Raw genomic sequence first — 117,471 nt, forward strand, 5'->3', positions numbered from 1 at the left:
CCTTCCCAGGAGGATACTGTGGTTGATGGTATCAAAGGCGGCTGAGATATCGAGGAGGACCAGCACAGACATTTTGCCCCTGTCGGCCTCCCTCAATAGGTCATCAAACAGGGTGACCAATTCCCTTTTCTATTCTGTGGTGCGGCCTGAAGCCCGACTGGAACAGATCCAAGGCATTGGTTTTCCTCCAGAAGAGCTTGCAATCTATCCCAAATAGCATAAAAGCTCTTGCCTCCTGGAGTATGTTTAATACAAATATATACAGATAAGGTTCAGCAGGTCAAAGGGGCAGTTTCCCATTGTAGGAAGGCAACATCAAAAAGAAACATCCAGAGAAAGTATGGAGAAGCTGAGCTGGGGTTGACTCATGGCCAGAGAAGAAAGACTCTACCCATTGGCCCTTGCTCAGACTCTACTGAAATGGCCCCCTCCCCTCCCCTGCTGATATTTCGTATGTGTTCATCCCAGTGTTTTCTGCTCACGTTGGAGAGGAAGGAAGGCTATTAGGAGGTGGGAGAGAAAGAACCAGTTCAAGTTTTTTTTTCGAATGCGCTGTTCATCATGCACTTCTTGCCATACTTTTTCTTTAGATTTGGTTGCCCATTACTGCCCATGAACTCTCCTCAGACAACCTGTGTGAAAAGCAAGACCCTTGTCCAAACCCACTGGCTGCCAATCCATTTCTGGGAGCAATTCAAAGTACCGGTTTTAACCTATAAAGCCCTAAATGGCTTGGGTCCCAATTACCTCAGTTATCTTCCTTTATGAGAAAGTCAGAAGTATTGAATCAATAGAATGTAAACAAGCATTGACACAATATGCAGAATGGGTTTACTCTAATTGGACTTACCAATGGGTCACAATTTCAAGGCGAAAAAGGCAATTACTTGCATTAAATTACACATTGAAAACTAATTTTCTCAACATTCACATGGAATTTAGCAAATCTAAGGTGTGTTTTTTTTTCTTTTTAATAAGAATACTACAAGCCTCTGGTCTGTGATACAAAATGCACTTAAGCAATGACACCACAGACATTCTGTATTTATAAAAGGATGCAATCAGATGGTGAAAAGGCCATGGGTCCCTTTAATGGGAGCAGTCTCCCTTAAAGCAAGCTTCTGGGTTGGGAAATCAGTCCAACCCAGACCTCAAAAGTGATAACCCTACTACTGGACCAAGAAGGTGTAGCTTGGGCACAGATGAGTGTCGATCTGGAGCACTATGGCCCATATATCACTTGAGCACTGGGAAACAAGTCACACGGGACCGCATCAGAAGCAGTCCAAAATGTGAGCCATATGTCTGAGTAACCACACTCTAAAACAGTTACACCACCCAAAAAAGTGCCACTATCCTTTGTTATACTACAGTCATAATAGAACTTGTGTGTTAGTTACGCGCTGATTGTTCCAAAAAAGATTTAGCTAATCTGTTCTTTGTAACAAGTTACAGTACTTTCAAATACTGGTTGTTTCTGCCTATCCCACAATGCCTGGCATTTGTGCTGGAAGTGTGGCATTCTTGCATTGTTGAGCAGAATGGCATGATACAGATATGTATGTCTCCCTTGCTGTCTGTTCAGTCTTTTTCCTTGTCAGGCTGGTATGTGAGGTGTCAGTCAATCTCTTGAAGCCAGTAAAGGAGTCATCTGGAAGAGCTGCGGGGTTCACTGGTGTCATTTTCTTCTCAGCTTTCCCATTGGAACTCCATAGGGTTCCGAATTAGCTACGCTGACATCTCATTGAGGTTAACTGTCCACCAGCATGGTGTGGCCATTGGACTAATCTGGTGTTCTACAGCAGAACATTTCTTAATGCAAGTTGCCCAAGCAGGGCCAGTCCAACTATGAGGCAGAGTAGTCTCATCAAGAAGTAGGTGTGGGTGGTCATAAAAGGTCAGTCTCAGGCCACAGTCATGGGGTGTCATAAAACAATAGTTTTGTCTTCTGTTTTGGCTTTATACCCATCTTCAAATTCTGTAGCTCACTAGTCATCCATTTGTGTGAAAACATGGAGACCACAGTGAAGAAGGACAGATCACGTACAGTACTAGTAACCATAGTTTTTCGAGAGGTCCTCAATGTATTCATACAACTCACCCTCCTCCCAATTGTTTCACTGTCTCTATGCATGTGGTCTTGTGGTGTACAAGCTAGAACTAAGGGGAGTGAGCTGCTCATGTGAAGTAGAGGCAGAGGGGGAAAGCATCTACATTAGAAGCTCTGGAACTTTCCAACTTGGTGTTCATACAGGAGCAGAACCCATTTGTGTGAATACCTGGAGGACTACTCAAAGAACAATAGTTACCAGTAAGTAATCAATTATTTTGTAAGCACAAAGTTTAATTTGTGGGGTGGGGGATCAGCATGTTATTACTTACAGAAATAAAGAACTAGAAAGAACGTCAAAAGAAGAAATAAGGTTAGAATTAAAACAGCCTAAAGTGATAAAGAGATGACAAAGAACTAAAAGTCTAGGAGATAAACAGAATGTTGTCCTAAAAACATTCTAAAATCAGGTCTCAGTTTTTTAAGAAAACTGGGGAGGGGAGAGGGAAACTAGGCAACCAAGAAAGTAAACCATAGGAATTAGATTTTAAAAAGCCACAGCAGGAAAGAGATGTAATCAAATCATACAAAATTAACAGAAAATTAATTAAAACTGGTTAAGTTTAAGATAAATAAGAAGATCTAGCTAACTTTTAAAATGGTGCTAAAATTATAAACCCATCTGGAAAGACATCAAAAAGAAAATTGAGTGACTTATATAGAGGATATTCTAAGATAATAATAGTTTTCAAAGAGGCAGCTGTGTTAGTCTGTTCTAGCAAACCAGACAAAACCAAAAGAAAAATTAAAGAAGACAAAAATGTGGTACCTTAAAGACTAACAGTTATATTTTAATGTGAGCTTGTGTGGATAAGTCTTGGTAAGGTTGATGAGATTCTCTGGTTCAATGAAGTGGATTTGTCCATGAAAGCTCATATTAAAACATAGCAGGTAGTATTTAAGATGCCACAACATTGTTTTCTGTTTTCTTTTTCTTTTCACTTTGCCTGATACGTTAATGATATATGATGAGTTATTACAACCCTAAGAGTTGTTGTGAATTTTGCATTTCAAGAAAGAGGTTTCAGACACTGAGAAGGAATTTGCTATATGCATAATTGCCTTGAAATGACTTTCCCAGCCAACGCAATCGGTAACTTTTGTGGCTGAGGGATGCTGGGTGATGTAGTTTATTTACTGAATATATATTCAAGCTCTGGTATGAATCTAATTCCCAAATGGCATAGCAGTGAAAGCAAACCACAGCTAACAAAGATGGATGGTTAGGAAGCAGGCAGTTGGATTGGCTAATGATTTAAGGGCCTAAATATTTGAATGTTTAAATGTTTTGATTTTGTGTTTTAGATTGTTTTTAAATGTCTTATGTTTTATAATTATTTTATACCCCTCTGTAACCTGCCCTGAGAGCCTGTGGCAAAGGGTGGGCAATAAATATTTTATAAATAAATTGCCACTCACTTTTGTAGACTGGCACTTGCTTTTGCGTATGTGTTTCTGTGAAACATCAACGATGGCAAAGAAAGTTAAGCTGGGATATTTTCTAGTTATAATGAAATAGTCCGCATCTCTGAAGGAAATTACACTGGAGCAGGAGGTCCATGGTTTCTACATTTTCCCCTCACTTCCCCGGACAGCTTTCCCTGTAAATTGAGTGACTGTGTATCACTCATGTAGCATTCTCATGGATCTGATGGGGGTGGGGGTGCCATCTGTAAAAAACTGATGGCAAAAAAAGGGAACAGCCATCTCATGAGAATATTACCAGAACACCCAATGTACATCACAAAGTATCATTATATATTTATATAGACCAGCAATCTATGTGTCTGCTTCACACCATCATCTTAGAATTGCAGAGCAGGAAGAGACCCTATGGTTCATTTAGTCCAGCCCCTGTCAAGGAAAAAAAGTGGGGAATCAAACTCCCAGCCTCTGGTTCTGCAGTCAGATGCCTAAACCACTGATTTATCCAGCAGTTACTGAGCTATCAAGGTACTCTCTCACCATTTTATTTCAAAAAGGGCTCTGTAAGTGGGGTTGTACCCACTGTATTATAGTGGATAGAATAACAGAGTGGGAGGTCTGGGTCTGAATCCCCACTCAGCCACGGAAACTTACTGGGGTGGTGGAACTGGCAAAACCACTCCTTAAATATCTTACTTACCTTGAAAGCCCTGTTAGGGTCTTTGTAAGTCGGTTCTGTCTTGACAGCACATAAGCACACATTGAAGGTCGGTCTGGCTGAGAAGGACTGACCCAATGATACCAAAACGGGCCATGACTAAGCAGAGACTTGAAGTTGCAACTTGGTGTTCGAACTCCAACACTTACAACCATTACATTATACTGGCACCCCAAGATTCGTGGTTACCGAATAAATGATTCCAAGATGTATTATTACAAAAACAACTAAAAGCAATTAGGTACATTGCTTTTCAGGGAGGCTTTCCACACCAGCCCCCGCTGACCACCTTCTCTGCCTTTTTCTTTCCTCCTCCTCTTCTTCCTTACTCTTTTTATCTCCATTTGCTCTGGGGATGAGTCAGTGCCATCTGGTGTTGTTGTTTTTTTTAGGGTTATTGCTGTTGGTTTTGATATTTCTATTTTTATTTTTGTTTTCTATTTTGTGTGTTGTCACCCACCCAGAGTAGTGCTGTGATACCAATGGGAGTGGGATGCAAGTTGAATAAATAAATAAATAAATAAATAAATAAATAAATAAATAAATAAATAAATAAATAAATAAACGAATAAGCTTGATCTGCTGAATATGAACAATCCATGTTTATTAATATATCATTGAAAACTGTATAGCATGGAAACTGGGCAGCCCAGTCTGCATAATATGCAAATATGCTGCCCAGAGATGCCAACATCATCAGACAGGAATAGCCGACTAACCAGTGAGCTCCTCAGCCTGCCACATAAAGTATGGTTTTCTTTCATAGCTTAGGGACTCTGAAAAAGAGCAAATAAAGACATTGGGTCCAGTTGGAGCACGTGGGGACCAACAGTGAGTCACAAAAATGGTGCTAATGCAGCAATTTCACAACCACTTTCCTAGAAGGAAGGCCCACTGAATCTAATGAGATTGGCTGTTGAGTAGAGAGTTATCATATAATTCCATTGTTAAAACTTTGTCTTGGAATACAGGAAGCTGTTCTGCATTCAAATTCAGTTGAGAGTGAAGAATGCCTTAATGTGGGTGCATGAGCATGTCAAACAATCAAAAGATGAAATTGCAGCACTAGGTTTAAAGCTTCGGTGTGAGGTGATGAAGCAGTTAAAGCAGCTCAATGAAGTCCTAGGCTTGAGTTTAGAACCCAGCTGTAAAATCATTAGAATATAAAATCTCACTAACTTGACTGATACTGTAGAAATAGATCATGTGACCTTGGAATCAAGGCCACACACAAAATACACAGAAAGCCACATCGATCCTGTCCTAGTTATGGCTCTGCATCCAAGATACTGAATTAATTTTACAGTCCTGTATGTCTTTGCCCCACATCCTGTTACTTATCTATGGTGATTTAAGTCAAATGATGTACATCACAGCAGCTCATTAAGGAGCCAAGGCTTTTATCCCTTGCTGTGCACTAAGTCACATGACTGATGTGTAATTGGAATACAAGCCTCAACTCATTAACCAGTGGCAGTTCAAAGCTGTGAGTTAGGTTGCCTGGCTTGCACAGGTGTACATAAGCAACAGGATTCTAGGCTTTAGGAGTAAACACTATTGAACTCAGTAGGATTTACTTTCCAGCTGAGATATATGTATGAAAGATTGCACTAGAAAACTCTTAAAGTTTTCTTTCTATTGAGAAAGATTGAGCACTGCTTTTCTCAATTCCAGGAAGAAGGAAGTGAAATCACAACCGCTGAAGCAAGAAGAGCTTTTCAAACAAATATTGTGTGGTATCGGATGGGAACAAAGCCAAGTCCATTTGCCGAGTAAAACAAAAAAGTCTGTGAAAGAAGTGGTGCAAACCTGGGCACGGCACCCCACCCCACTCCGTTTCCTTGTAAATCAATCCATGTGGTCTATGAAAAATTCCATCACAACATCTGGATTGTCTTAAAATCATAACTAGATATAGCTGGTTCTGAACCTGGTATGCATACATGATCCCTGTCCTGGCACAATGCTAGATGGCAGAGATCAGATGGCTTAATGTATTTATCCCACAATATTGCGTATGCTGGCTGAGGATGACGGGAACTGAGAATTCACATTCTTTTAACACATTCTGTTTTAACCTCTAGATTCCACTTCAATTGGTTTACTTGTTTGTTTGTGCACTATTTGTGATTTTGGATACCCAGTGTGGTCATGGACAGAATGACAGCCCCATGAAAGATCTTCTCTTGCATTCCCTGTTCTTCCTCCTTTCAACTTCATATCCTAACTGTTTTCAGTCTATTGATTCCCAAATGCACCCTTAGCCATTAAAACTGAGTTTCCTGGGGTAGACGAGGAACCTCTGGGTAGTATCTGGAATAGAACACAAGGGGAACACCATCTTAATACAAAGAAGACCAGTAACAACTACCCATTTCAAGCTGTCCTTAGAATCTGCACTACAATGCTAATTAAATAATGATGATAACTAGGTTTGTACCCCTTAATTTCAAATTCTGTACTCTGCACATGCACCAAGGTTCTACCTTTAATGTTCAATGGGGCTTACTCCCAGAAAAAGTGTTCATACAGTTTCAGTTGCTTAACACTATAAATAATGGCATGACAAAGAGTTCACCATTGTGGGTTCATCCCAATTTGCTCATGATCCATTGGCATCCACGTCAGATTCTGTAGGCTGGGGCAAAAAGTCCCACACCATACCCTTTGGTGGGTGTCATAGTCGGCCTCCTTCTTCCAAATATCTCCCTTTTTGGGATAGGCATAAATGTTCCATTCTATAGGTTCAGCCCCTTCCAGTTGAACCATTACACCCTCTTTCTTTCTTTGGTGTGAGTGCCCTCTAGTCCTTTCCCTTTTGGGGTCTGGCTGACTAACTGGGTGGTACTGTTGCCTCCACTCTATTTCTTCAAGAGGAAGCTTCATCTTGACCCCTTCCAGAATCCAGGGGATCTTCCATCTCTAAGCATCCCTTCCTTTCATTCTATCTCCACCTGCTCTATCTCTCTTTTCCAAGCAAACTCCCCTTTTATCCCTTCCTCTACCTCTGTCACCAAGTATCCTTTAGCAATTGGAAAATTTGTCTCAGCCCATTGGTAACAGGTAAATGGTCTCATAGCCCTCTGTAAGCAGACAACCCTCCCTGAGGGTTTAGGCTAGTTCCTTATCACACCTATGTATGGTGTGTTTATTTCTTAGTTACCTGTATAACCTCTCTTTGCTCCAAATATTTTATTTTTCTGTAAACATATTTATTTTCCAGTAAACCGCATCCATATTTCCATGGAGGGAAGAAAGCTGTGATTAGAAGACACTTAAACTGCAGTTCTATACCCATACAGTACTTGGAATTTATCCCCAATCAATATAGTGGGACTTATTTTTGAGTAGACATGCATTGCACTATTAGATCTTTTAAACCACTGAAACCAAATCTAGTACGTACATAAACTGGTGCATTAAGCTGCACTATAACTTCCTCCCATCCTTGTTAAGCACTCATAATTAATTAAGACGGTAAAATGATATCCACTTATTTGGGAATAAGCCTCATTGAACTCATTGGAATTTATTTCAGAGTAGTCCTATAAATGATTGTAATGACAAGGGTGCAATTTAAAAAGCAACCCTCTATTAATTTACCCAGATATGAGCAAAACAACTGGTAAAGGCACAGTTGCACATATCTTACACTCAGAGAGAAGAAAGGTAACATTTCTGAGAGAAAGGGATCAAAGCCACCCAAATGTCATTCCCACAGGCTACGTGACGGAGCCTGCAAGATTAGGAGGACTGTTCGTAGAAAGAAATTTGCTGCACAGAGATGGCATAGGCCACTGCATGGGAAAGAATGGCGTTGCCCACCAGGACCTGAAAGGAAGCATCTACAAACAACTTAGACATCCACTCTTAAAGATCCCTGCTCCCAATATGGACTGCACCCATGAAGAAAGCCTTCATTTCACAGAGCTCTGATTTAACCATAAATTCTGAGTCACAGGTATCTAGCTGCAGAGCCAGAGACTAGAAGTTCAATTCCCCTCTGGGATAAGAGCCCACCTGTGCAGCCTTGGGCAAGCAGCAGATTGCTAGAGTGCTCCCAGAAGAAGAGAATGGTAGACCATGTCTCAGTATACTTAGAAACTCCTGGAAAAGGTGGCCATAAGTTGGAATGAACTTGACAGTGCAATTGTTCCAGTCCTACAAGGTTACCTGCACAAACTGCAGTTAGCCTGCAGGGCTGGAGCCTGTGTGACTTCTCCTCTCCATTCTTTTCTCTCCTCCATCAGGCAGTTTTTTCACCATCTGCCAACCTCAACAGAGGGATGTGCTGGCTGGAACATCATTGGAAAGGGCAGCAAGGCAAACACAGCTGCTTCTCAAGGTTTTCTTCCGTACAATTACCTTAACTTAAACCTCTTTAAGTTCCAGCTTACCTTGGAACCAGTTTAAATTTCATCTTATTTCTAGATGGCATATATGTGGTGCAGACAAGGCAGAAAAGGATGTGAGCTGTAGCAGGGATGGCAGCAATCACTGGAGGAACATTTTGCCACCTGGTTGGCTGCTCAAAAATTGTGTGAGTTTTGCTGATTTGTTTGTCTGTCTCTCTGATTTCTGCCTCTGGATGTCCATGTTACCTTGTTGCAGGGTTTTACCAAGATTTAGTGTCCACTCAACCTGGAGTCTCCTTGCGCCTAATTCTACCAAGCAGGCCCAGATATAATTCCTATCCCACCCTCTATGATCTCACAGGGATCTACACCTTGGTCTCAGATTTTGGCCCCAAAATCTCAGGAAATAAGATGGTGCTGACCTACTTCCTACCTAGAGGGGTTACAGTCCAGAAGTGCAGTTAGACAAGACAGTATGAGATAATTTAATATTCCACTCCCTGATTATGTGTTGCATGTGCTACTAAGAGCATAACCATATTATGCTAGAATCAGAGCCTCATGTATCAGTTGCAGGGATAGCAGGACTGTAGGAAGGCCCCATTAATCTTCCATGCTGAGGAAGTTTCCTGAAATTTGCTCTCCTCTTCATCTTGAAACAGCCTTTGCCTCTTTTCCTCCTTCTTTTACTTTTTTAAAATGTTTCTCTAAAAACCGTACAAGCAAACTTCCAGACTATGGTATTGGAAGGGAGTGGCAAGGAACTGTAAGGAGACCAAAGCCCTCTCAGACAACAATTTTCATATCAAAGTAGGCACCATAGCAAGGCCTGATTTGTCTACATAAGAAAAGACAAGAGAGGCATTCATTTCATTGTTAACCTGCATCTCTATTACTTTCTTACAGTGACCCAAATTTCCAGCTCTGTTTATAGGAAAGAGTGTGCCTTCCCAAGGTTGTTGTCTCTGCACCTGAGATATTCCTGCTAGGATGAAAAGGACTTGTATGCAATTCCTTGTGCCAGTTCTCTGGGTGAGCTGGTGGTGGTACAGGTGGCTTCAACCTGTCCCTTCTCTACAAAGCAAAGGAAAAGCAAAGTGTGCTGCTAATATACCACTCCATTGTGCTTAAGGCACTCTCTGCCTTTACTGACCTCAGAAGGATGGAAGGGTGAATTAGTCTTGAGTCCACTACCTGAGCCTGTCGGGATTTAACTCAGGCCGCGAGCAGAGTCTTGGCTATAGTACTGCAGTTTAAACCCTGCACCACGAGGCTACAAAGACCTTACCACTAGGCAAAAACTCTCAACAGACAATAATTATAACCATAAATATGAATAACCCTATAATAATCTAGACTTGATTAAAACATTTTAAAAGTTATACTTGCACAAGGGAAATTGTGCAGGTCATAGCGGCTGGCTGTCAGCTCATTAATAAAGTGCTTTTTGTGTTCCGAGCTGCACAGAAAAACTGGGCACATGTCAAAGAATGCAAACAACTCCTCGTCAATGAAGGACAATTCCCCCCCAAAATCTATGCAATTTTCCTCACCTGTACAAACTGACAGTAGGATTCTGGCCTCCCCATCCCCAGTTGCAGGTAGAGGGAATTAGAAAGAGAAAATATTCAAATGTGGGTTTCTCAGATGACATCCTGCGAGCCTCACCTAAATGTTGTTCTGCACCGTCAAGTAACTAGTAATTTTCTCATCTCTGCTTTCATCCCATTTAATGGGACCCCAAATCAGCATATCAATTCCTGCTAGGATAGGGCGGAGGTCAAAGCTTGCATCAGCTTCGTGTTCATACTGTATCACGTGCAGTTCAGTTTCTGAAATGTTTTCAGCATATGGATTTTTCTTCCCCATGTTGATGACTAAAAGGACAACTTGTCAGAGTTTAGAATTACAGAAAAAGATCACCAAGATACCACTCATTTTACACTGCATACAACGTGTTGGCAGTGAGGAAAGCAAAAAGGGGAGGTTAAGGAAGACAGAGAGAAGAAGAGCAAAACAGCAAAGAAGAATGGATAAATGGGAAAGACAGGGACAACAAGGGGGAAAAAATTCAGATTAACACAACACCAACCAATTGCCAATTAAATGAACTCATAGCTGATATCACAACCACCACATCACTGTCTCCTTGCTCAAAGCTAATGCAAACCAATTTGTTTTCCATGCCTATGCATTGGCTTTCTCTGTGGCACAGTAAATCAGTGGGATACACGGAACTCGGAGGATCGTAGAGGTTCCAGGTAGAATCTACCTGGATTCTTTAACTCTAGTTAAAGAACCAAGGCCAAAGCTGTTATATGGTAGAAGAAATACTCCCTTGTTTTATTGGGATTCTGTCTTCAGATTGTTCATTGCGATGACCCCACCTATGTGCATTTTCCCATACAGATAAATCTCCTATTCCCTGTTCCCAGATTACCAAAACCAGTCTGTTAAAAATGGAGCTTTACAAACAGTATTCTCTGCAAGCCAAATGTTTGCATAACTGTGGTGGAAGGAAACTCCTAACCACAAGGGTTTGATACAATGAAGCTGTTGATGCTTTTTGGCTCCAGCTTTGTAGAACTTTTCTAATAGAATAGTGACCAGGAAGCAGAGATCCGGGGACAGCTATTTAATTCACAAGGGCTTTGTACTTGACACTTCAGTTTAAAAAAAAAAACAACACTTTCAGCACAGAGTACTAGTTTCACACCACACCCAAGCAAAAGAAGTGGGCTGATCCACATTTTTACAAAGTTGACAGGAGAATCATCTCACGATTATTTGCACAATCCTAATCTCAGGATTGTGCAGTTTGCTGAATTTATGAGATCAAATGAGCAAGACATAGCAGGAAATCACAATAACCATCTTTCCCTTATTTGTTAACAAAGCAGCATGGTCAAATATTTCTGATTTTGAAAGTAAGATTTAATAGCATTTTCATATATTTGCACTTTTTCACCCTTACCTTCAGTTGCTTCTACAAATCTGCATATATGTTATGATCATATTGGCATTCGATTTCCTGAAGACAAATGTGTTTTTCTTCCACTTGCTTGCACATTAGTCCAGATTCTATATGTTTTCCTTCTCTGATCCCTGGTTTTTCATCCTGAGTTGGATGACATGGGCCATACCCTCTGTTTTCCTATTTTTACTCTGCCTAGGCGGGTAGAGAAAGCAGATGGGGTTGGTTTTGCCCCTGAGCTCTACAAGAGAAGCTTTATCCTAGCAATCTTGTTGGGGGGAGGGGGAGTAAAAAATAAATAAATCTCAGCTTGTTAACATATTACAGTTTTAGTGAATACATATGAAATTGTGGATTCCCTCATGCTTGACTTACCCAAGCCACTCGTCCATCCTTCTCCACCCTAACCTTCTTATTGTTAGGGAATGTGATCTTTGGTTGTTACAGATTTTTCGGGCTGTCTGGCCATGTTCTTGAGGTTTTTCTTCCTAACGATTCACCAGTCTCTGTGGCCGGCATCTTTAGAGGACAAGAGTCAGAACTATGTCTGTGCTCTGGTGCAGTTTCTGGGATAGTTGAGTATTTATAGCTGTGGGATCTGCTTTTTGTCCTTTTCAGGAGATTGGGTGATTGTGGTGATCAGCGTGTTTTTCGTTGTGGGTGTATTGTTGTGATAAGGGGGAGAGATGATCTGTCACTATGATTGATGGGTGTCATTAACTGGTCTTATGTGCAGTGATCACTGGTCCTTGTAGCTGGGTAGAGATTGTTGACCTTTTGCAGGCTGTGTTTCTCAGTGCTGGGAGCCAGGATTTGTTGAGTTTTAGACTTTCTTCTTTTTTGTTGAAGCTCTGCTGGTATTTGTGGATTTCAGTGGCTTTCCTGTGTAGTCTAACATAATCATTGCTGGTGTTGTCCAGTACTTCTGTGTTTTGAAATAGAATTTCATGTCCAGCTTGTTTCAGGGCATGTTCAGCTACTGCCGATTTTTGTGGTTGTTTTAGTCGGCAGTGTCTCTCATGTTCTTTGATTCTGGTGTGGATGCTGTGTTTTGTGGTCCCAATATATACCTGGCCACAACTGCTAGGTATCCACTATACTCCTGCAGTGGTGAGGGGGTCCTTTTTGTCCTTTGCTGACTCTTTGTTATATTTTTGTGGTGGGCCTGAATATGCAATGTGGTCTTTAACTGTTAAGATGCTAAAAGATTGCCTAGTGTGATTATGCAAAACATGAAACAACAACCAAGGACATTTACAACTCCTTTCAACGTGTTAATCCTATACTTAAAAGGAGGTGGGGGGGGAAGCAGCTGAAATATCCATAGAAAAAGTATTCTTTATGGTTTGTAGTATGTTTGTGACCTACTGTGAATAAATTTATTAAAGTTGTAGTAAAGTTTCTTCCTAGCAGCAAAAATCACTAAACTGAGACTATTGTATTTTGGGCACATTCTTAAAAGGATAATAATAGTTAACGGTGGCAGGAAAAGGGGTGATGGGGAATATGACATGGATTGACACCACAAAGGAGTTTCAAAGACCTGACCAGGGCTCTTATGGACAGCACCTTTTGGATGTCACTGTAATGGAAACAATTTGACAAGACAAAATAACGCCAGTTATTCACATTTATGTGGGAGTCAGTGATCTATCTATCTATCTATCTATCTATCTATCTATCTATCTATCTATCTATCTATCTATCTATCTATCTATCTATCTATCTATCTATCTATCTATCTATCTGTCTGTCTGTCTGTCTGTCTGTCTGTCTGTCTGTCTGTCTGTCTGTCTGTCTGTCTGTCTGTCTGTCTGTCTGTCTATCTATCTATCTATCTATCCATGCGACCACGCTTCCCCACTGTGCCTCCAGGGCGAATCGCCAGCCTGTAGGCATTGAATGTGAACACTGAGCTCCCAAATCAATCTGTGTATCTGTATGGCCACTGGCTGCAAATTCAGGCAACGTACACACTTTGAATCAAATTTCAGCAAAGCTGAAGCAGAGTAATTTGGCTTGCTAATGGGGTTGTGACCTCAGTCAATCTGAAAGCTTGTTTTCTTAAAACCCCACATGGTTTTTACCAGGACTTCTTCTTGTATGCCTATAGTAAAAAAAATATGAAGCCTCTGGGCTTTAAAGCAGTTTAAGATACTACATGATTAGATTTGCAAAAAGTAGCTCTCTTAGTCTGTCTCAGCATGTTGTCAAAAGAAATAGAAAAAACAGCAAAATATTGTAATAATTCAAAGACTAGTGTGAGCTTTCAAAGAGAGAAAAAGATATTACAGAATCCTGGGTTATTTAGGGTTGGAGATGCACTTAGAGAGGCACAAAAAGAGAATGATCAGGGGCAAGAATGAGAAGTTAGCAGAATAAGTAAAAATATAACTTCTTTCATCTGAAATTATTTCTAGTTATCTGCAAAGCACTAAGTGAAGCTTGAGGTACTGGAGTCCTACTACTTCAGAATTCATATTTCAGCTTTCTGGGCTAAATACAGTGGACCCTTGACTTACAGACGGCTTGACTTACAGACTTTTTGAGTTACAGACTTCTCTGGCGGCAAAATTTAGGTTTGACTTGCAGACTGAGAATTGACTTACAGACCAGAAAAAAACCAAAACGGAACAAAAACAGCCTGTTACGGGATTAATCAGTTTTCAATGCACTGTAGGTCAATGGAGACTTGACCTACAGACTTTTTGACTTGAGAACCGCCTTCCAATATGGATTAAGTTCTCAAGTCAAGACCCCACTGTAGGATGCAAGACCGACATGCTTTCAAATTGATCTCCATTTCCTCGTTATTGGCACAGAATAGAAGATGAATTCCATTTGTAAATAAGTGTCATCATCATGGAGATAAGTATGATTTAGTTTGGGACAGAGATGACAAACTAGTTTAAACTATATATTATCTTGTGTTATGGCATTTATGAAGGAACAGAAAAGAAGCAAAGTGAAGAAGGAATGACAAAAGCAGGTATACGAGGACAGATATAAGCCAAGGATTGGAAAGTTCAAAAACGTCCTCTGTCTGAACAGTGAAAAATATTCCAGTCTTTTTTCTTTCACGACTGCAGTGGATATTGTCCACATATTTCTAAATTCCTCTGCTGTCAACACCTAAGCACCAACCTTTATTTCACACTAACTCGTGCAGTTAACTCAGTGATATAAGTATCTGATTGTGGAGCCAGCGGTTGGGAGTTCCATTCCCCACTGTGCATCCCCCAAGAGTCAGCCTGTATGGTCTTGGGCAAGCTGCAAAGTCCCAGGATGTCCCCGAAAGAAGAGACTAGTAAACCACTTCTGAATATTCTCTACCTGGAAAATCCTGGAAAAGGTCACCATAAGTCAGAATTTATTTGATGGTGCATGATTATTGGTTAGTTTATGGAACTTAGCAAAGACTTGATTCTGACTCCACAGAATTTCATATACTGAAAAATTAAGGCTTTACCACAACATATTCTCTTCAAATACCTTAAAATCATGTGAACTCTGTCTGATATATGGGCTCTCTACTTTTGGAAAACCATTGCCAAAAAACAGTGTCTCATCCCTTATGTATGCTTTCAACTCAGTTCTGATTATGGTGGCCCTTACTTGGTACTCAGCAGTGGTTTACCAATCTCTTCTTCTGGGGTCCTCTGGGGTCATGTAGCTTGCTCAAGGTCACACATGCTGGCTGTTCTCCCTGGAGGCATAGTAGGAAACAGAATTCCTGGCCCCTTGTTCCAGTTCATTATGCAGCAAAAAATACATATGCTAACTACATGCATTTTCATTTCCAGCTATTAGAAATGGGCCTGTGCTGTGGAAATTCATCAGGCTGGCTGACTTACAGTTATATACTAATACTGCCTCAACAGCATTCACTACTGGTCATTGCCTTCGTCCATAATAATGACACACCAACATGTTTGACCTGTCCCAATTTGGACGGTGCGTGAGAAAAGTATATTTGTCATTGTATTCACGAAGGCTTTCACGGCCGGGATCTAATGGTTGTTGTGGGTTTTTCGGGCTCTTTGGCTGTGTTCTGAAGGTTGTTCTTCCTAACGTTTGGCCAGTCTTTGCGGCCAGCATCTTCAGAGGACAGCAACCTGTGCTCTGCATATATTTGTCATCTTTAAGAAACTGCAGTGAGAAAAAAGAGAGTTGTTTTGGCTCAGATGCAGTTGAGTGGAGTCCTTCCCTCTCACGTAAATATCCTCACCCTAACAAGCAAATAGGTGGAGCCCCTTTCCCCTTGTGTACTTGCAGCTCTATTTGTCAAACGGAACAGCATTGTTCTCCCGTTTTTATATAGTTACATGGATTAAGGAGCTCTGGTTGGCAAGCTGACAATTAAAACCCAGTGGAGATGACTGGGTGTATTCAAATGAATTAATGGGGTATACATTTCAGTGGCTATGTCAACACCTTCTTTCAAAGGCAGGAGTGAGGCAAACATCCCACTGAAATCCTTAGGTTTTTTTTCTGGATGAGCCTTTGTCTAGTGTCAGCATGGTGCCTCTCTCAGTTATGCCTGGAGACCACCTATGTGCATTTCACTTCTACACATCTCCCTTCCAGGCTTTAAACAAACAAAAAACAAACCCCACATGACCCCATGCAGGCCTTTCATGAGACTTGGCACGAGAAAAAAAACATAGATCCCAAAATCATGATCAGATCTGTTCACCATGTTTATTAAGTCAGTTTCAAAATAGGGACTGTAGATTCAAATCACAGGTACAGGTTTCAGATTCAGCCTCTGTTGGTGCTGATTGGAATGCCTCTCCCAATCTAGACAGAGTTGCCTGTCATGCAGAATCCCTGCTATCACCCTATATAGAAACACAAAGTTACTTTTTTGCTAGGAAGAGAGGTACACAGAAATTACCATATCTAAGAAACTGGGATCAATTTTAATCTACATATTAGGCAAGCCAACTGCAGTCAACAGTATTTACCTAATGGTTGGGGAAAATGTCATATTTAGTTTTCAGTTCCGCTTGGGCAACATAATGTCTGTGCTTGGTCATAGATGGTGTGCACTCTCTCTTTTATGTCTCCATTAGACACACCTGTGTAGGCAATGAAACCGAGAGAAAAGCCTAGGTCGAATACCTCATGGGGGGGAGGCCTATATGAGGAGATACATTTGTTCAGATAGCCTGGACCCAAGCCAGAACTTTGAATTGGGTTCAGGAACAGACCAGCAGCCGGTGACACTGTTGTAGCAAGGATGTTATTATCACTGCACAACAGTACAGTGATGTTATTGTGCAGCAAAGCAAATCAACATTGTACAAGGCAATTCTAAAAATAGGGGCATCCTAAAAAAACTGTAACTTTGAAACTGGACTTCAGATCAACACCAAAATATGACACACTTGTAGCAGACAGTCTGCTCTTGCTCTGTCCCAAATTGGGGGAAGTTGGGGCAAACAGTTTTTGAGTTATGATTTTTAAAAGTAAAACTGTTCCCCTCATGCAAAAAGAAGTGACCTTAAATGCCCCCAGATTTAAAACATCAAAGATTTTTTTAAAAATAACAACACAATTTTGCATAACTTGAAAGAGAACGGTTAGCCCCACTTGCTTTTGTTATTTGGAAGGAATCCAGGCGGCAAGGATTGAAATACAGATCCTCAAAATATACGTTTCAAAAGGATGAAACAGTGACTTTGTTATAAACTGAGCATGAGTTGAATATGCTTACACCCCTAAGAATGTTCTGAAGTACATACTGTACATTGTTGCAGCTTCATAGGCTGGGAAAGGAGATGTCTGAAGGGCAATGAAAGGCCATAGAAAGTCAAAAGACAGCTTTTCTTTGAAGAGACCTTTACTACGTAAAGCTTATCATCCTTTTTCTTGCTGGTCACAACGGCACAATATTGGGCAGCAATACTGGGCCATTTCCTGGCATTTTGAATCAGGGTACAGAAGCACAATATCCCATATTCATAAACTGAGGGTTTTGTGAATAATTGAATTTCTTGGCTTTTTAAAATGGGTGTTTCAATATACATGTGTTACAATATGCTCCTTATAACTGGCCTTAGTCAGCAGCCCAGTTGTGACTGCACTGCAGCTGCCAGAATCCCCACTTTGGATGCAACACACCCACTTATTTAATTGGAGCCTTAGCAATATCTGAGCCATATTCTTTATCTTTTGGTACTAACGTTTTAGAAAGTTGACCATTTTTCACGACAGGCCTACAACTCTCAGAACTCCCAAGCCTCCTTGACCCCCTCTACAATCCGGTACAAGGAAACAGGGAGAAAATAAAAGCTGTTTCAGTTGCAAGAGCTTGGGCTGCTTTAAGGTGGCTGGACATGAGAACTAAGGCGCCGGTGTTTTTTCCTGCACATTTTGTCTACTTCCAGAGCTCCACTAAAAAGGCTGCCACGATGCGTCTACATGTGAATTAAACCTAAATGTGAAGTCCATCAAGGACATAGGTACTACACATATCATAACTGGGAAACATACAGGAACCAATACAGCCCTGAGGGTGCGAAGGCCCCAAGTGCGCGCCTCTGGCTAATAGGAGGCAGCGGACAGCCAGCAGCCCCCACAGCGCACGCCTTCGCGGGCCCGAGAGCAACAGAGAGGACCAGGTGGTGGGACGAGAGGCCGCCGTCCCGGGGAATCACAGCCAAGGTGACGTCACAGCAACTGGCAGAGAGTCTAAGAGCCACGGGCCAGGATGCGCGCGCAGACCTCATCTTCGGCCAGGTCGGAAGTCCGCGAACGCCAAGATCCCAAGACGTTACCGCGCAAACGACGGCCTGGAAGGCAAGGAACGCATGCGTAAAGCGCAGTCTTTCAATTCCCCGCATTTTCCCCGCCCCTCCTTTTTTTGCCAGCCCGGAAGTGACGCACAGTGCCGGCTCGGCGGAGGTGGGTGGGGCCCGTGTGGCGGAAGCGGCTGGAGTCGGGCGGGTCCCCGGTGCGGCGCGTTTCTCGGCTAGGTGGTGTGTGTGTGGGGGGGGTTGGTTTGTTTTTTTCTCTCTCTCCCTTCCCCTGTTCCCCCCCCGTTCCTCTTCCTTCTCCTTCCCCCGCCCGGGTTCCGCACCCCCTCCTCACCTCGTCCCGCCCGCAACCGTCGCCATGATCCTGCTGGAGGTCAACAACCGCATCATTGAGGAGACGCTCGCGCTCAAGTTCGAGGGCGCGGCCGCTGGGTGAGAGAGAGAGAGAGAGAGCGAGAGAGGGAGCGAGCGAGCGGGGAGAGGGTGGGAGTGTCAGAGCGCGGGAGGCGAGGGCGAGGGCGTGGGTGGGTGGCGGCCCACGGAACCGGTTTCTTGGCCCACCAGACTCCTCCGGCAGCTTCCTCGGCGATAGGGGAAGAGGAGGGGGGGCAAGGCTTCCTGACGGCAGGGTGAGGATTCGGGGCCTACCTCCCCCTTCACACAACGCGCTCTCTTGCCCGTCGCCCTCGCCTCTTCTTCTGCAGGCGAATCGCCTCTAGACACGAGAGTGGAAGGGCGGCTCCCTTCCCTAGGTGTGGGCGAAGGGCTTTAACTTCCTCATAGTTTCACCGCGCGAGCGCTCCCTCTTCCCTTCCGCCCATGAAGGTCCGTGCAGTCCTTAAGTGACTCAGTAGGGCTGAACCAGCGCCCCGGCATTGGTGTGTTTTCTGTCAGTGCCCCCATCCCGTAGCTGTCAAAACGTTCCTCCCCAACTGTGGGTGCGTTGACGTTATACGTTTCTTGGGGGGGGGGGCGGTAGCGACCCTTCCTACTGAAAGGACTGTCTTGCCTGTCATTCTGAAGGTACTTTAATCGGTGAGAGAAGTTGAGGTAAATGCACACCCATCAAGGTAAAATTGCAGGCTTGTTGCATGGAAGAGACCCAGGCAGTTCACACCACACCACATGCTGCCCCTTACTCAAGGTCTTCTTTTATCCTTCCTCCACCTAGTCACCTGGAACTGCTTCTTCCTGGTAGGTGACTTGCAGCCCCTTGTTTTAAATGAGGGTGTGTTGTTTAGTTTGGATTGCAGTACATATTTCATATGTACTGTACAAGAAATTATTGGAGGGCATTAGAGAAGTCAGTGGTTTTTGATGGTTCCTGAGAGGAGGGCAAAGTGAGATGAGGTATCTAGGAAAAGACAGAGGAGATTTTGAGCTCCCATTGGGAGAAGATTTTCAGTATAAGCTACATAAATGGCTTTTTGAGCCTTCAGACCTGCATGAATAGTTTGAAATAAATTTTTTTCTTATGTGTGTTTTCTATGCAGTGTTGATGAACTCTGGACTCTGCAATTCCTATTGTGGAACAGAATGTATCCCAACTTTTGTCCATCCCTTATTGTAGCTTTTCTGCATGTTGTTGCAAGTTCAAAGGATACCAGTTTGTGTCAATTAGTACTTAGTATTGACTGCTGCCTAGAGAAAAAAGTGTCTTTCAGAGTCATATTAACTACCATACTTTATTTCTTCTTTACAAATATCACAACAAATAGCAAGTATTTGGTCTCTGAAAAAAAAACCCTGGGATACAGTGTATCCTTTGCCTACCTTTTGCATAGCAATGTAAAAACCATTTAACTAACGAATTAAGGGCAATATTTGCTTTAAATTTAACCCCTTTTTCTTATTGTATGCTGCATCATCCAGCCACAATTATTTCTGAATTAGAAGTAAAACAAAAGTGTGCTTTGCATACTGATAGTGCATAAAATATTGGTTTCTATCCAAGGCTATTAAATCTTTCTAATACCTTCAGCAGCTTACGGAACACTGAGGAACATTTCCTATCAGAGATTTTAAGGGTGTGTATTGCATCTCTAATGGAATAGATGTAGCTGGGCTTGTGGCATTTGGCCAGATTCACCAATCATTGGCACATAAGCCTTGGTTGCATATTCTGACACATTAATCCTTGATAATATTGGGTGAAGTCACTGGTATTTCCCAACAACATGCATTGAGCTCTAGGAGTTAAGTTGCTGATGCATTTTTTTTCCAGTTTGCAGTTCTGTTTTGGCAACAGATTTGATTTGGCATTTGATTTGATTTGACATTCATGCTGGCAGCCTCAGCATACCCACAGGTTTTGCATTGGCACATGTAAATAAGAGGTGAAAAAATTATCCCCAAGTGAACAAGATGATCATTTGGTAAATGACATAAAAGACAGGGTAGCCTCAGATGCTCACTGGTCCTGAATGTGTTTAGTGTTTATCACTCCAGTATGATGCCATATTTTGTGAAATGCTTGATTTTCTTAAAGGTAAACATTGTTAAATATGATTTATCCTACAAATGACAATAGATGTGTCACAATATTTTGAGATACTGTATAGATAAAGGTTCCCCTTGACAGTTTGTCCAGTCGTGTCCGACTCTAGGCGGCAGTGCTCATCTCCGTTTCCAACCCATAGGGCTAGTGTTTGTCCGCAGACAATCCTCTGTGGTCACATGGCCAGTGTGACTAGACACGGAACACCATTTGCCTTCCCACCGAGGTGGTACCTATTTATCTACTTGCATTTTTGCATTTTGCATGCTTTTGAACTGCTAGGTTGGCGGGAGCTGGGACAAGCAACGTGGGCTCACTCAGTCGCGTGGATTCGATCTTATGACTTCAGGTCTTCCAACCTTGCAGCACAGAGGCTTCAGCGGTTTAACCCACAGCGAAGACCTTTTCTCCTGTTGTGCTGCTGAATTTCAAATTAGTTGCAGGACTACAGTGAAACCCTGTTGATTGTACAACTGCAGTTCCCTGTGACGTACACTTGTACTTATTTTTCTCTTGCCCTTACTGTAGGGAGTTCAGGGTAGCACCCTGTTTCATCATCTTGGGTTCCATTTGAAGTGCTTTAGCTGAGAGATAACTGGCCCAAGTTCATCCAGTGGGCTTCTTGCTTGAATAGAGGTTTTAATTGTGGTTTCTCCAGGCAGATATCTCTAAATTTTTGCAAAAGGGTATCCAGTACATGATGTGTAGTGGCATGTGCATTTTGAAATATGTATTTGCTGCATGAGTAGTTTACAGACACAGAATAAGTGTAATATATTAAATGGTGATAGTACAGATTTTTTTTATTGACCCAAATTTTGTTGTGCTATTATGCAGAGGCATAACTTTTGGACATGTTTTACTGTAAGTTAACAAATCACTGTAGATATTATCTGTTCCACTCCAAATCACATAGCTCAGGATGCAACAGATAATGTATGGACATTTCTTAAGTTACAGTAGCTCACTTCAAAAGTTTTATCTTTTGGATAACTGTGCAACAAGGATTTCAGCCACTGGATGACTTATATAGTGATGAATTCCTATTGAATTCTTGTGTGATTTGTGTTTGTAGGTATAATGATAGACAGGAAGTTGTGGTTTTGAAATTTTTTAAGCTTATGAGCTCCATGTCCAGACAAGTTTAGGGTCAAGACAAAAATATGAAATAAGTGTTAAACTGTTTGGGGGAAAAATCTGAGTTATCTCTTATAGTTGCCAAATAGAGTAAAGATCATTCTCTGCCTCCACTAATGTGAGAAATAATCATCCAAATTTCCTGTGGTTTGTAGTAATGTTATTTTAAAATACCAATCACAATGTATGTAGCTTTATCCTGGAAGAATGTATGTAAAGACATTTGGTGTCCTTGAAAAATGACAATGCTGAACTGAAAGGAAGTGGGTGAATGTGCTATATTAATAGTAGACAGGTTTAAGCCCCAGTGCTGTCTGTGAGCCTCCTTCCTGAACAGGAAGTTTGGGTGGAGCTAGGTTTAGTTAAGCCTCAGAGCCTTCCAGTTGAGGCCTTTCTCCCATGTGAGACACATTAAGATGTCTGTGAGGTAGAACTCCCAGAATGGGGAATTATGGATTTGTTGTCTTAAGAAATTTAAAATTTTCATCCTTAGCTGTGTGTTTTCTTGTGTATATTTGATGTAGCTGGATCAGGATAGTGATCTTCTTAATATGAATGTGTTTGCACAAGTCAATTCACACTGGAATTTTAATTTATTAGTGGCTGAAATGCTATTGAGTAAAATAAGTCAGCATAAGGGAGATATCATCTGGCGGGGGAAATTTCTATTAATTAAGGGGTTCTTGTTTCTATCCAGAGCCTCACACACTCACATGCAATAAGACTTGATTGTGCATGAGCTATGCAAACCTTTGGATTGAAACAAAAACTCTTAATTACCAGCAAACTCTCCCCACTAGATGACATTTACCTTATGCTGATAATTTCCTTAATAGAATTTTGGCCAATATTTTATAGGACAAAAGGTAAGGTATTTCTGAGAAGAGTCTAGATTCCTTTAAATCAGATTTCTCTGTGTTTTCCTCATATTGATCAAAAACACTCATTTGGCTTTGCTTGTGAGTGCTCTGGAACATCCATTGGCATGTTCTTTTTTCTTTTCTTTTTTTTAAAGAAAGAAGTGACCTTTGGAGCAACCTGGAGTGCTGTGTATTCTCAACTATCAGTATTAGTGGGTGTATTGATCTGTGAGCATTATGCCCACACAGCTTATGCTGTGCTAAATCATACTCTACAGTGTACATTAAGTGTTCCAGCTTTGATATTTGGTGTTTCTATAAAAGAAATTTATTGCCTATTCCCAGATTATAATGAACATGAGAAATTGGCATACAAAATAAAATAATTGTAACTTCAGTATGAGTTTGTTGCTCTTACTTTTCAGTTTCAAGAATACTTTTCAAATGCTTGTGCAAGTTTTATAGAATCATGTTTATATTGGATCTGAAATTTAAATGACTTCTATTCTAAGCAGCCTGAGGGAAAACAGCTTTTCTGTGAAGATATACCAGTAAACAGGATAATGAATTTGCCAGTCCATCAAGCAATAGTTGATTTGCACATTGTGCTTATCAGCTATGGGCAGAGGTAGTTGGTTAGTCTTCAAGACTATTTTAGCAAGTCTCACTGCAGTGACCAGATGTCACTGTAGCTTTTTTATTTTACTCTCCCCTCCCATTAGCCTTAATCACATATTATTTTTAACTGAATACACACAAGAATTAAGAAGCTTGTCATCTATTGAAAAAAAAAGTAGTTGATATTCCTTTCAAATTGTGGGGTTCACACTCAGCCTGTGTGCCCTTATTTGATACTGCCGGTATTAAATATTCTGTGGTTGCTTGATTTACTTTCTCTAAATGCTTCTGTCAAGCTTTTTAATTTGAAATTGTTGTATGAAGAACAGACAGCTATACTAGACAGAGGCAAAATGTCTAAAACTAATGGAAGATGTGGGCCTCAAATAGGCAATGTTTTGGTTTAATATACTATTTATTCATTCTTCTGAAATTCGAAACAGGACTGCTGGACTAGCACCATATCACATTGACTTAGTGTTTGGTGCTCTACTTGTGTTTATGTGTGATGAGACTCTGCATAAGCTTTATTAGGGCTGGCATGGTTGTCATTCTTAAGTCAAACATCTTTCCTTGCAAAGAAAGTGTGCTGTTTATAAAGAAGTTCTATTGCTTTTAGTGGGACCCTTCCAAGTTATTATGTTTGGGCTGTAGCATATGAGTGTGTCAGTTCCTTGTATCCTTAAGACCTTGCAACATTCTTTTAGCACAAGAATTGCTAAATCTTGCAGTTGTGCATGGATATACATGGGATTGTGTCTTTGGTCAAATGTTGTGCTGCCTGCTTTCAGTGTTGTATTTTTGGGACAATTCTATTACCAATTGCATCTTAATTTATATTTATTAATACATCCTGTCCTGCAGTTCCTCAGAGCCCTGTAGACTCTGGGGATGAGAACTGACCCCTATGCAGACAAAGGTGTAAGCTTTTAAATGGATTTTTCTTTGTCCTACAGAAATGGGAGATTAGATTGGCCTGAAATCCTCAATTTCCTTTATTATGCAGGCCAGACTTTACTTGTGAACCAAGTGATCTCCTAATTAGGTTGCCTATTCCCTGTATGCTTTCCTGTCTGTGTACATTGTTCCCTATTCCTGTATAGAGCATCAGATCAGAAACAAGTTTTCAATAGGATACCTAATCTTTTCTTGGTATATTAATTTTCTGTTAGGCTGAGGTATTTGGCTAATGTTTTAGAGGAATTGTTGTTAGATGAGGATTTGTTGTTGGTTTTAAGTATGTACTGGCTGAGTTCCATAGTAGCTCCGAGTGTTGCTGGGGTCTTCAGGGAACAAATTTGATTGGGAGTTCAAAAAGTGCAGCAATTTCATTTAAAAGTGATATGCAGCTGTTATGGGCTGGAGGGAGACAGAGGGCTACAGGGGAAAAACAGGTCAGCTAAAACCCTTTCTCATAATCTGTAACATTAAGGTAGATAGATGTCCTTGGAATCAGATTCAGAGAGGATTTGAATAGCCAGGACCCAGTTCCCATTAGTGTTGATAGGAAAAACTGGCAGCTGCATTTAGCTGAAATTGCTGCTGATTTTAGCCTTTGGGTTCAGATGAATTTCTCAAAAACAGGTCTGTCCTGCACCGAGGACAGTAACAGGAAAGGAGCTGATTGCTGCATAGTATTTTTTGTTTGTGAGGCTTTTTTGTTTGCTCTTTAGGACTGAATGCAATGCAAAGAAAAACTCCCTGTATCCTCATATTTCAGGTGGCTTGCTCACAAATAAATGTAATAATAAAGAAACCATCTTAACTGATATAGGAGAAATATTACTGAAGGATATTGAAGATGTGTTCAGCTGTCTTCGATAGTCTAGCTACTTGAAATCATATGGATTGTAAAGAAAGCCCAGGGAGAAGCAAGTGGACCCAGCATATCATCAGTGGAATAAAGTAGATTTCATATAAAAATGAACAGTGTAGGTCTTCCAAAGGCAAGGATAGGTGATATCTTTATCAGACCACCTACACATTGAAAACAGAGGGTTTTTTGGAGGTTTAATAAAAGTGTTGCATACCTTCGCCTTTGGATTGTGTGCAAGATTTTTGCTTTTTTCTACTATACATCTTGCTAATGGTTCACCCTCCCGAATGGCATCATATGATTGTCTGAAATTACAAATACCTTGTTTTGGTTCTGTGAAATTTTATCATTTACATGCCATCCAGAATTTTTTGGTATATGGATTTTATGCAAGCAACTTATGGCTACCTACCTGGATCACAGAACAGGTCAAGTAAGAAATCTTGATTAGATTAGTGGGATCAAGATTTCTGATTTCTATTTTGTCCTTTAATGTCTCTCATGGCCTTCTGGTTTTATCTTGTGCACTGTGGTGGCACATGTTAAGCATTCTATCCTGCACAGATACATTGATGAAGCTCAAATCTTTATCTAATGGTATTAAACAGAAATAACATGAAGGGGAGAAAGTAGACAAAACATGTTTGGAAAATAAGTGATAGGTCTCCTGTACTTGCTGTGTTTAGATTGCAGCTTCAAGAAACAGCCTAGCATGTGGCCATGCTTGGGGGTACTTTGGGAGTTTATCCAAAGAGTAACTTTTTCCACCCATGTTATGATTACCAAATTGGAAGATTCAAAGATAGATACAGTATGTGAAGCCCTTAAATAGATAGATATTTCCTGTCTTCAGAAAGAAGAATAAGAGTGATAATAATAATGATTTTCCCTAGTACTAGCTGTTATCAGCTGATAAATGCAAAATGCAAGTTGAGATAACTTTTTAGAAAGTGACTGCATATTATGTGAGCAGTGAAGTTGCAGTTATGAGATATAAGTGATCTAATGATCATAGGTGAGTTTTAGCTGAATAATAGTTCATTAGAGGTACAGTGAAATGCTTAATACAGATCAGAAGATGTACCCCGTTTCTCCAAAAATAAGACCTAACCTGAAAATAAGCCTTAATATGATTTTTCAGGATGCTTGTAATATAAGCCGAAAAATAAGCCCTAGTTAAGTAAAACCCTGCCCTTCACCATTGTACAACAACCAGAAGATGACACGACTATATTTGAATAAATGTAGATGGTTGTACACGGAAAAAATAAAACACCCCCTGAAAATAAGCCCTAATGCATTTTTGGAGCAGAAATTAATATAAGATCCTGTCTTATTTTCAGGGAAACACAGTAGCTACTGAAAGCTGAGCCTACTTCAGAGTTACACCACATAAATATGGAATTGATTTTCAGGCAATAGAAACTTGTTTGGAATTTAACTGTTATGACTATAAATAAGTACTTGAATATAAAATATAAGATGATGTGGTGCCAGTATTTCCATCTAACAAAAATAGAATCTTTTGTGGAAAAGTAATAAGTCAGTTAACCCACCTGGATTGGGTAAACTAATGGCTAGTTAAGAAGGTAGCAGCTGGCGATCACTAGAGTGAATCTGGCCACTCCCAGCAGACTATCAGGACCTCTATGACAAAATCACAACGGATAACTATAAAGCCTTTTAAAAAGACCCAAAGAGCAAAAGTATGTTCCCTGTTGTATGCCATCTCTTAGCCTGAAAAAGGAAAGGAAAGAGATGTAGGCAGGATGGAATGCAAACAAGAACACTTTCTTCTGTGCCTAAGTGTTTCTGCCCTCTTTAACTAGAAGCAGCTTGAAGAAGCTGCAGAAGATTATAAGAGTAACAAGCCTTACTTCCTCTTATGAATTCCTCCTCAGTCCTGCTTCTTCCACATTAATAATAGCAATTACATGCTATCAAGTCAATTCTGACTTATGATGACCTTTTCCAGGGTTTCCCAGGTAGAGAATACTCAGAAGTGATTTACTATTCTCTTCTTTTGTGGACATCCTGGGACTTTGCAGCTTGCCCAAGACCATACAGACTCACACTTGTGGGATGCACAGTGGGGAATGGAACTCCCAACCGCTTGCTCCACAACCAGATACTTATATCACTGAGCTATCCAGCCAGCTCACACGACTTAGGTTGGTACTTAGGAGTTGATAGCAGAGTAGTTTAGAAATATGTGGACAATATCCACTGCAGTCGTGAAAGCAAAAAGACTGGAATATCTCACTGTTTCAGGCAGAGGAGGTTTTTGAACTTTCCAGTCCTTGGCTTATCTCTGTCCTCGTATACCTGCATTTGTAATTTCTTCTTCACTTTGCTTTTTTTCTGTTCCTTCATAAATGCCATAACACTACTTCATATGTAGCTTAAACTAGTTTGCCTTCTGTTACATGTTTCTTTTATCATGAGCACAGAAAAAAATACTAGAGTATTTGAAGATAGCGAATTCTGCTTGCCTTCATTGCGTAGGCACACTTTTTGTTCACATAACCTCTGCATTAGAAGGAAATTTGGTGAGTGAACGTTCAGGAAAGAACAACGGGGGGTTTGATTCTGTGTTCTGCTGACTGAGAACTAATAGTGTGTGGGTGAAGAGTCTGCCTTTTCCTCAGAAGGAATCAAAGGCAGCCCTTGAGACACCTTTGCTATCTCTGTCCCAAACTTCCAATCATACTTAGCTGCATGATGATGACATGTATTTACAAATGGAATTCATCTTCTGGTGTGTGTTGATAACCAGGGAATAGAGATCAATTTGAAAGCATGTTGGCCTTGCATCGTATTTAGTGCAGAAAGTTGAAATGCAGGTCCTGAAGTAGCCGGATTCCAGTGCCTCAAGCTTCACCTGGTAGGCATGGATTTAAAAGAGTGCTTTCAGGTAGCTGGAAATATTTTCAGATGTAAGATGCTATATTTGCACTTATTCTGCTTACCTCTCATTCATGCCCTTCATTATTCACTCTAATCTTGTAGAGGCCCTAGTACATCTCAAAGTGCATTTCCAACTCTAATGACTCAACCTTCTGTAATATTTTGTCAGTATAAAGCAGTTTTCCTCAACAGACACTGACCACTTTGCTTGGAAGCAATTATTATCATTCCTATGACAGCTAAATCCATCTGATCTACAGCTGACCATTGTAAATAAAATTTTGATAGTCCCATTCCTGTGTTAACTGTGTCATTGTCCCTTAGTCTGTATCTGTATCTTCCCATGTCATGATAATATGTATACATATACAGGGCAGGTATTTGCGCTCTTGTGTCTGAGGAACTTGGTTTTGATCTGGAAAAGATCACACCATTAATCTTTGAAGTGCTATAATATTTTGGTTTTTTCCCATTTCTCTTGACAGCATGCTGAGACAGACTAATAGAGCTACTTTTTGCAAATCTAATCATGTAGTGTATCTTAAGCTGCTGAAAAGCCCACAGGCTTCAAGCAGTTAATAGATCATACATGGATTTTAGTTTGATTCGGGAGTTCAGTGTTCACACTCAATGCAGTGCGATTCAAATTTCAGTAGACAGCCTCCATTTCCTTCTTTTGGTGCCACCTCTGCTAATCCTTTCACTGTCAAGCTGCTTGGTTTTGAAAAGGATATGCAGTGTTCCAGAAAAGGTGGCAGTGTTGCAGAGAAATACCACATACCACAGGAACATCTTTTATTTCTTCTGGGCTTCTGTTTTGTTTGTAATTTATTTTTTTTCTCATCTAGAGATCTAGCACTGAACTAATATATCAACACTAGTAATAAATTGATTTTTACTACTAATCTCATAAATCTTTTTAAAAATCAAGGGTTATCAAGGTGAAATAATGCAGGGATGGATATTCTTGGGCATTAAACCCCTACTGCCTACATCACTGAAGCACCATCCACAGACACCTCCCTATCTTTACAAGAATGAGTTAGCTAAGCATGTGGTCCATTCACATCATTCCAGCTTGAAAACAGTAAAAGCCCCCAGCAGCAAAGGGAAAAAGGTGTGTTGGGAGCAAAAAGGGCCAGACAATTTCAAATCAACCTTTGTGTTGTTTGATTAGGAGGAAAATACTTTGAATAAACCTGTAGTATAACTACAGCAAATCCCATCAGTGCCATATTCAGTTATGTCTTGAAACCCATGAGAGCTCTGTTTCATTTCATAAGAACTTAGTATTAAAATTCTGCATGTTTCCTTCCTCCACAGCTGCCACAATATTGAAACAAAGGATGTAGTTCAGAAGTTTGTCTTTTGCTAAAAGACAGAACTTCTTTCAAGTTGTCTCTGGTACTGAATAGCAGGGTGTATTTGATTTAAATCAAATTGATTTAAATTTAAATCAAATCATGATTCAAATGTTTAAAAATAAAAATTTTATAATTTAAATGTTTAAAAATGATATTTTGATTTAAATCATAATTTAAATCACTGGTTCTTAACCTTGGGTTACTCAGGAGTTTTGGACTGCAACTCCCAGAAGCCTTCACCACCAACTGTGCTGGCTGGGGTTTCTGGGACTTGCAGTTCAAAAACATCTGAGTAACAAAGGTTAAGAACCACCGATTTAAATTGATTTTTATCCACCCTGCTGAATAGGTACTTGATACAGCTTGATAGCCTTGGGGCAAAAATCTAACTTCAGCCTTTCCCCTGTTAGAGTGGAGGAAGATTGGGGAGTTAATGCATGGAAAAGGTTTCTTCTACTTCAAGATTAATTACACTTTGATAAAGGAAGTATCACCAGCTGTTTTGCTGGTTGGTTCCAGTTGCACACATGATAAAATACAATCACATGCAGAAATTCAGGCAGCAGTAAATATAAAATCTGGTCACTTTAGGTGTCAGAAGCAAGCCAGTGGCTTCCATCTAATTCTAACTGCTGGGTTTTTCTCCCTCATCCCACAGAAACAAGCCTGAGGCTGTAGAAGTAACATTTGCAGGTAAGTTTTACTGTTTTAAATGTTTTTGGATAGTAAACTGAGAGTAAAACAAAATGGAAAGCCTTGCATTTCATTACAGAATGTTAGTATCAGTTAGCACAGTCATCTTCCTGCATCTACACTCACAGTAATTGCACCAAATGAAACCCTATCTAGATATTTCAGTGTGTGAAGATGAGATAGCCATTGGCCATCCTCTTTTAGTTGATGAATTAATGATGGCAGTAGGCCAAATTATTGTAAGCCGCCCAAAGACCTCTGGGTAGTGTGGGCGGCATATAAATTAAATAAATAAATAAATAACTTTTGCTAGTGGGGCTGAATATGAATACTAGTTTTGCCACAGACTGAAGCATTGGCACTCAATATTGTGTTTCATTCCTTCAGTAACTTAAAGGGACTGGCCACTGCAAAAGTTTTCTGTTAACTCAGGTAAGCATTAGATACCCTGTTTCCCCGAAAATAAGACTTAACCTGAAAATAAGTCCTAGTATGATTTTTCAGGATGCTCATAATATAAGCCCTACCACCAAAATAAGCCCTAGTTAAGTGAAACCCCACCCTCCACTGTTGTGCAGCCACCAGAAGAAGATGACATGACTGTATTTGAATAAATGTAGATTGTTGTACATGGAAAAAATAAAACATCCTCTTAAAATAAGCCCTACTGTATTTTGGGGGCAAAAATTAATATAAGACCCTGTCTTATTTTTGGGGAAACATGGTAGTACTTCCTCTTTGAAATTTTACTCTTCTCGAGGCAGCTTGGTTCCAGCAGAGACTTGTAAGCCCAACTCTCCTCTGAGATATTGTAACATAATTTTGGCTGGGGATTCACATTTTGTGAGTTCATTCTGTCTTGTTTTGATTCACATTTTAATGCAATCCTAATAATTCAGATTTCCCAAACTAGTGCAGAAGCTGAAATGTAGCTATTCCTTATTTATACGTCTTGTACTTATCTGTGTAGTTCCCTGTTAAGGTATTTATTCATACAAAATGCATATTAGGAAAAGAGCTTAATATTGTATCATTGGTTATTATATACAAGAATGCACATGTTAGGGGAAATGTATATTACATATATTGTACAATTATATACAAAATGCAGTGTATGCAAAGAAGGAACAATTTACATGAAGATGTGTTTGCACTTTATACAACCTTGCAGCTTCATCCACGATTACATAGAAATGGTTTGAAAATATGCAAGCACTTTTCATTTCTCAAATGCTTTCATTGTAGACTTTGATGGAGTCCTTTACCATATTTCCAATCCTAATGGTGATAAAACAAAGGTTATGCTCAGCATTTCTCTGAAATTCTACAAAGAACTCCAGGAACATGGTGCTGATGAGGTAAGAATGAATAGGAACGTACTTTAGTACTTTCTCCTGGCTTTTTTATTATTATTATTTATTGAAGGCTTCTACATCTGTCTTGAGTAACTCTCTTTATGGCTGCACATTGTAATCACAAGATTGTACCTTGTAAGCTAATTCTGTAATGAGAGCAGTTACAAAATCACTATTTGATCGTGTTTGCTAAAACAGACCTTTTATGTTATTGTATTTTATTATGGCCCCAATGTATTTGGCTTTTGTTTGCTATAGAATAAGAATTCAACTCCCCAAGTATGTTTTTCAAAATCTACCGTTTCCCCAAAAATAAGCCCTAGTTAAGTGAAACCCCACCCTCCACCATTGTGCGGTATTGTGCAGCAACCGGAAGATGACATAACTGTAAAATAAAACATCCCCTGAAAATAAGCCCTAATGTGTTTTTTGGAGCAAAATTAATATAAGACCCTGTCTTATTTTCGGGGAAACACAGTAATACTTATTCCCCATAACAGACTGAACAGAATTGAATTAGACATTATTTCAGGTGTAGCTCAGCCCTGTATTTTCTTTAATGGATGTGAGCGAAAGTGTTAGTTATCTACTAAATGTCAATCCTGGGCATGACCTTTAACTATAAACTGCTTGAAACCACATCTCTGAGGGCACTTTCTCCCTGCTCATGTGCAGCTGACTGAACCTTTCCAGACGAAGGTGTAATTGGACTCTGTTCCTTGACTGTACTTCACATGTTTATATTCTGTTGTTTGGAGTTGGAGTGGGGTACTGAGCACTGCCTCCTGTGGCTGAAATTGTGTTGTTTAGGGTAGCAGGTCTTACTAGACTCGTCGTTTAGTCGTGTCTGACTCTTCGTGACCCCATGGACCAGAGCACGCCAGGCCCTCCTATCTTCTACTGCCTCCCGGAGTTGTGTCAAATTCATGTTGGTTGCTTCGCAGACACTGTCCAGCCATCTCATCCTCGGTCGTCCCCTTCTCCTCTTGCCATCACACTTTCCCAACATCAGGGTCTTTTCCAGGGAGTCTTTTCTTCTCATTAGATGGCCAAAGTACTGGAGCCTCAGCTTCAGGATCTGTCCTTCCAGTGAGCACTCAGGGTTGATTTCCTTTAGAATTGATAGGTTTGTTCTCCTTGCAGTCCAGGGGATTCTCAGGAGTCTCCTCCAGCACCACAATTCAAAGGCTTCAATTCTTCGGCGGTCTGCTTTCTTTATGGTCCAGCTCTCACTTCCATACATCACGACAGGAAAAACCATAGCTTTGACTATTCGGCCTTTTGTTGGCAAGGTGATATCTCTGCTTTTTAAGATGCTGTCAAGATTTGTCATCGCTTTCCTCCCAAGAAGCAGGCGTCTTTTAATTTCAATGGAGATTCGGTGTGTTAGTTCACTTGCTATACTAAGCAGCAGGATTTGATCCATAACATCATCATAATGGTGTTTTACTTGAAATTTGATAGTAAGGTTTGAGGGTGATGTGCTAGTAATGCTCCTAAATATACTAGAGCCACTTAGTTCTGAAGGAACATACTAAATCCAGCATTCAGCATTACCACATATCCAGGTACAAATTAGATCTAGGCTGCTAACGCAGGTTGCTCTATTTTACTGGGGTGATACCATTGAAGGATTTGATCTATGCCACTGAAACCTGAAGAGTTTCTCAGAAAAGATTACTGGGCAAGCGATTGCTGAAATCATGTTGCTTTGCATAAGAAAGTTTGTTCCTTTCAGTCCATTATTATGCATAAAATTAAAGTCCCTTCTGTGGTTAGGAACGGACTGAAAGTTCCACGTTTTCTTACACTGAGTGATGCAGTTTTAGCCAGTAAGTGCTACTGCTGCTCTAGCAAAGCTTTGAAAGCTGATGTACTCTTGTTCTATACCTGCTTTAATTTATTTGCAAACTGCAAGGACTCACTGTACTTCTGCAACTGGTGTGTGAAATGGCAAGTTTTATTCATGTTGAGCAGCAGGTCTTTCAGAGAGCCATTTATGGTAGAAAGTACAGCCCTTTTTGTGCCTTGTGGTTGAATCTCTCAGCAGAAAGTGTGACTCAGTTCCTGAAATGGTTTTCATGTGTTGCATAACTAAACATGGTTCATGCTGCACTGCTTAGGAAGAACAGATGCTGCAATTAGTATGGGGCATATGTAGAAACATTTTGTAAAATTTCTTTAGCCATTTATGTTGGACAAACGTGTCAGCTCCTGTGCAAGAATATAGCACAGATACTGTTTCAAATCAAGTCCCTGTGCTTGCCACTACTATCCTAGAATGCTGTTAGGTACCACTGTTAACAAAGCAACTGCTTGCGTCACAGAGCAGCTCCTGTTCTTTTTTGTCCCTTTTCTATGGCTGCTCAGGACATCAGCCTATGTGCCCTGGTCCAGCTGGCTGACTGGTAAAAAGTTGGAGGCACTGATGTAACAAATGTATTGCTTCGTTCACTAAGCCCATCTTCCGGCCTGGCAGGATTCAGATAGGAGTAAAAAGAAATTCTGATGTGGGTTAAAGTTCATGAGGGAGTTCTAGAACATACAATGTGAACAGCTGGCCTTATGTTACAAGAAAGGGAAAGTTCTTATGATTTACCAAAGTGTTGTCTTTGGGTTTTTTTTTTATGGTGAGATTTGTAAAAGTAGATGGGGCATACCAGCATAATGCTTTTGTAGGAGCAGAGGTGGGATTAGGGATGGCAGTTCTTGCTTGCCTCATCCTTGGAGGAAAGAACAGGGAATGTCAGCATTCTTCTCCTCAATAGCGAGAATGGTAAGGAATTTCCTATGGCTTGTAGTAGAGTTCTTACATGACCAAGATAGTAGAATTAGCTGAGCCTTTCACACAATTGCAATGCATTTTCCCCCAACTACTAATCAACCCCTTTCATTGCATGGGACCTGTTGGACAGAAGGAGGAATGCTTTCATTAATGAAAGTTACCACAACTTGATGACAATACAGTGGTGCCTCGCTTAGCAATTGCCTCGTTTAACGATGTATTTGCTTAGTGATGAGGTTTTAGGAGCGATCTTGCGCTCCGTTTAGTGATGTTTCCAATGGGGGAATTTCACATAGCGATGTTTGGGACCTTGCTTAGCGATGACAGTTTAGGTCCCCCTGTTTCGCTTAGCGATGTTTTTGACAGCTCCGTTTTTGCTATTTTTAAAAGGTGTTAAATTGTTTAAAAAGGGTTTAGAGTGCTTGAAATCGTTGGTGCACTTAATAAACCCTTTGTTAACCAAATTTGGCTTTGTTCTGACTCTTTTTGAATTTTTGGTGATTTTTTTCTCCCCCATTGAAATGCATTGAAAAGGTTTCAATGCATTCCAATGGGGGAACCGTGTTTCGCTTAGCGATGTTTCCTATGGCGATTTTCGCTTAAGGATGGGAATCTGTTCCCATTGGAATGGATTACAGTATCCGGTTTTCAATGCATCTCTATGGGAAAACGTGTTTCGCTTAGCGATATTTTCCCATAGCAATGAATTTTTTGGAACCAATTAAAATCGTTAAGCGAGGCACCACTGTACTAGCAATAGCAGTAATTAAATAGTTCCACCTTGTATTGCACTGCTTTCGTGCAAGGGATTACTTAGGGGTCAGAAAAACAATTGGATAGAAGTAGGAAGTTTTTAATTGTCAAAAAAAAACATCCCTTGCTCATGATGTTATCATCCTTCCACAGATATAAATCATGCAATAGGATATTAGCCGTTGTGTGGAGAGAATTGGGATGTGCATGGTTTGGAAACGTATTAGCAGAGGAAGAGGTTTCTGACTCATTCGTGAGATATTCCTTGTGAGCTGTACTTTAGAAGTGTTCCAGTTCATGGACAATTTATACTTGTTTGACATAGCTCCCACTATGGGGTGGGGAGAGGAATAAAAGTAAACTGAAGAATTCCTCAGTAGAACTGGTTTCAGTTATCTGATCTTGGACCAGACTCATTAGTTCCCTTGAGTTTAGTAGCTGTTCCACCAAAATCTGACTTGAGGTCAATATACAGCCTCCATTCATAAGTTTCTGGGTCTTTGTGCATATAATTCAGTTGTCTTGGAAATCTGCTACCCATTTGGCTATATATACAAGAGTTGAATGTGCAAATTCTGGCAAGATCTATGGCTCTTGATTTTCCTCTTTCATACCAAATCACACAATCAGTGGCAAACTAGTGAGATGTATGAACTTCACAGCTCAGCAGGAAAGGCATATTGATGTTTTAATGACTCCAGTAGTGAGCATAAGTGTTTGCGCCTGTAGCTGCAACACCATAGAATCCTTTGTGTGAGATGATTGTGTGTTTACAATAACATAATAACCTAGGTTCTGTCAACCAGGTGGGGAAGGCTTGGTTATGTTTTCAATATTCTTTGGGAAATGCTATGTTAGGTTGGAAATCAATGTTACATTCATATATTCCTTGTATTGGAACAGTACAGTCAAAAGGCATTGTTGCAGAAATCATGCAGGTTTTACAGCAGATGATTCATTACAGATCCTGCGATGTTAACCACTCATCAGTCTGCTTCCTCCCCTCTTCTGTAGTGGGTTACTTTTGGAAAATAGGAAGGGTTCAAGCTGCTATTTCAAGTCCACTTACTTTAGAAATACATTCCAAAACAGAAAACAGCCAAAAACTGGTAACACTCCCTACACACTCTCTCTCTCTCTTGCTCTCTCTCTCTCTCTGTGTATGTATGTAGGGGGTCACAGTTCGTAAGATTTTCATTTGTGCTGTATTTATTTATTTATTTAAATTTATACCCCACCCATTTAGTGAGCATGCCACTACTCTGGCCAGCTTACAAAATATAAAACCTACAGCTAAAAATATAAAAACATGTAAACTATATTAAAACACAACAAACAAAACCCTCCCCTCCCCTCATAGAATCCCCAGTCTGGGACATAAGATGGCAGACAACAGGCCAGCATAATTTAACAAAAGGGTGGTTTTGGGAAGGCCCGGGTAAAAAGCCAGGTTTTAATTTGCTTGCGGAAGCTTGGGATGGTGGGGCCAGTTGCACCTCCACAAGAAGAGAGTTCCCGAGTAGAGCAGCCACTACTGAAAAGGCCCGGTTTCTGGTTGATGCCTTCCGGGCCTCTTTTGGAGTGACCACCCACAACATTAAAGACTGGAAGGTGCGGGTGGGATGGGAAGATGACCTGAAGGAGAGGCGCTCTGACAGGTAGCAAGGTTCTAAACTATAACTGGCTTTATAAGTGAACACCAATACCTTGACTTTGGCCTGGAAGCATACTGGTAGCCAATGCAAGTGACCCAGGACAGGTGAAATATGGTCAAATTTAGATGTATCAGTGACCAGCTTGACCCTGCATTTTGCACTTGCTGCAGCTTCTGAACCACCTTCAAGGGCAGCCCCATATGCTGCAATAGTCAGTCCTCGAGATTTCAGTTCTACCTGAAATGCTGAAATGTTCCCCAAATTGTTACTCCATGATACTGGCAAGCTATACTCTTGGGCAGGAGTGGGGAAACCATTGTTTTCCCAGCAGTTCTGGACTAAAACTCCTTTGCTATGTATACCTTTGGCTATGTATGCTAAAGGATGATGACCTTTGGTCTAGATGGGCAGGGTAGAAATCCAATAAAATAAAAATAAATAAAATAAATAAATATTGAAGTGGCTCAGTTTAGAAGGTGAGTGGAAGACTGCTTTGAATTAAAAGTACAAGATCACTTTTTTTAAAAAAAAGCAATGCAGATTTGAAAGTTTGGAAGGTGATAAAACAAGTTGGGAAGATGCATCAAAGCTCACAGTACTTTTTGTTTGTCTCTTTCTTAGTTGTTGAAGAGAGTATATGGAAACTACTTGGTAACTCCAGAGTCTGGTAAGCCTCAACTTAATTTATGCTTGATACTTTTTCAGCTTCTAGTTCCAGTATAATTATGCCCTTCTTTGAATTAAAAAAAATGCTCTGCACCTTTTCAAGTCAGCTCCCAGTTGGGATCTCCTTGTCACAGAACTCTCTATATAGAGAGCAATATATATATAAAAAAGCTCCACAGCCCTCTTTAGTGTTCCACATGGAAGGCTGAAAATAACAGAGCGATATTTCTTAGCACCATAAGCAGTAATTCTGGATCCACCCCCAGCCAAGCCCCCGCTTCCCTTCTTAGGGATTCTTTGTTCTGTGTAACTGACAGGCGCTCAGGAACTCTGAAAAACCATGGTTACCTGTGACAGTACTGCTTCCCACTCATTTATTAGAAAATACAGGTTTAGACTCATTTGGGAGGGGATTGTCTTGTGCAGGGGAGAAAAGCACACTTTCAGTATATGTACCACTGGATTTGAATGCATTTCTGTTGTCACATTAGTAAGAAACAATTCATAAAGCAATAGTTTATTGCCAAATAAGCTGAGTAAGACATGTTTTAAAAGGAAGCAGTTGCAAGTACTATGTTGTTTACCTATTCTAGGTTACAATGTCTCTTTACTGTATAACTTGGAGAACCTTCCTGCTGCCAAAGATTCCATTGTGCACCAGGCAGGCATGCTGAAACGCAACTGCTTTGCTTCAGTTTTTGAGAAATATTTCAAGTTCCAGGAGGAAGGAAAGGATGGAGAGAAGAGAGCTGTCATTCACTACCGGGATGATGAGACTATGTAAGAAATAGGTGACATTTCTTCTCCTGTTTCTTGAAATCTTGTTTCCAACCTTGACATTTACAAACATCTAAAATATTTCACATCTAACTGTCCCGTGGTTTGCTGTGCTTAATATCTTTTACATATAGATTGAAGCATGTTCCCTAGTTTTGTGGTTGATTCTTGGTTGTGTCTGTAGGGTCACTTTTATAAATACATTATGCAGGAAAGGGCAAGTGCTCATACTAATGTGTAATAATCCTTGGGATGAACAGCACCATTGCATCAAGCTCTTGCTCATTTTGGAGTTTTTTGATAGAATTCAGAGTGAAAATTTTCTGAGAGATGTATGACGTATGAGGCATGGTGTCTATCACAAGCAGATGACTTTCAATTACACCCTTCACATTAGCAACTTGGTGCACAGATTGGAGGAATCTCCACATTGCTGCAGTATTTTGACAGGGACTTGTATGTATAACATTCTTCAGTGCAGGAAAAGATGCTGGATGTTTTGTACTTAGGACAGTTGTATGTTGTCAGATCCTAGCACAAAGGATAGGTGAATGGTATTGACAGTTTTTGACAAACTTAAGGTAGGTGACTTTGGTCGCTGATTTGTGAGTAAGCTGCATGAAGTATGTGTTGTGAATTGAATCATAAGAATAATTTTGTGCCGTCAAGTCACTTTTGACTTACGGTGACCATTTTCAGGGTTCTCTAGGTAGAGAGTACTCAGAAGTGGTTCACCATTCTCTTCTTCTGGGGGCACCATGGGAGTGCGCAGCTTGTCCTAGGCCACACAGACTGGTTCTTTTCCCTGGAGGTGCAGTGGGAATTGAACTCCCAAACTCTGGCTCTACAGCAAGTACATAACTTACTGGCCTATAAAGCCAGGAAATGGAATCATACTGTTAAACTGTTGGTGAATCATCCTTGTTATTTAAATTCTATATACTTATAAATTCCTTCACACTGATGATTTCAAGCATATAAATGATCTTTTTTACTCTTTTTTAGGTATGTTGAAGCAAAGAAAGATCGTGTTACAGTTGTTTTCAGCACGGTATTTAAAGATGATGATGACGTAGTGATTGGAAAAGTGTTTATGCAGGTACTGCACTTTGGATTCTATAGACTTTTTAAAATACTGTGAATGTGGCATTTCAGGAATGCCATTTGTTGCTTTTGAAGGAAAATCTTTCCTCCTTTAAAACAGATGAACACTGTTAATAACTTTAGAAACTAATTTGCTTTTAGTAACAGTCTTACTTTGGATTCCTGTAATCTGGATTCCTGTACTCTGCCTGTAATCACTAGGCATTGTAAAAATAACCTGGCCTGCATATTTTGCATCTATATGACTAGAATAAAGGAACAGAAGTACACTGTTAGAATTGTGTTAGCAGCTTTGATATTATATCCTCATCTAATCTCTATTCATCTTTTCTGTTCTGCTCCAGAGGGCAGAGGGATAGATATCTGTTTATATGTAAAATTACTGTTCACCTCCTCATACAGTTATATATGTTATGCAGCATTAGATTGACTCCAGCTTATGGTGAACCTGTTAATTAATGACCTCTAAAGGCTCCCATCAGCTCAGGTCTTGCAGACTGAAGGTGGTGTCTTCCTTTATTGCCTTCACCTTTTCCTAGTTTTTTTGTCTTTTTGTGAGTCTTGTATTTGATATCTCCAAAATGTATCACCTCAGTTGTCATTGCAATTTCTAGTGATTGTTCAGACTTGATTTGATCAAGAGCCACTTGATTTGTCTTTATGGCAGTCCACAGGATCTTCATGTCTGAAGAAGTGGACTTCTCTACAAAAGCTCACTTTAAAATATAGCAGTTAGTTCTTAAGGTTCCACAGTGTTTTTCCCTTTTTCTCCCCCCCTTTTTTTTGGTTTTTGCATGATACGATCCATAAAGATATTATCTGACATATTTCAAGTGAATTCAGTCAGCTTTCTATATTGCCAACATTTTACAATGGTACATAGTAAGAAGTAATACCATGGTATGGATGTTCCTGGCTTTCATCTTTACCAGAGCCTTCGTAATTGCCCTCTCAAGTTTTATCCTTTTTCTCACTTCTTGGCTGCAGCCTCCATTTGAATTCTATGATTAAATCAAAGTACAATTTTCTTGACTATTTCACTTTCTTCATTTCCAGTATTAAAGTTATCTAATTCTTCTGTAGACATTGTTTTCATCTTAACATTCCACTGGGAACCTAACTTTTCCACTTCCTTCTTTCACCTTATTTAAAGTAATTGCTATTTTCTGACAATAACTATGTATCTTAAACTCTTGATGTTTCTTCCACTAGTTTTCATTCCCGTTCATCAAAATCAAATCCAGTTTAGTGTATGACAGGTTCTGAGTAAAGATATGGAGATAGACCCTTATCTTGACACTTCTACCAAAGCAAAGCATGTCAGTTGGAAACTATTATGATTATCCATTCTTTGTACTAAATAGTCGGCTCTTAAATAAGTAGCCTTACGTTGTGTGGAGAGTTGTTCAGTGTTCAGGAGCTGTAAGAAGAAATTATGTATGTATGTATGCATGCATGCATTTATTCATTCTATGGAAAAGTCTGTCTGAAAAGCCATGCCTTGAGGGATCATTTGAAGGTTCTCAATGAAGGAGCCAGGTGGACTTTGGGTGGGAGGTTGTTCCAGAGACGGGAGGAGACTGCCAAGAAAGCCCAGTTTCTAGTATTCTTTCCGGGCCCCTCTCAGGATCAACAATCTCAACTGCCCCACCTGGGAAATTCTAGTAGATCAGGCAGTTCTCATTAGGAGGAGGCATTCTGTCAGGTATCGAGGTCCCATGTCATTTATGGGTGTGTATGTCAAGGTGATCACATTGAAGCTGGCAGAGAAACAGTCAGATAACCAGTGCAAGGCAACTAGTGTAGGGAAGATCAGTTGATATTTCTTCACTCCACTCAGCAACCTGGCCCCCATATTCTGGACCTGCTGGAGTTTCCATAGCAGTCTCATGGGTAGCCCCATGTAAAGAGCATTATAGTAGTTTGATCTATGGGCCAGCATAGTGAGGGACCTGGTGTCAAGGCATGAACGCAGCTGGGTGATCCACCTCAGATGGAAAAAGGCCACACAGACCACAGACACTACCTGGGACTCCATAGTGCTGTGTACTGAAGTATGCCCAAACTGTGAACCTCCTCCTGCGTGGAGAGAGTAGCCCCACAAATGAAAGGGAGGTCCCCAACCTGTAGACACTACGAGCACCCACTCACAGGATCTCCGTCTTGTTTGGGTTCAGCAGTAGTCTGTTGTCCCTCATCCACCCCAGCATCACATGTGGGCAGTGCTCAAAGGACCGGGATGGCTTCCACTGCAGAAGGAAGAAAGGAGAGATAGACCTGGGTGTCATCTGCATATTGGTAACACAAAGCACCAGAATTCCTGATTCCCTCCCCCAGGGGCTTCATATGGATATTAAACAGCAATGGGAAGATGATCGACTCCTGTGGGACTTCATAATTGAGAGTTCAAGGAGTGGACATCATCTCTTCAAGCTGCACTCTCTCAGGACAGTCTTCTATGAAAGATTAGAACCAGAACAAAGCTAAGCCACCAAGCCCCAACTCAGAGAGCCTCCCTAGGAGGATATCATGGTTGACTGTATCAAAGGCCGCTGAGAGATCAAGGAAGACCAACAAGGACATTTTGCCCAAGTCAGTGTCCCTCAGGTCATCTTGCAGAGCTACCAGTGCTGCCTCCATCCATCATGCAGCCTGAACCCAGATTAGAATGGATCAAGGGCATCAGTCTGCTCCAGGAGTGCTTGTAGTTGAATGGCCACCATTTTCTCCACTAGCTTGCTTAAGAACACAACATTGCTGATGAGTCTATAGTTAATATCATCCACCATCAAGTTTTTTTTATAGATGAGCCTAAGGTGTCTCCTTGAGGGCACAAAGAACTTTGCTGTCACAGAGAGACCCATTAATGATGGCCATGGTCTAGTCCATTGTTACTGGCCTGTTCACTTTATGAGCAAGGGAGTGCAATGAACTAGGGAGGTTATGGCGGGCCTACGGCAATCAAGCACCCTGTCAACCTCAGCTGACATCACAGGCTGAAATTGTTTTAAAGTCACCAAGCAAGATGGTGCAGTGGCTGTCTCTGCTCAATCTGCAGAACAAGAATGGAGGTCAGAGTCCTGGGAAACTTCTGCTCTCACGGTTTTGCCTAATATGTGCTCTTTTTAATTTCAGGAGTTCAAGGAGGGTCGCCGTGCCAGTCACACAGCCCCTCAAGTGCTCTTCAGTCACAGGGAGCCTCCCTTGGAGCTAAAAGATACAGATGCAGCAGTAGGAGATAACATTGGATACATCACCTTTGGTAAGCAGTGCTGTTCTCAGCTGAGTAAAGATCTGGTGACTGTGCAAGTTGAAAGCTGTTTTTCCCCTTAGAAATCCTATTTGTCTTGAAAGTCTATCTTTTTGCAATACAGTCCCTTGCTTAAGTAGTTTAGAAAGAAACGGGGCAATAATGGGTGGCATGCAGTCCATAGCATGCTTTGTTGGATGCCCCTAATTCTGCAATCCAGTCAGAAGATGGGAGGGACCAGAATTACTCATACAGCAATATAGATTGCTTTTTCAGTGGTGGGGTAGGGCACTGAGAAGAATCACAAGGCATGAACAGTATAGGGATTCTGAAACCTGAGCCAACAGTATGTGCAGATCTCTGCCAAAAATGGTGGGCTCTGCATTGAAATGATGGCTGCTTTGCAATCCCATCCCAAACTTATTTACAAGTGTGCTGAATTAGTATCAAGCAGGGAATGGTGCAGCTTGCCCTTGGTCCATGCAGCAACTTATGACTCCACTGGATATGGTATTCTTCTAGATCAGCTATCCTGTTCCACATTGAACAGGAACACTGATGTTTAGAATCAGTAATACACTGGGTAACTGGCAATGAAGTGTAGCTCAGTTTGTCATTTTCATTTTATTTCTTACATCTGTGCCCCACTTTTCCATGAAGAGATAGCTGCTCAAGGCAGCTTTCAAATATTATAAAAAGGTGAAAAGAAGTAAAACCAAATTTAGCCATAAAATCGTAAAATTAAGCAAAACTAACCCCACCATAAAAATCATTACAATCAAGTAAATGCATTACAACTATTAAAATCAACAGTTTAAAAAAAAAGCAGGACAGGTTAAACATCATATACCAGTGTAAAAAGATGTATTTTTACTCCCTTCTTGAAAATCAGTGGAAATAGATTGCAGTTCTGAATGTAGGGTATTCCATACTCTTGGAGCCATACAGGAGAAGGCTCTTTCCCATATGTTTGTTGGGCAAGCCTTGAATCTTTTGATATTTTTAGATATTAAAATATTGACTTCTGGACAGCTTCATAATGAGAGAAATGGCCCCTTAGATAGCTAGGCCCCAAGCCATTTAGACAAAACAAAAAAGTACTGTTGATAGATGGTTTAAATTAAGGGGGGCAGGTACATCCTATTCAGGATGAGTATGTACTGAGCTTTAGAATCAGATTCACATGCTGTCTTGAAAGCATCTCAGACTTCATATGGTGTTAGACTGATAAAGATGAAGGAATGGTCTCTTGTCATTTATAGAAAACTTCATTAGATTTTAGTCTCCAAGTGCAGTCGAAAGTGCTAATGCTTACCTTTACAACCTTTACTAGTTCTGTCTGAAGGGTGCCCTTCTTCTGCAGAACCTTGCTTTTGGGCATATGGAGACCAGGGAGAGAGACTTCTCAGTTGTGGTGCCATATTTATGCACTTATCTCCCCAGGCAAGATTTAATGCTAACGCTTGCATCTTTTCAGACACAGAGTGTTTTGTTTGTTTTCTAAGGCTTTGTTCAACACTGAGTTCATTTTAATTCTGCTGATTTTATAGTTTCATTCTTTTTGGATTTAATTTTTTACTTCAGTTCCTTTTAATCATGATTGTTAACCTGGGAGTGGCAGTGACCAAGGGTGCAATACACATTTTTGTTTCAGTAGTTAAATAAATCTTGCTTAGCTTGTGAGGAAAGAAAAATGGTTTAAGTTCATGTAGTTGAGCTAGAAGCAATTATGGCTACCATATTTGTCCATTTATAGCACACCTCTTTCTAACCCAAAAATTAAGAAAACTTAGCTTTGAGTATTCAGCCTCTGGGCTCAGAACATCGGACAGTAGGAGTCCCTGTTGAATCTGAGCCTACAGGCTCCACCTCCAATGAGGTGTGTTCCAGTTGGTTTGTATGGCAGTAGCTGATGTCAGTTCTATAAGGCTCGTGATTGGAGGAAGTTAAGTCTCCAGACTGTAGGAAGCTAAGCCTCGTGACTGAAGGAAGCATGTTTACAGAGGCAAGGTATCTGCCATTTTGTTCTCTCCTCAGCTATTTCAGCTGTCATTAGGTCAAAATCATGAAGCCAGGAATCTGAAATTCTCAGCTTAATGTTCATGATTAGTCAATCCTGATTTCTAAATCATTTCAGTAAGGTAATTACAGATTTGCTGATAGCTGTGTTTACATCCTTTATGATATTTGAAAATATGGGCTGTTGCTTAGTGCAGTAAGTTGCACTAGAGTATGCCTGTTGAATCAGTGGAGATTTGAGAAGTCAACTCCATATGTTCCATTGATTCAATTGGGCCGACTCTAGTTTGTGATATTAGCATAATAAGTTGCAACTAGAATAGGTACATTGGGATCAATAGTACTTACAGAGGAATTGACTCACCAACTCCCCACTGGTTCACTGTGTCTATTCTAGTACAACGTACTGTGCTAAGTGACAGAGTTTCAGCCATGGTGATCTGCATCTAACATCTGAGGAAAGTATAGCTCTTTGTTGGGATGTTTGCAATATAATTTTCAGTGCTGTATAAGTTGGCTGTCCAGAGAATTAATGCTTTGATCCTGAAATATGAGGCGGGAAATATATAAGAGTATATAAGAATATATGTGGGCCATTTGCTGAAGTTAATTTAGAATCAGAATAATGAAGTTGGGAGAGGCCTATAAGGCCATCAAGTCCCAATCAATGCAGTAATACAAATTAAAGGATATTTGCCAGGTAGTTGTCTAAATTTATCTTGTATGCCTCCAGTGTTGGAGCACTCACCACCTCTTGAGGTTAATTGTTCCATTGCTGTCCTGCTCTAACAGTAAAGACATTTTTCCTGATATTCAACCAAAGTCTGGCTTCTTGTACCTTGAGCCCATTGTTACATGCCCTGCACTTTGGGATGATTGAGAACGTATCTTGCCCCTCCTCTGTATGACAACGTTTCAAGTATTTGAAAAGTGCTATCATATCTTTCTTCAGTCTTCTTTTTCTCAAGGCTAAATGTGTTGTTCTTTTAGTCTTTCCTCATAGGGCTTGGTTTCCAGCCCTCTGATAATCCTTGATCATCCTTAAACTAAATTATGTGACTGATATTTGTGAATTACATAGCAATGTCAAATCTTGCTTTTCGTCAAAAACCTCTGTGCAGACTATGATATAGATTAGGGATGGACTGCTTGTGACACCGTTGAGTCTGTGGTGATTACACCACAGTTGACTACACGACATACAGGGGATTGCAAACCATCCCCACCATTACCCACACCCAACCTGGACCTTTCTGGCCCAGTAGCAAGACAGCTCTTTAATTGGACCAAGCTGTAATGATTCCTGTAGGGACAGAAGGGCTGCTTTAAGAGACATTGCTCTCAGCAAAGTGACTGTTTTCCAGTGAGACTAGACACAGTCCTTTCTCTCCATTTGATCACATCCTTGGTCTGTCTCTTATCTGCCAAAACAGTAGGTATAGTTCTGTACAATGCATGATAATTAAATTGGCAATATTGTGTAATTGTACCCATTGAACACATGCAGTTGTGCTTCCTTGTCATGCATTGTTGCAGGCTTACATTGTATTATGGACAAAAATTGTTACCCCTCCTCAGCCACAAGATTTGGTTTACGAATATCACTGAACTTCATAACTTTATATAATATTTCTCATGTAACAGAGGACAGGTAGGACCAAAAGGTTCCGTTTCAAAGCAGGAATTCATACAGTTCCTTAGCAGGTAGATGCTATCTACATTGGAGCACAAAGCCAAAGCCGTGACTTACTCACTTTTGTATGCTCCTTGTATAGATACAGAAAGCGTTCTGTGATCTGACTTTACTTTTCTGTTTGAGTAGTAAATGCAGTTAATGGTGCATTTGTGCTATGTGCTGAGTGCAGAGATCTGTATACATGAGGAATTGTGCCATATTTTAGGCTCTGCATAAAGTCAATGCCATGTCCTGTATGGAACAAACCTAAGATAGTATACAAGTTGTGAACTCTTAATTTCCTGTCTAAGCCCAATGTAGAGCTTTACATAAGAAGAGCCCTGCTGGATCAGGCCAAGGGCCCATCTAGTTGTATCTCACAGTGGCCCCACCAAATGCCTCAGAGAGCACAGGAGACAACTAGAAACCTGCCTCCTGATACTCCTCCCCTGCATCTGGCATTTTGAAGTACCTTCCTTTTAAGCCTGGAGATTATACATCCCCATCATGACTTGTAACCTGAGAAGAACTTCTGCACCTTTTCCAGTTCCACTATGTCTTTTTAGAGGTGCGGTGACCACAACTGTACGCAATACTACTCCAGGTGCACTCTTACCAGTGTTTTGTACAATGGCATTATAATGTTGGCTGTTTTATTTTCAGTCCCCCTTTTAATGATACCTAGCATGGAATAGGCCTTGTTCACTGCTGCTTCACACTGGGTTGACCCTTTCATCGAGCTGTTCACCAGCACACCAAGATCTCTTCCCTAATCTGTCACAGACATCTCAGAACCCATTAGCTGATAAAGTTTTGATTTTTTTTCTGCCTCAGTGTGCATTACTTTACATTTTCTTATATTGAAACAGATTTACTATTTTGCCGCCCATTCTCCTACTTTGGAGAGATCCTTCTGGAACTCTTCACAATCCATTCTGGTCTTCACCACCCAGAAAAGTTTAGTGTCATCTGCAAACTTGGCCACCTCACTGCTTATCCCTGTCTCCAGGTCATTTATGAATAGGTTTAAAAGCACCAGTCCTAGGACAGATCCCTGGGGCACACCGCTTTTCACCTCTCTCCATTGTGAAAATTGCCCATTGACACCTACTGTCTGTTTCCTCGTTTGGAAGACTATATAAGGCTCCAAAGTAGCCATCAGATAGTACTTGCTACAGAATGTAACATATTGCCTGATTTTTTTTTCATACAGATGGCCAGAGTGACTTTTCTGAATAGATGCTTTATTGGTTGTTGTGAGTTTTTCGGGCTCTTTATTCATCACTTTTATCTTCTCTCTTCCCATCATTTGAAAAGATTTGAAATTTTTACAGTAAAAATAAATGCTGGCTTTAATTCTGCAATATATTCTGTGTGGGCATTCATATATAAAATATTGTAACTGCTGAAATGAATTTTTCCCATACAAAAATCAGATTGTGATGAGATTGTATTTCAGGACATCCTTTTCCCTGGTAGTGCTGCATTGTGTTATCTGCCTGGAAGTTTGAGGTCATCTCAAGCATTCTAGAACTGGTGGAAAGATCCATGGAAATCAGCTACTTTAGGTCTTTAAACACATTAATAGCTCTTTTATACAAGCCCTACTCTAAGGCACAGGTTTCTCCTGTCCATTTCCTCAATCAACAGCCGCTCTGCACAACCTGTCATCAAACTGAAGTTATCCATCCTTGAAACAGTAAGGTGAAGCTACACCTGGACAGGTTTATCATTGGCATTTCTCAGCTATGGAGCCCTAATGAATCTGAGTTTCCCCTAGAAAACATTTTCTCTTTCCAGAGTGGCAACAGAATAAGAAATTCTGTCTTGGCAGTTATCTTCTCTGAAGTGTGCCCTTCGTTTTGGAGATGATATTGAAAAGAGTCTTTGCCAAGAACTGTTTGTGATTAATCTCGGAGACAGTGAATGTAACAGAATCTTCTAATCAAGAGGCATTTAATCAGAATATTTTTACAAATCAAATAAATATGAAATGCTATATTCACAATTAAATCTCTGTGAAGACAATTTCCTGGCTTCAGATTAGTGAGAATTCTGTTCCTTGATAATGAATAGTTGCATAATGCATCTTTATACAGGGTATTATTGCATCTCTGGATATAAGATACAGTGTTTGGTTTATCTAGCTGCCTGAGGGAAATACGATGGTGAGTGTTGGAAAAGAAAGTTCCAGGAAGATCCTCCATGAAAGATCCAGATGATCAGACTGTTACTGGGCCCAGTAGTCAATGAATAGAATAGCTAAGCACTGTGGTGGTAGATAGAGGGCAAATAAAGGGAAATACTTCACGTACGACATAGTTCAACCTGGGATATAGTATCCCACTACCTTAAAAAGGATTTAGCTAAATTGGAGAATACATTGGTCGTTGGTTAATAATTGTGATGGCTATATGCTATTTCTAGTATGGTGACAGCATTCTTCTTCTTGCCAGTACTGTTGTGCAAGACAGTGCTGTTGTGTTCATGTCCTGTTTGTGGACTTTTTATCTCCTTATCACCATTATATGCATTATCAAAACGTTCCTGCTTGTGGACTTCCCATAGGCATCTGTTGACCTCTGTAAGAGCAGAATACTGAACTAAATAAGCCTTGAGTTTGATTTAGCATGGCTTCTCTTATGGCCACTTGTATGAGATCTGGGATAAGGAGTTAGATTCTCTTCTGCGTGTCCTGAAAGAAGGGCTAGCTTCTGCAACCTTGGACAAGCTGTACAATTCCAGAGTGCCACAAGATACTGGTAAACTACTTTTTCCAAGTTGTAATCATATTGACAGCACATAGTTATAAGAGTTACTGCAATGTACTAGATTGACTGTTAGACCAGGATTCAGGATACCTGGGTTCAGATACCCACTTGGCCATGAGTACACCATGGAAATTGACAGCCACTCTTTGGAACATGTTGCATACCTCAGAAACCCTATTAGGGTTGTCACAAATTAGGAGTGACTTTTGACAGCACACAGCGCTTGTGTTAGAGAGAATGTCGTTCCACAGACATTGTTGTCATGGTACATTCTGGCAGATTTAACACTGTTTCAGTTATATCTGTCCTGTACACAACTAACACTGCAATCATTAGCTTTGCATATAGGTGTCTGACTAGATAATATAAACGTCATGGAGAGTGTTTTCTCTTTTCTTTGCAGTACTGTTCCCTCGCCATACTAATGCTGCTGCCAGGGACAACACCATCAATTTGATCCACACGTTCCGGGACTATCTGCACTATCATATCAAATGCTCCAAGGTACAGGAAGGATAATATTAAAATCAGTGGGCCGGTATTACAGCTGGGTCCCAGGAAAGATTTTGAGTGATTTCCAGTAAATTCACAAGGATTCTAATTCACACCTGTATAACCATAGGACAATCATTCTTCTCTGCCCATCCTAAATAATACTGTTAAGATGAAGAACATTTAGGATAAACGGGTGGATCTTAGTACAGAAGACCTGAGTTCAGTTCAGCTGTGTTACTCAGAACGATTTCCTGGGATCAGAATTATTTTAAGTATATATATATATTTTGCACCAGGCTCTAATTTTTGCAATTTGGGGTTCTAATAAAAAAACAAAGTATATCCCCCAAGATAGAAATTTGCTTGTCCCTGCATTAGATTATTTTACTGGTTCCTACTAGGGGTGAGAGTTTTCTATAGTTTGAGAAGAATACAGTCTACCTGGAGAAGACCTGGTTTGTATAACGCCTCCTTGGTGTGCCTGAAATTTTCTTACCATTATATCTGTGAAGCAATATTTGGATTTATCCTGTTTCCCCAAAAATAAGATCTAACTAGAAAATAAACTCCAGTATGATTTTTCAGGATGCTTGTAATATAAGCCCTACCCCAAAAATAAGGCACAGTTAAATGAAACCCCACCCTCCACCATTGTGCAGCAACTGGAAGAAGATGACATGACTGTATTTGAATAAATGTAGATTGTTCTACATGAAAAAAAATCCTCTGAAAATAAGCCCTACTGCATTTTTGGAGCAAATATTAATATAAGACCCTGTCTTATTTTCGGGGAAACACATTATGTGTGTTTTTCACATGCTAGGTTCATCACAGTTGTAGAAGAAGGTGACTAGTAGGCCAGGGAGAAGGACAACAAAATATTTTTTCCTCAGAACACTCGTACATTAAGGTTGGCATATGCATAGTGACAGATGGTGAAATTGAGTGCAGGCTACACCAAGATATTCCACAATTTGAGACGTTAGATCGTGCCGCCACTACTCCAAAACTAGTCTGGTTTTGATTCCTCCCCTACATATCTCTGCAAGAGAGCGGAGGTCATGATTCTTCTCTACGTAGTTCTGTCATCTTTTTTTGGAATACCCCAAGAAATAATAGATTAAATTTGAATTTCTGCATGCTGATGTGTGTTTTTAAATTTCAGGCTTACATTCACACACGCATGAGGGCAAAAACATCAGACTTCCTCAAAGTACTGAATCGTGCCAGGCCAGATGCAGAAAAGAAGGAAATGAAAACAATCACGTGAGTACCAATGAGACAACTTTCTTCCCTCTACTGCTTACAGACTTTTTTTTTATCATTTCATAAATCTCAGACTTAAAGAGAAACAGAGGCATTTCCAGTATCTGGTATTGCTGTCCAAATTGGAACAATGTACAGAGAAGCTTGATTATATTTTTCCTGAAAAAATGAATTCTTCAATCAGAGTTAAAAATAATCTTAACATTCATAAAGCATGACAGTAAAGATGGTGAGCTCCCATGGTTTTAATTGAGGAATGCTAGAAACAAGAGCCATGATTCATTATTTGTAGAACTTCTCCTATCTGTTTTTCTATTTAGGGGTGAGTACATGGTGAATAATATCAATGATTTTTCTAAAAATCAATTTGATTTTTAAAAAAAATTAAATTGATTTTTTTACTTAAATAATCAAAAATACAATTTTTAAAAATTTAAATTGTGATTTCCCAATTTGATTTGATTCAAATCAACACTGAGTAAGTGCAACCTAGGGAGCTGATTGTGCCATATTTAAGCCCAAGCCGAGAAACTCTAGCTTAGTGAATATGAAGGTTTAGTCTACAGGAAAGTTCATTGACTGAAAGAGTAACTGAGAAGTACAGACTGGAACCTTCTTGACTGATTGAAAGCTGCCTATTTGAACACAAGAAAGGCTGTGACCAGTTCAATATTGGTAAAACAAAGGGAACAAGAGGGCTACTCAAATGATGCCTTAAACTTCTGAGCCTCGTGGCGCAGTGGTTAAACTGCTGTACTGCAGCTAAAACTGTGCTCACGACCTGGGGTTCAATCCCAGGTAGCCGGCTCAAGGTTGACTCAGCCTTCTAGCCTTCCGAGGTCAGTAAAATGAGTACCCAGCTCACTAGGGAGGCAATGTGTAGCCTGCATAATTAATTGTAAACCGCCCAGAGAGTGCTTGAAGTACTATGGGGCGGTATATAAGCAGCACACTTTTTTTAAACTTGCTGATGTATCTCAGAGTGAGAACATTTCAGAACTGGAGTTGGTTTTCTAGACTAGTTTGTTTCAGTTACCTTTAAATGGATTGTTCAACTATGGATGGTGACTGATCAGGAAGATGCTTTCCCTTATCTGGGCTTCCCAATTGATCATATTCTTTGGATTTAATGAGTAGAGAACACACAAATCTAACCTTGATTGGCTGCTAGTTCATTTCCTGTCATCAAAAACTTTTTCCCTAGCTACAGGCCCTCTTCTTTCACTGCTTTCTGGAATAACTTGGATGCTTTGGACAAGTTGCTAGGAAGACATAAAATACATTTGGAAAAGGCCATTGTGGCTAAACATTTCAATAACTATGTATTTCATAAATGACACTCACTATTGGCATAAGCTTCTGTACCTGAGTACAGCTCCATTGGTTCCTATGGGCCGAAAAAAAAAATTCACCATAAATTAACGAAAAGTCAGATCAAAGCCAAATCAGGTTTGTACACGACTTAGGGGGTCCTCTAACGAATCCAAGCATTTAGAACCGTTTTTGACCCTTCTAAGACACTTTTTAAATTGAAAAAAGAAACATCGTTAAGTGAAGCAGGGGACCTAAAATCGCATTCGTTATGCGAAGCATGGTCCCAAACTTCGCTAAGCGAAAATCGCCCATAGGAAACATCGTTATGCGATGCATATTATTTTCTAAAAAAACATATCGTTATGCGAATTCATCGCTAAACGAGGCACTCGTTAAGCGAGGCACCACTGTACTTCATTCTCAGGCCTAGGATTAGGATTGTTGGCAATAACAGTAGGGCCAATTGGTAATGGAATGCCTGGGATACTTTAGTAACAAGCATGTAGTAGAGCTTGGAAGTCTGTGTGTTGTAAGCTGTAGTTACGTGGCCAGAAGCTGCCTAATATCTGCCTTTTGAATTTTTGCTAGGGGGAAGACCTTTGCATCCCGTTAATGCCTGAGGTGGGGCAGATCCGGACAAGGGGCAGAAGGCTGGAGCACTTGCTACCTGATAATCGTAGCTTTTTAACGTTGCACCTCTCTGGGCTGTTGAGGAAATAAATCCAATCGGGTTATGTTTTCTACACACGTTTGGGAAGTGATCTGCGGAATCGAGCTGTGCTTGCAAGGACTTAATAGTTCAGACAAACAAAAAACCTTAATTCCATTTTGATCAACTTTACTTTCTTTCCTTTTCCCTTCTTCCCCTTTTCAAGCTGTTTTGCTTTGCAGTATGTTTACCGGTAATGAGTTGCAGTATTTCTTTGGAGAATAATGCAATATTAACTTGTTTTTCTTCCGAGTATTTTGAGTTCACAACTCCTGTACCTGAAGAAATATTGTTGGGGTTCATTAATAAAGGAAATCTTTCTATCTTACCACTCACGATTTGTGGGTATCATTTTTAGATGTGTTTCATGGATTTATGCTTATACCAAATTGAGAATTGGTTATAAAGATAAAGAATGTGTGCAGACTGCCCAGATAGATTTGCAGAGCCTTTTCAATGTTTGACAGCCTCATCTTCACAGCAGAAGAGGAAATTTTAGAGTATGATGATGTGGAGCATCTGGAAAAAAAGAAACCAATGTTCCAGCAGTCCAGAGATATTAGAACTCTCATTACAAAGGTCAGAATGTCATATCCCCAATCAGCCATGAAGCTCACTTTCTGAACCTAGATCAGCCACTCTCTTTTAGCCTCAGTTCCCATGGGAATACTCAGCATGCCTGCATTCCCTGTAAATCCACAACATACACTTATGGTACAAATGATGTAACTGGAAAGTTAGTGTGATATTATCAGAGACTCAAAAGAGTTATGGTGATCCAAACTCCCCCCAAAATGTTCTGTCTTTGCTTGAAAGTGAAAGAAATATTAATCAGTTTTAGTTTTGAGTTAACCTACACCCCCAAAAGAAATGTGTAACATTGATTTTCATTATTATGTACATTTTATTTTATTCCTTTTTAAAAAAAATTATAAACATATATACATTCTCACACATAGGGATAATCTGGAAAACATCAATCTTTTAGCAGATAGAGAACAGTTAATTGGGGTTCTATTTAAATTATCCTTGGCCAAGATAACTCTGAAACTGCTGTGCTTGCCCAATAGTGTATTTGCCTCCATTCACTGTTACTAATGAACTGTACAAAATCTTTATTTTAAAAATGGTGGTGGGAGAGTAAAGGGGAAAAAGCACTAGAATGTGTTCTGGATGTTCAATGCTGTATCACTAAAGGTGGGGAACACAAGTCTCCAAATTTTGCTGCAACACAATTCCTATTTTCCCTGGCTCTTGCTATGGTGTCTGGATGAAGCATTTGGTCATTCTCATGCTACAGATGTAATCCACATTTTGGTCTTGGTATTTGGTGTTACCTTTTAAATGCTGAATCTGACTAAGTTGTGCAAATATGACAGTATGGCTGGAACATGTAAATACTGCTTTTATTAGAACAGTCATATTATTGATACAGGGATTAGTAAAAATCACCACACATTGAAAAAGGCTACTGAATCACTTCCTCAGATTTCTGTGCCACCACTCGCCCATCAATGATTTCCTGTGTGGTGACTACCACCTTCTTAATGGTCTGCCTCCTGGTGTCTGCAAGTGAGAGACAAACAGTATGTGGTTAGAGAGTGAAAGCAAGGTTGGATTATAGAGGTTAGATCCAATTAAGGTGGGTAAAATCTGCCAAGGCCAGTTTTGCTGGGTTTCTCAATTTCTCTTGTTAGGTTTATGGTATCCAGCTTGTATATTTGGTTGTGACACTTCTTTGCACATTTGCACAGAAATTCACAGGTGGTTTCATCCACAATTTTCAAAACATGCCTTTTTGCATGTTTATACCTTCAAGTGTTCATTGTGTTTTTGAAATGTATACATTTGGAGATACATTTGTTTTGCAAAACATCACTGAAATATATGGCTTTCCAACTGCAAATCACATTCAAATTTGCATTTGGTTTCAATGTCCTAATGAGACATTAAAATGTGAACCCAACAAACTTCTCACCCACCCCAAGATCAGATGCATAAAAAGCAGCAGCAGGAAGTTGTTGGGTTCCAGGTTTTTAGCAGGACCAAACAAAAATACATGCAATTTGCAAACAGCCCCAAAATAAGCTTCATGCTTTATTTTTTTTTTTTTTGTTTTACTGTATTGAATTTTGGTTGTTGTGAGCCGCCCAGAGACCTTTGGGTAGAGTGGGCGGCATATAAATTAAATAAATAAATAAATAAATAAATAAATAAATAAATAAATAAATAAATAAATAAATAAATAAATAAATAAATACAGTGCTGATTCAGGACAGAACTGCACTGTATTTTAATTAAAATGAAATCTGTTTCGCAATGATGATTTAAAGTGTTTATAATGGTAGATATGCATTAGTTTGGCTTGCACTTTCCGCTACTATTTTCCTGTTCATTATTGCTCCTCAGCTGTTTTCAACCACAAGGATGAGGAGAAATGCTGTGTACTCATCTTTTCCTTAATTCCATGCTATCAAGTCAGTTCAGACTTGTGATTACTTTTCTGAGGTTTTGTAGGTAGGGTACTCGGAAGTGGTTCACCACTCCCAATTAGGGGTGCTGTGGGACTGTGCCATTTGCCCAAAGTTAAACAGAATGGCTCTTCTTCCAGGAAGCATGGTGGGGAATCAAATTCCTTGTCCACCTTTTCCAAGTAGGGAGAAAAAACCCGTGTAATAGTGGAAGAGTTAATCCTCTTCCTGCAGAAACCTTTTAATTTGCAACTTCAGTGCAGTAGTATAAATGGAAGATGGTTTTCTGAACAAAGATTCTTAATTGTAGTGTATCCCTCTCTTCACATACAGAGCAGGCAAGAACAATAGGATGGCTAGTCATACAGAGCAGGTAACAAGACCACAGAAGGAGATCAAGTGTGAAGCCTAGGCCTACCTTCCCATTCATATAGAATTTCAGGCACAGTCTCCATTTTCATGAAGCTAAACAAGCCTGAGGTCTCTCCAGGCAGAAAGCTCCGGGCACTATCTATCCAAGACCCTATGCAGCTACTGCATTTTTCCCCAACTGATTATTTCTTGCAAAAAAAATAACTGTGAGAAAACGTGAGGGTTGCAAATGGAAACTAGCATCTTCAGGATACCCAGCAAAATTCTGTGAATGAGGCATGACAATTGTGTACTAAGAGTCTTGTCCAAAAGAAGCACATTAAATCTGGCCAGTGTTCAAATGCAAAGCCTGACTGCAAATTCTATGTACATGATGAGGAAGGTAACCTCCAATAGATTTTTTAAAAATGTAATTCTGCTGCAAATTGAAGGGTTATTGCAAGAGGAGATGGGCTTAATTTTTTGACCATCATTTCTTTCCCACTGAAAGCCTTGCCTTTTAAACAATAATCTCCAAACATGTGCTTCATTTTTTAAAAAAAGACACAAGGTTGTCTGTTGTGGTTGACTCCCCAAGAAGCATGCTGTGTCATAAGGGCAGCAGTGCAACCTCCTCCTCAAGCTGTAGCTGCCATTTGTTACTAAGAAAAACCAGCTAAGCTTTCACTTTACATAGTAACTTACTATAATAGCTTTGCTTTATTACAACCTTAGCTGTTCATGTCATCCCTATGTATAACAGTCACTTCCCACAAGCGTGGGAAAACATGTTGCTTGGTCCCCCTGCAGATGTCAACAAGGGCTCAATTCAACAGTCTTCTAGTCAAGCCTCTTTCAGATGGAGCCTCTTGGCAGGAAAAGCAGCGACAAAGCCTGGGAGCATCTGTTTCAAAGTGGGAGCTGGGCAAGCAGTTTGCAGGCAAGCGGTTGCAGATAAGGCAGGGGAGCTCTGCACTAACTAATGTCACAACTAACATCAGAACTTACCTGCTTTGCCTGAGCTCATCAACTGTCCTCTGAAAATACAAAAAGTGGCAGGTGTTTTGTGTGCACTGCCCTTGGCAATTTGTTTACCAGATGAGCTTCCTTTTACAATTTGTTTACACCTGTTCCATACTGCACACCAGCTGCTGTTGGGTCTGTCATGGCAAGACACTGTCCAAAAGTCTCATTATTTCTCAAGCCATGAAAAGTAATGGGGTTATCACAGACCTTCAGCGCTCCTAGCTTGATAAAACAAGACTGCCAAAGTTGGATTTATGTTCTCCTGTAACTTATACTCGTTTTGGAAGTAGAATTTCATTGGACACCATCTTTGTCTCTCTGACTGTTAAACTGCTAGGAATTAAACCAGATGGAAACTTCTTTGCTGGTCTGAAACCTGAATGATCCTTCCCACTGTCCATTCTGAAAACTCTTTTGTACAAGCCAATTGCCTGACCAGCAGAATCATCATGATGCAAGGTTGCTTGCTTCCATCCTGAGAATCTACTAGTCAGGAACAAGTAGCTCAGCCATGTACCAGCTGCAGCACTATGCACAAGTAAAGTCTTGACTGTATTATCAAATCCTGGGTAAGAGTTTTCAAAATACAGTGACCCAAGGAGAAACAACAGGTGAAATCCGGTAGTAATTCACAACCAGAGCAGGCTCATTGAATCAGTAAGTATTAACATAGGTGTTGACTCATCTAATCCCCACTGATTCAATGAGCCTAGTCTACTTGCTGATTTGCTACTAGATTTTAGTTAGCAAAACCATTTTCTAGTGCATGTGTAAAAGAAAACTGATCAACTGGAGCATTTTTGATATGTTTGCCATGAAGAGAGAGAACCAAAATGGGAGGAAAGAAACTATACACAGGAGAAAGCTCATCAGAAAACCAGACATGGCAGGAGCTTCCTGCTGAACGAAGGCTGTTTGGTCTCCCAAGTGAAAGATACCTAGGACATTCAGCCCCTCCAAAACAGGCTTCTGTGGAAACAGGAGGCTCTGTCGCTTATTACCTGTCTGTTGCACCTTCAATCAAGCTACGATAGTGTTCAATCTCATTCTCTAGCTTGGTCTTCAGATCCAGAAGGGCTTCGTAGTCTCGGGCCTGCCTCTCCAGGTCAGCCCGACAAGCTGCCAGATCATCTTGCAACTTGATAATGATATTGTTAAGATGGGACATCTCATTATGATATTGATCTTCTGTGTTCTTCAAGGTACGCTCCAGAGTATCTACCTGTTATCCCAAAATGATTAGCGTTTATGCCATGAACAAAATGTGTTACTATAACTTATGCAACAGACCACTATCTCCTGTATGCATTCTATGTTTATAGATTTTGCTCTATATAAAAAAAATTTATCTGCAGCCAAGGTATGCACGATGTGGCCTTCTGTATAATGTTGGACTGCAACTTCCAGCATTCCTCACCATCAGATATTCTTATGAGGGTCATGGGAATTGCAGTCCAACCACTTTGCCCATACTTGATTTACAAAGAGATGCAGTGGACATTGCCACATTTCAAGCATCAAAGCAAGGCTGAATCAAGGCTTCTTTTTAAGTTCTTACACCTTGAACTAGGTTCGTGCACAGTTTTAGGCATATAACTAAAATACATAGCCTCATAAAATTAGTTTCCTTAAGTCAAGGTGGGAAAACTCCAGTGGTTTGAGAACTGCAGTGCCAGCCTGTGAACCTTGGAGAGCTGTTCCTCTGACCCCAGTCCAAAATGATGTTTTCTTTTAAAATGTGTTCTCCCCCCCCCAAAAAAAAAACACCTGGAAATGCCCACTGTACCTCTAAACGACCTGTTTTTAAAAGTGGGTGGGAGCCCCTCAGAACATGGCAGAATTGGCCATGCCCAGAGAGGAATTTTTGCACTCCCCCCTCCCCAAGTTTTAGATTCTTCTGAGGTAAGACAGAGGCACTCCTGTCTTAGGTACAGCCAAGTTTAGATGGTAACACAAAATATACCACAATATTGTTTTATGACAGGAAAGAAGTTCAAATGGGAAAATGCCAAGTGTTTCATGGCTGTAGAACAGACCTCCTGCAAAAAATGTAAGTAACTCTGTGGATCCCTGTTATATCTGGTGTAAGGTCTGTTTTCTAGCCATTATGGAAGATATTTTAAGTATTCTCCCTCCACATTTCCCCATGACATCTGAGGATTAAATCACATTAAAACAGACAGCAGTGCCAAGCAATGACATCCAAAGGTGTAAGCAGATGCTTCTTCTTCATGGATTGCTGCCTTGTCGTGGCGAAGGGGCTTGAGTAACTCAGAGAAACTATGGGCTATGCCGTGCAGGGACACCCAAGACGGACAGGACATAGTGGAGAGTTCCGACTAAACGCAATCCACCTGGAGTAGGAAATGGCAAGCCACTCCAGTATCTTTGCCAAGAACGCCCCATGATCAGAAACAAAAGGCTAAAAGATATGACGCTGGAAGATGGGCCCCTCAGGTCGGAAGGCGTCCAACATGCTACTGAGGAAGAGCGGAGGACAAGTACAAGTAGCTCCAGAGCTAATGAAGTGGTTGGGCCAAAGCCGAAAGGACGCTCAGCTGTGGACGTGCCTGGAAGTGAAAGGAAAATCCAATGCTGCAAAGAAAAATACTGCATAGGAACCTGGAATGTAAGATCTATGAACACTGGGAAGCTGGAGGTGGTCAAACAGGAGATGGCAAGAATAAACATTGACATCATGGGCATCAGTGAACTAAAATGGACAGGAATGGGCGAATTCAGCTCAGATGATTATCATATCTACTATTGTGGACAAGAATCCCGTAGAAGGAATGGAGTAGCCGTCATAGTCAACAAAAGAGTGGGAAAAGCTGTAATGGGATACAATCTCAAAAATGATAGAATGATGTCAATACGAATCCAAGGCAGACCACTCAACATCACAATAATCCAAGTTTATGCACCAACCAGCATTGCTGAGGAGACTGAAATTGAACAATTCTATGAAGATCTACAACACCTTCTAGAACTGACACCAAAGAAAGATGTTCTTCTCATTCTAGGGGACTGGAATGCTAAAGTAGGGAGCCAAGAGATAAAAGGAACAACAGGGAAGTTTGGCCTTGGAGTTCAGAACGAAGCAGGACAAAGGCTAATAGAGTTTTGTCAAGAGAATAAGCTGGTCATCACAAACACTCTTTTCCAACAACACAAGAGGCGACTCTATACATGGAAATCACCAGATGGGCAATATCGAAATCAGATTGATTATATTCTCTGCAGCCAAAGATGGAGAAGCTCTATACAGTCAGCAAAAACAAGACCTGGAGCTGACTGCGGTTCTGATCATCAGCTTCTCATAGCAAAATTCAAGCTTAGACTGAAGAGATTAGGAAAAACCACTGGGCCACTCAGGTATAATCTAAACCAAATCCCTTATGAATACACAGTGGAAGTAAAGAACAGATTTAAGGAACTAGATTTGGTGGACAGAGTGCCTGAAGAACTTTGGATAGAGGCTCGTAACATTGTCCAGGAGGCAGCAACGAAAACCATCCCAAAGAAAAGGAAATGCAAGAAAGCAAAGTGGCTGTCCAACGAGGCCTTAGAAATAGCAGAGAGGAGAAGGGAAGCAAAATGCAAGGGAGATAGGGAAAGTTACAGAAACTTGAATGCAGACTTCCAAAGAATAGCAAGGAGAGACAAGAGGGCCTTCTTAAATGAACAATGCAAAGAAATAGAGGAAGATAACAGAAAAGGAAAGACCAGAGATCTGTTCAGGAAAATTGGACATATTAGAGGAACATTTTGCGCAAAGATGAACATGATAAAAGACAAAAATGGGAGGGACCTAACAGAAGCAGAAGACGTCAAGAAGAGGTGGCAAGAATACACGGAGGAATTATATCAGAAAGATGTGGATATCCCGGACAACCCAGACAATGTAGTTGCTGACCTTGAGCCAGACATCCTGGAGAGCGAAGTCAAGTGGGCCTTAGAAAGCCTGGCTAACAACAAGGCCAGTGGAGGTGATGGCATTCCAGTTGAACTATTTAAAATCTTGAAAGATGATGCTGTTAAGGTGCTACATTCAATATGCCAGCAAGTTTGGAAAACTCAACAGTGGCCAGAGGATTGGAAAAGATCAGTCTACATCCCAATCCCAAAGAAAGGCAGTGCCAAAGAATGCTCCAACTACCGTACAATTGCACTCATTTCACACGCTAGCAAGGTTATGCTCAAAATCCTCCAAGGTAGGCTTCAGCAGTATGTGGACCGAGAACTCCCAGAAGTACAAGCTGGATTCCGAAGAGGCAGAGGAACTCGAGACCAAATTGCTAACTTGCGCTGGATTATGGAGAAAGCCAGAGAGTTCCAGAAAAATATCTACTTCTGCTTCATTGACTATGCGAAAGCCTTTGACTGTGTGGACCACAGCAAACTATGGCAAGTTCTTAAAGAAATGGGAGTGCCTGACCACTTTATCTGTCTCCTGAGAAACCTATATGTGGGACAGGAAGCAACAGTTAGAACTGGTCATGGAACAACTGAGTGGTTCAAAATTGGGAAAGGAGTACGGCAATGCTGTATATTGTCCCCCAGCTTATTTAACTTATATGCAGAATACATCATGCGGAAGGCTGGACTGGAAGAAACCCAAGCCGGAATTAAGATTGCCGGAAGAAATATCAACAACCTCCGATATGCAGATGATACCACTCTGATGGCAGAAAGTGAGGAGGAATTAAAGAACCTTGTAATGAGAGTGAAAGAGGAGAGTGCAAAAAACGGTCTGAAACTCAACATCAAAAAAACTAAGATCAGGGCCACTGGTCCCATCACCTCCTGGGAAATAGAAGGGGAAGATATGGAGGCAGTGTCAAATTTTATCTTCCTGGGCTCCATGATCACTGCAGATGGAGACAGCAGCCCTGAAATTAAAAGGCACCTTGTTCTTGGGAGGAAAGCGATGACAAATCTGGACAGCATCTTGAAAAGCAGAGACATCACCTTGCCAACAAAAGTCCGAATAGTCAAAGCTATGGTTTTTCCTGTCGTGATGTATGGAAGTGAGAGCTGGACCATAAAGAAAGCAGACCGCCGAAGAATTGATGCCTTTGAATTGTGGTGCTGGAGGAGGCTCTTGAGAATCCCCTGGACTGCAAGGAGAACAAACCTATCAGTTCTAAAGGAAATCAACCCTGAGTGCTCACTGGAAGGACAGATCCTGAAGCTGAGGCTCCAGTACTTTGGCCATCTAATGAGAAGAAAAGACTCCCTGGAAAAGACCCTGATGTTGGGAAAGTGTGACGGCAAGAGGAGAAGGGGACGACCGAGGATGAGATGGCTGGACAGTGTCTGCGAAGCAACCAACATGAACCTGACACAACTCCGGGAGGCAGTAGAAGACAGGAGGGCCTGGCGTGCTCTGGTCCATGGGGTCACGAAGAGTCGGACACGACTAAACGACTAAACACACACACAAGCAGATGCAGAAAAGGGCAGGAGGTTCTCTGCTTCACAAAAGAAAGCATAATTTATTTATAATTGCAGCAAGGCACAGGAACATAAGATTTTTTTTAAATCAAACCTGGCTAGAGACATTTTCCTACCTAGACTGAAGGGTAAGATAACACCCAACCATCCCACATACAGAAGCTGACCAGACCCTTTAAATGAATCTTACTCAAAGACTGCAGTGAAACAACACATTCCACCACACCTGAGGGCAACAGACGACTTTATGGGATGCTGGGCAGGCCAGAAAACATGCACATAGCTGTCCTCTAATATCTCAGTGCCTCTTACCACCCCATCATCATAATCCATCACTGGAGACAAAAAAAACTCACACTGTCTCAGAGTAAAGCTGACTCTTGTTATATGTAGTACTAGTTGTTGCTCTTGCTGCTGTGCCTTGTGGTTCCCCACCATGTTGGGGGGAACACAGCGACCCTTGCTCTGTCTGTATATAGTAAGGCCTGCACTGCGAGTTCTTCCATGAGTTTTCTCAGCAAGGTCGGATCTGTTTTGCATAAACATGACTTATGCCTCTTTTGGAGAACATTAAACATTGCTTAATGTTCAGTAAAATATTAATACTCTTAAGAAAAAGAGCTCTCTCATGTCAATACAAGTTTTAGCCTTTAAAAAAACTCCTCAATACCACCCATGGTCTGTTAGTTCTGGGAAGGGAAAATGTGTGATCCTCTTACCATTTTCTGGAGACTCTGGCGTTCAATGTCCAGGCCTTGTAGCTGCCGACGGAGTTCTGACAGCTCCTGCTTGGCTTCTTCCAGTGCTTGGGTGTTCACATCGGCTTCCTGAGACATGGAGTCAAACTGTAAGGACAAGGGAAGATAACACAGAGATGACACTGCAGAGTTTAGAGGAGTGAAAAATCCACACCCACTCTCTCTCTCTACTCCCCCTTGAAGGTTTTCCTTCTCCTTTTCTCACCTTGGCTTTGAACCAGTTCTCAGCATCTGCCCGGTTCTGATCAGCCACTTTCTCATACTGGTTGCGGATCTCAGCAATTATCTCACTTAGGTCGTGCTTCTGTGGATTGTCCACCTGTACCGTTACATCAGAATTGGCAATCAGAGCATTGAGAGCCTCCACTTCCTGTAGGGAACAGAAAAAGAAGACCTCACCTGTTACGTTGTCAGCTTTGCTTAGAAGCTTTGGCATACAGTGGTGCCTCGCATTACGACGTTAATTGATTCCAGCGAAATCGCTGTAGAACAAAATGTCGTAATGCGAAATTAAAAAGCCCATAGAAACACATTAAAATCCAATTAATGCATTCCTAGGAGCTTGAAACTCACCATCCAGTGAAGATCCTCCATGGCGCAGCCATTTTCGCTGCCTGTGCAGCGAGGAATCCATCCCAGAAAACAGCGGGGAGCCATGTTTTTTACCCGCCGGCCATTTTGAAACCGCCAATCAGCTGGCCGAAAATCACCGCTTTACAAGAATCAGTTCCCAAAGCAGGGAACTGATCATCACAAAGCAAAATTCCCCCATAGGAAACATCGTTTTGCGATTGCTTTTGCAATCGCTAAACATTCAACATAAAGCGATTTCGTCGTAAAACGGAGCACTCGTAATGCGAGGCACCACTGTAATTCCTTAACTACCATCCACCACTGTAACTAAACCTAAATATGCATGACTACATGGAATAGCTGCACCTAGCCTTCGACTGCTAACCCTTGCAGCTTTCTGTCTGGAGGGATCTCATACTTGCTTAATTTCACCAAAATTGGGATTGTATCCTAGACTTTGTCTGAATGGGAAGATAGGCCTGTGCTTTTTTAAAGTTTACCCTTCCATCTCTGTCCTCTCCTCTCCTACTTTTAAACTGAGAACACTTTGAAGCCAGGAGCTATTATCTTCTATTTTGTAAATATGCCATGTATGTTAATGATGTGATACTTTGCATGGGGCATCACTATGTGTTTGTTTTTCTTGTTGACAAATACTTAGTAGCTGAACGTTCTGGAACAGCTGAACAGGATGGACCACTCCTGAAACACCTGGCAACTGTATTGCCAGTTTAGGTTTCTAGAACAGTGTGGTGGAATCCCCATGTCATGCCTGTCCATCATGGTGAGCTCAAGGGCAGGAGCCTATGACAGGACAGGAGGGGCGGAACCAAAAGGATAGTTAGTTAGAAGAGTTGGAGAAAAGAGGTTGGAGATAGGGAATTGAAGAGAGTGAGTTAGAAGAGTGAACTGAGAAAGTTAAGACAGAGATTGGAAATTTGGAATGCTAGAGAGAATAGGAAAGAGTTCAAAAGTATAGAGAATAAATAGGTAGTCAAAGAATATTGTAAAAGTGGATAAATACACATACAAAGCAATGTGAAAGCAAATGATATTTAATGAATAATCCTAAACATCTGTGACTTACTCCTGTGGTTTGCATAACAATAATAAGATCAATAAATCTGTTGTATTGGCAGCACATGTCTAAGATCTATCTATTTGGTATTGAGAGAATAATACCTGGTGGCAGCATGAAGTGAGGAAATGCATCCAGAGGGTGGGCTTGTGTTTAGGGAAAATAAACAAAGGACACTGGGTGGACGCGACAAGCAGTAGTTCCCAACCTTGGGTCCCCAGATTACCTTGGACTAAAACTTCCCAAAGCCTTCACCAATAGCTGTGTTGGCCAGGATTTCTGGCAGTTGTCCTCCAAGAATCTCTGAGGACCCAAAGTTGTGAGCCACTGTTGTAGAGCACAGATGGTTGCCTCCACAGAATCATCCTGCATTGTTTGCAACTTACTCTCAGAACTGCTGAGAAATCCTGGTTTTGCATACACATTAAAATCATGTCATACACTTTGTATTCTGTCTTTTCAAAATGAGAAGTTTCCAGGCAGGGGATTGGGCTGCTAGAAAGGATGATAAGCAACATGCAGTCCACCAGGGGCATTTTTTTGCTACCCTCATTTTTAAAATTCTAAAGAAAGGGGATAGGAATTTTAAAAAACTTTCACCACCGGTAGCCTCCAGGAGCCACAGCTTTTGCACCAGAGATTCTGGAGTGATCCCCTAAGTATCCCTATCCACCTAACCCCAAAACAGAAAAATGAAACATCCTAGCACTTCCTCTTTTGTTTTTTGTTTTTTTAAAAAGAAGCCTAAAACAGCCACTTCTGGGGGTGATCAGGCCACAGAAAGGTTTGGGGCAAAACATTCATCCCCAAGCTGACTGAGGAGTATGAGGCACTATGGGAATGGTAAAAGGTCATTTGCGAACTTGAAACACCCCCCCCTCCACCTTCCCGTATGCCTACACATTTTCCCAAAACCTGTCTCCATGATATCTAGAGAAAGTCTTCCTAATGATGGCATGCAAGGTTCTAGATTCCAAAGCCTGCATCAGAAAATAGATGTGCATGTGCTCGAACAAAGTTTATTAAGAAAGAAAGAATAAAATGCAGCAATGTGGACATTACCACTATGTTTTCCTTCTGCTGATCCAACTGATATAGGGAACCACTCATGTAACATATATAACAGGCTGAAATCGTGTTGATCATCAGAGTAAATCACACCTAGAGTAGGCTCCACTGAATCAGTGGGATCTGGTGAGTCCACTGCAAGTTCCAGTGATTCAGTGGGCCTCCTCTAGTTCCAACTTACTACTAGATTTCAGCCAATGTGAACCTGTAAAGGTGCCCCATGTTTTTGTTTTGTTTCTTTGGATTTTGCCAGATATGCTTGCACAACTAACACAACTACCTCTTCTAAAACAGTAAAAGTAGGAAGCAGTCGGCAGAGAAATAACAATAATCGATATGTTTTCTCTCTCTTTGTTTTTCTGGATCTATATGCAGATTGGTGGGATTCTCTCTCTCTCTCTCTCTCTCTCTCTCTCTCTCTCTCTCTCTCTGATGTCATGGTGTATTTCTTCTCGCTCCTCCATTTCATTTAGGAAAGCAGAGTTCCAGACATCGAAGTCAGCTCTAAGGATTTCTCTAACCAAGCTGGAGGGATCATCCTGTACTGTATTTAAAATGGGCAGCATAGGATGTCCATTTCAGAAACAGGACATTCCCATTTTTGCTTTATGACCCGTCTCCAGAATTTTTACTTCTCTCCAACAATCACAAGCTTAGCACAAGGCTGCTGTGCTACACAGTAAAATAACAAAGCCTAGCACCTGTTACCTCTTTGTGGCTTTTGCGCAAGTGAGCCAGTTCCTCTCTGAGAGATTCCAGGTCCCCTTCCAGTTTCAAACGTAGAAAGTTGGTGTCATCTATCATTTTGCGCAACCCTTGGGTATCCTTTTGCACGCCATCACACATCGCCTGCTCTGCTTCCAGCCTGGAAAATGGGAAGAGCAGAAGAAATGAAACCACATAATGCCCCTCTCCCTCTGTTGGTCTATAGACTGACAGATAATGAGGACTGATTCTCATTTTATTCCGGGGGGCTCAGGTGCTGACTGCATGCAAACTGCTTATTAAGAATGACAAGTGCATGAACACAGATGCCCGTCTCTGTCTCTTTTTCAAAATACACAAATGATCTTTCTTTAATCATCCTTCTAAATTTGTTGAAGGTGAACAGGCTTAATCAGAACATAATCAGAACTGTGTGTTCCAGAAAAAGCAGACCAAGAGCAGGAATAAAAGCAAAACACTGATCAGTCCACACTAAGCCACTAAAGCATAAGCCTAATAACAGCAACATCCGCTCCTTAGGAAAACAGGAGGTGGCTCAATAATCATTCAAAACCTGATAGAAATGGGGGACTAATGTTTGGGGAGGGGGGCAGCCTCTTCTCTACATCTCTTGCTTCTCCTGTCTATCTCTCCCACTTCCATATTGCTTTCTCCTACTACTCCTTCTCCCTTTATAGGCTTTTCCCTCTTTTTCTCATTCATCCTCTCAAGTGCTGCAGTGCAGAAATTAGATTGGGAAAGAAGCCCCATTCACCTTTTCATCATTCCAACCTATTTCCTAAGGGGGGACGGCATTGTGTTAAAGAGGCCTGTTTTCTGAAGCTAAAAAAACTACAACATTAGGAAGAGGAGGACTAATTTGGGAAGCCACAAGGTGAATCCAAAGGCTTTTACAATCCAAAGGTTCCTCCTGAGAACAGGAGCATGCCAGCAGGAGGCCATGGGGCACACACTGAATGCATGATGTGTTTTGAACCTGGTGATAGATATTTCATCCTGAAATATATTTTCTTACAACATTTTCAACCAAAACCTATCAGATGAGTTCAGGAGTTATAAGCATTAATCCAGGATCATCTGGAAGCCAAACCCAAAGAAAATATACGATGGTTTTCTAAAACACATATATCTGATTTTATAAGAGTAAGTGAGATGCAGTAAAAAAAAATACTGGAATAAAAGGAAATCAATAGTGGTCATGGGGAGCATTCAGGTAGCACCAAGTTTCTCTCCTCATGACCTAGAAGTGATAAGAAAAGTGTGAAGACAAAAAACAGAATCAATCGATCACTGCTGAAAACTAATGCCATCCAAATTAGGTGACAGATATGAAATTCAATGCAGAATTTCAGAAACTGCTATTGCAATAGAATTTCTCTTGAAAAAAGTAACACATACTTGAAGTGTGATCACCAATGAAGACTGAAAAGGGTATACAGGAAAAAAAGAACATTTCAGTTTGGACCAGTAAACTAACAACAATTTAGTGGCATCCTGGTTTATATATTTAAGTCGTCTGCTTAGCATACAGAAGAGGGATTCTTTCTCCTCCTCCAAGACAGGTTTGAGATTTTTCCTCACATCTCAGCATCTGGGGATATGTAATACGCTCTCCCCAAAGGTCTGCTTTTATCATGTAGCTTCCAAGAGTGATGAAATTAAAACTTACTTACTTATGCTTGAAGTCATCAGCTGCCAGTCTGGCATTATCAATTTGCAGAAGCAGTCTGGTGTTCTCCATGTTGAGATCTTCAACCTATTAGGGAAACGGACATTTGCACATTACTGCCACATAAAAGATATGGCCCTACGCAAATATATATTTTACATTGTCTTCAGTAAGACTTAAAAGTGAACAGGAACACTCTTGCTGTTTATCCAGCTAAGAGATCTCCAAACAGAATTCCCCCCCAGGCTTCACAATTTGAATCAGAATTTTCAACACTAACTTCAAAAAGTTTTGTAGGAATCTTTTCTTTTGAGAGCAATGTATATTACATCATGGAAATAACAAAATGTGGTAAGTTAGGCTGGGTGTGTTCCAAGACCCTATTGCTCCTTCTGCTGAGGAGGAGTGGGGAACCAGAATCTCTGCCTCAAATTGCTGCCCTAAGGGCACTACTCTTCCAGTCTTAGGGACAAAATGCTCACCAACAGATCCAATGATAACAGCCATCACCTCTTTCTTAGGATTAAATGACACATGTTCAACTGCTGTTCACACCAAACTAATTACCCTGTTGGCCTTCAAAGTTGCTGCTTCAACATTGTCAGGAGAAAAGTGTCTGATGATATTATTTTGTACATATCTAATCAGAAGGAAGTCCCTCTCCATTCTGTGAGGCTTCCTGCCCTAAAAGGGTGTTGGCTACAAGACTGTAGTCAAGAATCAAGAGGAAAGGGGCTCCACCACTGAAAAGGCCCCTTCCCACAGAAAGCAAGATCATTTGCCCAAGTTCCACCTGAATAAAAAAAAGGTCTTTGCTCTCAGAAGGCATGACGTTGCCATTGCATATCTCCCAAATCAAACCTTTGTTCTAAATTCCTGTGGAAACCGGTTGAACCTTGAAATGGAACATTAATTTGCAACGAATTGAATAACCCAAAAGTATTTGCAAAACAAATGAGCATATTTGTCCGGATTGGTAATGGCTGTTGAGCTCATTTTTGATTACGCTCTATTTGGTTAAAGGTAAAGTAAAGTTTCCCCTTGACATTTAGTCCAGACGTGTCTGATTCTAGGGCGCGGTGCTCATCCCCGTCTCCAGGCCATAGAGCCAGCGTTTGTCCATAGACAGTTTCCATGGTCACGTGGCCAGCACGACTAGACACGGAGCACCGTTACCTTCCCACCAAGGTGGTACCTATTTATCTACTCGCATTTACATGCTTTTGAACTGCTAGGTTGGCAGGGACAAGCCATGGGAGCTCACTCTGTCACGTGCATTCGATCTTACGACTGCTGGTCTTTTGATCTTGAAGCACAGAGGCTTCTGCAGTTTAACCCGCAGTGCCACCATGTCCCATTGTGGGTGTTTGGTTACAGCAAAACAAATTCCAGGAAGAATAGCTTCAGTGTTTATTGTGTGCTGACCAGAGTGAACATTTATCGGACCTCATCAGGTTGATGAGCTCGCACTCTATATTTAAGGGTACTTGTTGCTGCTACACCTCTCACACCAACTGGCTGAGTACAAACCAACCGCTTCTTTGGGACACAGTAGTTGGAAAGTGGAATAAACTACTGTAGTGTATTTGCTCGACCGGCAGAGTACAAATACTCTAGCCATTGGGATTGATTTCATACAGAGAGATCTGTAACAGTCAACCAATTCTTTGATTAGAGCCTCTAGATTGTTCAATATTTAGGTAAATTATTAATTATCTAATTATTAATTAGATAATAATATGGTACCTTTAAAAAGAAAAAGAGGATTGACATGATGCTGACATACAAACCCCTAAATGGTTTGGGACCTTGAGACCTGGCAGAGTGCCTCCTTCCAATGAGATCTACCCACCCCACACAATCTTCCCTGGCTGAGAACGTTGACCCCGAGAGAGGCCTGGAAAGAAAAGACCAAAAACCAGGCCTTCTCGGCAGTCACTCTCTGGAATAATCTCCTGCCAGAAATTTGCCGGGCCCCTTCACTAGGAGTTTTCAAACAGTTATTGAAAACATGGCTCTTCAGTCTGGCCTTCATGGAGCTTATAACATCATAACATAGTGGTTGTTTGTCTCAGCGTTCATATTATCAGTTCTGCCACCTTGCCTTTAAATTACCTTAATAAATTTTAGTTAATTTTACGTTGTTTTGTCTACATCTATTGATGTGAGTTTTTATTTTCTTCAGCTATTTTGTTTACTGTTGATATTTACTGTTTTTCCATTGCTATATGTTATTGTTGTAAACTGCCCAGAGGGGGCTTTGGCAGCCAGATGGGCAGTATAGAAGTCAAACAAACAAAACACAACTAAATAAAATAACGGACACAACACCTGTAAGGATGAGCAATTGCCTGCTTCCTGTGTAAGAGAGGGAACAGGGGTAGAGAATATGTGTGGTCCTACACCTGAATTTGCAGCTTGACAATGTGACTAATGCAATCATAATGTATTTGTTGGATGAATTATATCATTTTCCCAATGTGGTTATTTCAGCCTCAGATTCAGGGAGTGTCTTCGTCTCCCCTGCTCACTGTTTAGATAGGCAAACAAACTGTACAAGGAAGAAAAAGAAGGCAGTCTAAAGGAAGATTGTTTGTTCTCAGACAATGAATAATGGGAAAAAGGGGTAGTTTTTAAAAACAAACAAAGTTCTGTTGATAAAGTTGTCAAGAGCAAGCCCATCAAGAAGTTTCACAGGTATGGGAGGGGCAGATATTCTTGGCAAGGGACCTGCCTGTTTGCTGGAGAGGCAGGAAAGACACTGGCATCTCATCCATTTCTGGGTGGCATCAGGAACCGCAGCACAATCACCTCTACATAGAGCTAAGGTGCAGAGTTTGGAAAGGTTACATTTTTGGACTGTAGGTCCCAGTAGTGGAATTCTGGGAACTGTGGTTCAAAAAATGTCTGTACCATGTAATGGATATGAAAATCAGAAAAGAAAATGTTGTTGCAATGTTGGTCCAGATTTTGGAGGAGGGGAGAGATGTCAGTTCAAGTGACACAAGGAAGGAGGAAATGATCTTATCTCTCACTCATATTCCACTGTGCAAGAACACGTACCATCTGGCCATATTTCAAGAACACAGAGATCAACTGGAGTCTCACATGTCCATGGAATGAGTGGAGGCTGAATGTCTAATTTCTTCAAAGAGAAAATGTAAAATGAAATGCACCCTGTCCCCAGGCTGTCCTAATATTTCATTATCTTCCTTGTCAACCCGAGGGGGGGGGGGGGAAAGAGGTCACAACCAGACTGAGTCACAACCAAGACCACTTGAGGCAGCAGAATGGAAATGTTATTTCCATATTGCAAATAACATGAGAGCCAGGACTGGTTCCCTTAATATCAGCTCTCTATCCTGTTCCTTGTCAGTTCAATGTCAGCTCTTACAGCTCATCTCCTCATCCTCTCACCCTGGCTTCTTCCACTTCACCTTTCTTGCACATATCTGTTAATCACCACTCATCAACTGGCTGATATGACATAATCTTCTGTACCGGTCTGCTCTGTGGACATGTCTGCAGTAAATATGTATCCACCCACTATGCCCTTCTCCTTATCAGCATCCTTCTTTAATGCACCACTGACACCTCTTCTAGCTCTTTACCAACCTCCGGTTAACATTTGGGAGCCATTCATTCAATGGGTAACTTGACAGCACATCAGCACCGCTACCAAACTTGTCCTGGGGTTTCACTCAGCTCTCTCATCTTTCTCACTTCTGACCCACTCTCACTCCAGCAAAGGCGTCCGGTCATTTGATTGCAGAAGTGAGGCTTGATCCGTACTTTTCTGTTGTTATGGGCCATCAAGTTGGAACTGATTTATTATGACCATTCAAGGTGAGATATTTACCAGTTCCACATCCCCAGTGAGTTTCCATAGCTGAGTAGGGATTCAAACCTAGGTCTCCTGAGTCCTAGGGTTTCTCTACATATCTATTTTGGAGCAGGCTGGAGTGGCTAATTGGGTTGCTAGGTGGTCCAGGAACTGCACAGTCTGTATTATGTCTGAAATCACAGTCAGTGCTCACACAGGGGCTGCAGACTGATTGGGAGTCCACATAGATGTAATGCAACTTGCATCGCAGCCTACAGTCTCCCATTTTTTCCTTCCTTCTTCTGGTCCCACCTCTGCTGATCCTTTCTCTGGCTCTGGCTCTGCTGATCTTACAAGGAACTGACAAAGGTGTAAATATGGGGGGAAATAATAGCAATGACATGGTGATACGGTGATCTAGAGCTAACCGCATGTAAATAATTTTTTAAAAAATAAAACAATCGGGATGGTTGAGGCAGAAGAAAAAAATGCACGGGTGTGTTCCGCCAGTCCTGAACATCACACCCTAACTGCCAGCACCACCGAAACACCACCTACAGACATGCTCCCCATCTTTACAAGAAGGAATCCCAACTAACCACATAGGGGAAAAATCTGTTTGAATCATTACAGAGTGAAAAAGGAGAAGCCCCCACATTAGCACAGGAAAAAAGCAACTTTGGGAGCCAAAAGGATTGAATCCATTCAAATCAGTCTTTGCATTATGTGGTTGGTAAGAAACACTTTAATTTCATTTGCCCTCTTTAGAATCAAAGCAAATCCGTGGCCTTTGACCATGTAGTCGCCACCTTAGCCACTTCATAATGTTGGCAAATGAATCAAAAGGGAAGGATCCTACCAAAACCAAAAAAGTAGAAACCAACAAGGGCCAAAAAGGTGCAGGTAGGACTGCTCTGGGGGTGGACTGGTTCACTCCAGCAAAGGCATTATCTGATCATCCTTTTTAAGAGTGCATCTACCCATCCCTGCAGCAGCTCAAACAGCAAATCTCATGGGGTTGCACTCCTAGTCCCTCACTCTATCAATACGGTCAGTACTTGCACAAGGGTATACCAGGGATCCCCAGATGGAGCCAGAAGAGAATCTTGCCAAAAACCCCAGAAGCTGCTGCTACCATTTGGAGTTTTCAGAGGAATAAAAGTGTTAAGACTGTTTCAGAGCCAGTCTATATTTCTCAAAAAACAAACAAACAACAAAACTATGTAGCGTTTTAATTTTGGCCACCTCAAGCCATGGGATTCTCGAGTACTTCCCTGCATTCCTAAGTAATTGAAATGCTCTGGACTCTACAGTTCACACTGGGTTTAAGTTGTTTAAAACGACAGCGGGCTAAAATAAACGGCCCTCTGGCGGTTGTTTATTTTAACTCGCTTCCTAAGAAAATATTACGAGTCAGAGGAAAATAAATACACAATTTTAACTTCATTGTGTGAACGTGAAACTCAGCATGTTATTTAACACAGTTCAAATCCCAGGGGTTTTTTTGTTATGTTTTGTTTTTTTGCTGTGTGACCAGGTCCTCAGTAACACGGTAAAATTGCTGCAGCACCTCAGCCTGAGTTTTCTTGGATTACAACCCACTCCTTCTGGATTGGGTGCTCGGTAATCCCCAGATGCTCGCACTAAAATAAAGGTATTAGTTTTAAACGTCCCACAATGCTTTTGTGTTTTTTTTTTTTTTTTTTTTTTTGCCGTTTTCCCGCAGTCAGCTATAGTGGGCTAAGGGGGCCAACGGTTCGGCTCAGGGGAAGCTTCCTGCGGGGCTTTTTTGGCCTGTCCCCAGCGCCCCTCACCTGCTTGCGCAGCTCGGCTAGGGGCCGCTCGTAGGTTTCCCAGTCTTTATGGCCGGCTGCCCCGGCTCTGCGGGCCCGGATGGCGGCGATCTCCTCTTCGAGGGCTCGGTTGGCGGCTTCCAGCCCCCGCACCCGCTGCAGGTAGCCGGCCAGGCGCTCGTTCAAGCTCTGCAGCGCCTCCTGCTGCCGCCCGGGTCCCACCAAGATGACCGCAGAATCCAGGCTGGCGCGAGAAGCCGGGAGCGCGGCCTGCAGGCGAGACAGCGAGAACCAGGAGTCGGAACCGCTGGAACTGCCTCGCACCGAGCCCGAGGCCGAACCCGGGAGAAGGCGCACGGAGCCCGCGGACAAAGAGCCGCTGCGCGGCCGAGCATACGAGAAAGCCATCCCGCTGCCTGGGCTGGGTTGCAACCTGCCGTCCGATTATATCCCCTTGGATCCTCATTTGCATGCCCAGGTAACAGCTGGCCAATGGGAAAGATTCTAGGCATCACTCACACACACACAGTGCTGGAAGGACAACGGCGGCATTCTCCTAATTTGCATGGACGGAGAAAATCCGGCCAATGAAAGAGCGAACTGATTTGCATAAGTCTCCCTTGGCGTGGGAGAATCTTTCGATCTAACGTGGCTAACATTCCAGGTAATTCATTTAAAGTGGGGGGGGGGAGGGTTTGCAGTGAGAACATCTAAAGCTCCAGCAACAAGGGCTAAGCGTGTTGATTTTGGGCGGGGAAGGCTATGCAAATAACAGGAAAGCGCTCGTCTGTGTGATAGGTCTATGCAATAAGATGGTTGCCATGCCATTGGCTCTGTGTGGTTTTAGGGGCGGGCCTATGAGAATGAGATTGCCAGGAGATACCAGAGGTACAACAGGTGAGCGTAAATGGGGAAAAAAACTTCGTGCGTTGGCAGGAGAAGTTGTAGCGGCCGGTGGGGATGGGCACGGGCACCTGATCTACCAATGGGGCCCCTCGGCATGCCAGGAGGTGGAGCCCTCTGAATCTCTCCCCTCCCCCCCCGTATTAAACTCGAACGTCCCACCGAAAACCTGTTTCTTCGCTTACCTGTCTCTAGAGATCGGGAGGTCTGTGCACCATGAACATGAATTACCATCGCCCGGCAAGTCTGAGCTTTAGCAGCCGCTCCCAAGGCTCCCTGCCTAACCGAAGCTCTTTGTACCGCGCCAGTCCTGCGTCCTTTCAGTCGGGATTTTTCCGAGGATCTTCCAGTGCCTTCCCGGGCTCTCCTCTTTCTGCTTCGCCTTCTCTCCTTCTCTCCTCGCTGCCCACTTTGGAGATCGACCCGAAGCTGCACCAGATCCGCACGGAGGAGAAGGAGCAGATCAAAGGGCTCAACAACCAGTTCGCCTCCTTCATTGACAAGGTTCGGCCCCCGATACACGTAAAATATGGTCGCTGTGTTTGTGTGAAAAGATGGGAGACAGACCTTGCACCCATACTTAGTTGCTTCTATAATCATTAGTGTGGGGGGGGGGGGGAATACTGAAAAGATGGAAAATTTGTGATTTATTAAAATGAAGACCAGTCTTGTGGCAACTTTAAAAACTAACAAATTTTATCTAGCATACGTTTTCATGTTAGGTGCTGTCAAGTCGCAACCAACTTACAGTGACCCAAGGTAAGTGAGATATTTAAGGAGTGGTTTTATCAGTTCCACTCCTCCAGTGAGTTTCCCTAGTAGAGTGAGGATTGGAACCCAGAACCCACCATCCCTAGTCTGTCACTCTGTCTAGAGCACTGGATAAGTTTTCATGAGAGGCATTAAGAAAACATTGTGCTACCTAAAACTGGTCTTTCATAAGTGTATTTTTTTCTGCAACAACTGGGCACAGATCAGCAAGACATTTAGAAATGTCTCTTGTCAACCACTTTTATCTCTTGGCAGTTGGGGGACCCTGTCTTAGCACTCTCTGATGCAGCATAGTGTCCAAGATTGTTTAACTCAAAAGTTTAATAGGTTAATGTTAGTTATGATTTATGACTAATCACCACAGTGCCAGGAGACATTTAAATACACTGTGTTTTTTAATGTCAATTCCTAAAGTATTTGCTCTTTTGTTTAAAATTCATATGCCTGATCTTTGTTACAGAAATAATAAATAAAATGGGGATTTTCAGGCTTAACAAGATTAATAAAGCCACTGTCGTTAAAATGCAATGCTATTAAACAGACCACATCCTAGTACAGTAATTTTAGATTTAAAATAGAATTGTGAGTAAAACAGATGAGGGAAATGCAAGCAGCCACAGAAACATTAAAAAGGTATATGCTTGAAAGAATGGGGGAAGAAGATTACAAGCCCACAATAATAACAATGAAAAACTGCGTAGATGATAAAAAAAATTGATTTCAAACTTCTTTGTCCCAGGGCACCTCCAGAAGGAAATTGTAAACCACTTCTGTGTATTCTATACCTAGAAAAGCCCAGAATGGGTTGCCTGAAGTTGGGAGTCAACTTGATGGCACAGATTTATTTGTGTTAATTGGTGCAGGAGTCCTGGTTAATGTCTGTAATCCTGTATTACAGGCTCATTGCCATATAGGGGCTCCTACAGCTAGTTTTAAATAAAATGCTAAGGAATTGTGACATGACATGAGATCTTAGATCTCCAGCAACTAATCTGTTTTGATCCAGAGTGAAACAGCTAAGGAAAGCATCCAGAGTCAGTAGCTAAGCCTGTGGTGTGTTGCATGCAAAATGTCCAAGGTTGACCTGTGGCATGTCAGGCTAGGGCTGGGAAAGACTCTGGTCTGATACTCTGGAGAGCTGCAGCCAATATGTAGTCACTATTAAGCCATACAAACCAATGGTCTAACTCCATATGAGACATTTTCCAGTGTTCCTGAAGCTTCTTTTCTAAATCTTCTCTAGACTGTATTCAATAGGGGATTCTAGGAATTGGACCTGGACCTTTCTTTATGGAAAGTGTGGGCTCTCTGTGTGAAGCTAGGCACATCCTCCAGTCCAGCTCCCTTAGCACTCACTGGTTCCCATTAAGTCAGTGGGGTGTGATATTTAGAGTTTTGAGTTTGGGATTTGGGTTCAGGTCTCCACTAATCCATGAAATTTACTGGGTGACTTTAAGGTAGTAATTCTCTCTACCTGACCTTTCTCACCAATTTGCCAGGATATTAAAGTGGGATAGAGATGAGCTGTCTGTGCTACCTAGAGTATATTGTGGGTTTCTAAAGATGGACTTTAAAATTAAAGATGACGTCACTTCCGCTCGGGGGGATGACCAGCTAGGAGCGAACCCTCCGTATCGCCTAGCAAGGTAAAAAGCTATTAAAATGCATTTCTTTCTTTAGAAGAATGTTTTTTTTATCATAAATCCTTGGAGAGAAGGATAAGGAAGGCATATCGCTGATTAAAAGCCTTAAGGACTATGTTTTTTTAAAGTTAAAAACTACTTTCACTTTCATGGCCGATTAGCTACTGGCGTTTTCCAGCTGCCCTGCTCCTAACGAAAAGCCTGAAACAACAATAATTATTTTTAATTAGAACTCTCTATGTCAAGGAGGAGGGATAAAACTGCCAAAACCCCCTCAGATCGCAGTTTGGAAAGATTGACGACACAACCAACTGAAGACGATAGGATGGACAAGGTTACAAGGCTTATAAAAGATCTGTCTTGTAAAATGTCTGAAGGCTTTGACAAAACAGAGCAAAGATCTAAGTCCATCGAAAGAAGCATCACTAAGCTTCAAGATCAAATTTCAGGGGTGTCACAGGAGTTAAAGGACATGAAGAGTAAAATTAGGGACCTTGGTGATACAGTTCAAGGAAATAAAGAAGAAATTGTGTCCATGGCTCAGCAAATTTCTGATACCAATATAAAGCTTATATTTATGGATGATAACCTCAGAAGGTCTAATATTAAAATAATGAACTTCCAAGTGCAACAGGGCCGAGATCTCAGAAAGGAGATAATGGCTTGGATAAACTCTATAATGGACACGCAGCATCTGATTGAAACAGATATAGAAAAGGCATATTTCCTGGGAAATCCAAGTAGTCTCGGTATTAGACCAGTGGTTGTGAAGTTTTTGAATCATACAAAGAAAGAACAATTTTTAAAAGCAATCAGACAAAAACAAGACCAGCTGGTTTATAGGGACAGAAAAATTCAGATTTTCCAGGATTTTTGTAAAGAGACTGTGAAATGGCGAGGATCTATGCAGCCGGTTACAGCAATTCTGAGGAAAAATAACATCAGATATCATTGGGGCTACCCAATTTTTTTGAAAATCTGGAAAGACAAGATTTTGTTTAAAATCCACTCCTGCGAGCAAGGTTTACAACTGCTGAAAGATTGGAACATTTATGAAGGAGAAAGTCAGGAGTTAATTCCAACCACAAGCAAAGAACTAGAAGGCTGAACCAGAAGGAAGAAGATGGACCAGTTTTTTCTTATATTTTTTTATTATTCTATCTTATTTTTTATATCTTTTATTTTTTTCCCTTTATCTTTATCCTAATAAAATCTTTCTTATATATATGTATGTGTGTGCATATATATATACATATATATGTTTCTCTCCTCCCCTCTTTCCCCTTTTCTAATTTTTGAGGTTCTTTTTTGTTGTTTTTAAAATAGCTTTATAGAATAATATCATTTATTTATTTTACTCTTGTTCTAATCATACTAAACACACTAAATTTAGATAGTAAAAGGGGTAACAAAATTAAAATTACTAAAAACTAAATATAAACTCTTTAAAGGATTCCAGTAAGGGGAAGGGGGGAAGGAGAAGGGTATTCTTATTCTTATTCTTATTTTGTTACTATTGTAGTATTAAACATTAAGTAGAAATGCAAAAGTTAAATGAAAAGATCAGAGGCAAGGCTCCGGTCATGGTTCCGCCGGACGATGGTGGCGTCTCCCCCCCACCTTTTGCTTATGCCAGTGGTCATGGCATGGTACCATGGTGGAGAGGATACGAATGTATATGTTCACAAAATTGGTGAAAATCAATTATGGGGTGTTGTTTTGTCTGTTTTATGTTGTTGGTGGGAGGTAAGGTTACACACGGGACCTATTGGAAAGAAAACTTTTGAACACATATGGGTAGAAAAATAAGACTTGCAACTTTAAACGTTAAAGGCCTCGGATCAACAGTGAAAAGAAGAAGAATAGAAGCATTGTTGAGGAAAAACAAGCTGGATATCGTCTTTCTACAAGAGACTCATCAATCAGAAAAAGGAGTCAATGAGTTAAAGATGAACAATATCGACATTTATGAAAAAAATTTTGGAACTTCTAAATCTAGGGGTGTAGCAATTATAATTTTCAAAAACTGCGAATTTAAAGTAGAAAAGGTAGTAAAAGATTGTAATGGTAGATTTATAATAATGCAAGGTAAAATGGGGTTGGAAGAATATACTTTGGTAAATATGTACACACCTAATAATAAACAAGGTGAATTTTATGATTTGGTTTTTAAAGAAATGGAAAAGGTAAAGAAAGGTTATGTTATTATGGCAGGAGATTTCAATATGGTTATGGATAAGATAAAAGACAAAACTGCATACAGTCGGAATGATATTTATCATAGAAACACAATATTAAGTAAAAAGATAAAAAATAACCATTTGAAGGATATTTGGAGAGAAATGAAAGGTGATGAAAAAAGATATACTTATTTTTCAGTTGTGCACAATACTTACTCTAGAATAGATTATATATTTACATCTCAGGATTTAATTTCTAAGATTGTTGATACTGAAATAAACCCTATTAAAATAACAGATCATGCATTGATGTTAATAGAGATTGAAATAAAGAAAGATTATAAAGACTCCAAAAGATGGAGAATTGATAATAATATTCTGCAGCATCCAGAAATAATAGAAAAGATAAAGAAGGAATGGCTAGAATTATGGACAATAAATGAAACAGGAGGTGCTAAGCCAGGCCTGTTGTGGGACACAATGAAAGCAATCACAAGAGGAATAACGATAAGAGAATCGTGTAAATTAAAAAAAATTAAGGAGGGACATGTGAAAAAAATAGAAGAAGATTTGAAAAACTTAGAAAATAGATTTTTTACAGAAAGAGATAGAAGAATATTAATAGAAATTCAGGCTAAGAGAAAGGAATTAGATAATATAGAAATAGAGAAAGTTCAAAGAGATCTGATGTATTTAAAGAGACATTTTTTTGAATTTAATAACAAAAACTCAAAATTGTTAGCTAAAATGTGTAAAAATAAAAGAGCAAAAAATTCAATAGGGATAATTAAAGATCAAAAAGGTAAAAATTGTAATATAATGAAAGAAAAATTGAAGATTTTTCATGAATTTTTTCAGAAACTATACAAAGGAAATAACATAAAGAAAGAATGTATAGAAAAATATATAAACGATAATTTAAAAACTAAATTATCAGAAAATGATAAAAGAATATTAGAAGAAGAGATCAAGGAGCAAGAGATTGCTGAAGTCATAAATAAATTAAAAAATGGTAAAACACCAGGTCCTGATGGATTGGGTCCAGAATATTATAAACACTTTAGCACCATTTTAATACCTAAGTTAAAAATGATTTATAATAAGATAATGGAAGGAGAGACAATACCAGCTTCATGGAAGCATTCATTAACGATTCTCATTCTAAAACCCAATAAGGATCAAACAGATCCGGGATCCTATAGACCTATATCTTTAATAAACCAAGATGCTAAGATTTTTACCGCTATATTGGCAAATAGATTAAATAGATTTATAGCAAATTATATTAAAGAAGACCAATGTGGTTTCATTAAGGGTAGACAAACGGACAATTTAACTAGACGAGTTTTAAATATTATACATGAAATAGAAAAAGAAAAAATAAAAGCAATGATTTTATCATTGGATATATTTAAAGCCTTTGATTGTGTTGAATGGTCAACACTAAAACTTCTTATAAGAGGTTGGGGATTTGGTAAAAAGTTTAGAGGTGTTATAGATCAATTATACTTAGATAATACTTCAGAAATAATAGTTAATGATGGTATAACGGAAAAGATCTTTCTAGGCCGAGGTACTAGACAAGGCTGCCCACTTTCACCAATATTGTTTTGCATGATTATAGAATTATTAGCTAACGCAATAAGAAATGATAAATTAATTAAAGGAACAGGTAAAAATGAAATGATTAAAATTAATTTGTTTGCTGATGATTCCTTACTGACTATTAAAAATCCATTAGAGAGTATGGAAAACATTAAAAACCATTTAGAAAAATTTGGGGAAATAACAGGTTTAAGGATTAATTGGCAAAAATCACAAATGATGATGTTTAACTATAATATACAGGAGCAAGACATGTTTGTGAATAAATATAGCGTTAAAATGTGTAATCTTATCAAATATTTAGGTATAAACATAATTAGAACAACTCAAAAATTAAAAGAGAAAAATTTTAATAAATTAAAAAATGAAATTAAAGATAAATTGCAAGAGTACGCCAAATTGAAACTATCATGGTTTGGGAGAATCGCTTTAATTAAGATGAAAATATTACCGAAGATCACTTTTTTATTTAGGATGCTCCCAATACGATTAGAAGAAGAGGATTTTAAATATTGGCAGGGATTAATTAATGGATTTTGTAATCAAGGCAAAAAATCTAGAATAAATAAAAGATATTGGTATAAGGCTCAAAAAAAAGGAGGTTTAGGTATGCCCAATGTTAAAAATTATTATATAGCAAATCAATTAAGAGTTATTGGAGATATTATATTCAATAAAGAAAAATTAATTTGGTGGGAGATGGAATCTTCAGAAATAAATGGAAATGCTGAAGGATACTTGTTTAATATACTAAAGAGAAGTTCAATAAATCAGATTAAAAACCCCTTTTTAAGAAACCTGTTAAATATTTGGAATAAATATAAAGAGAAGTTTTGTCCCTTAACTTCACCATTAAAACTAGTGACTGAGACAGAAAACTTTCCTACAAATTTAAAGGATTTAGTAGAATTATTTAAGAATAAAAGGGTTGCAAGATTGAAGGACTGGATGGGTAACATGAGATCGAAGGAGATGATTATGTCTAAACTGCAATCTAATAAACTATCATGGTATAATCTTATTCAGTTAGACACCTGGACAAAGGATTGGTTGAAAACTAATGGTAAATGTAGAGAACTTACTAAGTACGAACAATTTCTGTCATCACATGAAGATATGCAAGATACAACTTTGAAAGGAATAGTAAGTAAAATATATAATATAATTTTGGAACAAGAGGAAAAAGAATGGGGAATAGAAGGTTTAAAATTAATTTGGGAAAACGATTTAAAAACAGATATTAAAATAGAGGATTGGACAAAAATGTGGAGGATGAGAGTGTTAAGATTAATGTCAACAAGAATAAAGGAAATTTTTTTTAAAATCTGTCTAAGGTGGTATTTGACTCCTGTAAAATTGAATATAATAAATCCAACATACTCCAAAGCATGTTGGAAATGTGATGAGGAAATTGGTACGTATTTTCATATGTGGTGGGAATGTAAAGTGGTTAAGAAATTTTGGGAATTGATTTTTAAGGAAATGTGTGATATATTTGGTAAAGATATTGATTTTAATGCCAAAATTGCTTTATTGTCAATTTTTGATAATACAGATCTGGACCATCACTCGAAAGAATTAATCACTAATTTTATGACAGGTGCTAGAATATTAATAGCTAGATTTTGGAAAGACAAGAATTATATTAAAATTGAAGACTGGTATTGTGAAGTATGGGACATTGCATTAAATGATAAATTGACTATGGAACTTAAAATAAAAAGAGGGGAAATAAGATGTAACAATTTCTATGATATTTGGGGTAAATTTGTGGAATTTGTGTTAGTGAAAGGAAGGGGGAAAGCCTCTAAAGAATACTCAATACAATTTTGGAGAGGTAATCTGTAAGAAAAAAATTATTATAGTAAATAGAGTCCCGTGGGTATGGGGTGCACATTAGAATTTAGGTTATAATAAGCACTATTACTTGTATTTTTTTGTATTTTTGTTATGTATGTGTTCTTTTGTGTATTTTTTTTTGTATAAAATAAAATATTAAAAAAAAAAATTAAAGATGGGGGGAGAGAAAAAAGGGAAGAGAAATACATAGGGTGTGATGAAATTGGGCAGACTGGAGAAAATGCAGAATATAAAGTTATAAGAAATGAAAAATACATTGTTGCATTCGGAATAAAGTCTAGCTGGACATTTTTGTCCTTTTGTTATGTATTCAAGGAAGAAAGAAGGGCATTAGAATGCTGTCCTACCCCATGTTAATTGTAGTTTGATTATTAGAACAAGATAGTCAATGGCTGTTTAACTAGCTTTTATTAGTCATTTGTTTGCTGCATTTATAGCAAAGTTTCCTCTGTGTCCAAGGCAGGCAGGGGAACATTTTTCTCAATTTCACTGTTTAGTCTTCCAGTAACTTGAGAGTAGCTGTAAACTAATTGTTTGCTTAAACGAAAGCTTGTGCTCTTTACTCAGAGACTAGGAAGTAAAACCAGCTCTGATCGGAATGTTAAACTATGGGTGGACTGGTGCTAAAACACATGTAGAATTCAGAAGCAATGCTGCTAAGTCTTCTCAAGTTGTGAACAATGTACAGAACTATGGTTGTAAAAACAAAGTTCTCAAATGTGTCAACCCCACCATGAATGCAGTACAAATTTCTGTCCACAGATGTTCAGTATTCAAGGAATGGAGGGAAAAAGAAAACATCCCTTTTCATCTAGTAACAGAAACAAAGAAAATGCATTATTATGGAAATGAAAACCAGTTCTGGAGTACAGATCTTTTTCAAAAGCTAATGGGCACTCATGGATTGTTCCCTTTAAGTGGCAAGTCTCAGATATGTGAACGGAACAAAATTCATGTTCCCCTAAATTATTGTGCAGCAGTGGAAATAGCCACCTTTGCAAAACTATCAGTCCTTAACAGCATTCCCTGTTTGTGATGAATTTTCTAAAATGCAGGAATCCTGTCCTCTTTTGCCATTGACTCATTATACCTCAGTTTGGAACTGGCAGGCAATTGGTGCTTCCCACTGTAGCATGTGCAGCATGTTGGGTCTATAAACACTTATTGTATAATGATTTTTAGTGGTGTGTAAAGGTATTGCCTATTCTTGCATTTGCATTTTAACACGAAGTGTGTGTGTTTGAGGAAGAGAGGGAGTGAGAGAGCTACAATCTTAAACAATAACTTTTCAAGCTTTGTTCTCATATGGCACATATTGAAACAAATGGTAACCAAGGACCATTAGAGATGTTGGTTCCTTCTAAGCAGTCAGATAAATTTGTTTGATTTCTGAACAGCAATTAGAGTGCATTCAGTTCAGAATGGTTGGTTCTTCACAAAGTGGGTTTCAAGGACTGCTCACAGATGGCCCATTGATGGCTACTGGTGAACCTTGACCAAGGCTTCCTAAGGCTCCTTCACAAGTCAGCATCTATGCCCTTCAGTTTATTGTTCCTCTGATTCTTCTCCACTCTCCAAGGTGCGTAAGCTGGAGCAGCAAAACAAAGTGTTGGAGACACAGCTGAAGCTGCTGAAGGGCAAAGACCAGTACAAGTCAAATGTGGGGCGTATCATGGCAGCCCACAGCCAGCCTCTTAAGCAGCAAATTGATGCGCTGAATCAGGACAAGATGAAGCTGCAAAATGAGTTGGACAACACACAAGCATTTCTGGAGGAACTGAAGAGCAGGTAGCGGATGGGATGGGATGGGACAGGATGGGGGTTGTTCATTGTCATTCATTCATTCATTTATTCATTTATTCATTCATTCAATTTGTATCCCATTTGTACCACAACACTACTTTGGGTGGATTACAACACGTATTATAGGAAACAAAAATAAAAACAGAGACATTAAAACCAGCAGCAATAATCCTAAAAAAACAGATGGCACTGAGTAAACCCTAGAACGGATGGAGGAAAAGAAGGGAGGGAAGAAGAAGAGGGGAAAGAGAAAGGGGTGGAAGGTGGTCAGATGGGGTCAGTGTGGAAAGCCTCCCTGAAAAGCAATGCCTTTAATTGCTTCCTAAATGTCCAGAGAGGGAGCTAATTGGAGCTCCTTTGGAAGCTGGTTCCATAAACTTGGAGTCATCGCAAAGAAGGCCCTACCTCTTGTAGAGAATTTCTGGGCCTCCTACAGGATGGCTGCCCAGAGGAGCCTCGACTGGGATGATCTTGTGGGTCTGGCAGATGACATTAAGGAAAGATGATCCAACAAGAAACTTGGATCCAAACTGTGGAGGGCTTTGTGTATGAGTATCAAAACCTTGAAACTAATTCAGGACACCACGGGCAACCAGTGGAGGCAGGCCAGAACTGGAATGATATGGTCAAATTTACTTGCACCAATCACCAGTCTGGCTGCTGCGTCCTATACCCGCTGATGGGGACATCTATTATCAGAGTGGTTTCTTTAAAACACGGACAGCAGATTTATTAGAAGAGGGGAGATCCTGTTATGAGAAGCAACAATTCTATTCCAAGCAGAGTGCAAATCTCCAGTCCTAGAGAGTTTTCAATTTTAGTCCTGGTTCCTTCAAGAATCCAAGAAGAGAAGAAATCTAAACTGTCTAAGACATAGGCAGACAATGCAGGAATTACCACCTCGGTCCCTGGCTTCTTCCCAGGGAAAAGGGTTGGCTTCTGTGGTGTTTGCCCTAGTGGCCCTTGCTTGTTTTTCCCTCACAGCATTTTCTTCTCGCTACCACCAGTGGATTACTTCAACCCACAATATAAATGATGTTTGTCTTGTGAACAGAAACAGAACTTATTTATTGAAGTGAAACAGATTGAATAACAGAAGTTTCTCAGATACACATTGTACATAAGCAAATCATCAAAAGTTCTCTCAGTACATGCTTATCTCTTGCAATCCCATTACCACCTTCTCTACCTATTTTCCTAACCAGCTCTATCTCTCTGACTAACCAGCCCTATCTCTCTCAGTATCTCATCTTTATCTCTATATCAGTTTCAGTTCCCTCTCTGACTAATCAGCCCTCTCTATATCTCTCTGTCTCTATTTGCTTCTCATCCCAATCTCTATCTGACTCCTCCTTCTCCCACCAAGCCTCATGTAGCTGCTGACTCCGCCTCTCTAGCCCTCTCATAGGTTCATGCAAATCAGCTCACGAATATGAATAGCATGAGTGACATGGGCGATTGCCACAGCTTCCATCTTGATTTTTTCAAAATCCCCAACTGGAAATCTCTAGAAATCTCTTTACTCTTAAAAGCCTATGCCGAAAGCAACCTGATCTCTTCCTTTCCCTCCATCTTAAAAAGACAAACAAACCAAAAACCAGTAGATTCCTTCAAACAAGGTACCCAAGATGAACCAAAGCCATGGTACAGACCAGAGGATGACATTTTGGGAAAGACTATGTAAACATTAGGCATAGCTAAGTATTCAGTTTGCTCATCAAACTATTTATGAAGTGTTCTTTAAGGTACCTCACACGTAGCATCTCCCCTATCTCTCTCAACTACAGATATGAAGATGAAATCAATCGGCGTAATCAACTGGAAAATGAATTTGTGGTAACCAAGAAGGTGGGTCCCAGGCATGTAAAGGAACTGGTCAGACCTGAGTTGGCTTCATTATTAAGCAGTTATTTTGGAAGCTCCTGCTATGGTTGTTGGGACAGAAGATGCAGCAGCCAATGGTGGGCATAGCTACTGATAACAGTGTGCGGCTTCTCTTTTTCTCCCACCTTTTCCCCACACTCACACAGACTGTGTTGGGAGCTTCAAAGTTCAGCCTCATCACACAGGCAGGGCTGTGACTCTCTGCCTCTAATGAGAAATCAGGCAGGAATCAGCTGCCTGGCATAGCCTGAGCTTGAGATGGGGCAGTGCCCAATTTGGCCTAATAGATCAGCCAGAAATGATGGAACCTCCTGAAAACCGGTTGCATTCTTGGAGAAGTATACAGACACCCATTCATGCAGCCCTAGGCCACTCTACGCTGCTGCATCATGGGATGACAATGCACAGACTAGCCTTGCATGTTCTTTCCCCCCTTATGGAGTGTGCCCACAATTCCCTGAGACAGTTCTGTGCAGCTTATGTGATGATGTCTTCAAAACATACCTGAGTATTGAAAGATCTGGTTGCTTCAGTACAGGGCTAGTAAGAGCAGCAGTAGCGGCCAGCCAGCCCTGTCTCTTGGAGGACAAAGATGTGTATATCACATGACCCAACACCCCCAAACTAGCCTACTGCCTTTAGGGGTTGTGGAAGCTGTGGACTTGTTCCCAGTTGTAACTCTTGGGTTCTAAATGTAAAACAGAGGGTCCTACCTTTTGCCTCAGGCAGCAAAATGTCTTGGATGAAGCCTGCTCTTTAGTACACAGCACTTTTTGAGACTTAATGAATGTGACAGCCATTGTACACAGAATCCTGTTCTGATAAGGATCCACTGTCTGCTTTGGTTTTGTAACAGGACCTGGATGATATCTACCTGCAGAAAGTGGATATTGAGTCCAAGGTAGAAGGCATTTCCAATGAAATCAAATACCTCAAGCAACTCTTTGAAGAGGTGGGTGTCTGATTGAGGAGTGGAGGTATTTGCTATGCTTGGTGAGGTCAGGAAGGATCTTCATTCTTTTCTTCCATCTGTGAGTTAGTGACTCCGTGAAAGAAGATAAGGGAATACTGTAGTGTATAAAGATGTGGCCTAAGAAAGCCCCAAGTTCTCTTCCATATGATCAGGTGTTGTTGGAACTGGACTACAGTCCCAAATTGCATTATTATTTTTTTGACACTATTTCTTCATCAACCCCATCCAGGAGATCCGTGAGTTGCAGTCTCAGATCCAAAATTCAATGGTCACTTTGGAGATGGACAACAACCGGGAGCTGGAGATGAAGCATATAATTGATGAGGTGAAGGAACAATATAAGACCATGGCTGCGAAAAGTCGTGAGGAGGCTGAACAGTGGTATAAAAACAAGGTGGGAATTTTACTTCCACCCCCCTCAGTTCAGACTGTATTCCACACACATCCGAATACACTCAAAGATATAGGTATTTACTCAGACACTGAGGACAGATATTCCTTTTTATTCTCTCTCTATCCATGAAATCTGGAATCTGGAACTGAAAATTCTGTTTTGCTAACAGGAAAGCAATAACAAAACAAGTAGTTCAATGTCAGTTATGCAAAAACAAACTAATCAGGCCTTGGAAAGAGGAAAGGAGTTTATTATTGTTGTTGTTGTTGTTTTGTTAGTAGAGTCCTGCCACTCATTGGGATCTAGAAAATTATAAGATTAGCAAGGACACTAAAAAGTATGAAAAGGACAGTCTGCTAGGAAAAGTGGCATCAGAAGCAGCAGAGGTGACAGAAAGGGGAGAGAAGTTGGCGGAAGCTGCTTTCTCCCCCCCAAGTCATTTCTGAGTGCACGGACCAAGGAGGAAGCCATGTTGGCCAAATTACTGGGAACACCCCTTGCAGAGAGTGGAGGAATACATAAGGATTTTGGAAAATATCCTGGCCAGTAAGTCAAGATATGTGTTTTATATAAAGAAACCTTTATGAACTTAAAACAATGACACAGAAGAAAGCTGGGCTTAATGAGTTAGTGAAAGTGGATTAGATCCTACAACTCTTCAAGCCACAGTAGAAGTGAGCCTCCCCGCATCCCTCAGCTTTGATTGGGAAAAGAAGAAAGAGAAGGAGAAAGAGGGAGGAGGGGAGAAAGTTATTTGGTGAATGAACTGTTTTAATCAAAGGCAAAGACTCAGTCCCACGAGACAGGCTAACCATAAATCGTCTTAGATTTGATGGAGGAAACTAGAATCAGAAAATAGAACTCTGGAACTTAAGAAGCATCTTAGATTGTGTAACATCAATGGATTGGAGGCACCCTTGTTTCCTTTGGCACCGTGGTGGAGGCGAACCTCCTGTAACACTTTGATTGGAGGGTGAGATGGAAGGAGAAGGACATTAAATGAAATAAACTATTTTCACTGGGTAGGACAAGAACCAATGGGTGGAAACTCATCAGGGGGAGATCCAACCTGGAAAAAAGGAGGAATTTCCTGACGGTGAGAACCATTAAGCAGTGGAACAGCTTGCCGCCCAATGTTGTGGGTACCCCATCACTAGAGGTTTTCAAGAAAAGATTGGACAGCTATCTGTCTGGGATGGTATGAGGTCTCCTGCCTTGGGCAGGGGGTTGGACTAGAAGACCTCCAAGGTCCCTTCCAATGATTCTATCTTCTATCAAGAAGACAAAGCTCTACCCACCCCCATTACTTATCCCTAATTACTGAAGCTGGAGAGAAATATTGAACTGCTAATGTTACTTGCCTCAAGGCATTGTCTGTTATTTTAAACACTTGTTGTTTTGACTGGCAGCTGCCAGAACCTTTTAATGAGAAGAGAGAGAGAGAGAGAGAGAGAGAGAGAGAGAGAGAGAGAGAGAAGTGCTAATCTATGTTTTGGATAGGCTATGTAAACAGTGTTGTTTGAATGAAAAGTAAAGTAACAGCAACACCTGCTGGGACAAGACCCAAACAGCATCTTTTAAAAAGATTTGAAAGATGACAGTGAAGGGAGGAAAAGAAAAAAAATCTCAAGAGGCTCACCTGCACAAGAACAAAGTCTGAAATTATTGGGGCAAGAGACATTTAAGGACTGGCAATGGAACATTCAAAATATGTTATCCATAGGATTACAGCACATACAAGGGGGAATGTCTCAGCTATCAGATTTATGAACGTGAATGACTGATTTTAAACATTAAATTATAGAAAATAAAAAAGAAATAGCTAAAATAGAAAAAGTCTTTAAAAAAGTAGAAGAAAAAAATGGAGACTTTGAATACAGAGCTGGTAGTGATACCACATGAAAAAAACAAGATGAAATCAACCTGCTAAAGTTACAAATGGATGGAGCCAACCTCATACTTAGATTCCAGAATCTTCTGGAACAAAAAACGTGAAGACACAGTGCAATTGGTAACTAATTTTAGCCCCACTTATAGAGATGCGACCAGAAGAAGTACAGCAAAATATAGATATAGCATGAAGAATTAATAGAGCATGCACCAGGAATAATAAAATCCTCAAATAAATTCATGTTAAAATCATGAGAATGGTATTTTGAGAAAAAGGTCTAAGAAACATGCAAGATAAAGGATCCACTATAAAAGGAAAAGAAATTAAAGTATTGAAACATATCCTGTGGAAAATAAGACAGAAGAGGAGACAATATGCAGAGTTGACATATCTCCTGAGAACAAACTCAGTTACATATGAGTGGTTGATACCTGAAGGTGTCTCTTTCCAATTCCAGTTGCAGAGAGATTCTGTTAATTCAACAATGAAGGCAGAAGACTTTATGAAAAAAAAGTGGGGGGGGAATGGTGGGGTAGGAAAGAAGAGAAAAAGACAGATGAGAAACAGGAAGAGGAGCAATCATGTGGGACATCAGGACCAAATTCAGAAGGAAGTTCAAAGGTTGAGCTAGAAGGCCAAATGGGAAGCACCAAAGGAAAGCCTACAATGGAAAAAAGAGGATCTAAGAAGAGGAAAGAAAATCTTAATAGTAAAGATGAATAAAATTAGCCTCCAAGAAACTCATATTAAAAGAACAGATCAACATATATTAGAAAAAAACAAACAACTCAGAATGTTTTTAGCTAATATAAACAGTTTAAACTCAACCCAAAGATGTAAAAGAATTTATGAACAAATACAGAAATTAAAATTAGACACTATCTGCCTTCAAGATTTATTGTATGAAAATCAAGAACCACCTTATGAATTTTTTTAAATAAATGTTGGAAATGTAAAATACAGGAGGGTAATTCTAACTATGTTGGGTGGACAGGTAGGGAAGCAGAAAACTATTGGAAATTATTGGAGATTAGCATATGTAATGTTGAAAAAAATATTTTGTGAGATTTCATTTAAACTGGAATTGTGTTAATTGAGTATTACGTCTGCAATTGTAGATAAAGAACTGAAACATTTGATAATACACATACAGTAATTACTGTAGCTCGTATAATATGGGAAACATTGGAAGAAAGCAGAAACACTGTCAAAAAGGACACAAAAAATTTGGAATGATTTTATAGCTTGACTTGAAATATGGACTGGAAAGCATAGATAAAAGAAGAATGTGAAGTTCCAATCAGGGAATTGAGAGATTAGTAACTGTAATAATCTCTCAATTATTACAATAGAACACCTATTAAGATGTTCTTTTTAAATTACCTTTTCATTCTAGTAGAATTGTATAACTGGATGTAAAAGTACCCTCTCGCTCTATGGAATTTTACCCTTCCCCTAGCCATGTCCATTCCCCCAGCGCCCTATCCCCAATCCTATTCCCATTTTAAAATGAATTTTTAAAAAACTCTTGATGAGATCCCTTCATCTGCAGTCTGGTGTGGAAAGATGCCTTAAAGCAAGAATGGCTGAAGTGTTGTGGCTTGGAACTCAAGGCTTCTTGCACCCTCAGATGCTGGAATAAATGTAAGCGTGGCTGTGGTAATTAATAAGAGATTTAGATCAAGATTCACCTTTTGCTGTCCAAGTTACTTTAACTTTAGGCCATAATCCTCTCGTATCTAATTCTACATTACTAATCAAAGAGATGTAATTTAATTTAGACAGCCCTTTCTGGTAAAAATTAAAACCTGGATCTATCTGGATCTTATGTTATATATTCAGTCATAAATACTGAATGATAATAATGACCATCTTCTTTTTATTCAGTTTATATACAGGTCCCTGATTATCGTTCTAAGTGAACTTGAAGGAGAAATGATGGTTCCTTTACACGAGAACCATGACCTGAATCCTGTTTGTAGTCCCAACAGGAATAGATCCATTCAATCAGTGGGATTTGTGCAAGTCTTGAATCATTGCTCAATAATTGGTTTAATGGATCTACTCTAGTTGAAATTAACAACTGGGCTTACCTCTTTTGCTGCAGTTTATCAAAAGTTGGGAGCCTTCTGAAAACCAGATGTTGGTTTGGGGCTTTCAGTTGACCAATCCTGTCCTAATGGTTCTCAAGAACAACACAAATGAAACCCAGCTGTTTTTTGCACCAAGACTATGGCACCCCACTTAGACACCTGTTGGCTAGATGACTTCTGATTCTTCTCCTTATCCTCCAGTTTGATGACATGGCAAGACAGACCCAGAAGCACCATGAGGAGCTGAAAGGCATCAAGGGACAGATTGCTGAACTGACTCGCTATGCCCAACGTGTTAATGGCGAAATTGAAGCCTTGAAGAACCAGGTCAGCTACCTGACTCTTCACAAAAAAAATCTATTCTTACCCAAAATATTAATAGAAGGTGATGGGGGGAATGCTATATAGAATACCAGTGATAACTCTGCCTTTTGATACCCCTAGAGGAGGCAGCTGCTTTAGGTAGCTGGCTTTAATAATAATAATAATTGTGTGCCATCAAGTCAATTCTGACTTGTGGAAACCCTTTTCAAAATTTTCCAAGGAGAAAATGCTCAGAAGTGGTTCACCATTCCCATCTTCTGTGCAGTTTGTCTACATAGGCTGGCACAGAGGGGAATTGAACTCCCAACTTTTGGCTCTGCAGCCAGATACCTTACTCACTGAGCTACCCAGGCAGCTTAGGTGCCATTGAAAGGCTTCAATTTTTTTGTGTGACCTGAGTCCCAAAATAGAACAGCAAGGAGATGACCAATTTCTCCCCAATTGTCTGCAGATTTCTCTCTGGCATTCAAAATGAGGAGGGGAGGTTGGACAGGGAGAGGAAAAGAGGCAGCTTAAATATTGGAAGGGTGTTCCCACGATGCTTCAGCAAGAGGCTGCCTCTGCTGATGCACTCCAGCTGCTGCTTCTTGTTTACACCAGACTAAAACTGAAAACCGACATCTTTCCTCTCTCTTCTCCTTGTCCAGAGATCCAATCTGGAGAATGCTGTGGCCTTGGCAGAAGAACAAGGGGAAGAGGCTGTTCAAAGTGCCAAGAGCACCATCCAGGACCTGGAGGAGGCACTGAGGAGGGCCAAGCATGACATGGCCAGCAAGGTGCGGGAATACCAAGAGCTGATGAACATCAAGCTGGCTCTTGACATCGAAATTGCCACCTACAGGAAACTGCTGGAAGGAGAAGAGAATCGGTAAGCAAGGTTCCAAATCCGAGAAGCTTTGGAGTTGAGGTTTTGTGAATCAGCTCACAACATGGCTGTCTGCAGAGATTTTCAGAAGCAGGAAATATTGCTGCTGCTTAATCATATACATGCACACAGTTTATTTTGTGTAAGTGAAAACCAAGGTCCTGTAACACATTATTCTCTTCATCCAGAATGACTGGCCAGGCTCCAAGTCTTCAACTGAGTGCCATTGACAAACTAGGTAAGTATATTCCTTCCTCTGATTGGTGCATGGCCCTTCTGAATAGCAGTAGACCTGTCTATTTCAAGGCCGTGGTAAAAAAAAATGGGGGGCTTGCTAATGCCATTAAACTATTCTATTGCCTTTCTTCCTCTGAAGACTTCTGAGAACACAAAGGCTTCATCTTTTCTGCACTGTTTCCTTCTGAGTGTCTCAAGATTTCTAGGTCTCTCCCACCATGATTCTGGCCATATCCAGACTAGAACACACATTGGCATCTGAATTGTTCCCTCAAATTTCTTCTTTGCCAGTAGTAACGTTGCACATCCCTGCTGGTTTAATAACACTAATGCATATTTGATATCTATAGAGTATTTGAATTCTAATGGCACTTGATTTTAACACTTGATAGTTGCAGTCTCATATTGGACAGAATCCAGCTGGCCTTATTCCATTGGTAACCTCGGATGTGAATTGCTGCAAATTAAGAAGTCATTGTCGGCATTTTCTGTGCTAAGTCTCATGAATGGTGTGCAGCAGCAAATGCTTACACTGACTTCTTAACACAGGACAATTCACAGTTGATACTGATGAAGTTATACCAGCAGGTATAACTAACAGGTTTATGGCCACTGTAATTCTGTACTTCACACATTTTCTGGCAGTACAAACCCCTTTTTGGCTTTTGAGAAATCCTGATGCCTCCCAGTCCCTCATTTACCATCATCCAACCCTATTTCAATTTTTAAAAATCAGTTTGCTATTTTAAATTAAAAATAAACACAAATGCTTAGTTTAAAAACCTTTTAGAATAGAACAGAGCATAAAGAGTTTTTCGTTTTATGCACTATTGGGAATATAAACTACTTTTAGAATTAGCAGAAACAAAACAAATAAGCTGAAGACTGAAAGAAACTCCCAGCCTTGCACCTCCTTAGAATACGTTCACATACCCCAGGTGGCACACAGATGCACACACATCCCAGTTTGGGAACCAGTGCTAGCACAGACTATGGTGAATTTGTGGCAATTGAGATTTTGTAGGACTCAAGGTTCCATCAGCTTCCACCAGAACAGCCAGTGGTTAGGGATGATAGTATAGTTCATCAACCTCAGGAGGCCCACAGATTCCCTACCTTTGCTCTAGATGTTTGTGGCATCTGGGCTTGCTATCCTGGCTCTATCAATCAGTCTCTGCTTAGATAAACATCTACTTATCTGAAGTGGTCAGCTGTCTGTATTGGCCACCTTTCTATCTGTCCCTTTCTGCCTCTGAAAATTTATGTAAATCACTTTATTAGCAAAATGGCTCTTTGGTCTTCTGGCTCCTAAATGTCTCTGCTTGCTAATGTGGCTGGATCAAATCAAATCAAATCCTTCCTTCCTTCCTGAATCACTTTGGGAAGCTAATCAGGAGCCTCTTCCTTAAAGCCACCCTTCTTTGATCTCTCGACCTAGATTTCTAAATCCATCCATTGCTTATGCAGCTGGGCACCTGATGCAGAAGGAGATGCTGCCTTCCCCCACCAGGGCCACTGGAACTGTCTTGGCCTCCAGCAGCTCACTGAAGAGGCCCTTGCTTATCAAAACCATTGAGACCAAGGATGGGAAAGTCCTTTCTGAGGCCAGCCATTTCACAGAGAAGTAACTCTAGCAGAACTAGCCAGTCGAGCTTGATTTTTTTGGAATAAATATCTGTTTTAACATCTCTGATTCATAGTGACTTTCTTTTCACATCTTACTTATCTTTACTTCTCATGTAATGGTACCTCTTGTCAAAGCTACTATAGAAAGCACAGCAATAATAGCCATTGCTGGTAGGGTTCATGTGCATGTATATGCCTTTCCCTTTCGGCATGCCTTATTGGAACACCCGGGAATACTTCTCTTGGCCTCAGTTTCTTACACAAATTCTGAGAAGCGGCTCTGTGCACTTAAGCCTTTATCTTCAAGCCCCATCTTCCTTTCATGTTCATGCGTCATAGCTTTGTTCTTTGCAGGAGGTTCTAGCCTTTCTAGATAATGTGTACGAAGAAGTCTGCCAAGGACGCACATTCTTGGACAGCAGTGGGAGAAGAAATGGAGATGTCAAGCTAAAAATATAAGATTCATGCCACATGGAGGGGGGTCTGGAGAAGAAACCAGGAAGAGGCTGAAGAGAAGGGGTGTATAGCTACATGTGGACTTGGCAGTATTAATTTTGCTGTAGCTCATATAGGACAGTCAGTGTGGTGTAGTGGATCAAGTGTCAGGCTTGAACTCCAAATGCCTGGTTTCAAATCCCAGCTCCGCCATAGAAGTCTACTGGGGAAGGAAGTGGCAATGGTAAAACCACTCTTTGAATGCCTCCCATACTTTGAAAGTTCTGTCAGGTTCCTGTAAGATGGAAATGATTTGACGGCACATAATAACTCAAAAAGCAGCATGTATAAAAGATCAGTTGTGTAGTAAAGTATCCACTTTGTTGTGCTCCACTGCAGCCTTTCCTGACATGAGTCTGATGGGAGGGAATTGTGATAAAACAACTTCTAAAGACCCAAGTGTGACAAAAGATGTGTCTAGTATGACCAAGAAACAGAACCCATGTAGGAGCAATGATACCTTGCATGAAGGAAGTCAATGGCTGTGATAACAAATATTTAGAAAAGGAACAAATATCTCCTTTCTGGGGGAAAAAATGGAGCTACCTGAGTGAATTGACCTCCCATCAGAGCAATATGCCTCCACACAGACTTTTTTTTCTGTACAAATGAATATGCTATTCACTTCGGGGGGGGGGGCAAACTTTGCATACAAGGTCACTGATGGAGCGGGAGTAGATCATACCCTTCTGGTACTGAAGATTGTCATAACAATCTTGATAAGAAAAGTTGGAACTGAGAATCTGCAAAGCACAGTATATCATGAGCATTTAACATGAAAATCCTTTCTTGGATTTTGGGCAATTCCTCTCCTGTCTGAGCCCATCCCAGGCATCTGGCATTGCTAACCACCCCTCCTGCCAGTCCTGTGTCAGTTAAGATGGGACTAGTCCCACCCCTTCGGAGAAAAATAAGCTACAGTTTGTCCTTAAAAGGCAAATTGGCAGTTCTCAGGATGGGAGTGTTGCATGACTTTGGCCTTTGAGAGTAACAAGACAATGTCTGTAGGGTGACACACAAGATATTTAATATTAGCCTTTGTTTTGAAAGGTCACATGCTTTAAGGACATAGCCTCTTTTACATAAGATTAAACATCTGTAATGGCCATCTCCCTTTTCTGAACAGAACAGAAATCTGCATTATTTCCCCCTCTCAAAAAACAACAACCCAGGGGACTGGGTAGAATTTATTTATGTATTTATTGGACTTATATACCGCCCCATAGCACTACAAGCACTCTCCGGGCGGTTTACAATTTTTAATTATACAGGCTACACATTGCCCCCCCCCCCCCCGCGCAAGCTGGGTACTCATTTTACCGACCTCGGAAGGATGGAAGGCTGAGTCAACCTATCCCATAGAGTCACACTTGTTCCCTCACACTGACTCACTGGATCCTACTGCTCAGATTTCCTGCCCTACTGCTTCTCCCTCTAATAGAAATCCTGGCTCTGAGATTTGAGACCAAAGCCTTCCTAGATCACCATGAACTTACAACAAGAACTTGTGTTGGAATCTTGGTATCATCGAATTTAACTGATTAAATGCTTCATATCTTTTGAAACTCGGCCAGAATTTTTCTCCAGCTCAGACAGGAGCCCACAATCCTGGCAGATAGGCTGTCTCTTGGCTGCAGGGGCTTGCTTGATCTTCTGAAATCATATGGAGTAATGTGGTAGGTCTTGTGCAGGTGGTTAAACTGAGGAAGGCAGAACAAGGGGAAAGAAGTGGCTCTGTGGCTGTTTCTGTCTGTTAGATCAGAGGTCCCCAACCCCCTCTGGTGCCAGTCCATGGCCTGAGGCAGACAAGGCCACAGAGACAGACCTCACCCCCATGCACTCCCCCACACACAGCCTGTTTGTACTTCCACGAGTGCAAGCACACCTGCACGAGCGCTGCCCTGCCCTTTGCGCATGTGCGGGGGGGGGTGTGCCTCGCCTTCCCCAGCCAGTCTGCAGGGCTAAAAAGGTTGGGGACTGCTGTGTTAGAACACAGACAGCATCCTCTGAAGATGCTGGCCACAGAGACTGGTGAAACATTAGGAAGAAAAACCTTCAGAAGACAACTGAACAGCCTGAGAAACCTAGAACAACAATCAGATCCCGGCCATAGAAGGCTTTGAGAATACAATAACTGTCACCTTTGGGTGGTGGCTCCACTCACTGCTGGCTTCAGCTTCTCCCACCACCAATGATTTGGAGGACTTCAAGAGATTATCCCCTATGGAAAGGGATTTCTCACTTCTCTAAATGGATCAGGAATTCTTTGCTCTCTGTTGCTCAATCATATTGTAGAAGTTGCTTCTCTACTTAGATCTTCAAGAAGAGGGCGGATTGTATTGGAGAAGGGAAAAACCTGTATCAGAGTAACAAATCATCCCTATGTTCAATTAACTGCTTCTTGTGCAGTTAAATAACAGAATGTGATGCAATGTACACACACACAGTTTAAGATGCTAGCCAGCTTTTGACCTACTTAGGCCAACCAGTTTTGAGCAAAATTGGGGGGGGGGGAACACAAAGCTGTACTCTGTGTTTGAAACAATGAGATGAGATAATTTTTATTTAATTATTTTTAATTCAATTTTTAATTTGGAAACCCATTTCACAATGGGGAGACGAGTTCCAAGCTTTCTTCATGGTCTATGAATGGGGACAAATCAGTCTTCTCCTTGTCACTGTGTTCTTTCTGAGAGGCAGGGAGTACAGTGCCTTGCTGGCTCTTGATCCCCTGGGTGTTGGTGAGAAAAGTGCCCCCCCCTGCTCTGTCATCCTATGGGCTGTGGCAACTGGAATTTGGAACCAAATGAGTTGATAATGAAACTGCATTGAGCTCAAAAAGTAGTCAAATTTGCCCTCAGTGAGCAGGAGGAATAACTCAAGATGAGTTGTTAGGATTGATGGCTGAACAAACTACACTGCAGAAGAGATCTGGTAGCCTGATATAGACCTCATTTCCTTTCAACTCAAATTTTACAGTGCAGAGTCTCACTGGGAGGAACTGCTCAGTTTTATAAGTGAACCCAATCACAATGACGCCCAACATAGGGCAGTTCTGATGGCAGGAAACCAGGAACACAAAAGGCTACAACACACTACGGAAAGACAAGAGAAACTAATGGAAGTGTTGGTGGAACAGCAGAAAATGTCAATGGGACAAGTCTTGGAAAAGGAAAAAGAAAATGATGAAGAAAAAGGGAACATGAGAAGTATGTGGGTAGCAGGACCAGCGCCTATACACATTCAAAAAATGGGACCCGACAATGATCCGGAGGTGTATCTACACACCCTTGAGAGGGTAGCCACAGCCATGGGGTGGCTTAAAGAACACTGGACACTCATTCTGACACCATGCCTCACTGGAATATTGCAAGAAGTAGTAGACAACTTATCACTGGAAGAGGCCACGCAGTACAGGATGGTAAAATCGGCTATTTTAAACATACTCAATTTGATGGAAGAAGCTTACCACAAATGGTTTAGAGTTAAAGATGTAACCTGGGATTTATCCTTGACTGTTAACTCAAAGGATGAAAGCCAATTTAATTAGATGGTTGAAACCCAAACAGAAAACAAAAGATCAACTCTTTGATGTGCTAGTTATGGAACAGTTGGTCATAACCTTGGGGAATAATTTGAAAAGCTGGGTGCAAAAGAACCATCCGAAGTCTTTGGAGGAGGCTGTCTGCCTAGTGGAGGATTTTTGTAACACGGAAGAATATGGACAAGAAAACTCCACCCTTTTTCTAGAGAAAACCAGAGGGCGGGACAAGATGGCAACAGGGAATTCTCAGGGTGCAGTTCCATGAGGACCTTTCAACCCAAATGCATTGCAAGGAGGACATGGAGGTGGTTTCGAGTTGGGAGGAGCATGACCAATAAGACCGATCACCATAGACGCGAGAGTCTTTGAGGCACCGAACAGTTGGTGAGGGAGGAGAGACAAAAGGTGCATTTGTTTCAGCTGTGGACTCGAAGGACACCATTGGTGTGAGTGTCCAGACATTGACTGCTCATGGGTTGGATAGAACATGGTGATCATGCAGGTCAAAGGGTCTGAACAAAGTGGCTGGGAAGTAGAGGCTCGTGTTAATGGGGAAAGAAAAATGGCTTTAGTAGATACGGACTGTGGAAAAAACATTAGTGTGAAGCCTAAAAGGGGGCCAGTTGGTGAAAAGTCTGTTGGTAAAATGTGAGGAAGAACCTAAAGAAACTGATTTTTTAAATGGGGCATCACGAGAGCAAACATGATTGTGGCAACAAGACAACTTGACTCTACAAGATGCTTTGAGTAAAGCTCAAAGGGAAGGGACAATAGAACAAGGGATATGTAGGGTTTGAGATGCAAGAGAGAGTGTTATATAGATAAAGAAGGAACAAAACAATTAGCAGTGACCCAGAAATGGAGAATGGCATTAATGCAATTAGCACATGATGTGCTAATGGCAAGACATTTAGCTGCTCAGAAGAGTATACCCCGCATATTGCAAAGATTCTGGTGGCCAAGAATAGGTGAGGAAATAGAAGAATGTTGCAAAACTTGCAAAGAATATAAATAAAAAACTCAGATCAGGTCAGGACCTGATGCTACTCTAATATCCATGCCTTTAGTAGATCAACTCTCCGACAGGATAGGACTTGATATAGTAGGACCTTTACCGAAGTCTGTCAGGGGTCCTACACACATTCTAGTTTTAGTAGATTATGCTACTCGATATCCAGAGGCCATTCTTCTTCGATCCACAACTCCCAAGGTATTGGCCAGAGAAATGATTCAAGTGTTTTATAGGTTAGGTTTTCCAAAGGAAGTATTGACCAAGGTACTAATTTCATGAATCAGACCTTTCAATGCAAGTTAACATAGCCTTTTGCTGATGATTAAAGAGTCAGTCATACGATCCACTCTTTGTGCTATTTTGTGAGCCTTGTGGCATTTTGAGTTAAACTGGTATGATTTTTAAATGTTGAAGATCCTGGAGGAAGCTTTTGTGAAAGTTACAGAGAAGCTTAATGGTACAAATGAACCAGGAAAAATCTAAATAAAGTTAATTTGAATGGAATCACTATCGTAATGTCCATACTTATAATAATAATGTGCCATTAAATCAATTTTGACTTACGGCAACGTTTTCCAGGGTTTTCCAGGTAAGGAATACTCAGAAGTGGTTCACCCTTCCCTTTTTCTGAGGGCACCCTGGGACTTTGCAACTTTCCCAAGGCCATGCAGGCTCACTCTGCTCATAGGAGGCATTGTTGTGGGGAATCTAACTCCACAGCCGGATACCGAAACCACTGAGCTATTCAATCAGCTATAGTATCCATACCTATGTGTATTTATTTGTATTGCTGAGACTGAAAGGTCACTGCTATTCTGCTGGGACTTGGGCATTCGTACTGCAAGTGCTGAATGCTGAATGAAAACAGGAGCTTAGTCGTACACCCCTTGCTCTGGAAACTCTGCCACCTGACTTTTTAATTCGAGAGTCATCATTTCTGGCTGAAGCCCGGGCTGTTTAGTTGTCTTCCTGTGTGAAAACCAGAAGAATCGGCAGACCTTTTAATGTAACTTTTTTTCCTGACAGTGACACTTATTTACCTATCTAAATGTGTGTGTTCTTGTTGGCAGATATCTGTGTCCTCCTGTTCTGTCCTAGAGGGAGGTCCTGCCATCTCTTTCATTGAGACTGCACTGCACCTTCTGATAAGGCCGCTAGGAGGCACTTGAGCCCTGAAGGAATCAAAGCTTGCCCACAACTGCCAGCCACTTGGAAGGGGTGTGGCCACACAGAATCTAGGAGGGAAGCAGTGTCTCACTATGCTATGATAGCAAGAGACTTCGACCTGCCCTGGAGATGAGCTTTTCTTGATGCTGCTAGACTCTTCGGTTCTTTCTGTATGGCCAGGGATCATACCACAGAATCTGAAAATGAGCTAGCTCTTGCCATGGGGATGCTCATTCAAGAAGGATCTGAGAAGGTCTCATTCACTCTACATTAGTGGATGCCATGGGAAACGGTGCAACATGAACTCTGCACATGGCTAGACAAGGTGGACCAACCCATAAAAGGTTAGTGAATGCCTCTCAGACATTTTATTTTCAGAAGGAGGGAAGGAACAAGTAAATTAATAAACTCAGATAAGAGTAGGTTGCTTTACTGATTTAGATGCCTCTCCATTTATGCACGTGTGTGGAGTACAGCTCCCTGTGAAGCCAACATGGGGAGCCTTCCGTCATGATCCTACACATATCTACAGAGATGCAAGTCTCACTGAGTGGCCTATTCCCAAAGTGACCAGATACAGGATTGCAGTTTTATTCATTCTGCACCATTGGAAAGAGCATTCTTTCCCTGTCAGCAAGCAAGGATACTAAGGGTTATCAAGGATGGCTGTTAAGGAAATTTACAATTGACTAACCCTGATCACTGGTACTCTGTGGGTCCCTGTACATGGACTTTCAAATGGTGAGACTTGGAACTGAAAGGGCCAGGGTATATAAGGCAGCAGTCTTTTACAAACTTGCTTGGAAGTGAGTTCTACTTAATATACTTCTGTGCTGATCTGTTCTCTATATATACTGTATTCAAAAGTGCTCTCTCTCACACACAAATGTACACACGTGCAGATTCCTAAGTTTTCTAGGAACTTTCATTTTTCTTTAACAAGAACAAATTTAGTATCCTGCCTGCTTAACTGTAACAAATATTTAACCATTTTGAAATGTAAGATTTCTGGTGCTCCAAGTTTCACTCGCTGCTAGGAAAGTGAAGAGGGAATGATACTGGACCTCTGGCACCCCACTTGCCAGAAACATAATCCTCCTCTCTCTTCAAACACAGACATTCATGAATATTTCCCTCTGTTAGTAATTTGTTTACAGGTTAAGTGGCACTGAAGCTTGCAAATAGTATGTTAACCCTTGACATAACATCTTCTAAAACTCTCGTCTTCATCTGAGCATGCATCCATTAGTGTGAGAATAGCCCCATACTTATATGTAGCAGTAAGATAGAATCAAAATTATTTCTCTGCCCACTTACGTTTCTCTCAGTTCTCTTCAGTCAGCTACCTCTCGTCCTAAACTACATGAGAGAATATTGTCCCCTGTTACACGTGGCCCCTGCCTTGTACATGAATAAGGCTGAGAGATTACCTAACTGGGTAGCAGATCGTAGATCTTAGAACTGCAGAGCTGGAAGAGACCCTATGGATCATCGAGTCCAGCTCTTGTCAGGGAGGCACTGTGGGCAATCGAACTCCCAACCTCTGGCTCCACAAGACCTGAACCACTCAGCTGTCCAATAGTTCTACACATGCTGATTTCATTCACAAGAGGATTCGCTCTGTACGGTGCCCAATGGAATATAATTATTATTTTACTTATTTAAAATATTTTCACCCCACCTTTCTCTTTAAGAAAGACCCAAAGTGGCTTACATCACTAAACGACAATATTTAAAGCTAAAAACAGTGAGTATTCAAATACTAAAAAAAAGATCAAGCAAATGCCACACTAAAAATTGTAAACAAAGTCAATACACATTCAAAGCAGTAAGGAAAAACAATCTACAGTACTTAAAAAAAAAAACCAAATCTGCCGCAAATCTTTTACACAGTCATTCCTAATCCATGTGATGGTTGGATAAGGACACAACAAATGCCCTAAGAAAGTGCTCACAAACTGTGTGTGTGTGTTTATGTGTCTGTGTTAAATTTTAGCATCCTGTCTCTAGCCTTGAATCCCCAAATGATATCCTGCTGCAGTTCTCATCGTTGCTGACCACAGGCCATGTCCTTTGCCTCAGCATGGTGGATTGGTAGTGCAGGGGAATCAAGCTCAAGGGAAAGTCATGGAGACTTTCAAGAAAGGCACTTTACTCTTTCTCCTCAACCTTGGCCTTATTTTTTTTTCTGATGCAAATTCTGAAAAAAAATGCTCAAGGGGGGGGTGTTCTTCTGAACTGAAAATACCAAGCCAATTTACTTTTAAATCTACAAAGTGTTATCCAGTTCTTAGAAAATAATAGTTTTAACAGTGTAAGAAGCTGGCACTTTTGTCTCTGGATAAGTAGCATTTTGTTTCACTTGCGTCATGCTTATAGTCCTCAAATTCAAAGTCTTTCTCTCTCAACAGGCCCGTTTCCTTTGCCTTCAATTCTCTTGAGAAAAGCCACAGGGCCCCTCAGTAAGGATGGCTACTGCTGGCAATTATGTTACAGTAATAGTTTAATTGACTTGTGTTATAGACAACCAGATGGTTTAGAGTCTTCCTCTAATTGCTGGGTGCCTCTTCTTTATGAGCTTGTTAGAATAACATTCCTGCTCCCTTTTAGCAACTATTGTTGGTAGAGCAACAGCAGTGGCAGATAATGTTGTATATTTTCCTTCCTTCCTTCCTCCTCCCACCCCCTTGCCCCCAAGTTCATGATGCTTCTACACCATTAGTTTGCAGCAGTTGCTCTGCAGCCACTGACCTGTTGTCACGTTGGGTGGAGCTTGCAGATGGATGGTTCCTAACATAACCCATCAAAAGGTTACTGGGCAGCTATTTTGTCTCTCCCGCCTTTGTGGATGTACTTGGTTAGCAACAAAACAAAAAGAGGAAGGAAGCATTAGAAAAACACAGCTGAATTACAATTGGAAGAAAACAACATTTGCTACTCCATTCCCTGGTAAAATCCCATGAACCAGGCAAGGCAATTGCATCTGGAAGCATCTTCTGGAAGCTCATTTTCTAATGTAAAGCAAACAATAACAGCCAAACTTTGGGAGGTTCTCCAGCCTTGTCTGGATCTGGACATTCTCTGTGTATGTTCCCATATACACATCCCTCATGGATGGGTGCTCAAAATCTGGTCTCTAAGCCTTCAAATGCAAATTTTGTATGACAGTATGTTATCTTTCAAAAATAAACAAAACCCAACCCTCCAAAATCTGATTCCCAAATCCATAACCCTCACATGGCAGGAAGGTCAAAGGTCAAATGCACTATAGAGTTCACAAGGGTGAGAAGGTCTCAGCAAATGAAGTCATTGTGTCTTACTCATTTTATTACTCAAGACCAGAAATCTCTATTGTTGAGGATTGTAATGGTGCCTGAGAGGTTGGTCAGTTTTGGTATGCTTGCAGAGTCAGACCATAAATTTTGGAAAAACCTTCTCCTCCCCCATGCCCCCTCCCCTGCAGCCTGCTGCAAAGAGTATTTCCAGCCCAAATTGAAACACAACAGTGTTTCTTCAGTTATGTGGAAGCATCTGGTTTTAAACCACAGCAGTGACATTTTTCTTATTCATTATTTAAAGAAAATCTTACACAGCACTCCAGTGCCTTAGAATCTTTTTTTTTCTAAAACCACTTTTTGAAAGTTCCAGAATCCTATTCTGAAGTTTAAAAGCTGCACCCATATATGTCAGCAGTGAGCAATTTGTGCCACTCCAGATGGTAGTGGGAGTGAAACTGACCAGTCCTAGCTGTTTTAGCCAGTGGTAAAGGATTATGTACAGCAACATGGAGGGGGGGGCACTGTTTGGGTGCATCCTTTCCAGAGTTTGCTGTGGGACCCCATGGCTGTCAGCAGGCCTCAGTAGGCAAGACACCAATTCCATCTCTAGAAGCTGTGCACTTGTAACAGGAAAAGAGTGTTTATTCTAACACAAGCTTGCCTCAGTTCACATCTGGCACGCCTGTGGGGTTGTGTTTCGTAACTGTTCACTTGGGAGATAGCACCATTTTGTAAATCTTTGGCCTGCAGTGCTGAAAGGTTTGCACTTGTGAAGAGATAATATTATAAGATAGGGAAATATGCCTTAGCCTTAGTGTGTCATCTGACCAGAGTCCTCTCTAAAAAATGAAGAGGCCAAGGAGGGCTGCAGCTTCCTCTGCAGTGCACCCAACTAAATTTACAAGAAAGAAAGAAAAAGAGTCACTGCCTTTTCCTGGAAAGGAGAGAAAGTTTGTTTGCTTGTTTGTTTGTAGTTAATAGCATAGTGGCAGAAAAGAGTGGATGAATTCCTGTTCAAGGCACAGGGCACATGCCATTGAAGGGAACAGGCCTCCCAGCCTGAAGGGCCCTAAAACGCCACCCAATGATCCAGGCCTAACAAGATCAACAGCCTATTGAAATATATTCTTTTTCACAGTTGATAGATTTTGCCATGACCCCGCTGCTAGACTTCACAAGTTACCAAATAACTGGATCTTATTGACACAACACCAGTTTCATGTTCTGCTGCATCATGATTACTCAGTTTTTCTCAGCTGGAGTGATTTCCTGACCTTCTGATTAATTGATCAATAGCTAATAAATGCAACAGTGTCAGGGAAGTCACTGCACCAACTGCACTCACAATTATTTGGACAGGCAACGTAATTGCCCAGCTACCTTTCCTTTGTTTTTCTTGAACAATGACACTGAGTGTTTTCTCATTTCTTTTAGGAAGTCCGTTTTAGAAAGAAGATGGAGCAATCCGATGGCCAAGCAAAGAACAAGACACAAGAGCTCCTTATAGCCTGGCTCTCCCAGCCCCTATCTGTCATCATTATTCTGGCCAACATCTTCCTCATCCTTGGCATCCTCTTCAACCGCAAGCTCCATGGCACCACCAACTGGTGCTTCCTCAGCCTACTCTTTGCTGATCTTCTGGCTGGGTCTGCCCTTCCATGTATTCCTAAACTTGCAACTGAGATGAATCTGAAATATTATCCTTGCTTCTTCACCTACCTGACACCTAACTTCCTTTTCCTCTGTTTATTAGCCAACTTGCTGGTAGTGCACTATGCCAAGTATGTGTGTATCATCCACCCGTTGCACTACCAAGCTTCCTGGGTGTATCGGTGGGCTTTTCTCTATATACTCCTGGCCTGGACTGCCCCTTTGATCTTTGCATGTCTACCACTGGTTTGGAACCAATGGGGAACAAATAAAAACTGTTCCTTTAAATCTGTCTTTCCCAAGCCATACCTCTACCTAGAGACGTATGGGTTACTCATTCCCTCCATTCTTGCCATGTCCTTTATGTGTATCCAGATCCTGTGGATTGCCCGAAAACATTTGAAGGACATTAAGAACCTTCTCCATTCAGTAGCTCAAAGCCAGGCCCCTTCGGAGCTGGAACAGCAGCTGGAACTGAGGAATGTTAAGAGTATTGCCAGTGCATCCATCATCTTCTTGGTCTGCTGGGTGCCCTACATTGTTTGCTTGAATATCTCTCTGCTAGCTACCACGCCGAGTGTCAGCCAAACCATTCGCACTATTGTCACCTGCATAGGCACTGGCAGTGCAGCTGCAGTACCCATCATCCTCAGTTTTGGCAACCACCAGTACACACAGTTTTGGAGGGACTTGGCCACCAAAGTCTGTCAGGGCTGGAAGTGCAAGCAAAAGCAGGCCCAGCTAAATGCCAGCATGCCACGTGAGAATATTTGCATGAGAGAAGCACACCTAAGAGAGGCACCAGGATGACACCTTTTTGGGGGAACGGGTACAAAGTCATCAAGCTCTTCCCAGCAGCATGGAAAAACAGAGCATAAAAGGAACTGAGTGCCCATCAAAGTGGACTTAATGCAGATCTTTGAGTCACTTTTTTCCTATAAGCCTGGTGGCTAAATAACAGATGGATTTCTTGCCTCTAGATGGAGTCTCTGGGAGGAAATCAAATTTCTCAGTAATAAGCATTCCTTTTGTGTTGGTCCGACACCGTACTAAGAGATAAACCAGGTTGTCCCATCAAGGATCTATCTGGTTTCTTCAAGCTATCTGAACTTAATATGGCTTGATTCAACAGAATCCTCAGGATCTCTATTCTGTGCTTAGCACTCACCTAGGTAGAACTACTGTAGTGGTTTATATGGTGACTTGGGCTCTCTGTCATTAATAACAAGAACATTGAGACAGGTTTGATACTGGAGTTTGAAAATGTTACATATTGGGACAATAGCTTCTAGAATCTCTAAACAAGTATGTCAGTGAAAGTTATCAGTCCAAAAAAAGTAACTTTCCCCATGTCTTGCTTGTATTGGCCCCCTGGAGAAGTTGCCTTCCATCAGACTAGGAAACAATACAGAATGTGATAAAACCACAACAGTTCATAGCATCATACAGAGTGTCTCTATTATTCCTTTTGTGGGGTGATGTAGACCCTTGTGCTTTATGACTCCACAATTATGAAGGTAGCATTCCACTAGTCTTAAAGCTACAAAAGCACCTAACATCTGCCTTCAATTCTTCTTCAGCAAGCTTGGCATCTGGAGTTAAAAATGAAGTGTGAGGTTTTTGCTGTTTTATGTTTCCTTTGAAATAGGGGATGTCTAAGTATTGGAACACAATTGGATAACTGTTGTATAACAATTCTTGGTGAAAGGCAGAAGCTGAAACACAAGCAGCAGATTTGATTAAACGAAGCCTATTTCTGTGAACGGATGAATTTGTAACTTGTTAATTTGAAATCTCCAATTTTTACAAGGGGTTATATTTGGGCCTTTTCTACTGACTTTGTACATTTTACTTTGATGTCATGGAATGTTTGCGTAAATATTATTATATTAAAAATGACTGATCAGACTACATTACTGATATACTATAATCAGATCCTTCCACCACAATCAACGGCATAGCCTATCTTTGCTCTCATTTTTAGATGCTGCATGTAGACTGGCAAAACCAGTGGGATCCAGCAGTGCCTTACCATATCCTGATAAGGACAACCCACCAATGTTGGCTGAGAGCCATCCTGGATTTATAGGCAATGGGTTTTGCTGCATTGTTTGCTCCAAGGAGTACATTAGCTGTTCCTGATCCCACTGAGCTGAGATGATGAGCCCATTCTCTCCAGCATTTGACAGATGAGAACTCATAAATGTTCCATTAAGGAGCAAACTGCCTTCAGGAGATGCTGGGCAGGAGAGTGCTGGCTAGCACACCCTGCAAGGGGAAATGCCAGGCTTGGATCACACTGCTTTACAGAACACTCCTAGGACACAGCTGTTGCTGTGAAAAGCAGCAGTTCATTCAAAAACCTCAAATAAGATTATATGAGAAGAGAAGGAGTGGAGATCACAAGATGTGGGGTGTGGAAGTTTCAAGCTGTAGCAGCAATGCAAATGGATCAAGCCTTCAAAAAGTGTTGCTCTTTTCAGCATGCAAATCATCTATGTTGGTGGATCTCTTTTATCTGTGGCTTCTGAGAGTTCAAATCCAAAACAACTGGTAAACAAAACCAATGAACTATATTAAGTGGAGGAAGAGACCAAGACGAGGATGTGGTCAGCCAGATGTTTCTTCCCCTTCTTAATGATACTGGAATTAAGGACCTAGCAAGGGAGGGGCTGTCTTTAGAAAAGAACAATCACAGCCTCTTGATTATTATAATTGATGAGGCTGTGTGAGCAACACTTACTGGAAGAGATCAGACAGAAGGGAAACACAGACAAATACAGTAACTTTAGTGTGAAAAATGCTTGGACCCTGACTGGGTCTGGGAGTTCAGAGAACTGCACTGCCATTCAGAGCAAATAGTACTTGGCTGATGAATAAATAGTCTGATCCAATATAATGTAGTTTCTTAATTTCTAACATGAGGTTTTTTACAGTTATCTGGAAACAGCAACTCTCAAGCCCTTCTTCGTGTTTATAACAGGTTAGCTCCACACTGTGCTGCTATCAAGTTATCATATATAGACCTTTTCCATGCCATGGCTGATAAATGTGGCATATTTCAGTGCCTTCAATGTGCAAAAAAATCCCACCACTTCTGCTCTTTCAAAGATGGTCTCTGATGTTTCTGAGCTGTATGCAAAAATGCCGAAGAGCTGGTACCAGAATATCCATCTGCAGGGGGAAGTAGGCTGGTGTAATTATAGCCTGGTTGAAAGAAAGGTAACGTGGAACTAATCAGTTTTCACCCCTTTGGTTTCCTGCCCAGTTCTATATCGAACAACAGGATCAAGCATGAAGCAAAACCAGCATTTTTGTTTCCAAATCATTTACTGTCGATTTTAAGTTTCATACTCTGGTTTAGATGCTAGCTCCCATCCCTCAGCCCTTACCACCATCCTGACAATGATGGATAGATATATGGACTGGCTGAGGTCACACTGGCCTTCCAGTCTCATATTGTAACTATTTAAAAGTTCAGTTCTAGACTGTGAGAGGGAGGCCAGCCCTTTCCCAAGCCCACGCTGTTTACATTTGAAAAACAGCATGCATCAGAGAAATATTTGCGGTTTATATTTCAGGAAACAAAAAGCAGAATCAGGAATGACCACTTACATAACACTGTGAAACAAAATTAAGAAAAGATTTTTTCCAGAAAGATACAGGCATCATATTGGCTTAGTATCATCACTAAAAAGAAAAGAAAAAAAATCTGTTCCCTCATTTTCACAAAAATGGCCACAAAACACATTTCTACCACACTTAACAGTAAGATTACTCTCTGTGGCAAATTCACAGTGAGACTAAAATATTCTAATTCCAAGTTACACCACATAATACAATTCCAGATCAGTATTCTATCCTGTACACAGTATGATTAGGCTCACACTGAAAAATCCCAGTGGCCACTACTACACACACCTGTCAAAGAAGTAAAAGGCAAAAATCCAAATAGAAATAATCTTTTTAAAGAAAACAGCAAGCTATTTAGATTAATAATCCAAGTATAAACTGCTGCAGATTGAAAATGAGTTCCCTTGGTGGGTTCTAAATGGGCACTGGCATTAGAATAAAAACCTTGAAATCTGTGTTGATGACTTCAGGACTTACTATAACCATAGTGTTTTGTACGCATGAAAGGCACGCCAAACATAAAATGCAATTAAGGAATTAAAAACCACCACCAGAGCAGCACTTTGGACCTGGTTCACGCTGACATGGCCTGCACTGGATCTCTCTGTACAAGGAGCCTGGCATCAACACATGGCACGCTGGAGCAAGAGCCGGAGCTGAGGCCTCATCATGACAAGGAGGCCTTCTGGCAGCGCTCACCTTGGTTTCTCCTTCTAAAAGAAAAATCTGGAATGATGCCCCCGGCAGTACACGCAGGGGGCAATTCAGCTACGAAAGCAACTGTCCCCAGAGTTTCCAATGCTTCTTGGCACATTCTGCTGGGCAAGCATAAAGGACAAGAGGCAGAGCATCCCACCCAAAGGTACTTTGCCCCCTGCCCCCCCCACAAGGCCTTGATGAACGACAATTTGAAGGCTGACCAAATATTTCACATTAAAGGGCCATTTTTTCAATCCCTTTTCTTTTAAATACTTCCTGCCCTTACTCCCAAGAACCAAATATTCTAGCACAAGTGGGGAAGGTGTTCTGTTTGCGCTTGGAAATCCCCTGTAATTGGAAAAGCCCTCCTACAAACAGAAAACTATAACAACGTTATGCAGACTGAAGTAGAACCTTCTCCCCAAGCATGCCAACAGTTTGGGAGAGAATGTATTTACATGATGTGACATTCAATAATGCCACCTGCTGCCGCCCCCCCCCCAGCAGTAGTACAGTCCATTCTTTTTAAACCCCTACACTATGTGAACTGCACATTGGCCAGACGATACGTTGCGTTGGCTGTTGGTTGTGCATTCGTCAAAGTGATTTGAACTTTTTGAAAAGGAGATATATAATTTACAGGTCAAAATTGCAACTCTTCTGTTTGGCCCCTAATAGCAGATCATTGCTTCATGAAAAAGCACACTATTGTCGCTATTCTGCCCATTTAATAAAACCAAAGGATCTTGTCTTTCTGAATAATCAGATTTTGAAATTTGCCAAGGAAACCATTCCCATGGGGTACTCTAAAAAAATCAAAAGTCAATCCATGTGAAAGGAAAACAAGCACTGAATGGTTACCAAGGAAATGCTTCTTCCTTGCACCCTGTAGTTCTCAAGTAGCAGTATCAAAATATGCATAGAAGGACCCTAAAGTGGAACTGTGTGCGTTATATGCCATCAAGTCTCATCCAACTTATACCCACTAAAAAGATTTTCAAGGTAAATGAATATTTAAGGACTGGTCTTACCAGTTTCACCCTGCCCTCCTCCCATGATTTTCCATTCCTGAGCAAGGATTAAACCCAGGTCTCCAGAGTCTGCCATGCCATCCACTGTACCATTCTGAATAGACAGTGAAGAGGAACTATATGGACTCATTTAGGACTGTATTTCACAGAGATGGGGAGTGTCCCTCAATCACAGATGATACTAGCAAGTTGCAGCCTGTCTGTACTTGGAATAAAGGGGAGGGAAACTAACCCCACCCCTACTGGCAATGGCATCAAGGGGTGCAACAGGAAAGACTGATTGGGGGGGGGGGGACACATCTTCCAAGCAGTTTATTGTATGAAAACTAAATCAGGGCCGCCATCCCAAAAGCCCTTTCACCAGCATACATGTCTGCTGCAGCAGATTGTGGCTGTGCCCGGTCCCATGCATGTCTCCAAGCACCCCTTGCTATAGTGCCAAATAACATTTGATATTTCTTCATGTTTCATAGTAACTGATTGACAGAATACAATTCAGCTTATTTAGCAAGACACAGGAGAGTGCAAAACTTGGGACAATGATAATTTGGGGATATGAAACAAGGCATTTGTCATTTACTACCCTTACATTTCCATGAACCCAAATGGTAAGTAACTCTCAGAAGCTGTTAATACATTCCCCACTGCATGCACATTCTTAGTAACCATTTTAAATTTTACTTTTGTTTTTCAGGTCATGTTGAAATATTGATATATCCTCTGATAATCTGCCAGTCATAACAAAACCCAAGCACAATTACCCTTTGGGCTTTTCCTAACAAGAGTGGTTTTTTTTTTTCCTGCCTTAGACGGTGAGGTTTACCAATCTTTTCAGAAATTTCCCTGACACCTAAGTGATGTCCTAGTTCCATGCCATTTTGTGCCTGCCAAAAGTCCTTGGGAGACCGCCTGCCAAAAGTCCTTGGGGGACCTCCAGATAACAGCATTTGTTTTATTTCATATTATTTCCTTTTTGTTTCACTAGGTATAAAAGCACACAGCATTTATTAATAAAGATATCCTGCTAGCCGTCAAGTGCTAAAGTGCTTAACTGCCTGAGAGCATTACTTGCACTTCATACTGTTCAATAAACTCCTACCTCACTTTTTAAAATTTCCTTTCCCCTTCCTACCTTGATTTTTACTGCTCCTGAGTGATCTCCTCAGCTACTACCCACAGCCTGGAAATTTATTAGAATGCAAAAGAGGCCATCTTGCACTATGAGGCACAGCAGCTGCTGGGAATGATGGAGGCTTGTAGAGCTGTCGTGTGTGTTCATGGGGCTTCTGAAATCCACGAGCTAGGACAGCCCTGTCAGCACTAGAAAGCTGGAGTAGAAAGCAGCATCTGGGAAAGAAAGCAGCTCCAGCTCCTTCGGGTGGTGGCACCATCATCTGCATCTGGCACATTACATTTTGTACCTTCTCTGCAGACTCATAAGCCCCTCCACTTCTTTGAGTGAGGCATCGTGGTGTCCAGATGATGACAATCTCAATAAATCTGAAATAAGTCAAGTGTGTGAGATCGCACTTAAAAGAAACTTACCTGTGAATTTGGAGGCAATCTGGGAAAGTGGTCCCCCTCATATGAACAGCTTTGTGACAAAAGTACCTGTGGTCGAATTTATGGGTGAGGGTAAAGGCAAGAGCAGTAAGATTTCAAAAAACGCAACCATAGCTGTTCTGAAGGAGTGGAAGAAACTGCCTTCCCTTCCCATACTTGAGAAAATGAAGCCACTAATCAAAAAGAAAACAAAAGAGGCAAGCTGCGGACATCCAGTGGACGTCAGAGTGCCAGGTAGCCTTCAATCATCTGAAGAGGGAGCGGACTTCAGGAACTGTCCTTGTGGCACCGGACTTCGACCGTGAGTTCATCATTTGCATGGATGCATTAAACGTGGGTCTGTGAGCCGTGCTGTGCCAAGTGGACAAAAGCAGGAGTCTACACCCAGTGACTCTTATCAGCAGGAAACTCCAACCTGGTGAGAGGAATTTGTCCACCATTGAGAGAGCATGCCTAGCTATCGTATGGGTGTTGCAAAAGCTGAAACCCTACATTTGGGGAAGGAAATTCATCCTCTGCACGGACCATTCCCCTTTAGTGTGGCTACAAACTATGAACTCCAATAGCAGCAAACTTGCAAGATGGATGCTGATTCTGCAAGACGTTTTTCTTTACATCCGCGGCATAAAAGGGACCCAGAATGTGGGTGCTGTCACCTTGTCTCAAAGGCCAAATGACTAACGGGTGGATAAAAGTTTGTAATATTGAATTAACTGTTCTGTTTGTGTAACAGTTATGGAATATGCTTAAAGTGCAGAGTTTGCTTGGATGATGATGAAGTGAGAGGTGCATATAGTGATGGTAAAAATAATGGTGAGTATCCTTATTAATGTAAAAGTAATGTAATGCAATTCATATTAATGTAAGTAATGTAAGAGGTTAATGTATCTTTATTGAGTAATGTAATGTATCCTTAGTGATGTAAATAATGTAAGAGGTTAGTGCAAGCTTCCTCTCTCAAAACAAACTTATTAAGGGGAGAGGAATGTGGCATCCACCCAGGTCATGAATATTCATATGCTTTCGGCATAGACCAATGGGACTGCTACAGGGGCAGAGTCACGAGATACAAGAGACTCAGCAGGAGGGGGAGAGTTAAGAGTTGGGGAGTCAGGGAAATTGAGAGTTGAGATTGAAAGTTTTGGAGTTTGGGCAGGAGAGTGGTGGTTGAAAGCGGATAAAGGAGAATGTTTAAGAGTTAACAACATTGCTTGTTCTGTCAACGTATGTAACAATAAACAATTTCTATTTGGTTCTTTTAAAATGACATATTGCCTGGACCTCAAGCAATGATAATAAATAATGTTGTTGTAATCAACTGGTGGCAGCTGAGGGGCACGTAGCATGAGCTTTCTTAGTTTGGTGAAATAAGCAGAGGCCACGTGGGGATCGTGACAGGCATACAGACCTCCCCTGTGTTGGCTTACAATAGAAAGATGATATTTAGAATCTTTACAGAAAAAGGAGAATACTGTAGCATGTCAACTGAAATGCAATCTGTAAATTCCACATTATCTTACATGCCTAGCCCACATTTAATACCATCTATGCCTGATGAAGAGTTCTGGAGAATTCAAAAGCTTTTCTTGTTTGTACATTTTTAGTGATCCACTAAACTTACCAAACACTTGCCAGAATTTTGTTTCTATGCATGGATTATACAATTTAAGAAGCATATACATCATTTACAAAGCAGCCTTAAATAAAAGACTGCCTGCACATCCCGAGTGTGATAAGAACACAAATCCATTGACAAAAATCCCGTAGTAAGTCACTAGAGTAGGTCCACTGAATCAATGAAACATACACACCACATCCCCACTGATTCATTGGGGCTACTCAAGTTGTGACTTACTGCTGGATTGCAGCCAATGTAAGAGGATTTCCCAAAGGTAAGTTATAAAAGATCCTACAGAAGATCTCAAGATACGGGACTAAAAGGTTTAATATATTAGAGGTCTTGGTGCATGGCAGCAGGAAGGCCACATTATGCATTAAACTTTGGAATCGCTTTTTTGAACTATGGTTCTTAATAAACATGGGGAGCAACTGTTCACATTTTAATGCGTATTTATCAAACCCACACTTCCCAGATCAAAATGTGAACCAAAATGTAAGTTATATGTCAATATTCAAGCTTTTCTGAATTCTGCATTGCAGTTCTCCAATCAAAATATGTGTACAAACATGTGTCCCTGTAATTTGGAAAAGAATGTGCATAAAAATGGATATAATCATAAAAATAATGAAAGTGCATGGTATTAGGAAAAGTCACTTGTAAAAACACATCTATTAGGCAAACGTGAGGAGAAAGTTATTTGTATTAGGAGAAAAGCATACGAAAAATGCATTCATTATGACTTCAAAAAACCCTGCATAGATGTGGAAACAAGATGAAATGAATTTAAGGCAAAAAAATCAAGAAATTGAGTAACACAAAAACTGGCATTTTTCCGTTCCTAGTTGATTCACCACACTGTACTGTACTGATTTCACAACCATTCATTAGACCCATTTATCACAGTATGACAAGTTCAGTGAGGAGAAAGGGAAATGAGAATATGCTTTGACCAAAGGGTCAACTGTGCTGAGAAAGCAGGCTGGATAAATGGTTACAGCAAACCCACTGCAGCACCCTATAACCCCCTGAAAACAGCATTCCTCTCTATTTCCTGTGTAAAGTCTGGATTGGGCAGGAAAGAGAGAGAACTGAGAAGCTGACATCTCTACCGCATTCTAACAGCCACTATCTAAGAGCGGTCAGAGGGTCACTGCCTAACACTGGCTGCAAGACTATCCCAAAGCGGAAGTACAAGTGATAGGGCTCATTCCAACGAAAACCAACAAGTTGGGTTAGGCAGAACCCAAGAGAAAGGAGAGAACAGTTGGGGTCTGGGTTTTTAAGGCAAATACCACCCACACCTTAGCACAGTGGTTCTTAACCTTTGTTACTCGGATGTTTTTGAACTGCAACTCCCAGAAACCCCAGCCAGCACAGTTGGTGGTGAAGGCTTCTGGGAGTTGCAGTCCAAAACTCTTGAGTAACCCAAGGTTAAGAACCAGTGCCTTAGCATGTCAAAAGTCAGATGCAGTAAGGATTAAATAATTTATCTGACTCCATCAAAACTGAGAACATGCACCAAACAAAAGTTTATTTAACTGATGCCTTGAAGAACAAGGTGCTCATTTTTCCCAAGAGTATCAGGGCAAATGGAAAGATAGGCTAAGATAAGCAGTGTGAAAATTTAAACGGCTTCCCATGTGGGAGAATCCTCTTGATGAGGGGCACGGTGTTAAATCATGAGTTGGATCTGAACACATCTTTCCACCAGTGGGATAGAAACTGACAGCAAACTGAGTATACCTACATCTTAGCTTCATTATTTCACCCTACAGAATCCTGGGATATGTAGTCTGGTGTGGACAAGACAGGAGACTTCTCTGCCAGAGAGCAGCTGCACATGCCCCTAAATTACAGCAGAGAATTCTCACCAAACTCAGGACTCCTAAGGATGGAGCCATGGGAAGGGAATCAAATAGCTGTGATTATATAGGAGTGATATATTCTGAGTTCCCCCTCCCTCCTGCAGCCATCTTCACTCGAGTGTTCAAGTACTCTCCAGTGCAGGTGTGAAGTGGCAGAAGTCTGACTTACGCAGGTGAAGGGCTGTTCTGGAAATGAGGGGGAAGGGAAACCCTTGACACCTGAGAGTAAATCTACAGTGGTGCCTTGACTTATGAATGTCCCAACCTTACATTTTGAGTTACGAACAGCTCCGTTCACAAAATTTTGCTTTGACTTGCGAACGAATTTTTTTTGAACTTTCAGTTAACCTTTGGCCAGCGAAGAAACTGCTTGTCCGATACCTCACTCGCCCCAGCGGTTAGTGAGGATACGGAGAGAGACTTCAGACTGCCTACTGCCTGGTACTGTACCGTACAGACTGTTTTATTTTGGCTTTTTAATTTTATTGTTGACTTTCTTTTTTTAAAACAGAGAGACTGCCCATTCTGGATGAGTACACTGTATTTACTGTACAGAGGTTCTGCAGCTTGGGGTTGGGCTAGGTGGCTAGGTTATGTTTCTGTGCTGGCTGTTGGTTTTAAAATCAGAAAACTGTTTGCAGCAAAGGTCTGTCTGGCTGTTGGCCTCTAAAATGCATTTTAGTCTTTTGGTTGCTTGGTTTAAAATGTGTTGTTGTAAAATGTGTGGCTTCAGCATGTGTGGGTTAAAAATGTGTTTTAGACTCTAAACTCTCTCCCCCTATTGTCTTCTCTGTCTTCTCTCTTTTTGTGCTTAAAAGCACAAACCTTTGTCTCAGGGATCTGTGTGACCCGATAATTACCTTTCTTTTCTTTCTTTCTTTCTTTCCTTCCTTCCTCTTTTCCCCCTTGTTTCCTCCCTCCTTTCCTGCCCTTTTTAAACCCAAGCTCATCTTAGGTTAAAAGAAGAAAAATTCTCCCCCTAGTGGTAGAGGATGGATTAACCGGTTTTGTATTAGTTCCTATGGGAACTAATACTTCGACTTACAAACCGTGCCTTGACATAAGAACAAAAAACAGCCGGAACGGATTAATCAGGTTTCACTGCATTTCTATGGGAAATGCTGATATGACTTACGAACATCTTCTGGGACGGATTAAGTTCGTAAGTCAAGGCACCACTGTACTCACATAACACAGCATTTAGCTCAAGGGCTACTACTTCACCGGTCATTAAAAGAG

At 40.9% G+C, this 117,471-nt stretch overlaps 4 protein-coding genes and 1 long non-coding RNA gene across 8 annotated transcripts; 3 read left to right on the forward strand and 2 right to left on the reverse strand.

The window, feature by feature from the left end:
- Positions 1–16,258: 16,258 nt before the first annotated feature.
- Positions 16,259–18,217, reverse strand: LOC140703032 (uncharacterized). The gene is made up of 2 exons (XR_013539381.1): positions 18,081–18,217; positions 16,259–16,423 (listed from the first exon to the last, which is right to left on the reverse strand). It is a non-coding gene; the product is annotated as an uncharacterized LOC140703032 (long non-coding RNA).
- A 285-nt stretch (positions 18,218–18,502) lies between these two features.
- ARPC2 (actin related protein 2/3 complex subunit 2) lies at positions 18,503–53,157 on the forward strand. The gene is made up of 10 exons (XM_020804983.3): positions 18,503–18,775; positions 30,201–30,235; positions 31,481–31,593; positions 37,405–37,450; positions 38,043–38,229; positions 39,232–39,325; positions 42,466–42,592; positions 49,449–49,549; positions 50,706–50,806; positions 52,709–53,157. Exons 1-10 carry the CDS (start codon positions 18,702–18,704, stop codon positions 52,731–52,733), a joined length of 903 nt encoding a protein of 300 aa, XP_020660642.1. The 5' UTR covers positions 18,503–18,701; the 3' UTR covers positions 52,734–53,157.
- Positions 52,958–74,060, reverse strand: LOC110085108 (keratin, type I cytoskeletal 18). 2 transcript variants are annotated; one of them, XM_020804950.3, is made up of 8 exons: positions 73,644–74,060; positions 68,011–68,093; positions 66,320–66,476; positions 63,098–63,262; positions 62,854–62,979; positions 57,679–57,899; positions 56,660–56,688; positions 52,958–54,395 (listed from the first exon to the last, which is right to left on the reverse strand). In XM_020804950.3, the coding sequence occupies exons 1-8, from the start codon at positions 74,028–74,030 to the stop codon at positions 54,298–54,300; spliced, it is 1,266 nt and encodes a 421-aa protein (XP_020660609.3). In that variant the 5' UTR covers positions 74,031–74,060; the 3' UTR covers positions 52,958–54,297. The 2 variants fall into 2 exon arrangements, with proteins under 2 accessions (XP_020660609.3, XP_020660618.3); XM_020804959.3 differs by lacking the exon at positions 56,660–56,688 and having other exon boundaries at positions 54,222–54,395; positions 73,644–74,057.
- A 259-nt stretch (positions 74,061–74,319) lies between these two features.
- On the forward strand, positions 74,320–94,734 carry LOC110085094 (intermediate filament protein ON3). 3 transcript variants are annotated; one of them, XM_020804929.3, is made up of 9 exons: positions 74,320–75,029; positions 84,164–84,372; positions 86,175–86,235; positions 87,128–87,223; positions 87,474–87,638; positions 91,824–91,949; positions 92,594–92,814; positions 93,000–93,049; positions 94,516–94,734. In XM_020804929.3, the coding sequence occupies exons 1-9, from the start codon at positions 74,742–74,744 to the stop codon at positions 94,674–94,676; spliced, it is 1,377 nt and encodes a 458-aa protein (XP_020660588.3). In that variant the 5' UTR covers positions 74,320–74,741; the 3' UTR covers positions 94,677–94,734. The 3 variants fall into 3 exon arrangements, with proteins under 3 accessions (XP_020660588.3, XP_078237752.1, XP_072841377.2); XM_078381626.1 differs by having other exon boundaries at positions 93,000–93,045; positions 94,483–94,734; XM_072985276.2 differs by lacking the exon at positions 87,128–87,223.
- A 6,362-nt stretch (positions 94,735–101,096) lies between these two features.
- GPBAR1 (G protein-coupled bile acid receptor 1) lies at positions 101,097–107,733 on the forward strand. Its single transcript, XM_020804971.3, has 2 exons — positions 101,097–101,236; positions 105,605–107,733. The coding sequence occupies exon 2, from the start codon at positions 105,626–105,628 to the stop codon at positions 106,628–106,630; it is 1,005 nt and encodes a 334-aa protein (XP_020660630.3). The 5' UTR covers positions 101,097–101,236; positions 105,605–105,625; the 3' UTR covers positions 106,631–107,733.
- Positions 107,734–117,471: the final 9,738 nt, after the last annotated feature.

The sequence above is a fragment of the Pogona vitticeps genome, chromosome 1, assembly GCF_051106095.1.
Source record: "Pogona vitticeps strain Pit_001003342236 chromosome 1, PviZW2.1, whole genome shotgun sequence".
Lineage (NCBI taxonomy): Eukaryota > Metazoa > Chordata > Lepidosauria > Squamata > Agamidae > Pogona > Pogona vitticeps.

What these genes read in the sequence shown, in the direction of transcription:
- ARPC2 (XM_020804983.3), top strand. Translation starts at nt 18,702, where the DNA reads ATGATCCTGCTGGAGGTCAACAACCGCATCATTGAGGAGACGCTCGCG. An exon ending in TTGGAAAAGTGTTTATGCAG is followed by an intron (nt 39,326 to 42,465) that starts GTACTGCACTTT and finishes TTTTAATTTCAG; the next exon opens with GAGTTCAAGGAGGGTCGCCG. An exon ending in ATCATATCAAATGCTCCAAG is followed by an intron (nt 49,550 to 50,705) that starts GTACAGGAAGGA and finishes TTTAAATTTCAG; the next exon opens with GCTTACATTCACACACGCAT.
- LOC110085108 (XM_020804950.3), bottom strand. Translation starts at nt 74,030, where the DNA reads ATGGCTTTCTCGTATGCTCGGCCGCGCAGCGGCTCTTTGTCCGCGGGC. An exon ending in GCTGATGACTTCAAGCATAA is followed by an intron (nt 66,477 to 68,010) that starts GTAAGTAAGTTT and finishes CCCATTTTCCAG; the next exon opens with GCTGGAAGCAGAGCAGGCGA. An exon ending in GATGAGCTCAGGCAAAGCAG is followed by an intron (nt 54,396 to 56,659) that starts GTAAGTTCTGAT and finishes TCTCACTTGCAG; the next exon opens with ACACCAGGAGGCAGACCATT.
- LOC110085094 (XM_020804929.3), top strand. Translation starts at nt 74,742, where the DNA reads ATGAACATGAATTACCATCGCCCGGCAAGTCTGAGCTTTAGCAGCCGC. An exon ending in TCGCCTCCTTCATTGACAAG is followed by an intron (nt 75,030 to 84,163) that starts GTTCGGCCCCCG and finishes CCACTCTCCAAG; the next exon opens with GTGCGTAAGCTGGAGCAGCA. An exon ending in CTGGAGGAACTGAAGAGCAG is followed by an intron (nt 84,373 to 86,174) that starts GTAGCGGATGGG and finishes TCTCAACTACAG; the next exon opens with ATATGAAGATGAAATCAATC.
- GPBAR1 (XM_020804971.3), top strand. Translation starts at nt 105,626, where the DNA reads ATGGAGCAATCCGATGGCCAAGCAAAGAACAAGACACAAGAGCTCCTT.